Source organism: Sorex araneus, chromosome 6, assembly GCF_027595985.1.
Source record: "Sorex araneus isolate mSorAra2 chromosome 6, mSorAra2.pri, whole genome shotgun sequence".
NCBI lineage: Eukaryota > Metazoa > Chordata > Mammalia > Eulipotyphla > Soricidae > Sorex > Sorex araneus.
In genome coordinates this window covers 94,608,012-94,736,347 of record NC_073307.1, presented here as the reverse complement: position 1 = coordinate 94,736,347, position 128,336 = coordinate 94,608,012, and the positions used below count along the sequence as shown (strand labels likewise).

Genomic DNA, 128,336 nt, shown 5'->3' with positions numbered 1-128,336 from the left:
CATGTATGTGTGCATATATCTGTGGATGTGTGGTATGTCTGTGGACGTGTTTCTGTCAATGTGTGTGTGGATGTGTGTGTGCCTGCCTCAATGGATGTTTGTGGATGTATGTATGTGCGTATGTATATCTGTATGTGTGCATGTGTGTGTATTTCTATGGATGTGTGTGTCTGTGTGGATGTCTGTGGATGTGTGGATATGTGTGTATGTTTATCTGTGTCCTCTATGTACGCATGTGTTTGTGCACATTTCTGTGGATGTGTGATGTTTGTGGATGTGTATGTATATCTGTGTACTGTGTGTGCACATGTAAGTTTGTGCATGCATCTGTGGATGTGCATTACCTGTAGACGTGTGTGTGTGTGTGTGCACACATGCGTGTGTGCGTCATGCCTCCCTGCCTCCCAGCCTCATCCCCCCTGTGCTCCGCGTGGAAAAATGGCTCAGGCCCCTCCTGACCCCACAGTGAATCAGACCTCAGCCGGGACAGGCTGAAGCTGCAGCCCATTCCCCAAGAGAAGGAGCGAGGGGGGTCACTCTGGCCCCCCGCAGCGCCCAGAGAGAATGGCAGTGGTTCGGGCTGGGAGACCCCGAGCCCCAGTCTCCTTGTCTCTAGAATGGGGATCATTCCCGCTCCGCACAGCGTCTGAGACGGTCTCCGAGGATAACCCGCCGGGCACCTGACCCTTTCCCCTCACTTAGAAATCCCGGACCAGGGAAACGTGCCAGATGCACTGAAGCCAGGGGTGTCGAGCTCACCGCAGGGCTTTGGGGAGGAAAGAGCGGGAGAGGGAGGGGCCGTCCTCAGAGGCCCAGGCCAAGCACAGTCACTGGGCCAGGCTGGCGTCCCCTCTTGCCCAACTGGGCCTCCTCCCCCACTCACCCCACCCTGGCTCTGAGACCAGAGGCCTCCACGGGGCCCAGAAGGTGGATTTCCCGGGTCTCATTCAGGCACCACTAAAATAATCGATCAATCAAAATCAAGAATCAAATGGACAGCCGGGCTCTGCACACAGGCTCCGGGCCAGCAGGAAGGGGCCAGCTGTTGGAGAGCAGCCCCGGAAGGAACCATGTGGTGTCTGGGCTGCTGCCCGGCCTCCAGCACGCGCCCAGCCCCTGAGCTATCTCCTGGCCCCGGGCCCTTCTCTCCGCTGTGCCGCGGATGGAGCCCAGGCCTCACGCGTCCTGCAGGCACGCACTCTGCGGCTCGAGAGCCCGTCTCTGACCTTGTAGGGGCTGTCTGGACTCCAGACCCAGCCTCGGCACCCTGACGGACATCAGAACCCTCCTCAGCTTTGCAGACGGCAGGAGAAGGGACACTGAGATGACCCAAAGAGCCCGTGTTTCGCATGAGGTCGCCTGGGTTCAGTCCCTGGCACTGCCCTGCCACCCCCAAGCACAGACCCAAACACTGCAAGAGTCTTTTCTTTTCTTTTTCTTTATTTTTATTTTTTGCTTTTTGGGTCACACCCGGTGATGCACGGGGGTCACTCCTGGCTCTGCACTCAGGAATTACCCGTGGCAGTGCTCAGGGGACCATATGGGATGCTGGGAATCGAACCCGGGTCGGCTGCGTGCAAGGCAAACGCCCTTCCCGCTGTGCTATCGCTCCAGCCCCAACACTGCCAGGGTCTTGAACCAATCATTTTTTAAAAATTTTTGGGTCACACCTGGTGATGCTCAGGGGTTCCTCCTGGCTCTACACTCAGGAATTACCCCTGGTGGTGCTCAGGGGACCGTATGAAATGCTGGGGATCGAACCCGGGTCAGCCACATGCAAGGCAAACACCCTACCCACTGTGCTATCGTTCCAGCCGCCCCCCACCCCGAACCAATAATTTATTAATCAGTGAATTAGTTCAAGATCATCAGGGCCCAGGGTCATGGTTCAGGAGACTAGAGCTCTGCAGGTGAGAGACCCCTGCGTGAGTCTGGGATTCTCTGTGGATTGCGTGTGAGCCCCCAAACCAAAATAACCACCATGGGGGCCAGAGCGATAGTACAGCAGGGAGGGTGTTGGCCTTGCATTCGGCTGACCTGAGTTCGATCCCTGGCATCCCACAGGGTCTCCTGAGCACCGCCAGGTGTAACCCCTGAACACCACCGGGTGTGACCCCAAAAGCCAAAATAAAACACCAAGAAAAAAGCAATAATAAAAATACAGACCACCAGAAGTGTCACGTAACCCAGGAAGGATTTCCCCCCTCCTCATCCGGTCTGCCGGGACTCGCCTCAGTTCCCTGAAAATGCTGCAGCTCTGACCTGACCCCGAGGGAGGGGCCCAGTCTGGGGGGGGGGTAGCGGGGCGCCCCCTCGGGCCCCTTTAGACCCATAAAGACTGGGTCTGAGTCACGCCCGCGTGGTGAGCCATGAGGTGCCTCCCTCCGCTGCAGGCAGCGTGACCACAGGGCAGACAGCTCACCCCGTGAGCCCCAATTTCCTATCTTGTAAGCGAGAGGGCCATCATCGCGGCCTTGCCTCCATCCCAGGGCGCTGCACAAACAGATGAGGTCACGGGGCCGCGCCGGGCAGGCCGTGGGGCCGGGGTTGGCCGGCAGGTGGGACAGTATTTACAGGTGAGGTCAGAAACCGCAGGCAGGTGAGTCGGCCCCAAACCACCATTTTACACGGGACCGAGGGGTTGGGATTCTTAGTCACTGCTGGACTTTGCTTATTATTGTTATTGTTGTTGTTGTTGTTGTTGTTGTTATTATTTTCGCAGTGCAGTGCCGGGGATCGAACCCTGGCCTCACTCCCTACTAGGCCTGCACTTGGCCCCTGGACATATCCCAATCCCTTGCTTTACTTTTTTTTTCTTTTTTTTTCATTTTGGGTCACACCAGGCGGTGCTCAGGGGTTCTTCCTGGCTCTGCACGCAGGAATCACTCCTGGCGGTGCTCAGGGGACCCTATGGGATGCTGGGTTTCAAACCTGGTCGGCCGTGTACAAGGCAAATGCTCTACCTGCTGTTTCCTTGTGTGTGTGTGTGTGTGTGTGTGTGTGTGTGTGTGTGTGTGTGTCAGGAAAAGTTGGGGCCACACCAGTGTTGCTCAGAGGTGACTACTCCTGACCCAGTGCTAGAAGAGGCAGCGTTGGGATTCAACCCGGGCCTTGCTGGATATGACAAACCCCTTTATTTCTTTTGTTTTGTGTGTGGGGGGGCTCACCAAGCAGTGCTCAGGGCTTATTCCTGTCTCTGTGCTCGGGGATCATTCCTGGCGAGCTCGGGGGACCCTGTGGGATGCTGGGACTTGAAACTGGCTCGCCCTGTGCAAGGCAGATGCCCTACTTGCTGTCCTGTCCTGTTGCTCGGGCCAGGGCTCGTAAATTCTAAAACAATGGGGGCGGAGAGATAGCACAGTGGGTGGGGCATTTGTCTTGCACCTTGCACGCGGCTGACCTGAGTTCGATCCCTGAGCATCGCTGTGTGACCCAAGAAGCAAAAGCAAGAAAAAAAATTCGAAAACAATGGTGCGTGGGTCTGACCACTGAGCTTCCCATCCAGCGGTGCCCTGGGAACCAGGCCCCGCCCCCTCCCTTGGCACTGAGCTGCCCCCACCCCCGGGGGCAGCCTGGCAGAGGGGAGGACAATGGGAGCTCTGTGGTTTTGTGGGGCCTGGGGCAGAGGGGCCCCTCCCATGGGAGGCGCTGTCCTCTCTGGCCCAGGCTGCCCGAGTCGAGTCGGCCTGGAGCCTGGGCTGCTGGGGTGGGCCTGGGGGGCCCGAATCCGCTCTCGCTGCAGGGGGGCTGGTCCCCCCAAGCCTGTCCCCAGAGGCCAGACTTGCATCCTTCACCCCAAGGGTCAGCAGCGCTCTGGGCCCTCCTGAGTGGCGCCCGCCTGCCCGCGGGGTGGGGGATGGGCACTCTCAGGGGTGCCAGTGGCAAGGGCCCCTCAGGCTTGTGGAGCAAGGCCTCTGGCAGGTGTCCCAGGAGGGGAAACTGAGTCCTGGGCGGGTTCGTGCTTCCTCGTGGCGGTGGGGCGAGCAGCTGGGACTGAACCCCACTCCTGACACTCTCAAATTCCACACTGCCTCGGCATAAAAATCCCCTCCTCCCTGAAGCCCTCCTCCTTGATAGGCCGGGAGGAAACCGCCACACCAGGACCCCCGGAGCCGGGGGGGGGGGGGGGGGGGGGGGGGGAGGGGGGCGGGGAGGGGGGGGACAGCTACAGGCCTGCGTGGAGGGCTGTGGAGTGTTGGCAGGCCGGGAAGATCAAAATGTAGTTGGGACAAACAGTCACCGGAAGATAAGATAAGTGGTAGTGGTGAGAGGGTCAAAGTGCACCTGGGGAGGGCAGGGAAGCAAAGGGCTGGACACAGCAAGTGACAGCCCTGGGGTCCGTCCCCACAGCACTGCATGGTCCGCTGAGCACCACCAGGACAGACCCTGAACACTCCCGGGGAGTCCCCAAGCACTTTTGGGGGAGTCCTGAGCACTGCTGGCTCTGGGCTCCTGAATGCAAAGTGGCTCTCCAGGACAGATCTCTGGCCTTCCTGACCGGAAGGGTCACTTGCCCTAAGCCTGATCACCTGACTGTGAAGCCCAGACTGGACCTCGCTCCTGGCTCTCCTGCTCACCTGACCGCCTGGGAACTTCCTGCGGAAACCGGAAGTGAGGCTTTCTGCCACGCGGCAGGCGCAGAGGGGTGCGGGGACACAGTTCCCCATAGGTGACCCAGTTCTGCATGACTGGGCGGGCGCGGGGCGGTAGGGAACCAGGACACCTGGCCTGGGGGGAGGGGGAGCGGGAGGGAGCAGAGGCTCAGAGAGGCTGAGCTACCAGCCTGGAATGCCCAGCCTGCTGCAGGGCGGCCGGGCGGAGCCGGGCTCAGGGAGGGGGAGGCAGCCGCACCTTCATTCCTGATCCCTGGCGCGATAGGGCGGGGCGGGGCCGGCGACCAGGGAGAACTGGGCTGGCAGGAACCCGGTGATCTACAGCTTCCCACGGGCCTCCTTCCGCGGCGGTCAGGAAATCGCTAAGGTCCGGACCGTCCCGCTGCCCGCCGCCCCCCGCTGCCCTTCCTGATGCCCCGCCCGGTCCCCCCCCCCCCCGCCCCTGCCTGCTGGACAGGCCTGGCGCAGGCTTCTAGAACGGGCTCAGCCAGATGTTCAGGCGCACATCCGGCAGGACGCGCTCCCCCAACCCCTGCTGTCACCCCGCCTGTGTCCATCTGTCAGTCCGCAGCCTCTACCGGAAGCACCATTCCTGGCTCCCAAGTCGCTGTCCTTTCGCCCCCGCCCCCCCCCCCAGCCTCAGCCTCCATGACAGCTGCCCTGCCCTGCCCTGCCCTGCCCCTCGGGGAACTGAGGGAGGGGGCTGGGCACTTGCCTCGTACAGTTACACCAGTTATTTTGACTTTTTTCAGCTTTGGGGCCTCGCCTGGTTTTCAGGTTTTATTCCCGACTCTGTGCTTAGGGGTCACTCCTGGTGGGCTCAGAGGACCGTATGGGGCGGCGGGGACGGGAACCAGGCTCCCCCCCAGGCGGGTCGAATGCTCTCCCACCAGGCCCCACCCTTGCACTGCAGTGATGGGGGACCCCACATTGGCTGTGGTGCTCACACAGTGCTCGCTGGGAAAGCTCCAGGCCACAGTGCTCCAGCACTGCAGGGGCGGCCGCTGTGATCTCCAGGGCTTTGGGTGCAGGAGCCCCTGGCTCCATCCCTGGAACGGCATGGCCCCCCAACACTACTGTGTGTGACCCCAGAACCTAACCCAAATCCCTCAACAGAGTCTTTGACCCTAATTGCAGTTTGGCTGGCGGGGGGGGGGGGGGGCGCACACTTCGTCCAATCCCCCATTTAATAGACGGGGACGGGGCGGGCAAGGGGCCCAGTCTAATGAGCCGCCATGAAGTGGGTGTGCGGAGACCCGGGCCAGGCCCACGTGTGGGATGCTGCCTCCCCAGGAGGGCATGGGCCCCCGTGTGCATGTGGGAGGCAGACCTGCTTGCCCGGGCGATGCCAGCCCCTCGCGCTGGCCACAGCTGCCTGCCCTGAATCCCTAGGGTCGTGCCAGGCTGCGCCTGCCCCTTATAAGGGCTGCTGGAGCCGGACCAAGGCTGGGAGGCAGCCCCAGGCCGGACGCACACACAGTCTGTCGAGCACACCAACCCAGGAGCGCGCACATGCACAAGCACACACACACACCAGTCTGTGGAGCACATTAACCCCAGGCGTACACATGCAGATGCGCTCACACATGCAGTCTTTGAGCACATTAACCCTAAGTATACACACGCACACACGTGCATGCACATGCACACAAAAATAGTGTGGAGCACATAACCCTGAGTACACACACACACAGAGCCCACAGTCTACGAGCACATTAACCCCAGGCATACACATGCACACAGAGATGCACTCATGCACGCATGAGACTGTGAACACATTAATCCGAAGTATACACACATGCACGCTGTGGAGTGCACAGGCCCAGCTGCTCTGTGGGTCTCAGGCCAGGAGGGGCGCACAGCAGGGAGGGGCGGGAGGGAACCCCACCCGGGTGCATGGCTGCCACTGACTGTCCTTCAAGCCCCCAGCGGAGTCTGACAGACAGTACAGCAGGGGGGGCACTCGCCTTGAGTGGGCCGAGCCTGGGTCACTCCCCAGCACCAAATAAGGTCCCCAGGAGAGATCCCTGGGCGAGGAGCCACAAGTCAGACCCGAGCACTGTGGGGTGTGGCCCCAAGGCCCAGAGAAAGAAACACTGAAATAAGCCATCCAAGCAGAGCCCGGGCGGCGGGGCGGGCGCTTGGCCGGTCACCAGGAGGCTGGGAGGGGCGGGCTGCGCTGCCAGGAAGGCTGTCCTGCCTTCTTGTCTGCTTCTCCTCCAGAGTGGAGGCTGGGCCACACCGGTCGCTCCTCGGGGATGCCCCCCGGCTCTGACTCAGGGAGCACTCCCAGCGGGTGCTCGCGGGCCAGGTGGCGCCAGACGGTGGCGGGTGTGCTCTGGCCCCAGCTACTTGCTTTGCCCTCCTCGGGGAGAGGGAGAGTCTGTCCCAGACGCGGGGCTCCACCCTTTGGCCCTGGAACAAGGAGGCGTGCAGTGACCTCCCAGGGAAAGCGGCTCCGCTCACGTCCCTCTGGGCCTTAGTCATCTGCGAGGCCTGATGCAGCACGGGGAGGGCCCCCCAAGCTGGCCTCTCCTCCTTGCTCCTGCCCCTCCCGGCATCTCCCTGCATTCCCTCCTGCTGAGCACAACCTGTCCCAGGGCCTTTGCACATGCAGTTCTGCTCCCTGAACCTGCACAGCCCTGTTCCAGATCTGGAATCTTCCTTCAGGGTCTCAAACGTGACATTAGTCTGTTGGATTTCCTTCTGGAGGCCACACCCAGTGGTGCTTGCGGGTACCTCTGGCTTTGCACTCGGGGGTCACTCTGCACTGCACTCGGGGTGACCATACGGAATGCGAGGGTTGGACCCCAGCCTGGCTTTGTGCAAGGCAAGCGCCCTCCCCACTGTGCTCCCTCCAGCCAGCCCCTAGCTGTCCTGTCCAAACGGTCACTCCTGTCCTTGGCTTTCCTCCACTCTGTTCCCCCGTGTCTCATTCTATCCCACGCACTGGGCGGGGCTGGGCCGGGGGCCCTGAACTGGACTGGAAACCAGTGAGGCGCTTGAGGGCCTTTACCTAGTACTGCAGGGGCCAAACGCTTGCCGTGCACGTGGCCGGCACCACCTCTGGTCACCAGCACTGCCAGGGGAGCCGAGAGCCCGGGCACTGCCAGGTGCGGCTGCGTACCCCACACCCGGGCTGGCCCCTGCAGCAGGCGAAGCTCCCTCGGGTGCCGGGGTGGAGCCTTCCCACCGCTGGGGCTCCCTGCCCACGGCCTGTGGACGCAGGGGCTCGGGCGGACAGGGGGCGCAGCGGGAGCAGGGAGAGGGGCCCCCTCTCTGTAGTAACGAGAAACACGCCTGGCTCCAAGGAAGGCTTTACTGGGCCCCGGGAGCCGTCTCAGTCCTCCCTCAGGCCGGCGCCTCCCACCAACTGACCGGCCCACGGGCGGGGGACAGCGCAGGTGTGGCGGCGGCACACACGGCCCCAGCCTGACGCCTCCTGGTGGACGGTGCTCCAGGGCTCGGGAGGCAGTGGTCAGGGGCGCTGGCCCATCTTCTTCAAGGTCCGGTTGAGCTGCACAAGAAAGCCAAGCGTCGGTGATGAGGTTTCTGCATGTCCCGCGGTGGGGGAAGCCCCGGGCGGGGTGCGATGCTGCCTGAACCCCGAGGAGGCCGTTCCCCACTCAGCCACCAGTCAGCTGGTCGGTAGCCAGGAGGGGACCTGAGGGCCAGGCTCACAGCGACCCCTGCTGGCAGGCCGGAGCACTGCAGAGCTGGCCTGAGCGGGGTGACCTGTCCCAGCCCAGCCCGGCCGCATGGGGCTACCAGCACATCCTGCCAAGGGCAGTGCTGACCCCTGAGCGGCCAGAATCTCCGTGTCAGGGAGAGGTCGCCGGGAGAGGCCCCCAGGCTGACGCAGCTGCTCAGCCTGACCCCGGTCACCAGGCCCCACGGCAGGTCAGGCTAGAAATGGCCACACGCAGGGCCCAGCCAGACCCCGGCCCACCGCCCTCTGCCCTCTCACCTCCTCGAACTTGTGGATCTGCCGGATGAAAAAGTCCCCGTAGCGCCGGGCAACCTTGGTGTCGGCGATGTGGATCATGTCCTGAAAGCAGTGGGAGGAGTGTCCACACCCGCCGCCTCTCGGACAGGCTTCCCGGCTCTCGGGCCTAAAACTTCGGGACCCTGAGCCGACTGTGGGGGCTGAGGGACCCCTCAGAGGGTTCGTCTCCCCGCCAGAATTGCATCTGCCAGCCCAGAGCACGGGGTGCACGTCCTGCCTCTGACGGACCCGCAGGAGTGACGGACACCTCAACAAAGGGACAGGAGGAGCCCCTAAGCAGCGCCCCCATGTGTGCCCAAGCCCACCCACTGCCCGCACACTCCCAATCATCTTGTTTGTTTGGGGTCCACACCCAGCGTGCTCACAGCTTGCTCCTGCCCAGCCCCATGAAGTAGTGATTTTGTTTTGTTTTGTTTTACTTTTTGGGTCACACCTGGCGATGCACAGGGGTGACTCCTGGCTCTGCACTCAGGAATTATGCCCTAGGGTGCTCAGGGGACCCTATGGGATGCTGGGAATCGAACCTGGGTCGGCTGCGTGCAAGGCAAACGCCCTACTGCTGTGCTATTGCTCCAGCATGAAGTGTTTTTTCAAAGAGAGAAATGAAGGCCAGAGAGTGGGCACGGGGCCTGCTCTGCACGCAGCTGATCCGGGTCCAAATCCCACAACCCCAGTCTCCCAAGCTCCACTAGGAGTAAAGGAGTATTCTGGGTGAGACCCCAAAGCAAAACAGAAAAGGCAATATTTTTGAGAGTTGGAGAGATTAATCTGGGATCAGTTAAAGACAGGACATCATGGCAGGCTGGCAGGCGGCCGGCTCAGGGCTGAGCACGCGTTCCCCCCGCGGGCCCCCGGTGTGAGGCCCTGTCCCCCCAACAGTGCCAACGCAAGAGCGAGCACGTCGCAGACAAAGCTTGGGGCGCTGCGCAGTCTGTCATGGGAGGTCAGGGTCACTCCCGCGCTGTTAGATAAGCCCCCAAATCAGAGGGGTGGCGGAGGGATAGAGGCACAGAGGACAGTGAGGTCTAATGTACATTACACGGGAGCAGGAGTGAAGGGATACTGGAATTTTCCAGCAGGGACAAAGGGTCGCAGTCGACTGATCTAACAGACTGTGTATGTCCATGTGGGGGTCCCCGGGCACACGGGTGGGGGGGGAACAGAAAGGGGCCTCGGGAAGGAGCCGAGGGGCCAAGAGCTTTAAGCCTTAAGACACCGAGAAACAGAAGAACTTAGCTCTCTCCTCAGAAGCCTCAAGGCCATGACCATGCTCAACGGGACCATGGAGCCCTCCTGACCCTGCTCCTCGGCCCCTCGCCCGTCACGAAGCTGCTGCCCGCCGCGGGCAGCCTTCTAGAAAGATCCCTCTGCCTGCCCCCACTCTGCCCCCAGCAGGAGCCCGGGTGCCGCCAGGGCCCCCTACGTGGCGTCTGCTGGAGACGGACCCGGGCCGGCACAGGCAAGGCCAGCGCCATCCCCGCTGACCCCTCTCCCAGCCCCCATGTGTGTCAGGGCCGGCAGGCGCTGTGTGTGGGGACTGGACGTGAGGCCAATTCCCAGCACCACCAGGACACAGCAGGGCTGGACAATGACTGTCGGGCTGGACACAGCAACCCTGGCCACTGGGCTGCGGTGCACGAGGCATCCCCAGCGGCCCCGCAGCTGCCCGTGGGCACGGCTCCCCGCCCCCGGCCGTACCTTGTCGATGTAGAAGTCCACCTCGGAGGCGGACTGGAACTCGCCGTCCAGGGCTGAGATGCCGCTGGTCCACACCAGGTTCTTCATCTTGTGCTTGAAGACGAGCAGCTGGATGCGGAACTCCTGCTCGCTGAGGTCCAGAAAGCCAGCCAGCTTGGCCACGGGCATGGTGGTGTAGAGCTTGAGGAAGCTGCGGATGGTGGACAGCTGCGCCTGCTGCTGCACCTCGTCCGAGAAGACCTTCAGCTGCTGCAGGAAGGGCTCCTTGTGGTAGTTGGGGTGCACGTTGTCGTAGTTGGGCACCACGGGCGACAGGAACTTGGGGCAGGCGTAGCTGAAGAGCTCCTCGTACACCTGCGGGTCGCCCTTCTGCATGCGCAGCATCTTGTCGCCGTACTTCTCGCGCAGCTGCAGGTGGATGCTCTCGTCGATGCGCATCGGGTACATGGTCAGGGCAATGGCCAGCAGCGCGTGCATCTGCTCGTTCTGCTTGTTGATCTGCGGGGGCGGGGGCCGGGCGCGGGAGGTCAGAGGGAGAGAGGACCCCCGAGGGGCCCACCACAGCCTCCCGGCCCCCGCTGGCCTGGCCCAGGCGGCACGGCAGGTCAGGCCTCACGTGCTGGGCCGGCCCAGCCCCCCGGAGCCTCTGGGCACCCGCACACCCGCAGAAGACAGATGCTGAGTGGAAAAGCGAACACGCCAGAGCAGCTGTGTGCCCTGTGCCATGCATCTCACTCAGCCAGGGAGTGCCCAGGGCTGCGCCGGCCCGAGAAGAGCCTCACTGCCTAGGCGTGCACACCCCTTACCATCTCGTACTTGTAGGTGGCCCTCTGGAACATGCTCTTGGTCCTCTGGATGTACAGGAGGATGTTGGCGAAGACTCGGATGGCGTCCTGGTAGCGCCGCATCATCAGGTAAGCGAAGCCCACGTAGTAGTAGGTGGTGACCTGGCACTCAGGCACCCGCGAGTACATGCTCTGGGAGGGGAGAGGGGCAGCCTGAGAGCCCGGCCCCGGCCCCGACGGAGGCAGGGCCCGAGCAATGACGGAGAGTGACTCTCAGCCAGCGCCCACGGTGTTCCTTTCTCCGCCCTGGGCAGGCGCACAGGGCAGAATATCCTCACCAACAACGGTCCCAGGGACCAGAGCGACGGGACAGCGGGGAGGGCATCTGCCTGCACGCGGCCCACCGGGGCTCAATCCCAGGCACCCCATGGAGCCTCCCAAGCTCCGCAGAGTGTGGGCCAAAACCAAAACAGACAACGGTCCCGGGAACGCACCCCTACCCACCCCCCACTCAGTTACGAACCGAGTAGCTGTGACCAGCGCTCAGGCCTCAGCTGGGCAGGCGCAGGCCAGCTGGTAGGGCGTTTGCCTTGCACGAAACCAACCCGGGTTTAATTCCCATATCCCATAGGGTCCCCCAAGCACCGCCAGGAGTAACTCCTGAGTGCAGAGCCAGGAGGAACCCCTGAGCATCACCGGGTGTGACCCAAAAAGCAAAACAACAACAACAACAAAGGAAGCCAGCACAGCGAAGGGGCAGCACCCCCTCCCCATCCGCCCGCCAGGGTCCCAAGGGGCCGGCCCCCAGGAGCAGCCCCCCTCCCGGGCGCACCTTCTTGTTGAGCTCAATGTTCTCCAGCACCTTGATGGCCTGGTAGTAGTCGCCGAGCAGCGAGTGCAGGCGCAGGAGGCCCACCAGGCTGAAGTAGCCGAGCATCTTGTACAGCGAGTGGCGGCCGTACTCGCCGGCCACGCTCTCGGGGTCCCCTGCGTGGCAGACACGAGAGCTGCGGCTGGCGGGCCAGTCCCCGAGAACCACCCCCAATGCTCAGGAGAGAGCGAGCCACCCAGGCCACCAAGGGCCCTGAGGACACGAGAGGGCGACCAACTTGCGCTGAGAATGAACGAGGACCAGGGCTGGGAGGGGCCACTGGTCTCGGGTCCAGCCCAGCAGAGTGAGGGGGCGCCCCTGAGCACAGAGCAGGAGTAGCCTGGACGCCAGGCTTGGCTCTGGCTCGCACCCCCCAAAATTTAAGCCAATGGGCCGGAGCGACAACACAGCAGGGAGGGTGTTTGCCTTGCACAAGGCCAGTCCGAGGTTCAAGCCCCGGCATCCCATAGGGTTCTCCGAGCACCGCCAGGAGTGATTCCTGAGTGCAGAGCCAGGAGGAACCCCTGAGCATCGCTGGGTGTGACCCAAAGAGAAAAAAAAAGCTTTAGCCAGTAACGCTGTGACTCCAGCAGCAGTCTCCAGGCTAAGAGGCGGGACGGCGGGAGGGCGCCGGCCTCGCACACAGCCACCGGCTCAGCCCCGGCGCCCACGGTTCCCCGCGCCCTCCCGGGAGAGATCTTTGCCCACGCAGCCAGGAGTGAGCCCTGAACACTGCTGGGTGTGGCCAAAAAAAACAAGCCAAAACAAAGAAATACATATCAAACAGCAAGTTTTCCTTTCCTTTTTTTTTTTCTAATTCTTGGGCCACACCCGGCAACGCTCAGGGGTTACTCCTGGTGTGGCTTGGGGGACCACATGGGATGCCGGGGACCGAACCTGGACGAGCCCCAGGCAGGGCAAGGATGCTACTGGCTATGCTATCATTCTGGCCCCTCAAACTGCAGTCTTTCCCTCTTCCCAGGGAAAAAACTGGGTCTTTTCAACAAACCCAGGGATTTGACACAAACTTGGACCTGAGCTCCAAAGCTCTCAGAGAGGCATCTGGTGCGGCTGACAGGGAAAATAACAACTGTGGTCGAGAGCACGTCCCAGACTGCCGACCCTGGCAAGAGCTTCTCCCTGGCAGTGCCGGGTCAAAGCAGGCCAGGGCCCCCCCCCAACCCCCCACAGAGCCGGCCACAGCCAGACCTTGCGAGGCTGAGATCTCCCTCGCCCGTGGGCCGGCTCTGTCGGCCTTCGTGCCTGGGCAGGTCCCTCTGGCCGCCCACGCCCCGGGGGCCACGGGCTCTCACTCTACTCCCAGGTGGACAGCCACGCGCTGGTCGGGCCCTCAATGCCCACTCCCCAGGGGCTGAGCCGACGGGACAGCGGGGCGCGTGCTTGCCTTGGGGTTCGATCCCTGGCACCCCACAGGGTCCTCTGAGCCCTGCCAGGAGTCAGCCCTGAGCATCACTGGGTGTGGCCTGAAGACTGGAGAGCGGAAAGCGCGCTCCCCAGCCGAGGGCAGCCCCGCACCTCCGCTGGTGTAGACCTCCAGCTGCCGGTTGATGTTGGACTTGTCCACCAGCGAGTGCAGCACGTTGAGGACGCTGTGCACGTTCCAGATCTTAGGGTTGGAGCGGAGGAAGTCGATCTCCTCCTCCGACTTCTTGGCCGTCTTACAACGGTACTGGCTGAAGGACTGGAACTGCGGGGAGAGGGCGACGCTGGTGGCAGAGCCCGGAGACTAGGCTCACCGTGGGCCCCTCTGGCCGGCTGGCCGGGCCTGGGCCTGGGCCTGGGCGCTGCTCAGGAAGTCAGCTGCAGGCCTCGCACGCGGCAGACCCAAGTTCGATCCCCGGCATCCCATCCAGTCCTGAGCCCCGCCAGGAGTGATTCCCGAGCGTCGCCAGGTGTGACCCCCAAGCCCAGTGGAAGCAGAGCCAGCCCTGTGGAGACTGACAATAACCGTCAAACACGCAGCCGACTCACAGCCACGTCTGGGCAGTTTGCAGAGAAGCCGATTCAGAGTCACATGCGGTAGAGAGTCACTTCGAGGGGCTGGAGCGATAGCACAGCGGGTAGGGCGTTTGCTTTGCACGCGGCCGACCTGGGTTTGATTCCCAGCATCCCATATGGTCCCCTGAGCACCGCCAGGGGTGGTTCCTGAGTGCAGAGCCAGGAGTAACCCCTGTGCATTCCCAGGTGTGACCCCCCAAAAAAAAAACAAAGAAAGAGAGTCACTTCGCCCCTGGGTGTCACATGGTGTCAAAGAAGGCCTGTCCCCCATCAGGGACAGTGGCTGCACCTCGCCAGGAGAAGGCAGTGCAGTGGCGGGGGCAGTCAGGGGGACCCCTCAGTACCAGGCCCAGCTGGCGCTGACCCCACATGAGACACACCGTGGGGATCTGCCCAGGTCAGCGGTGCCTTGGAGGCCAGTCTGAGCAACAGCAGCAGAACCGCCCCACTGAAGCCAAGTTCTAAACAACCTCTCTCTGGGGCGGGAGTGAGAGTACAGCGAGGAGGGCTGACCCAGGCTTGATGCCCGAGCACCGCCAAGAGCAATTCCTGAGTGCAGAGCCAGGAGTAGTAACCCCAGAGCATTGCTGGGTGTGACCCAAAAAGAAAAAAGGAAAAGAAAATCCCTCTGGTCCAGAGGCCAGAGCTGGCTCCGCGGGCGGCCACTGCAGCCCACGTGCTAAACCCCCGGCACGACGTGGGGCCTTGGGGAGCACCAAAGGGAGCACTGCCCGAGCACCGCTGGTCACGGCCCCAAATCCAAAATCCAGCAGTTTGCGTTGGTTAAGCCACAGCCGCACGGGAGCCGCCACTGGTCACAGCACAGGCGGGGCCAACTGCTGCCCTGGCCGTGCTGCAGTGCCGAGGGCGAGGAGAGGACACGGGTGTTGCAGGGCCCACGATACCCCACAGGTCCCAAGCACCGCCAATGAAGGCCCCCGAGGGCTTGAGGGCACGCCCGAAAGCTCACCCTCCTCCCAACAAAAACTGTTTCTATAGGAACAGGAGAAAATGTTCCCAAATTTCCATCAGGGGCCGGAGGAATGGCAGCAGGCCTAAAGCACGTGCCCTGCGCAGCCAGTGCCAGCTGAACCCCGGCACCACGGTGCCCCCAGCCCCAGGAGAGCCGTGAGCACCGCCAGGGGGGGCTCAAAAACTAAACAGGGCAAGCAGGGGGCACAGAACAGAGAAGCAGCAGGAGGCTGGAGACACACAATGCCCGGTGCCCACCCGCGCACCTGGGGCGTGACGAACCAACAGGAGAGGCGCAGGGAGGGAGGCGCCAGCCTGCCAGGGCCAGGCCTATCTGCAGAGGTTGCCAGGCTCAGTCCCACCAGCTCCTCAGGCCTCTGAGCTGGCGCTGGCAGACGCCTGTGCCAGCCAGCGCTGGGCAGCACGCCCGCACACAGTCCCAGCCTCATCCTGGGACACGACGCCCGGCACCGTGCTCACGGAGTCAAATAACGGCCACGGAGAAACGGCTGCTGCGGGGCCAGGCGCCTGTCTCGCAGGGGGCCGAGCTGGGCTGGAGCCGCCGCACCCCAGAGGCTACCCCGGGCGCCGCCTGGAGCGAGTCTGACACGACCCCGTGTGCCCCACCTGCCCCCTGGAACAAAGACCCACTCCCAACTCAGGGAGCGGGCTAAAGCGCCTCAGCTTCACAGACTGTTCATTATCTATTTGTTTTGCTTTTTGGGTCACACCCAGTGATGCTCAGGGCTGACTCCTGGCTCTGCACTCAGGAATTACTCCTGGTGGTGCTTGGGGGACCCTGTGGGATGCCGGGGATCGAATCTGGGTCGGCCGTGTGCAAGACAAACCCCCTCCCTCCTGTGCTGTGGCTCCAGCCCCTCAGTCCTTCACCCCGGCATGTCAAACGGACCACGAGGGACATTACCCCCAGCATCAGTTTTGGGGCCTCGCACAGGCCTGGTGTGCGCTGCTCCTGAGCTGTGTCGCCTGCCTGCTTGCTTCTATTTCTGTTTTCTGGGAGCCACCCCGAACTCACCCACTGGAGCACCCCAGACTCCCCGGAACCGTCTCGGCCCCTGCCCGCATCTCTGCCACAACAGACAGCAGCCACGACCACGCCTCGTTCAGACCACGTGTACCGAACAGGTCTCGGGTGAGGAGGTACCTGGTAGATGAACTCATCGATGATGTCCCAGAGCCACTGGTTGGGCAGTTCCAGGGGTGCGGGCCCGTCGGCATCTGTGCAGGGACCAGAGACCAGATGCCCTCGGTTAAGGCAGCACCAGGCGGCTCACGGGCCAACCCGAGAAAGGAATCCCAGAAAAGACTCGACACAATCCCTATCAAACCTCTGGCTTTGTTTGTCTGTTTTTTTGCTTTTTGGGTCACACCCAGCAATACACAGGAGTTATTCCTGGCTCTGCACTCAGGAATTACTCCTGGCGGTGCTCAGGGGACCATATGGGATGCTGGGAATCGAACCCGGGTCAACTGCGTGCAAGGCAAACGCCCTAACTGCTGTGCTATCGCTCCAGCCCCCCCCCGCTTTTTTTCTTTTGACTTTTGTTGGGTTTCTCCTGGCTCTGCACTCAGGAATCACTCCTCGCAGTGCTCAGAAACCTTATGCGATGCCGGGGTTGGCCGCGTGCAAGGTAAATGACCTATCCATGGTGCTACTGCTCCGGCCCCAGCCTCCAACTTTCTCGAAGGACACGGAAGAAACACCCCTAGGATTACTATAGGGGGAAGAGGTGAGATTTCTTTGTAACAGGTGACGCTGCATTTCCTGACACTAAATTATACCACAGAGATGGCGCAGAGAACTGGGTAGCGGGGAAGGCTCTTGCCTTGCACGCAGGCGACCCAGGTCGGATCCCAGCACCCTCTATGGCCCCGAGCCCACGAGGCGTGAGCCCTGAGTGCAGAGCCAGGAGGAGGCCCTGAGCACCGCAGGGTGTGGCCCTCAGACCCAAACCAAAAAACAAACCTAAGACCCCAAAATCCAAACCAGGGCCAAGGTCGCCTCCAGGCCTCCCCTTCCCCCACCCGAGACTCACTAAGGATATAGTTGAAGAGGTTACAGTAGTTGTAGTAGGACTCGAACCTCTGCTCCAAGGAGGGGCCCCCCTGCAAGAGGAGGACACAGGGTCAGGGAACAGCGAGCAAGCCTGCCATCGGGGCCACTGCACGCACCCCCGTGTGTTAGTGCGCCCCTGGTCCCAAGGGCCCCAGCTCACAGCCCCTGCTAGAGACCAGGTCCCCGGAGGGCCCCAGACGGGCAGAGGCAGCGGGCGACACAGCATGGGCTCCCTTGGGCAGCAACAAGGGCCCTTCCCGCAAAGCCGCCCGAAGGCCAGGGGGCCACAGCACCGATTCCTGTGAATTTTCCACAGTGTAGACAGGCCCCTCGAGAGCTGCACCTGCTCCCAACCCGCCGGCCCCTAAGAGGAGGGCAGCGACCCCTGCCTGAGGCTACAGGTGACAGCGACTGAGAACTCTGGGCTCTGAGACCGGAGACACGCGGCACTGGTCACCGGCCGGGTGGCTGCAGGGAGAGTCGCGTGCCCTGAGCACATTCCGAGGTCAGTAAGCCTGTGCTGGGGGAAGGCCCGGGACGCAGCCGAGCCCAGCTCAATCCCGGGCACCACTTGCCCCGAGCCCCACCGGGACTGAGCCCTGAGCACCACCAGCTGCGGCCCCAAAGCAGAGACAGAAACTCAGGAAACCGGCCGAGCGCGCGGTGAGCCCCCAGTTCCGAGCTGCAACCCAGGCTCAGAAACTCGGCGGCCGGCGCCTCCCCGACTCACGCTGACTTTGGCGTAGATGTGCCGGTAGTACAGCTCTTTGTAGAGAATCAGGAACACGGCGTCTGGAAGAGGACACAGGACAGCTTTAACCACGGAATGGGGTCCTGCCCCGCCGGCACCCTTCCCCCGTCCCTCTCTGCAGGGGTGAAGCTGGGGCCAGAGCCCAGAAACCTACAACTACACCGTGGGCAGCGCCCGAAAGACACAAGGAATGTGACTCTGCACAGCCGACAACTCACACAGGACCGGCTCCATCCCTCACACGAGCCCCCTGTCCCCCAGGCCTTCCCACCCGCACAGAGAGCGCGAGAGAGACAAGGTGAGGGAGGGCCGGCCCCGTCTGCGGGGGTCATCGATAAAGCGGGGGCCTTGCACAGAAACCCCGTGAGGTCGATCTCAAAAGAACGAACTGTGAGGGCCCCACAAAAGAACAAATCAGGGGCTGGAGCGATAGCACAGCGGGTAGGGCGTTTGCCTTGCACGCGGCCGACCCGGGTTCGAATCCCAGCATCCCATATGGTCCCCTGATCACCGCCAGGGGTGATTCCTGAGTTCAGAGCCAGGAGTAACCCCTGAGCATCGCCAGGTGTGACCCAAAAAGCAAAAAAAAAAAAAAAAAAAAAAGAACAAATCAACATGCAGAGGGCAGGGGCTGACCCACGTGGGGTGGCCCCGCCACTGCAGGCTGCAGCCCTGCCAGGCTCGATCCAGCACCCCGGGTACTGAGCAGAGTGCAGGCTCTGAGCACCTGGCAGGGGGGACACACAGGAAAGGCCACACAGCCCGTTCCAGAGTGACGGATGACGCCACCCCGAGTCACTCAGGAAAATGGAGACAAACCAGGAGAAAAATGTCCATGATTTTTATCCCCAGAGAGAAACCACTCTCGCATTGCTCTGGGGTTACTCCTGGCCCTGTGCTCAGGCATCACAGCACCCCCAGCAGTGTCCAGAGGACCCTCTGTGTTGCTGGAGACTGGTAGCGGGGTCGGCGGGGGGCTGTACTGTCCCCCTGATGGGGTCCACATTCGCTCAGCAGGTCAGTAGCCGACAGTCTCCAACACACCCCAGCAGTACCGGGAGCGAGGGGCCGGGGGACGGGCAGCGCCTAGTCCCTCCTCACCAGCCCCCACCGCCCGCAGCCAACAACAAAGACGAGCAAAAAGGACGCCAGCCTACATGGCCGCACCTACCGTTGCCCACCTGCGGGGCGATGGCCTCGGCCTCTGGCCACGGGGTGTTCTTGAAGAACCTTTCCGTGAGCTTGGTCCAGCTGAAAGCCAAACCACAGACGTGAGACCCCCGGAGCAGAGCGGACGGGCGTGCCACACCTGCGGGTCCAGGCCCAGAAAGGAGGGAAGGGCGCAGAAACAGGCTGGGGAGGTCCCTTCTGGGGGGCAGACCTCCAAACAATGCTGGAAGATTCTGTGGGGGGCAGTGCAGGTCCACCGGGGCAGGAAACCACCCCAGGAGTGAAGGGGACTGAATCTGAAGCCACGCAGGCCAGCGACAGACCCCAGTCCTTCCAGCCACCTCCTGGAAGCCCCTTTTCGAGCTAAACCCCTTCTTGTGGGCCGCGCCCAGGAAAGCCTCCCTCCACTCGAGGCTGCGCACCTGTTCTCATAGATGTCCTGGATCTCGTACACCTTCTGGTCGATGACGTCGCTGGACACTCGGCTGGCCTGCAGCTCGTACACCTTCTGGTCAATCAAGTCCGAGACGGTCTTGTGGAAGTACTGGATGAAGTTCTTGATCACTTCTGGGATCACCTGGTAGGTCTGCTGCTCGTACTGCCGCTCGTAGGCCAGGTCCTGCTTGGGATCCCCTGCGGGGCGAGAGGTGACCAGCCCCAAACTAAGCTCCAACCCAGACCACCGGGTATGATGCCCCTTAAAACACCCAGAGATGGACGCTGGGGGCCGGAGAGACAGCAGACTGGGTAAGGTGCTTGGCTGGCACATGGCTGACCCCAGCACCCGTCAGGTCCCCGGAGCACCGCCAGGAGCCCTGAAAACTACTGAATGCGGCCCCCAAACAAATAAAAACCCAAAGCTACAACCCTCTGCAAATCGTTCCCAATCCGCCCCCAGTTTCTTCCTCAGTATCCATAACTCCAGGTGGGCAAGAACCTTGTCTGGCTGGCTTATAACGAGGTGTCCACTCCCCACCCACAACAGAGCTGGGGGCAGAAAGGACGCTGCGGGGAAGGGAAATATCTGGATGGGTGACCATTATTTTCTACCTCTGGGTTCTGGTTAGGAAGCTCACCGAGACTTTCTCCCTTGCAAAGTCGAGACAATGATAACTTGGGGGAATTTACACAATTACTCTTCCTTTTTTTTTTTTTTTTGCTTTTGGGTCACACCCAGCGATGCACAGGGGTTACTCCTGGCTCTGTACTCGGGAATTTCTCCTGGCGGTGCTTGGGGGACCCTATGGGATGCTGGGAATCGAACCAGGGTTCCAGCGTGTGCAAGGCAAACACCCTCCCCGCTGTGCTACCGCTCCAGCCCCAATACAACTGTTGTTCTTGAACAAAGTATCCAGCTCAGCCTGAAGTCGCTCAACTCCACCTGTCAAATCTCTGAATCTTAGAAAACCTCAGATATTTTGCTGCACAACTTCCCCTGGGTTGGGACTGAAGCCCTCTACGTCCTCACTGTCCAGCTTTCTTCTTCTTTGGCGCTGGAAAGGCCGTACAGGCGCTCAGGCACCGGCCTTGAATGCGGCCAACCCTGGTTCGACCCCTCCCCTGAGCACTGAGCACGGAGTCAAGAGTAAGTAAGCTCTGGTGTGTCCTCCGTCATCCCTCCCCCCCCCAAAATATTTTCTTCTTCTTCATCCAACAGCCTGAGACAGGAACCCACAGCCCAGCTCGCAACCCTTGGAAGGGGTCACTCTAAACTCTGCACCTGCCCCGGTCCCTGCGGCTGGACAATGGACCAGCGGGAAGCCGGGTTTTTGTTTGTTTGTTTGTTTTAACCCGCGCCTTTCCAGGCTGTTCTGGGCATCAGCACCGCCCCCGCCCCGCAGCCCCCCCGCTCACCTGTGTGCATATCATAGTCGCCTGGGTACGCGTAGGGGTCGTACGCCGCCTGGCAACGAGACAGACACGTAGTCAGAGACCCCCACGGCCAGGCGCGGGGGCCCATGCGCCACGCGGGGCCCCCGTGGGCAGGACCGGGCGCCGGCTGGGGACTCGGCAGCGGGAGGGAGGGAGAGGGCAGGAGGGACGCTCACACGCCCCCCCGGGGCCCCGTCCCCGGAACCCCCAGGCCCCCCGGCCCTGCGGAAGGCGCGGCCCGGCGGACCGCCGCGCGCAGGGGTGCGGCGGGCACAGGGACAAGGCGGAGCCCCGAGCTCCGGCCGCGGTCATCAGCGCGAGACCCGCCACCCGCAGAGCCCGCACACGCCTCGGGCCGCCTCACCTCAGACTCGTAGTCGTCAGCGGGGTAAGACATGGCTGCGGCGCTCGCGAAAACCTCGCCGGAGAGAGCGAAAAAGAGCGGTCGGCCGCGGCGTCACGAGGCCGGAAGCTCAGCCGCGCGGGGCCTGCCGGGACACCGGAACTGCTTCCGGCGCCGCCGGCGCGGCGAGACAGCCACGTTAGGAAGGGCGAAGACAAGAAACGCGCGTGATTTCCTTTCTTTGTCAAACACGGACTTAGGAAAGGAAGATTCTGCCGAGCTCGCGTGAAGTCGGCGTGGAGACTCGGAAATAGCTCGTCGTAAATAAAAGCTGGCCGAAAAGAAACTAGGAGTTCTGCCACACCAAAGATGGCTGACAGCGGTTTCCTCTCCCCCCACACCGACTTCAACGTGTGTGTTGGGGAGTGTCGGGGGCCTAAGTTGGAGTTTGTGCTTGAGCGGCTTGCCTGTGTTGAGAAACGTGTAGAAACGTCCTAGTTTTGGAATTCGAGGCTTATGGGGTACTAAAGTAAGTGTGTACCCACGTTAGAGTTGGCCTCTCGTGGGGAGAGGAAACAGGAAAGGCGCCCCGTGGCTCTGGACGTTCAGGTTGGAGCAGGCAGAGATGCGGCCACCTATGCCGTACGGCCGCAGAGGCTGCCGGGGACCGTGTCGCAGTGTGGGGCGCTCAGGCTGGGGGGGCGTGTTTGGGGCCCGCGCGCTAGTGCCGCTTCCAGCCCCAGCTGGGGCCACGAGGCAGGACGGGCTTCGATCACCCCCAGCCCACAGACGGGCGCTTGGGTCCGTGATCCGAACGCCGCCGGGTGCCCGTCCGCTTTCCCTCCTGGCCATCAGCTCTGCACGGGCGTCTCTGTCGCCGACGGACAGAATCACCCGGCACCGGACCCCTCTGGGCTTCAGCTTCCGCGTCCTCCTGTCCCGCTGCCCTTGCTTTTCCCACGGAGACGTTGCCTTGGCTGTTGCAATTGCCTGGTCTGGATTCCTGAAGCAGAAGTAGCGTTTTTGTTGCAATCGCTTAAGGCCACCGGCTGGAGTGTGTGTCCAGAGCGGGGATCTCTTGCGTGTGCAGGAAACCGCCAGCAGCGTCCCCGGGGCTTCTGCGTCTCCAGGAATGATCCCGGAGCGCCACTGGGTGTGGCCCCAAACACCTTCCGAGCCCGCCCCTCCCACCCCGAAAAGACCCCCTGGATCTTGCTCTCTCTTCTCCTCCTTGTCAAGGGGCGTTTGAGATCTAGCTATGAGGACGGAAGCCACAGGCAAGGTCCGAGTGGAGTGAAAATCTCACTTGTGACACTCATCCACGTATACCTATCCCTTCGCGTCCGAGGTGACATGGACCAGATTCACATGTTGTGCCCAGCTGCAACAGGGATTCTCGGAATGTTCATGACATTACCGACAAGGACTTGTAGGAATGAAATGAATTTTTGTTTTTTGTGTGTGTGTTTTTGTTTGGGGGCCACACTCAGTGATGCTCAGGACTTAACTTCTGTCTCTCTGCTCAGGGATCACTCCTTGCAAGGCTCGGAGGACCAAGTGCACTGCCAGGGATCAGACCCAGCTCTGCCTTGTCCAAAGCGAGCAGCTTACCGACGTATCTCTCCGGCCCCCAAAATGAAAATCTTTGTATAGGGGCTGGAGCGATAGCACAGCGGGTAGGGCGTTTGCCTTGCACGCGGTCGACCCGGGTTCGATTCCCAGCATCTCATAGGGTCCCCCTGAGCACTGCCAGGAGTGATTACTGAGTGCATGATCCAGGAGTAACCCCTGTGCATCACCGGGTGTGACCCAAAAAGCAAAAAAAAAAAAAAAAAAATCTTTGTATAACATGCTGGAGGAAGACTAAATTATCTTTCCAGTCTCATGGAAAATGATACAAAATTGTCCTCATATTAAGAGATCAGAGTGGGAGCTGGAGCAGGCTGGGCATTTGCCTTGCACACAGTTGACCCAGATTTTATCCTAGGTATCACATACGGTCCCCCTTCCCCTAGTCCCCCTCCCCGTGACTTTTTTTAAATTCATTTTTTTGCTTTTTGGGCCAACCCGGCGATGCACAGGGGTTACTCCTGGCTCTGCACTCAGGAATAACTCCTGGCGGTGCTCGGGGGACCATGTGGGATGCTGGGAATAAAACCCGGGTCAGCCGTGTGCAAGGGAAATACTCTACCTGCTGTGCTATCACTCCAGCCCCTCACTGATTTTTGAGCTCAGAGCCAGAAGTAAGCCCTGAGCACAGCCAAAGGCATGCCCTCCCCCCAAAAAAGATCAAAGTATATTTAATCTACGGGAGGCGATTGTGGGGTTGCTACACCTACTTCTGCTGGAACTTCCTCCTGACGGTGTTCTGGGGAGCCTTCGGAGCTCCTGATCCCAAGGTCAGCTGCATGCAAGGCAAGCACAGTAGCCCCAGTACTGTGCCGCCAGTCCCAAAAGCTTTAACATGCACAGTTTTATATATATGTAAAAATAAATAATAGGATAATTAACATTCATATCTGGATTTTACTTGTCACCTTTTAACTTGTCCCCATTGAACTAAACATTTTTTCTAAACATATCTATTCATCCTCATTACTAATCTTTGATATCTGAAAAGGTCATTGAAAAGATACCATTGGGCTACACTCGCACATGACAGGGACAAATGGAGACATTACTGGCACCCACTCAAGCAAATTGAAGATCAACAGGATGACAAATGATTATTGATCTTTTAAAAAAATCTTTCTTTTCCTTTTATTTGGGGGGGTCACACCTGGTGATGCACAGGGGTCACTCCTGGCTCTGCACTCAGGAATTACCCCTGGCGGTGCTCAGGGGACCCTATGGGATGCTGGGAATCGAACTCGGGTCAGTCAAATGCCAAATGCAAGTCAAATGCCCTCCCCGCTGTGCTATTGCCCCAGCCCCTGACCACAGGTTTTGCATGCAGGAGATCCAGGCTTGATCCCTGATATGGCATGACTCCTTCCCCCAGCACGGCTGGGTGTGGCCCCCAAATTCAAAAATAAACGAGGGGCTGGAGAGATAGCACAGAGGGTAGGTCATTTGCCTTGCACACGGCCGACCCGGGTTCGATCCCCAGCATCCCATACGGTCCCCCAAGCACTGCCAGGAGTAATTCCTGAGTGCAAAGCCAGGAGTAACCCCTGAGCATTGCTGGGTGTGACCCAAAAAGAAAAAAAAAAAAAACGAATAAAATTTCTCCCCATCTCCACCATCTCCATTCGGAGAATTGCGTAGAGCCTCCGGCCACGGATCTGCTTGGCCACACATTGTCTGTTTTCAGATGCCCCTTTGCCTGCCCCCCAAGTTCCCGAAAGCCCATTTAGACTCCCCAATGTCTGCACTCAGGGGGAGTGGCTCTGAAAAGCTCCCCAGCCTGAGGCCACGCTGACCTTGAAAGCAGGAGAAGCTCTGAGCTGACCAAGGCTCTGGGCATCATTGTACCTGGGAGCGATGCTGTGAGAATTCAGAGCAGAAAAGCTGCACTTGAACTTTTGATCCTACATTGCCTGGGATTTGAGGCAGGAAATCGTGGCGCCAAAAGGCCGTTAGGTGGAGCTTAAGGACTCCCCGCTGGATTCTTGGAAGCTGAGCTGCCTAAGACTGCACTTGCCCTTCATTTTCCAGCTCATGGCAGGCCTGCTGGCTGTCTCCTGAGCAGCTTCTCACAGGACATCGGAGCCTGGGCCCTGAGGTGGCAGGTGCTCAGGCGACAGGAGTTCGAACTAGAAGTAGCCTCAGGGGGGATCCCACCCACCAAAAAAGAAGGACACAACCAGATCTTCACTGCTAGCCCTTTCACTTTGTTCCATTTCTCTTGGGGACACACTCAGCCGTGCTCAGCACTTACTCCTGGCTCTGCGGTCAGGGATCACTCTTGGCGGGCTCAGGGGACCATATGCAGTGCCAACAATGGAACTCAGTTTGTATGCATGCAAAGCCAACACCCTGCCCACTATTATTTCCTCCACACCCTCAGGTAGTTTCTTTTTTCTTTTTTTTTTTTTTTTTGCTTTTTGGGTCACACCTGGAGATGCACAGGGGTTCCTCCTGGCTCTGCACTCAGGAATCACCCCTGGTGGTGCTCAGGGGACCATATGGAATACTGGGAATCGAACCCAGGTCGGCCGGGTGCAAGGCACACACCCTACCCACTGTGCTATTGCTCCAGCCCCCCCTCAGGTAGTTTCTGTTGCATCTCAAGGACCTCAGTTTTCTGATCTGCAAGCTGGGTAATACACACACACCTGTACACTTCCCAAGCACTTGGCAAAGGATATTGAGCCAATGTTTTGTTCCGTTTTGTTTGGGGTTTTGGGACACACTTAGAGGGGTGTGCAGGATTCGTGACTCTGCCGTCAGGTATCACTCCTGTTGGTGCTGGGAGGATCATATTGCTTGCTAGAAATCAAGGCAAGTGTCTTACTATACTATCTCGCTGGCCCCATATAACCAATGTTTCTTTCCAGCTACAGAGTGACATTTGTCATTTGTCCGTAGGAGGCAGAGGAGGAGAGTTCAGTGAACACTTTTCTCCGTGCACTCCAGCAAGGCCTGAGATGTAGCTCACCAGTTGCACACTGCCTGGCATGTGGGAGGCCCTGGGGTCAGCCCTGGACACAAGACACAAGAGAAATACAAGTACAATGAACAAAAGTTTATGCTTTTTTTTTTTTTTTAGCTCACTGTGTTCAGTGGCTACTCCAGGCCCTGAGTTCTGGTGGCCCAGGGCCCTTGTTCAGCCCCCTGAACTATTTCTCCAGCCTGTTACAATTGCAAAATCTAAAGTGCTTCTAGACAGAGAAAAGTCAAGCTTTGTTTTAGTTCTTGACTTCTTTCTCCTCCTCCTTGGGGGACCCATCCAGGCGATGCTGGGGGCTCCACTGGGCAGCCTCTGCCAGCTCAGTGTGGGATGGAACCCAGCCTCCACCTGCAAAGCATGGGGTGCAACCCTGCGCTTCTGCCAGCCAAGAGAATAGCCCTTTGGGAAAAACCTATGAGTAAGACAAAGCTTTCTGGATTCAGTTCTTCATCTATTAAGAATGATGACTTTGCTTGCCTTCTAGACCTGTCTGTGGGGTAAAGGGTGGGGGGGATGAAGGGTTAAATCACACACTGTCGAGCTCAGGGCTGACTTCTGTCGCTCAGAGATCACACTGGGTGGTGCTTGGGGAACATATGGGATGCAGAGGACAGAACCCCGGTGGGTCGTGTTTAAGGCGAGTGCCCACTCCTAGGGTTGTGAAAATATGTAGAAAACTTTGAACCGAGAGGGGTTACCAAACTGTCGTCTGATATTGAAGCACGGGGTCAGAGCGTAACCTGCTGCAGTGAGTGGCTCTGTAAGTCACTGAATACTCACTTCAGCTCGGGACTGGTGTAAAGAAGCTGAATTATTAATCCTTCTAGAGGTCAATAAAATAAGTCTAGAGATCTATCACTAGTGGAAATCGACTTCATTTCCCTACTTTACAATACTGGTGTTTGTGTGCGTGCGTGCGTGTGTGTGGTTTTTCCACTTACGTTCATTGATTAAAACATACAAATCTCTCCATTGCACCAGCGTGGCTTCTTCGCTTTTCCCTGTGATTGGCTGCAGAACATCTTGATTTGATTGGCTAAGGCATCTGTCCGTTATCTTTCCCATGATCCGACGGGGGAAAATAGTCAAAAAGAGGAAAAAAATAAAGTTGTTTCATTCGCTGCCGTAGAGCCGTACGAGGAGGGCGTGGACAGCTCTTACAGCGATTGGTCTCCGATTCAGTCAGTCAAGTGGCCGGCGACCAATGCTATTGCCCGTGTCCTGCCCGCCGGTGGGCGGGGCTCGGGCCGAAGGGTTTCCGTTGGCCCTGCGCGCTCCCGGTCCCGCCCCCGCCCGGTTGCCGTGGTTGCAGGCCGGGACCCGCCCGCTCGTCGGCTGACAGCGCGGCTGGGGCGGAGGGAAGCGGGCCCGTTGGCGGGTCGGGAACGAGGCTCGGCTGCCCGGCCCGCGCCGGCTCGTTGCCATGGCAGCCGCCGCCGGGGGCGCGGACGACGAGCCGCGCTCGGGCCGCTCGAGCTCCGAGGGCGAGTGCGCGGTGGCGCCCGAGCCCCTGACGGGCGCCGAGGGCCTCTTCTCCTTCGCCGACCTGGGCTCGGCGCTAGACGGCGGCGCGGGCCTGGCGGGCCGGGCGTCCGGCGGGGCCCAGTCCCCGCTGCGCTACCTGCACGTCCTGTGGCAGCAGGACGCCGAGCCCCGCGACGAGCTGCGCGGCAAGGTCCCCGCCGGCCGGCTGCGGCGCGCGCGCTTGCACCGCCGCGCCGGGCCCACGGGCCGGGAGGCGCACGGTGAGCACGGAACCCCCGGGGACCCCCGCCCCGGGCTTGGGCGCGCGGGGCGTCTCCTGCGTAGGAACTTTGCTTCGTGCCTGGGGGTGGCGAGTAGGTTTAAATTTAAAAAAAATAAAAAGTTGGGGGGGGCGATGCTGCAAGAATGCCTGCGCAGGACCGCTAGCCAGCGCCCTCGGACTCCTCTCCGTGCTCAGACCTGGATTGCTCAGCCTCAGGTCTGCCTTAAGGCGAGCGAGTAGCCTCCGTGTCCTCATCTGTAAAATGGGTGCAGGGCGCACTTTGCAGAGATGTCGTGAAAATTGAGGAAGGAATAGAATACACAGAATTGTTATTCTGCCTTTGTTGTGTGCCACAGGCATTGGTGCGGGACCTGGTGGGTTTTTGGGTGTGTTTCACATCTCTGGTACTTGGGGGCTACTCCCATCTCTGCTCGGATTTGCTCCCAGCAGTGTTGGGGGACCATGCAGTGTCGGGATCGAATCCCCTTGCAAGCAGCCTTTGACCAGTCTCTCCCGCCCTTTCTGGGGTCTTTTTATTTTCTTTTTGGGTCACACCCGCGGTGCTCAGGGCTTACTCCTTTGCTTTGCACTCAGCAGTTACTTCTGGTGGTGCTTGGGGGACCCTATGGGATGCTGGGAATAGAACCTGAGTCTGCAAGGCAAACGCCCTATCTGCTATGCTATTGCTCCAGCCCCCTGGGGTCGTGTTTTTTTTTTCTTTTTGGGTCACACCCGGCGATGCACAGGGGTTACTCCTGGCTCTGCACTCAGGAATGACTCCTGGCGGTGCTCAGGGGACCCTATGGGATGCTGGGAATCGAACCCGGGTCGGCTGCGTGCAAGGCAAACGCCCTATCTGCTGTGCTATTGCTTCAGCCGCACTGGGGTCGTTTTTAATCCTCCCATAATTCATTGAAATCTAGAACCATTGCCCTTTTGAGGCCACCCCCAGCGATACCCAGGGCTTACTCCTGGTTCGGCACTTGGGGATCACTCATGGGGGGGCTGGGGGGAGGGGACACGTGGGGTGCAGGGGATTATACCAGGCTGGCCACATGCAAAGCAAGCACGCTACCTGCTGTGCTGTCTCTCCAACCCCTTGTTTATTATTCAGGGGGGAACCACACCCGGAAGTGCTTGGAGCTCAGGCCACCCTGATGGAACCATGGTGACCACCTGCAAAGCAGGCGTCCCGCCCACAGTGCCACCCCGGGCCCAGCCCCCGGATGTGTGGTCTTTGGTTTTTATTTATTTATTTATTTATTTATTTACTTTTTGGGTCTTTTTGGATCACATCTGGCTATAACAGAGGGGTTCCTCCTGGCTCTGCACTCAGGAGTTTCTCCTGGTGGTGCTCCGGGGACCATATTTGGATTCTTGGGGATTGAACCCGGGTTAGCCGGGTGCAAGGCAAACGCCCTCCCCGCTGGACTGTCACTCCGGCCCCTGGATGTGTGGTCCTGACCGACCTCCTTACCCCCTTCACAGCTCTGAAGCGCTTGAGGGACTCGGCAAACGCCAACGACGTGGAAACAGGTGAGCTGCGAGTGGCTTTGCCACTGGGTGGGGGCGGGGAGGGTCTTCAGAAGGAGGGTGCCCTGCGGGGTGACCGCCAGGAGCTGGCCACGCCCCCCTGAGCTGCCCCAGCAGTGGACACTCTAGCTCTCCAGCCGCTCTTCTCCGTGAACTGGAATATTGGAATATAGTGACAGCACAGCGGGGAGGGCGTCTGACTCACACAAGGCCCACCCAGGTTGGATCCCCAGCATCCCATAGGGTCCCCCAAGCACTGCCAGGAGTAATATGGTCCCCCTGAGCATTGCTGGGTGTGACCCCCAAACCAAAAAATATATAAATACCTATACATATGGAATATTGGTTGTTTCGATTTGTTTTTTTGGGGGTGTGAGGGGGCCCCACCCAGCCTGAGAGGGACCGTGCGGTGTTGAGGTCAGAGCGTGCGCTCCAGCCCTTTGCGTCATCTCCCCAGTGCGGGGAGTATTTGGACAGCAACCTAGATCGCTTTTCCTGGGAAAGTTAAAAATAAGGGCTGCAGGGGCTGGAGAAATAGCACAGCAGGGAGGGCGTTTGCCTTGCACACGGCCGACCTGGGTTCGATTCCCAGCATCCCATAGGGTTCTCTGAGCTCCGCCAGGAGTAATTCTTGAGTGCAGAGCCAGGAGTAACCCCTGAGCATCACCGGGTGTGACCCAAAAAAAAAGGGGGGGCTGAGGAGATAGTGCGGCAGATAAGGCGCTTGACTTGCATAGGACTAACCTTGGTTTGTCTCTGCACCCCATATGGTCTCTGAGCCCCGCCAGGAGTGATCGATCCCTGAGCACATAGCCAGGAGTCAGCCCTGAATCTCACTTGAGGCTGCAGAAAAACAAACAAACTAAACAAACAAACAAACCCTACACAACTCATTCCCTAACAGAGCGCTTGTGCAGCTGGGAAGACACTTGCCCTGCGTGGAGCTGGCCTGGTTTGATCCCTGGCACTGCGGTGGGATGCCCCCCGACCCCCTCAAAATAAAGGGAAAAAATTATATTTACCAGCATATACACACACATATACATATTTATCTATGTTTTTGGGCCATACCCGGCGGTGCTCGGGGGGGTTCTCCTGGCTCCGCACTCAGGGGTCACTCCAAGTGGGGCTCAGGGGACCCTATGGGATGCTGGGGATCAAACCCGGGTTGGCCGAGTGCGAGGCCAGTGGCCAGCCCATTGTACCGTCCCTCGGGCCCCCTGACCAGAGACTTTACAGTTCGGGTGTTGGGGGTGTTGCCGCGGCTCTGACACTGGCACAGTGGCACGTGTCACCCCGAGGCACCCCCGGCCCTCAGCACGGTGGCATTGACCCCCTCCGTGCCTCCGTGTGGACAGGACAGAGTCGCTTTCAGCCCCGGAGTCGTGTCGTGTGTCCACACGACTGCTCAGTGTCCCCGGTCCAGGGTCCCCCATCCCGCCCGTGCCGGGGCTTCGTTGCTGAAGTTCCCCCCAGTGGGGCTCCCACCGCACCCAGCAGGGAGCGGAGCTGGCCTTGGTGCCCCTGGCTCTGTCCCCTCGGTCCTGCCGGCCCTTAGGTGAGTGGCTGTGCCCTAGGGTGCCCCCGGGGACCCTCTGCTCGCCCTGCCGGGATTCAGCTTCGGGAGGCAGCTGATGTTGGCAGGATGGTGCTGGCTCCCAGGGGCCCCAGAGAAAGGGTGCGAGAGAACCTGACCCGAGCCCCAGCGGGGAGCCAGAGGCCATCCCGGGCTGGGCAGGCTGAGCAGTGCCCAGCGGGAGCTGTGGGCCTGGACCCGGACCCCCTCTCTCGTGGCAGGTGGGGGTGGGTGCCCAGGACTCTGGGAGCATTCAGGGCCTTGAGAGCTTTGCGGGGGAGGAGACTGAAGCGTTTGCTTCGTGTGACTGCGTGTGACTGCGGCCCTGGTGTACACACCACCCCCCACCACCCCCCAATTTGGTAATGGTGTTCCCGGCTCGGCAGAGATGCCATTTCCTGTCCATTAGTGTCCACGGCGCCAGCGATGGGTGAGACGCAATTACTCCCTGTCACTGGCCACGGAGCCCAAATGTGCGCTTCCACCTCGCTGCACAGCTGAGCGGGCGCCTAGTCTGGGCTCTGGCCCCCCCCCCCCCGGGAGCCCCCGAGAGGCCCCCTCTAGAAGTCAGCCGGCAGCCAAGGCCGCGGTGTCAGCCGGAAGTTCCCAGATCCCATTGTGGGCGCCTCTGAGGCTCCTCAAATGGGGAGAAACAATTGTGTTTTGTTCTCATTTGCGGCCACACCTGGTTGTGCCAAGAGTTGCTGCTGGCTCTGTGCTCAGGGGACCGCATGAGACCAGGGATTGGCTCTGGCTCGACCCCTGCAAGGCCAGCATCCTCCCACTGGCCTGTCTCTCCCGTCCCTGGTGCGGAACATTCTGGGTTCTGCCCCCGCAGCCCAGAGCTCACGCCCCTGGGAGAGTGACCCCTTAGTCTCGGGGCCTGGGCCGGGCGCTGATGCCACCCCCCTTGTCCGGCTGTCAGTGCAGCGCCTGCTGGAGGAGGGCGCGGACCCCTGCTCCGCCGACGACAAGGGCCGCACCGCCCTGCACTTCGCCTCCTGCAACGGGAACGACCGCATCGGTGAGTGGGGAGCCCCCGCAGGAGGTGGACACGCCTGGACACGGGTGGGGGGTGAGGGGATGCCACCTCGGGCCCCAGCAGCAAGCGCTGCTCAGGCCTCTTCCTGCCCAGGTTCCCAGGGGTCCCCCAGTGGCAGCGTCGGGTCCTGACTGCTGTGGGCGCCCCTGTGGGCCCACCCGAGCAGGCCGCTGGCCCCGCCAGTGCCCCCCACCTGGCGGGCGAAAGGGGTGGGCCTCTGGCGGCCGGAAGCCTCTCACGGCACACGCACACGGGGGCTTCTGTTTGCAGTGCAGCTGCTCCTGGACCACGGGGCCGACCCCAACCAGCGGGACGGGCTGGGGAACACGCCCCTGCACCTGGGTAAGTGGCGCCCCGCGGAGGCGAGAGCGAGCGAGCCCGGCCTTCCCTGCACCCGCCGCGGCCAGGACGAGCTCAGGGAGCACCTCGGGGAGCACCCGCCTGGCTGACAGCAGCTGCCACGTCCCGCCCAGGGTGCTCGGGGGGCGGGGCCGGCCTCCAGCCCCACCGCCCCGCGCAGGGTGCGAGGGAGGGTCCAATGCTGGGGGTGGCGGCCACGGTCGCGCCTTCTCAGGGGGCAGCCCCGGCTCGGCCCCGCGGCCTGGCCCTTCACTTCCTGCCATTCTGCAGCGGCCTGCACCAACCATGTTCCGGTCATCACCACCCTGCTCCGCGGAGGTACGTGCAGGCCTGCTCCGCCCCCTGTTCCTAGCCCCGCCCTTATCACCGCCCCGCCCCTATTCCTAGTCCTGCCCCAACCCGCTCCGCCCCTAGCCATAGCCCCGCCCCTATACCTAGCCACGCCCCTAACCTCCCCACCCTATCCCTAGCCATGCTCCTGCCTGGTCCCTGCTCACCTGGGCCGCTCGCTCTCGCAGGGGCCCGCGTGGACGCCCTGGACCGAGCCGGCCGCACGCCCCTGCACCTGGCCAAGTCCAAGCTAAACATCCTGCAGGAGGGCCACGCCCAGTGCCTGGAGGCCGTGCGGCTGGAGGTGAAGCAGGTGAGCACCGGGCCTTGGGAGGAGCCCGCCTTGCCAGACTCGGGGCGCGGTGCTCCCCTCCGCTCTCTCCTCCCGCCCCAGATCATCCAGATGCTGCGGGAGTACCTGGCGCGCCTGGGGCGGCATGAGCAGCGGGACCGCCTGGACGACCTCTGCTCCCGCCTGCAGATGACCAGCACCCGGGAGCAGGTGAGCACCCGAGGCGGGAGCAGCACTCCCTTCCCCAAACCCCCCCCCCCAAATGCGGCCACTGCCGGCCAGAGCTGGTTTCGGGGCTCCGGGGGCCCCCCAGCATCCTCGCCTCGCCCCACAGGTGGACGAGGTCACCGACCTGCTGGCCAGCTTCACCTCCCTGAGCCTGCAGATGCAGGCCGTGGACAAGAGGTAGCGGCGAGGACCCAGGCGCAGCCCAGACGCCGCGGGGGCCCCGGGCTCGCCCCCGCTCGGACCCACTCCCAGCCCGGCCTCTGCCCTCTGCCAGGAGGCAAGGGCTGCGCCCGCTCCCCCAGCCGCACTCCCGCCTGGCTGGCCCCGCCTCTCTGGGAGCCTTTGTCACCCCACACAGCGCAGCACACCTCGGGGACAGAGAAGGCAGGCGGGGATGCCTCGAGCCCAGAAACCCAAAGTTCGGGAGCCCCGCCGACCCCTCTCCCCCCCAAAGCAGCAGGGCAGGGCAGCCACAGTCCTGGGTCAAGGCACTCGCCTGGCACATGGCCGAGCCGGGATCAATCTCCAGCACCCCCACCCCTGCCAGGAGTGATCCCTGAGCACAGAGCTAGGAGTGCTCCCTGAGCACCGCCAGGTGTGGCCCGAAAACCGAAACAAAGAAACAGAGGCGGCGGGCGGGCAGTATGCCTGGACGCCCCACGCGGCTCCCGGCACCTGCAGCTGTCCCCTGGCCTGGCGGAAGGGACTTCGAAGGAGTCGTTCAGATTCTGGACACAGTAACTCTGCCACGTGTCCGGGTGTCCCCTGTAGTCCCAGGGACCCTTGGTGGATGGAGCTGGAGAGATAGGGGAAGGCGGGGGGCTGCAGGCCACGGAGGGGGGCGGGCTTCTGCCCCAGAGCCTGCCGGCATCCTGGGCCGGGCTTGGAAGGACACCAGAGCTGCGGGAATAAACCCGTGTCGTTCTAAGCCACTGAGCGTGTGTCTGTCTGTCCCCCCAGCCCCAGGACACAAAGACCTCCCGAGGGTCTGTCCCACTGCCCAGGTGAGCCAGGAGCCCGCCCCTCCATCCTGGTCATCAGTCATGCGGCTCTTCACCTCCCGGGGAGGGGAGCTTGTCCCCAGGTCCCCACGTGGTCAGGTCCAAATTGAAACCCCGGGACCGGCTGTCCCAGGCCCTGAAAGTAACAGGACCTGTGGGGCCAGACACAGGCGGGACCCCCCCAGCGCCGAGCAGCAGCAGTGGGGCGGGTAGGGAGGGAAGGGGGGAGGCGAGGGCAGCCGAGGGCACTGTCCTGCTGTGTTCTTTCTGGGGCGGGGCCTGGTGGCATGGCAGAGACCTGGCTTTGCTCTCGGCTCCTGCTGATCTCTCTGGGCCACTCCAGCAGTGCAGGGATCGAACCCAGGGTCTCACACACGGCAGGCTGCCCACCTGCCCCGGGTCCCCCGCAAGGCGACTGCAGAGAATCTCGGCCCAGAGAGGCCAGGCCAGACCGGGGGGTCTGTGCCCAGATGCCCCTGCACCGCGTCCCTGGGGCTCCTGTGATGAGCCGTCCTGGACCCGTGACCCGGCAGTGATGTGACTGTGACACCAGGGACGGGGGTGGGACAGTGGCCTCCCCCGCCAGCACAGCCGTGCACTCGCACCTGGAGCGTTCCTGGCTGGTCCTCAGCGGCTTGTGTCCACTGCTCTGACCCCTGGGCAACAGGGCTGGCTGGGTGGAAAAACAGCCAGCATGGATGGGCGGACAGGAGCCTGGTGGGGACCGGGCGGGGAGAGGCTGGCCACAGGGCACTGGCCCCAGGCCCCAGGGGCAGAGGATCAGCCCCCAGATCAGAATCGGAGTGTGGACAGTCTGTGGTCCATCGCTCTGGCCCCAGCGACAGCTGGCGAGGAGCAGCAGGGGGACAGCGGTGGGGTGCCCTGCCTGCAGCCCGCACTGGGGGGCGGGGCCCAGGGCCCCTCCCTGTGCTCTGGAGGCTGGCCCCTGGGATGGACGTGGTCGGTGGTCAGCCTGCCCTGAAGGGTCATCACACCCAGACGGGCCTCCCCAGCATGAGGGCAGAGACCAGGGCCTGTCAGGAGAGTCCTAGAAACTTCCAGAAAGATGACCAGCAGGGCCGGAGCGGTAGCACAGCGGGGAGGGCGTTTGCCTTGCACACGGCTGACCCGAGTTCAATCCCCGGCATCCCATAGGGTGCCCTGAGCACTGGCAGGGGTCATTCCTGAGTGCAGAGCCAGGAGGAACCCCTGAGTATCGCCAGGTGTGACCAAACAACGAGAACAAAAAGATCAGCAGAGCAGGATGAACAGCCTCAGCCCGGTGCCCTCCGGTCCTTGGCAGACCTCCCGCACCCAGCCTGTCACCCCTCGGAGTGGGCCTGGCATGTGCTGGGGCCATTCGGAGACCACCCCAGGCTGGCCCTGCGGCCTGGGAGCCGGGACTCGGCTGCCGCCCGCCCCGGCAGAGCCTGCGCCTCGCAAGTCAGAGCCTGCCCCCCCCCAAATAAAAGCAGACAGTCCTGCCACCCCCCGGCCCCCACCAACCACCCGCTCCAAGCCCCCCCCCCCGCCGTCTCCACGCCAAACCTCGGCGTGCCAAGGAGCGCCCGCCTGGCCCAGGAGCTGCTGCTCATTAGCCGGGGCCCTCGCTGCTTAATTGCTATTTATTTCCCAGCTGCGCGCCGTGACGGTGATGGATGGTGGGCTCCCGCAGCCCGGGCCGAGGGAGGGCGGGCCTGTGGCTTCAGGGGACCCCGTGGCGCCCACCTGACCCAGGCCGAGGGTCAGCCCCGCCGAGGTGGGCACAGGGGGGCTGTGGGGGGTGCCCAGTGCCCCCCTATCCCGCCCCCTCCCTCTGGGGCCGCAGTCAGCCAGCCTGAGCACGGGCTCTGCTCCCGGCCCGTTACTCCGCCTCTCTGGGCCTCAGTTTCTCCAGTTGCAGACTCGGAAGCAGAGGAGACAGACTTGGCGAGGCCCAGCGCCAGGCCTGCCCCCCCACCGCCCGTCCCTCACCAGGACCCCTGGGGTCCTTCGACTCCTGATTCCCTGGCCTGGCCTCTCTCCCCCACGCCTGCCTTTCCCCGTGCGTCCTTACAGCCGCCCCAGGACCCCAAGTCTGAGGCGTCATCGTCGGAGGCCCCTTTGTCCTCTGCCTCAGGTCCCTGCTGACCCCTCGGTGCCTGTGTCCGGGCTCGGACGCAGCTCAGACCCCACCCTCCGTCCTCACGCCAGCCCCCTGCCCGGAAGCGCTGGCTCAGGCGGCGTCTGGGGCCCAAGACAGAAGCTGAGCAAAGTCCCGTCGTCCCAGCATCACCCTCCGAGCACAGAGCCAGGAGGACCCTGGAGTCAGCTGGGTGTGACCCCCAGCCAGCGCCCCCCCGACCGTCAATCTGGTGGAGTTTGGAGTTTATTTCTTGTCCCACCTGATGGTGCCAGGACATCACTCCTGGCGGGCCTGGGGGTCCACATGGGCTGCCGGGGACTGACCCTCCCTGGGCTCCTCATTGCCTGGGCAACGCTGAGCTTCCCCTCCGACCCCCTCGCTTCCCGCTGGGCTCCCTGTCCCCGTGCTGGCCTGGGCCGTGATGCTGTGTTGGCCTCATCCTCTCCTTCTAGAAGGGCCCAGTGACCGCCACTGTAGGACACGAGGGCCAGTGCTGGGGGCTGAGTCTTCCTCTGAATGCCCCAGCCCCTGAGCTGCAGGAAGACCCTGGGCCCAGACTCGAGACTGCCCCAGACCCGCAGGCTAGTGAGCCCAGGCCAGTGAGCACAGGGCAGTGAGCCCAAGGGTGCAGATGCAGGGGCATCTCTCTGGGACTTCCCCCTCCTGCTGTGCCCCACAGGCCTCTTACGAGGGGTGCCCAGATCAGGAGTTCTGCCGGCCAGGGGTGGGGGAGGCCAGGGCTCTCTGATTTGGGGACTATTGTTCATGGGTGGATTTTTTCTTTTTTTCGCTTTTTGGGTCACACCCAGTGATGCTCAGGGGTTCCTCCTGGCTCTGTGCTCAGGAGTTATTCCTGGCGGTGCTTGGGGGACCCTATGGGATGCCGGGGATTGAACCCAGGTTGGCCGCATGCAAGGCAAACTCCCTGCTGGCTGTACCATTGCTGTGGCCCCCGGGGAGTGTTGTTTGGGGGGGATGGTGGGAACGTCTCTGGCGGTGCTCAGGGCTGACTCCTGGTTTGTGCTCAGGGATGACTCCTCGCGCAGTTCAGGGGACCCTCTGGGATGTCGGGCATTGTCGCTCGGTCAGCTGCGTGCCAGGTTTTGGCTGCCGGCCTGCAGCGGCGGGTCAGGTCACCATGAATAAAGCTGCTGCCCCTCAGCCTTCGCGATCTCCGAGCCAAAGCGGGACGGGCAGCTTCTGCCCTGGCCAGCAGGCCCCGTGCCCGGGGGCCCAGCCCGCGCCTCGCAGCAGGGATTGGCTGAAATGCAATTTTGGGGACCAGACCCCGGGTGGCCTTTCTGGGCCCACGGAGCAGCCTCTGGGCTGGCCCTGACACTCCACCAGGGATCCGGGCCATGCAGAGGTGACGCCCCCTCCTAGCTGGAGGGGAGGCCCGGGCCACTTTGGGGGGGTCCTGAGCAATTGTGTCCCCCCACCCCGGGCTCTGGGGTCCCAAAGTCTGGCTGCGACGCGCCCTGCTGGGGAGCTGGTCGCCTGCCCGTCCCAGAGGGAAGCTGTTCCAGGGCTCCCTGGGGAGGTCCCCAGAGGTGCCTGGTAAGGCAGCAACCCTGCGGGGGGCAGAGGGCCCGCCAGCTCCTGGCATCAATGTGCTCCTACTTCAGTCTTGCCGAACACTGAACTTCTTTTTTGTTCTTTTTGTGTTTTTGTGTTTTTTGTTTTTCGCACAGCAGAGCCTGGCAAGCTCCCCGTGGTGTATTCGATATGCCAAAGACAGTAACAAGTCTCACAATGGAGACGTTACTGGTGCCCGCTCGAGCAAATCGATGAACAACAGGACGACAGTGCTACAGTTTGGGTTTTTTTTTTTGTTGGTTTTTTTGCTTTGGGGGCACACCCGGTGATGCTCAGGGGTTCCTCCTGGCTCTTCACTCAGGCATCATTCCTGGCGGTGCTCGGGGGACTCTATGAGATGCCAGGGATCAAACTTGGGTTGGCCACATGCAAGGCAAACACTGTCCCCGCTCCAGCCCTGAACTTCTTTTTTAAATTTTTTTTTTTTGCTTTTTTGGGTCACACCCAGCGATGCTCAGGGGTTACTCCTGGCTTTGCACTCAGGAATTACTCCTGGTGGTGCTTGGGGTACCATATGGGATGCCGGGGATCGAACCTGGGTCAGCCGTGTGCAAGGCAAACGCCCTACCCGCTGTGCTATCGCTCCGGCCCTGAACTTCTTTTTTGGAGGGTCACACCAGGCAGTGCTCAGGGGTCCTGTGTGGTCCCCGGGAAGGAATAGGGGCTGTCAGTGAGCTAAGTCAGCCCTCCCCCTCCTGCACCATCTCTCTGGCCCCAGGACACTGAGCTGGAACCAGCTGTTCCTAGGTGCCTTATGCCAGTGCCCTGGAGTCCAGCGTGAAATCCCAGCACCCAGCACATGACCACGGTCCTCCTGACCCAGTCACAGCATCTGCCCTCCTCCAGCTTCTGTTTTGTTCTGGGGTCACAGCCGGTGGTGCTCAGGGCTTACTTCCGGCTCTGTGCTCAGGAATCACTCTTGTAGGTGCTTGGGGGACCACACGGGGTGCCAGGGATCGAACCTGAGTCAGTTGTGTGAAACACAAGGGATCTTCCCGCTGTATTATCCCCCAGCATCTTTTTTTTTTTTTTTTGCTTTGGGGCCACACCCGGTGATGCTCAGGGGTTCCTCCTGGCTCTGCACTCAGGCATCACTCCTGGTGGTGCTCGAGGGACCCTATGGGATGCCGGGGATTGAACCCAGCTCAATTACTACGTGCCAGGGAACAGTTTCCCCGCTGTATTCTCACTTGGGCCCACAGCATCAGTTTCTGTTTCTAAAAATGGAGGCAACGTCCTTACCTGCTGAATTGGCGCTAGGCACAGAGGGGCCATCAAGAAGTGTGGATGGGGGGTCCGAGGAGAGCCTGAGAGGTATGGGTGGGCTGCACCCCTGCCCTCCAGGACCCCCCCGCCAGGCTCTGGCCTGGGTCAGTGGCGGAGGAAAGGACCAGACAGTCAAACTGGGCACCCTAGACGGGGGGGTCTCAGCGCCCCCCCCCGCCCCGAGCAGGGGGCTGCCACTGTGACCTGTAGTTGGTGGCAGGTGGCAGGCAGTGAGAGGGCCCCGGCGGCTGCCTCCTTCAGGGGCTGCCAGCAGCTGGGAAAGGTCTCCAGTGCTGGCCAGGAGCTAATAAATATTATTGGCGTGTGGGGAGGGCAGGAGCAGGCGAAGGGCCCTGCAGCCTCCGAGACTGATTTATTGGTTCATTAGTGGCTTTCCACAGCCGCAAGGCCCCAGCTGTGCGCCCGGCCTGGGGGGAGGGCCGAGGGGCCGCCAGCTGGGGCCCACAAGTGGCTCCTCCTGGCCTGGGCTGGGCCCGTGCGGGTAGGCTGAGAGAGCAGGGGCGGGCTGGCACTGGAACTCCAGGACCCAGAGTTGCTAGGGCATCTAGCCCCAGTTTGAGGGGGAACCAAGAAAAAACGAGACACCTAGAGAAACCTGAAGGAGGGAGTACTGAGTGAAGAGCAGTAGTTGGCAGAGGGCAGGGGGAGCTTCGGGCAGGGTGAGACGCACGTGTGGGCTCTGGGCTCCACCCCCTGCCCCACACGGTCCCAAAAACCAGAGCAGGCAGCAGTGCCCTGAGCCCAGACACAAGCCGGGAGACCCTGGGCAAATCACGAGCTTTGATTTTGACATCTGTAAAATGGGAGCAGTGAGCGCCATCCTTATCTAGTGATATCTACCTGATTCGTCTGTTTTGATAAGTGGAAGATAATTTTTTGTTTTTTGGGCCACACTCAGTGGTGCTCAGGGACTACTCCTGGTGGGAGCGCGTAGGGAACACTCCTGGTGGGTTCAGGGGACCGTATGGGGTGCTGGGGATTGAACCTGGGTCAGCCACATGCAAGGCAAGCTCCCTACCTGCTGTACTATCACTCTGGTAGGGTGTTTGCCTTGCACGTGGCCGACCTGGGTTCGATTCCTCCGCCCCTCTCGGAGAGCCCGGCAAGCTACCGAGAGTGTCTCGCCCGCAAGGCAGAGCCTGGCAAGCTACCCATGGCGCATTCGATGTGCCAAAAACGGTAATAACAAGTCTCACAATGGAGACGTTACTGGTGCCCGCTTGAACAAATTGATGAACTGGACGACAGTGACAGTGATTATTACTATTATTACTATTTGTAATAGCTCCTTTGGGCCACACCCAGCGCTACTCAGGACTTCCTCCTGGCTCTGTGCTGGCAGGGATCAGGGCACCCTAGTGGCCCCGGGGATTGGACCAGGGTTGGCTGTCCAGGAGACGGGTCCCTCGAGCCTCGTGCTATCTCTGGAGCCTGACACTGGACAGCGGCCAGAACCCAGGCAGCGTGAGGCCAGAGCATGTGTAAGCTAAGAGCCCACTGCACTAGGTCCGAGGACCTTCCCTGACCGAGGGGAGGTGGAGGGGAAGAGGGTGCCCCCAATCCCAGCTATACTGCAGGCAGAGTCTCCGCACTGCGGGGTGGGGGGCGCACCCCATGACACCCTCCCCCCCTCGTCCAGGCTCCCACCCGGCTCCCGGTCCCGTTTCTGCTCTCCCGTGCCAAACAACGGACACCGGAGCAGGTGGGGGCTGCGGGGTACGGGGACCACAAGGTTTATTCCAACGGATGGTCGGGGTGGGATGGGGGGGCGGCGTCCCGTGGCGGCCGGGCGCTCCCGGGGCGGGCGCGCGGGGCGGCGGGGCGCACGCGGCGGGGCGCGCGCGGGGGTCGGCGGGGCGCGCGTGGGGGACGGCGGCGGCGGCCGCGGGCCCAGAGGCGGCGGAGGCGCGCGCGGAAGTGGCGCGAGGCGAGCGCGTAGACGAGAGGGTTGAGGCAGGAGTTGGCGTAGGCCAGGCAGTGCGAGGCCAGGCGGCAGGCGTAGGTGGCGGGGCTGAAGGCGAAGCGGCCGAACCAGAAGCAGAGAATGAGCGCGTGGTGCGGGCCCCAGCAGAGCGCGTAGAGCGCGGCCACTGCCAGCATCGCGCGGCCCGCGCGGCCTGTGGCCCGACGGCGCGCCCCGGCCGCCGCGCCCGCGGGGCCCACGGCCGCCCAGAGGAAGCGCAGCGTGCGGCCGTAGGCCACGCTCACCACGGCCACGGGCAGCAGGTAGCCGGCGGCGAAGGTGGCCACGTCCAGGGCGCGGCGGCGCGCGTCCGTCCAGGCGGGCACGCAGAGCTCGAGCGCGCCGTAGCGCACCGTGCCGTAGTAGCTCAGGTAGGGCGCGGCCAGCAGCGCGGCCAGCAGCCACACCAGCCCCACGGCGGCGCGCGCGTGGCGGGGCGTGCGCAGGGCCCGCGAGCGCAGCGGGTGCCGCACGGCCAGGTACCTGCGGGGGGCCCGGGGGATGGTCAGCGCGCCCGTCCCCGCGGACCCCGCCGGGAGGTCCACGTGGCTGCCCCCCTCCCGGGGAGCCCAGAGTGATCGTGCCACCCGGGTGCCACCCGGGAGCGCTGGTGGGAGCATGCCCTCGGGGAGGCTCCCCCCGCGCCCACCCGAGGTGGTGCCTGGGGGGTCATCAGCCCTGAAGTGGTGTGAGAGCGCTGGCTACTGGGGGGGGGCGGGTTGGGGCGCTCCCTGGGGGGTCCTTCATTTGCCACCTTCCCCATCCTCAGGGCATACCCTGGGGACACTGACAGAACCTCCGGAAGGGGCCCAGAGGCCCAGAGACCGTTTCTCCTCCCCCCAGCCCACCCCCGCCTTTGGTGTCCCCTCCTCTTCCGCTACTGGCCTCCTTCCTAACCAGGCCACTGGACATCAGCTCCCCTGGCCACCGCCCCAGCCCGGCGCACCTGTCCACGGACACGGCGGCCAGGGTGAAGCTGCTGGCGTACATGGTGAGGTAGATGAGCAGGTGCACGGCCTTACACACCAGCGCCCCGAAGAACCAGGCGTCCAGCGTGTAGATGACCGCCTGGAAGGGCACGCAGCACAGGATGAAGCAGAGGTCCGCCACCGCCAGGCTCAGGATAAACAGGTCTGTGGTGCTGCTCGGCTCCTGCCAGGCGCCCGGGCCGGGCTGCAGCAGCACGGCCAGCACCAGCCCGTTGCCCACGGTGCCCAGCACGAAGATGAGGGCAAAGACTACGGGCACCACCACCACCACCACCGTCCCGACCCCACCAGGGCCGTCGAGTGAGACATTCTGGGCGTCGGCCATGGAGCTCGCAGCCAGCTGGGTACCTGGGGAGGGGTGGGGGGAGACTGGTTGGCCAGGCGACAGGGGCCTGCAGCAGTGGACACTGACCAGGACTGAGGCAGCGGGTGGGGGATGGGAACCAAACCCCCACGGAGCCCCCTGGCCGGCTCCTGGCACGGCTGGCCGCGTTGGTCCTGTGCTCCTCGGGCGGGTTTCTCCGTTTCTCGGGGAACTCTCCCGGTCCCCGGCTGCAGAGGGCGGCTCCGCACTGATGGACACACTGGGGGGGGGACCCCACCCTGGGAGCTGGGCCCTGTCCCTCCTCGAGGGGATCCAAGTCCAGGGCAGATTCTGGGGCCTGGGTGATGTCCCAAGTGGTCACTCACCTCTGAGCACACAGCCCGGGAGACCTCAGGGTGCCCTCAGGGGTGCATGGGAGGAGATCAAGGCCCCAGAAGGGGAAGGGGGAGGCAGATGCACATTCTGGCCCCTGGCACCCCTCGGAGCACTTACCTGAGAGCACTTACCTGGGGGGGGCGCCTGGGATATTTACAAACCACAGTTCAGCCCACAGAGGCCACCACCTGTGGATCCCGCCCTCAGCCTGACCCCTCTGGGTCACGGCAGCAAACGAAGACAAGGTGGTCAGAAAGCAGATGGCTACGTACACCCCCCCCCCCGCCCCCGGCATGCAGCACCCCCCAAAACCCAGAACGGGAAAACACCCACCTCCGCCCCGGCTCTGGGCTCCCGCTCGATCCTGCTTCCCTGCGTGCAGGTCCAGGGCGGTCTCCCTTCCCCCTCCGCTCCTTCAAAGCCCCTCCTCTGCCAGGCGGGACTCGGGAACTCCCTGGGGAGTAGCCCCCCCAACGCCACCCCCTCCTCGGAGCCCGCTGTTCCCCGCGTGGCATGCTCCTCTGCCCAGCGCCTCTCCGTGGCTTCGGCCCTTGGCGGTGAGTAACCCATTGATCTGGCTCCCGGAGACGGGCTGTGCGGCGGGTTAACCCCTCCGTGCCGGCAGCGCAGCCTGGCGCGCCCGCCCCAGCCTGAACCGGGAGCTCAGGGATGGCAGAGCGGAGCAGAGCGAAGCCCCTTGGAGAGGCAGCCCCTCCCTCACCCGCTCCTCCCGCGTCCTGCCTGCGCCGGGGCTAAAGGGGGCCCGGGAGTTTGGAGCAGGAACACGATCTGCCTGTGTTGGTGTTGAAAGTCCTCTGAAAGTTTGTTTTGGAATGGCCCTGGGTGAGAAAGGTGGACAGAAGGGAGGTCAGGTGCCTCCTGGCCAGCAAAAGCTCACGGCTGGGGGCTGGCCGTAGGGTTCAGTCCAGGTGAGCTTCTCAGAGGAAGAGGCCTGTGGCCAAATGCTTCCGGGGGTCAGGGCTGGCCCTGGGGGCATTGGGTTCTGCATCAAGGCTGGCCGGGGTTAGTGAAGGTGAAGGTGAAGGGTTAAAAAGTGAGGACCCGAGCCATGGTACAGTGGGGAAGGCGGGAGGGTGTTTGCCTTGCACACAGCTGACCTGGGTTTGATCCCAGCATCCCATATGGTCTCCTGGAGCCCCTGCCCCCCCCACCCCGGAGTAATTCCTGCGTGCAGAGCCAGGAGTCACCCCTGAGCATCGCTGGGTATGATAAAAAAAAAAATGTGTGGAGAAGAGGTGTGGTGTGGAGTCTTTCTAGAGGCTGGGGAGTGACACAGGGAAGGGGGAGAGTCTGGGAGGGCTGATGGGGCAGGCGTGGTGAGGGCTGGGAGAGACCTGAGGCACTGCCCCGCCTCCCAGCGGTCACTCCAGAGCCTGCCGTCCCCCGCCGGGTCTCCCTGCGTCCGGGGAGGACGTGGCTGTGGTATCAGGGCTCCTCCCTCCAGCCCGGACCTGACTGCCGCGCTCTCAGCTGGATTCACTCACGTGAGGACATTCAGGGGGCCCAACCGGGGGATTGTAGCTCAGCATGTGATATTTGGGGGTTCGGACAGCCCCCTGCACCCCGCAACGTGTTGGACTCCAAGAAGCCCACACACATAATTGTGGTTTATCTGACTCCCCCCTCAACAATTCCCTGAAATCCTTTTGTTCCGATTTTGGGGTCACATCCAGCGATGTTCAGAGCTTACTCCCCGCTCTACACTCAGGCACCGCCCCCCGTGGGACAAGGTGGGGTGCTGAGGGTCACACCTGGGTGGTCCACACCCTCCCCATTGTCCTATCACATCCTTGACTAACTGCCTCCCTCTCCCCTTGGGACCCCCAAACAATGAATACTGTCCTGGCCGGGGGGGGGGGGGGCGGCCTGAGGGTGCGGGCCCAGCGGAGCAGAGCTGGGTGACAAGCAAGATACAGCACATCTGCATCACCGCCTCCCCCTTGCCCTCTCTGCTCTCCAGCTGGCCATGGCTCTTTGACCCTCCGCAGGCAACAGAAAGTGGCAAACGCCCCAGCTCCTCCTCCAGGGAGCCTTCTGCGGGATCTAGTGCAGCTCCCCGTCCTGCACCACCAGCTGGTTGCACGCAAGCGGCCAGTGTCACTTCCCGCGCTGTCCAGTAGGGGGCGCAACTCTGGCGAGCTGCAGGATGCTATACGCACTCAGCCTCAATCACCAGGCTTCCCGTCTCCTTCCCGTCTCCCCTCCGCCAGGTGACCAAGGCCCTTGCTCTGAGCGTGCTGGGTGTGCCACGCTGCCTGCCACGCGACGGTGGCCCTGTGACTGCCCGTGGTGGCCTGGTCTGACCGCAGACCTGGACAGACCCACTGGTCAAGCTGCTGGCCAGGTCCCAGGCTGGCACCGTGTAGCAGCTGTGCGCCTGGTCCCCCAAGCCCTGAGTGCAAGGTGGCGTGCAAGGCAGTGCACAAGAGCTCACGTGGCTGCAGCGCCGGGCCCTGGGCTGCAGCGCCAACACGCGAATCCCGACCTCGGGCCCTCAAAAGACGGGCTGCGACTTCCAGGACCCCCGAAAAGCCACAGGGTCGGGCCAGTTCACTCCTGTCCAGGCTCACGCAGGGCTGCGGGTGTGGCGCGATGCAGCCCCCTCTCTCCTGCACGCCCCACAGCACCCAGCAAAGCCGACACCAGGATAAGGGGCTGCCCTCCTCAGCCCCCAGCCTCACTGGGTGTTCCGAAGGCCCAGCGGACCAGAGAAAGTGTGGGAAAGGGGGTCAGCACCCCCAGCAGTGCAGGGCGTGGGACGGTGTGGGAGGAAGCCCCGCATCAGCGCTCCGGGAGCCTGAGCTCGCTGCGCCCCCTGGCGGCCGATCGTGCGACCAGCAAGGGAGAAGGACACGCCCACCCCACCTGGTCCTGTTCTGTGACAGACCTCACAGAGATTCCGCTAGATTTTGCCACAGGATCAGGGTGTGTAGGTGTGTAGGGGCCAGCCCACCTTGTGTGAGTAGATGCGGCGACACACACCCCAGTGAAATCGCTTGATGACACGGTCCTGAGTGCTCTGGGGCCAAGTGGGGAATAACTAGCAACTGTCCACTTTTGGGGAGGGGGCAATAGGGCAGCGGGGAGGATGTTCGCCTTCCATGTGGCTGACCTGGTTCCACCCCTGCATCCTGTATCATCCCTCGAGTACCAGCAGGGATAATTCCAGAGTGCAAAGCCCGAATGACCCCTGAGCACAGCCAGATGTGCCCCCTCCTCATAAAAATCCACTCTTGACACAGGGTGGGGGCAAGTCACGCAGTGGGTGGGACCTGCCTACAGCCTTAGGGTCAACTGAACTTAGGACACAGGGTTCCAGGGGTCAGAGCAATAGCACAGCGGGGAGGGTGTTTGCCTTGCATGCAGCCGACCTGGGTTCGGTTCCCAGCATCTTACCTTGTTCCTGAGCACCGCCAGGAGTAATTCCTGAGTGCAGAGCCAGGAGTAACCCCTGAGCATTGCTGGATGTGACCCAGAAAGTGAAAAAAGAAAAAGAAAAGAAAAGAAAAAAAAACACAGGGTTCTAGATCCGAGGGTCTCTGTCCTGTTTTTTTGTTGGGGGGGGGGCATAGCTGGTAGGGCTCAGATCATATCAAGTTCTGGGGATCAAACCTGGGTCAGCTGTGTGTAAGGCAGCCTGGTAGCTGCCTAGAGAGAGCTGTGTCCCAAGAATCGCTGAACTATTTCTCCAGCCTGTGAAACATTCTTTCTCTCTCCCTCTGCTTTTTGGTGACACCGTCAGGGTTTACACTCCTCTTTTTTTTTTTTTTTCATTTTGGGTCACACCCGGTGATGCTCAGGGGTTACTCCTGGCTCTGCACTCAAGAATTACCCCTGGCGGTGTTCAGGGGACCCTATGGGATGCTGGGAGTTGAACCTGGGTCGGCTGCATGCAAGGCAAACGCCTTCCCCGCCTGTGTTATAGCTCCAGCCCCGAGAGTTGACACTCGTGACGTTGTGCTCAGGAATGACTCCTGCTGGTGCTCCAGGGTCCATATGGGATGCCAAGGACGGAACCTAGTAGCCACGCATTAGGCAAATGGGCCCTCCTGGCTATACTATCGCTCCAGCCCCAACCCACACCCTTTTCTTAGGAGTCTCAGGACCACACTTGGCAGTGCCGGTTCAGCACCTGGGGGGGCTTCACACTGCTGAGGATCAACCCAGGTCTCCTTCACAAAAGGACTTGGCCCACCCAGCTATGCCACAGTTTGCTGAGGGCCTGACTCCTCAGCCTCTGCTCCCCGATAGGGGTTTCTGTTTTTTGGGAAGGGTCACACCCGGCAATGCTCAGGGGTTACTCCTGGTTGTGCTCGGGGGACCATATGAGATGCTGGGAATCGAACCCGGGTCAGCCACGTGTAAGGCAAATACCTGTGCTATTGCTCCAGCCCCAGCGTGGGCTTCTTTTTTTTTTTTTTTTTGGCTATTTGGGTCACACCCGGCGATGCTAAGGGGGGTTACTCCTGGCTCTGCACTCAGGAATTACTCCTGGTGGTGCTCGGGGAACCATATGGGATGCTGGGAATCAAACCCGAGTCGGCAGCGTGCAAGGCAAACACCCTCCCCACTGTACTATTGCTCCAGCCCCAATGTGGGTTTCTTGTGTCCCCTTTCTTATCAGGGCAGCTGGGAAGAGTCCCTTTGGGTGGGGAGCAGGGGGCTGGGCGGTGTAGCCTGGATCTGAGGGTGGGTGCACCCCCACCCTCTGTAGCATGGACCCAACTCCACAGGGTGGGGGACCTACTTGCTATCTCCCCCGCTGCCTGAATCACATCAGAGTCTGGGGCGTGGGAGAGGCTCCAGCCCGAGTGCTCGGCTAGCACAGGGCTGGAGGGAAGAAAGTACACGGCAGGCTTCAGGCAGTTTCCACACTCTTGCTTCACGCGAGACCCCAACCCGCCACTCAGGACCTGGACACGGCCGGCCCTGGGGTCACACGGGCAGCGCCCCGTGCAGCCGCCCCACCTCCACGAAGGCGTCCACGCAGCGGTCAATGTCCTCCTCACTGTGCACGGCGGATATCTGCACCCGGATGCGCGCTTTGCCCTTGGGGACCACAGGGTAGCTGAACCCGATGACGAAAATGCCTGGGAGGGGACAGACGGCTGAGCTGGGGCTCACCGCGGCCACACGGGAACCGGGGACAATGAGCCTCGGTCCCTCCTCTCCTGAGGCCCTTTGCGGGGGTCTCAGACCCGGGACAGCCTCACTGAGGACTCTCCAAGCTCAGGCAGGGGGCTGGACAGGGGGTGTTTGAGCCAGGGCTCCCGCCCGCCCACCCACCTTTCTTCAGCATGTCGTCGGCCATGCGCGAGGCCAGCCGCGCGTCCCCCAGCATCACGGGGCAGATGGGGTGGTTGGCTCCCGAGATGGTGAAGCCGGCCGCTTCCATCTTGCTGCGGAACCTGCAAGCACGGGAGGCGTCGGCGGGGGGCACGCCCGCCCCGCTGAGCTGGGGAGCACAAGCCGGAGAGTGGGCAAAGCGGGGGACACGGGGGGCAGGCGGGGCGGCACGGGCAGCGGGGAGGAGGGCGCGGCGTCCCAGGTCCGGGCGCCCCCACCCGGTGCGCACCGCTGCGTCTTGGCCGCCATGGACTGGACGATGCTGTTGCTCTCCATGAGCAGGTCCAGCGCCTTGGAGGCGCAGCCCACGACGGCGGGGGGCAGGCTGTTGGAGAACAGGTAGGGCCGGGCGCGCTGCCGCAGCAGGGCCACCAGCGGCGCGGGCCCCGTCGTGTAGCCCCCTGCGGAGGGCAGAGGCGCGGGAGGACCGTGGTCAGAGGCCTCCCCGAACTCCTCCGGGAGCAGCCCCCGCACCCCCTGACTCCTGCCAGCAGGAAGGGGAGAATAGGGCGGGGCCTGTGGATAAGGGGGCGTGTCTCGCGTACGGGGCGGGGGCTTCGTGCAAGGGGCGTGTCCAGCAGGCAAGGGAAGGCCTGCAAGGGGCGTGTCCTGCACGAGGGGCGGGGCCTGGCGGGAAGGTGGGAGGGGCGCTGGATCCTGCGCACCTGAAGCTCCGCCCAGGGCCTTGCCCAGCGTGGAGTTGATGATGGTGACCTGGTCCCTCACACCCAGCAGCTCATCCGTGCCCCTGCAAAATTAGAGGTTGCTGCCACCACCGCCTGCGCACGTCCGGGGTGGGCACGGCCCCCCCTGTTCCACCCAGCCCAAGGCCTTGGAGCCGTGCGCGCCCACCGTCCTGTGGCCCCCAGGAAGCCAGTGGCGTGGCACTCGTCCACAAAGACCAGGGCGCCGTAGCGGGAGGCCAGGCGGCAGATCTCCTGCAGGGGCGCGACATCGCCATCCATGGAAAAGGCGCCGTCCGTGGCCACCAGGCGCAGCCTGTGCTTCTGCAGAAAAGCGCCAATGGGGGGGAGCAGGGGGGGAAAGTGGCTGGGGAGCCCAACCCTACTCCTTTTGGACTTCCCGGAGCTCTAGGCGCGCGCATGCCTAGCGTGCAGGTGGGACACGGGGGGTGGAACCTCACTCCCCTTCCTGGGGAGGCCCCGCCACATGGTCCCCAGCCCTCAGCCAAGGGGTTGTGGGCGGGGCCAGGTCCGTTCTGGCTCCTCCCACCCAAGCTCTCACCCACCCCGCAGGGAATCAACACCAGGTCAGCTCAAGGGCTTTTTGTCCCTTTCTGGCCCGGGGCAGGCAGCTGGCCTCTGGAGCCTCCCCCTCCCCCAACAAGAGGGGTCTGGAGGAAACCCGGCCCTTGTCCCACCTGGGTCTCCTGCAGCTTGGCCTCCAGGTCGGCCATGTCCAGGTGGCGGTAGCGGACCTTGTGCGCCTTGCACAGCCGGATGCCGTCGATGATGGAGGCGTGGTTCAGCTCATCTGATAGCACCGCGTCCTCGGGGGTCAGCAGGGCCTGGGCGAGGCGGGTAGAATACAGCCCAGCAGCCATCCCGGGCTCCCCCTTGCTCGAAGGGGTCACAATGAAAATGCAAGCACGTGGCAGCCAGGAGGCGTCTCCGGGAGGGAGGGGGGAGCCTGCTGCTGCGTGAAATGGGGTCTTCAGAGCCCCAGGGCTGGGGGACGCCAGCTTGGTGAGTGCCTGGCCCCTTCTGTCGGATAGCATTGGTTTGTCCTTCTCCCCCTTCGCAGGGAGCTTAGGTTTGAGTTACACCCATCCCCATGCTCCCCAGAAACTCCCATTCCTGTGTTTATCTTTAGCTTCTTTGTGCTCTGCTTCCCCTACCTGTTAATCAAGGTATCCGCAAATCAGGCCCTGTGAGTAGTATGGTGAGATCCTTCTGAGGACTCTGGATCCTGCCCGTGCCAGTGAGATGCTGCTTTTCCCTTTCCTTGGTGTCCTTTGCATTGTTTAGAGGAGTGTGCTTGTGTACAGACAGGGAGACAGCTAATGCTTTGCTTTTGTAACTTAGGAGTTAATTGACTCCAAATGTATTTACACCTGGACTGGAGCGATAGCACAGCGGGTAGGGCGTTTGCCCGGCTGACCCAGGTTTGATTCCTCCTTCCCTCTCAGAGAGCTCGGTAAGCTACCGAGAGTATCCCGCCCGTGAGGCAGAGCCTGGCAAGCTACCCGTGGCGTATTCCATATGCCAAAAACAGTAACAAGTCTCACGATGGAGACGTTAGTGGTGCCCACTCGAGCAAATCAACGAACAAGGGGACGACAGTGCTACAGTGCAGTGCTAAACCTCAGTTGCCCTTAGTTCCTAACACGTGAAAAGCAGGGGCCCGATGAGGGACTTGGATGGACCCAGGGCGAGCCGTGAGCTACGCTGTCATCAAAAAGGGACGGGCCGAGCATCATAAAACATAATAAGCTAAGGGGCTGGAGCGATAGCACAGCGGGGAGGACGTTTGCCTCGCACGCGGCCAACCCGGGTTCGATTCCCAGCATCCCATATGGTCCCCTAAGCACTGCCAGGAGTAATTCCTGAGTGCATGAGCCAGGAGTAACCTCTGAGCATCGCCGGGTGTAACCCAAAAAGCAAAAAAAAAAAAAAAAGAAAACCTCTGAGCATTGCTGGGTGTGACCCAAAAAGCAAAAAAAAAGCAAACATAATAAGCTAAAAGCACAGTCATAAAAAATAAAATAAATATAAATATAAATAAATAAGTAAAAGCACAGTCATGAACAGACTCTGCCATGACCCCAAAAGAAGTAACTGGCTAAGGACCCTGCTGGGGTCAGGAAAGACTAAGGTGGCCTGAGGCTGGAGTCTGGGCTATAAAGCGAGATGTCCCCAGGAGAGCCGCCCTTTCAGCTCAATACTTCTACTGTGGCCATACAAAATGACTGGAAAGGTTATTTAGAAGTAAGTTAAGGTGACTGTCTAAATAGCTTTGGCCTAAGGAAAGGAGAAACACGCCTTTAGGTGCAATTCCTCCTTGGGTAGATCTTCCAGCAGGGTGAGATTCTGTCCTAAAAGGGCTTTCGGTGAAGGAAGGGCTCGACTCTCCATCATGCAACCACACCCATGTGTAACTGCTGTCCCCAGCCCTTGATGAGTCCCTGTAACTCGAGAGAATAGAAGAGGTGGGGGGACAATAGGGGCGCAAGGAGTCTGGAACAAACGGCGACAGATCACCAACCAGCCCGGCGCCCCTTCTTTTATTATTTTTCTTTTTGGGTCACACCCGGCGATGCTCAGGGGTTCCTCCTGGCTCTGTGCTCAGGAATCACCCCTGGCGGTGCTCAGGGGACCCTATGGGATGCTGGAAATCGAACCCGGGTCGGCCGCGTGCAAGGCAAACGCCCTCCCCGCTGTGACATCGCTCCAGCCCCCTGGCGCCCTTCTCTCTTCCACGCGCCCATCGCCACCCGCCGGCGGGGCGCCAGGCTGGTTGGTGACACAGGACGGCGCCTCGAGTCTGCCGTGTTATTTCTGGACGGGGTCCGGGGAGATGGGGAAACTGAGGCCCAGCTCACTTTGAACTCACACCTTCCAGGTGCTGGAGGCCCCCTCATCAGCCAGCCCGAAATGTTCCTCCTGGAGAACCTGTGGGGCCCGACCTGGACTTCCAGAAGAACCGAGCCCCGGCACACCCTGACGGATGGCACTGCCAGGTGCTCGGTTGCTCCTCCCAAGCCTCCCGTAGCCACGACCCTCCCGCCCGCGCCCGCCTGTACCTCAAAGAGACCGGCATTGGCGTCGAAGCAGCTGGGGTAGAGGATGGCGTCCTCCCGCTGGTGGAAGCGCGCGATCTTCCTCTCCAGGTCCTTGTGGATGCTCTGCGGGCAGAGGGGACTCAGGCCTGCGTGGCTCGGGGACCAGCAGGGCCCATTCTGGTTCTTTTATTTTTTTGGCTTTTTGGGTCACACCTGGCCATGCACAGGCTTACTCCTGGCTCATGCACTCAGGAATTACTCCTGATGGTGCTCGGAAGGCCCTATGGGATGCTGGGAATTGAACCCGGGTCGGCTGCGTGCAAGGCCAACGCCCTCCCCTCTGTGCTATTGCTCCAGCCCCGTAGCGGGTCCCATTCTGGAGACAGAAGCCCAGACGGCCCAAACCACAGCCAGTGCAGAAGGCCCGCAGTCTCGATGCCCCAGCCTGGGGCATTTACTCCCCAGTGGCTCAGGGGCTGCTCCTGGCTCTGTGCTCAGAGAACACGGTGCCAGGGCTCGAACAGGACTAGCCACACTCAGGGTGAATGCTTGAACCCCAACGCTACCTCTTGGTCTGCTCCCCCCACCCCCACCACCATGCTTGCCAGGCTTGTGGCTTCTGTGGATTCGAACTCCAGCACCACATACGGCCCCTGGAGCATGGCCTGGAGAAGTCCCTGAGCACAAAGTGAGGAGTAATCCCCGAACACAGCTGGGTACGGCCCAACACCAAAACACACCAAAGATGTAAAAGGTGCGGGAGCGACAGAACAGCGGGGAGGGTGCCTGCCTTGCACACGGCCATCCTGGTTTGATCGCAGGCCCCCCGAGCACCACCTGGAGTGATCCCTGAGCACAGAGCCAGGACTAAGCTCTGAGCACCGCTGGGTGTGGCCCCCCCAAAAGCTAATATAAGTGGCTGGAGCGATAGGACAGTGGATAAGGGTGTCCACCTTGCATACGTCAACCCAAGTTCCACCTCTCGTACCCATGTTTCCTGCTCCCTGCCAGGAGTGATCCCTGAGCACAGAGCTAGGAGTAAGTCCTGAGCACTGTTGAGCAGGTCCCCCCACCCCCGGCCAAAAAAAGTCCCCAAACCCAAACAAAATAAAAGAAGCAGTTCACCCTTCACACTGCCTGTGTCACCCAAGCAGTGCCAAGGGTCACTCTAAAGGCATGGCAGGGTACAGTCTAACCGCGCCCCCCCCCCAATAAATAATTGAAAAATGAACAACTGCAAAGTTGACTCAGTTCAATAACTCAACTGGCCGGAGAGCATTCCTTGCATGCACGAGGCCCAGCCTGGATCACGGCATCCTACGGTCCGCTGAGTACTGCCAGGTGTGACATCTGAGCACTGAGCCAGTTACCCCCAAGTACTGCAGGGTGCGGCACAACAAGAAAATGTAACTGCAAAGAGGAGCACAAACTCTTGGGTCAAGCCCCCTGACTTTATTTACGGTGGGGGCCAGAGAAATAGTACATTGGGTGAGGGGGCTGGAGCAATAGCACAGCGGGTAGGGTGTTTGCCTTGCACGCGGCCGGCCTGGGTTCGATTCCCAGCATCCCATATGGTCCCCCGAGCACCGCCAGGAGAAATTCCTGAGTGCAGAGCCAGGAGGAATCCCTGAGGACCGCTGGGTGTGACTCCAAAAAAAAAAAAAAAAGCCTTGCGTCTCTGGCAGATGATTCAGTTCAGTGTCACCGTCACACTAGACCATGGGTGATGAGCCAGTGAAAGGCGGCACAGCTCAGCTCCAGATCCCTCGCGTCCAATCCTTGCCAATCCTACCTGTCCCCGGGGCAGGCGTGAGCCACTTGTGTACACACGTGTGTAAGGAATGAGAGGTCGTGTCTGGTCGCAGACCGCACAGCCTGGGGCCAGCCTTTCTGGGGACAGGGCCTTCACTGAGCTGGCTGCTCCAGCCGGGGAGATAGCGGGAGGCTGGGAGGTGGGGCCCGAGCCCCTCCCCCACAGCCCCGGGTACCTGGGTCCCACAGATGAAGCGGACAGAGCTCAGGCCGGCTCCGAACTCCTGCAGGGCACGCAGCCCAGCTTGGATCACCTCGGGGTGGCTGCTCAGGCCCAGGTAGTTGTTGGCACAGAAGTTCAGGATCCCTGTGGGGAAGGAGAAGGCGGGCCCCGCGGCTCAGGCAGGGCGAGCCCGGAAGCTGCCCCGTGGGAGGAAACGGACCTAGATTCTTCCTGGAGGAGAAAACCCCTCTCTCTCCAGAGTCAATTCTGCTGTGGGGCTGAGGCCAGGACGGGGTGCTGGGGGCCCCTGGGAGGGGCTGAACCCCAGAGCCACAGACGCTCACCCCAAGAGAAGCGCAACTTGGTTGAGAACAGCACCTTCCAGGGGCTGGCGCGATAGCACAGCGGGGAGGGTGTTTGTCTTGCACAAGGCCGACCCGGGTTCGATTCTTAGCATCCATTAGGGTCCCCCGAGCATGACCAGGAGTGATCCCTGAGTGCAGGAGCCAGGAGTAACCCCGGTGCGTCACTGGGTGTGACTCAAAAACCAAAAAGAAAAAGAATAACCTTCCAGCGCCACGGGCAGCTGTACCCCCAGCCAACCGCTGACTGTCACCCCACAGCCCACTGAGGGCCTGTGAGGCCTAAAGGAGCTCAGCAACCAGGCAAGGCAGAGGCAGGAGGGATCCCCCATTCTCTGATTCTTCATCTGACCTGCTCCAAGAAGCTTCTCCAGCAAGATCTGGGTTCCCCAGCACCTCCACTGCTTACCCAGGCAGATGTGATGGTTTGTGTGTCTCTGTGTAACCATCATGCACTTGGCTGGCACAGCCCAGGGGGGCAGCAGCCCCCGCCAGGGCTCCTGAAGGTGACCTGGCTGTAGATTGCCCTCTGACCTTTTCCCTGGCGTTTACCCATGGCTCTGACCACAGCCCCGCACATCTCTGAGCTTCTGTTTTGGCCCCTGTAAGTGACACTAGTCATTCCTACGGTTATAACTTTGCAAAGGGGCCAGATTGATAGTACAAGCAGGGAGGGTTCAATCCCCGGGTTCGATTCCCGGCATCCCATATGGTTCCCCAAGCACCGCCAGGAGTAATTCCTGAGTGCAGAGCCAGGAGGAACCCCTGAGCATCGCTGGGTGTGGCCCAAAAAGCAAAAAAAGAACTTTGCAAGAGTCCACGTGTACATAGAGGCCTGAGCAAACGCGAGGTTCCCAGCGGCCGCCTTCCCGTGCCCACTCCGGGAGGGGTACGGTTGGGGGGGGCGCCAGCTGGGTTCGCTCCTGTTTTCTCACGCTCTCAGGGGTGAGGTCTGGATTCAGCCCCGCCCGCGAAGTCAAAAGTGCTGAAGGGCCAATCCTCTCCCTCCGCAAAAACGGGTTTAACCAGGTTGGAGTTAGTTTTAGGCGGCCCGATGGAAGGGGCGGTTAGGTCTGCGGGGTAGATAGGAAGGGGGCCGGGGCCACGTGTGCAGCTGCGGTCCTCTGCGCCCAGCGTCCGCTCTCTCCCGGGCCTCCAGGAAAGCGCAAACCTCGGCCCGGCCGGCGAAGGCTCCACCGACCCCCCGGGAGGGCAGTTACCTCCAGAGACGCCTTCCACGTGGATACTCGGGCCCTGCGGCGACGTGATGACCCGCTCGCTCTTCCAGGTGCCGGCCCCGCGGATACTTTCCAACTCTGCCTCCAGGAGGCATCGCAGCTGGGCCAGCGCGGACTGCGTGCGCCGGCCGTGGGGCGCCCCGGCGCGGGACGCACGGAAGATGCGCGCAGCCCACATCGCTCCCACTCGCTCGGCGCGCCGGCCCGGCTGGCGCCTGCAACGCGGCGGCCACGCCTCGTCACGTGGGCGGGGGCCGGGCCCCGGCGACCAATCGAAAGGGCAGGTCTCAGCGAGGGGACGGGCCCCGCGTGGGTGGGCGGGGCCCGGCGCGTTCGGCGGAGACTTCTTGAGGATTGATTTGTAAATTGAGACCCCGGCGCTCCCCGCAGCGGGAGGCGTGGCGACCGGGCTGCGCAGTGGGCACCGCCCACCGGACCCCTCCCCATCTCCCTCTAGCCTACACACCCACTTATTGGACGGAAGTGCTCTCCTGCACCCCTAGGGCAGGAACCTAGAGTCTGATCTGCTGGCCGTGTACCCCTAGGTTTGCTTGCAGGCTGCCTGGGCTGTGTGCGCCCTCCCCATCCCCAGGTGCACCCCCAGCCCCTAGATTGCCCCCACTTCTCCTCCTGGTCTTTCAAGTGAGGAAAAACAAACCACCGCTCAGGATTCTTCCTTTCTCGACTTTATTTTAAAGTTTTAAGATGACAAAGACAGCAAATTCTTTCCGACACAAGTAACACTGGTTTTAAAAAAAAAGGGGGGGAGGGTAGGTGGGACGCGCATATAAGCGCGTTTTCCTATTTTATTAAAAATAAGAGAGAGGCGACTGTACAGGTTTTTTTCTCCCAGCTCCCGGGTGTAAAACGTAAAAACTAGCCCTAGCTATGTATATGTACATATACACACACAAATACACACACATTTAGCTCTGCAAAACTACTTAGCAATTCAAAATCCACTGCGGGCCCATCTCACCGTCCACTCCCCGCCCACTCCCCTCCCCCATCTACAATTACTTAGGCAAAAAAAAAAAAAGCAAAACGCAATCCCCGGAAGGTCAGTGGTCCTTGGTGGGACTGGAGTCCCACCAGGTCACCAAACAAAGCCACTTCGAGTACAGGGAGAACCAAAAGCCAGGGGAAAGGAGAGAAAGAAGGAAATTTCAAAAAGCCCCCCCCCCTCCCGGGATCCAGTCCAATTGTGTGGAAAAACCCACGTTTCAACAGGGCACACTGAGGCACTTGACTGACTCCCCACCCTCCTCCCCAAGTTCCCCTCCCCTCAAAGGGGAGACCATCCACTTCCCCGAGTCACAAAGGACCCCCAAGGGTTCATTTTCAAGTCTCGGCTTCTCTCCCCAGAGCCCCCACCCTTTCCCCGGACAATGGCCGAGAAGAGGGCTGGAGGAAAGGGATTGGGACCCCCGACTGCTCGGTCCCCGGAGAGGGTTTTTTTCCACCGTCCTCCTGCCAAGGTCCAGAAACTTCCCCCCCGGGGGTGCTCAGCGGCGAGCTGGTGAGCTGGCCTTCACGGTCCTGATCGCCCCAGTCCCTCTCCCCGCCCCTCCCCTGCCCTTCCCATCCTCCCCAGCGCACCCCCCACCCCACCCCCCAAAAAAGAGCACCAGCAGCCCACCCCGGGGGCCCCCACCCCCCCACCTCCCCCTGCAGGGTAATAACGAGTGACCCCCACGTCGTTCCCGTCGGGACGGGGCTGGGAACTCTCGCAGCTGTCCCTGCGCGCTGGCTGAACGCGGGATCTTCGGCGTCCTGGGCTCCTCCGAAGTCAGCCCAGAGGCGGGGGCGCGGGCCGGGGCGGTGGGCACGGGGTGGGGGGGGCAGAGAGAGAGAGAGAGAGAGAGAGAGAGAGAGAGAGAGAGAGAGAGAGGGAGAGAGAGAGAGAGAGGGAGAGGGGACGGGCGGAGAAGTATTTACAGAGAACTAAGAGTCGGGAAGCGGGGTCCGCGCGCGCGGGGGGCGCCGCTGTCACTTCTTCTTGCCGGTCCTCTTGGCACTGGACTTGGCTTTGGGCTTCCCCGACTTTGCCTTCTTGGGCTTCGAGGCCCGCACGGGCTTGGCCTTGACAGTCTTGGGCTTCTTGGCCTTCCTGGGCGCGGCGGCCGGCTTCTTCCTGGCCTTCTTCACGGGGGTCGCCTTGGGCTTCTTGCCCGGCGCCTTGGCCGCCGCCTTCTTGGGCTTGGTGGCCGCCTTCTTGGGGGCGGCCGCCTTCTTGGGCTCCTTCTTGGCCTTCTTGAAGGCCACCGCCCGCTTGGGCTCGTCACCCTTGGCCAGCCGGAAGGACCCCGAGGCGCCCACCCCTTTGGTCTGCTTGAGGACGCCGGTGGTGACCAGGCGCTTGATGGACAACTTGATCTGCGAGTCGGCGTTCTCGCCCACCTTGTAGTGGCTCTTGACGTACTTCTGGATGGACTGGCGCGAGGAGCCGGCGCGGTTCTTCTCGGCCTGGATGGCGGCCACGATCATGTCCGAGTACTTGGGGTGGTCGCTGGACTTCCGGGCGGCCTTGGCCCGCTTGGGCTTGGCCGCCGGCGCGGACGCCGAGTTCTCGGTCATGCTCGCCCGCCTACTGCGGCCGCGCGGGGGGCACCGGGCGGGCTGGCGCGCGCGGCCGGGCGGGCTCGCCGGGCCCCGGCGCGGGTGCGGGTGCGAGAGGGCGGGCGGCGCAGGGCTCGCGGGGTCTGGGCGCCGGCGCTGCCTCCGCCTCCCGCTCGCGGCTCCGCGTCTGGCGCTCGGGCGGCGCATCCGGGTATTTAGCGGCGGCGGGCGGACCGCGGTGAGGACAGGGCTGCTGGCTGCCTGCTCCCGGCCCGGAATGGCGCCGCGCCGCCGCCATCTGTGTTTCTTCCGCCGCGCAAACGCGCCCTTTCCCCGGGGCCCGGCGCCCCCCGCGCCCCGCCGCCGCCCGGGCCCGCTGCCCGGATCCCGGGGCGTCCCCGCCGCGCGCCCCGCCGGCCCCGGGGCCGCTCCCGGCGCCCGCCACGCGCCCCAAACGGCGCCGAGCAGCGCCGGCGCGCCGGCACATTTCCCCTTTGCGGGGGGCTGGCGCGGCCGGGCCGGGGCGCCCCGGCCGGGGGGACCCCGCGTTGCGAAGCTCCCCCCTGGGGCTACCGGGCACCCCGCCCCCGGCCCGCTGCGGGGCCCCCCCGGCCGGCGGGGCGACCCGAAAGCGGCCCCAACTAACACACGCGGCCCCGCGCCGGGCGACTCCCAGCCGGGCCGAGCCGGGACAGGGGGGAGGGGTCGCTCCCCCGGGGTCCGGTCACCTCGCGGGGGTCTTCCCGCCACCGGGACCCTTGCACCGCCACCCCCTCTCCGTCCGCGGGGCCCCGGGCAAACTTTCCCTGCAAGAGTTGGACAAACTTTGTCCCTGCCCCCCTCCTCGGCCGCCTCGCCCCCAGCGCGCCCTGACCTCTGCCCCCGGCCCCTCGCTCGACGCCGCGTCCCCCGGGGCCTGGCGGGGTCCCTGGCGGAGGTCGGGGGGGCCCTGCCGAGTCGCCCCCGCCCGCCAGAGACCCCTCCATCGCCCGTGCACCCGAGCTGGGAGTCCCTCTCATCGCCTGCCTCAGCCTGGAAGTTTGGGGGTGTCAGGGAGGGAGCTCGCCGCCCGCACCCCCGAGGGCCGGCCTGGGGGGGTCCCCTCAAGGCCCCCGGGAAGCCATGGGGGGGAAAGGGTCGGCCACAAAGGGGTCGCACAGCCCCCAAAGGCTCTGCCAGAGCCTGACCTGGGGGCCCCTGGGAGGAGAAGTCCCGAGCGCCGCGTGTGCTTGGGGAAACGGGGTCCGGGGGGGCGGCGAGGGGGGATCGCCGCTCCCGGGGTCCCGCCCGACTCCCGGGGAGCTGCGGGGGGCGCCGTGCCGGGACCACCGCCATTTTGCTGGAGGAGGCGGTGTCTTTGTTGAAACGGGCAACGTTGCGGGGCCGGGCGGCAGGTAGGCGAGCACGAGGCCGGCAGCCCCCGGCGAGGGCAGAGGGACCCCGAAGTTCCTGGCGCGCCCCCCACCCCACCCCCCGCTCTGCCACCGACCTGCCCACGTGCAGGGGGCCCCGGGTGGGAACTCTGGGACGCGCTGCCCCGCGCACCCGCCCCCCCGCAAACACGCTGTGCTCCTCGGGCGCGCAACTCCCTCAAACAATGCCCCGGCGGCGGGGGGCTTCCGAGCTGGGCCCAGGGGGGACCCGGGACCCGGGGCCCCGAGCTCCTGGCCGACGCCAGTGTGCGGGGACGGGGAGAGGGGTGGCAGGTCAGGAGGGGGGCGGGGGTCAGCTCGCAGGCAGGTTCCCAAGGGGCTCGGACGCCCCGGGCCGAGGCTAATAAAGGGGGGCCCTGCAGCACGGGGGGTGGAGGAGGAGGGGGCCCCAGGCCGGCGAGGGACGCCCCCGCTCCCGCCCCCGCCCGGCCCCTTATCTCCGCGGCCCGGCCGGGAGGGAACCGTGATAAGGTGCCAGGTTGGTCCAAAAGGTCAAGGTACTCGTCTGAGTGATGTCAATTGCCCCGAAGTTTCCTGATTTGGAAACAACCGGGGGGGGGGGGGGTAGGGGGGCGGGGGGCCGGTGCGGCCCCCTCTCCGCGCCGACCGGCCCAGTTCGCATCAGGCATCCGCATAGCCACCCTCGGCTGGTGGGGCCGGGGTCACCCCCGCGCCCCCCACCCCGTCGAGGCGCGGGCCGGGTGCGCAGGCGGGGACGTGGACTCGGTTTATGACCGCGGCGCGTGACCCTTGGCCAAGTGTCTTCTGGCCCATTTCTGGACCCCTTGGCGCGTGCAGCCTGGGGAGGCGGCCAACGCCGCGCGCCCCGCCCCCCATCTGCACGCCCCCCCACCCGCCAGGCCCCGGTGTATCGTGGCGGCCCCGAGACCCTGCAGAACTGATGGGGGCGAGGGAGGGGGAGCGCACGGTGAGGCTTAGCTCCGGGGGGACCCCCAAGACCCCCACTGCCTGTTGTCGCGCTCACATCCCGTTTCCCCGCCCACCCCAGCGACCTGTAAATTCCCTCCCGGAACTGAAGCCAGAAAAGGAGGGGTCGCCACGGGGTCCCGGAGCTCCCCGCAGGCGGACAGCCCGGCTCCCGCCCGCGGGGACGCCCACCGCCCGCCCCTCGGTTTGGGGGGGTTCGGAGGGGAAGAGGAGGGGCCGGGAAGGGGGTCCCCAGGAGTTGGGCGCAGAGTCCGGGGCCGAGGGGGCAGAGGGAGGGAAGGGCGCCCTCAGACTGGCTCCGCCTCGCCTCGGGCGCACGGCAGGAGTTGGGGGCTTTGCCCGGTCCGCCCAGCACCCCCGCGGGGCGCAGAGAGGGTTTGGGGGCTCCCCGCGTCCTTTCAGGCGAGCCCTTTAAAATCCCGGGACCTGCCGCCGCGGGCAACTCCTCCTGGGAAATGTAGTCCGGGCTGCCAGCCCCGCGCCGCGCCCCCCACCCCAGCGCCGCCACCGGAGGGACCGGACCCGGCCTGCCCCCGCGTCCCGGGTGGGGGTAGGGGGTGGGGGGCGCCCTAGGCTCCCTGCTCATTATTCACCCTCAGGGTCTGCTGACACCTGAAATCCTATAGGGAAAAGTGTAAATCCCTTGAAAAAAGCTCATGGTCACTTTTCCTCTTTTCTCAATCTTTATTATTATTATTATTATTATTTTTTCCCTAATAAGTGACTCAGTGCTCGTCCAACTTGGGTCATTCTGAAGCGAGTTTTTGTGAGCCCTGGTGCAGCCTGGGCGGTGGACCAGGCAGACCTCCCTGCCTGCTGGCACCTGGCATTGGGGAAGGCAGGAAGGCGGATGCAGGAGGGAGGAGAGAAGGGGAGGTAAGGCGGGAAAGCGCCACTCCAAGGCACAGTGAGGGAAGGGATGTGACACAGAGCTGACGGTTTGGTCTCTGACACATCCCTGACACTTGTCCTCTGTCCCAGTGGAGCACAGATGACGGAGCTGGGGACCAGAGTGACAGGGTAGTGGGGAGGGCTCATGGGACCTAGTTCATGGCTTGGAAGAGACAGTTCAGCACTGGCCTTGCTCGTGGCTGACCCGGGTTCGATCCCCCGCATCCCATGTGGTCCCCGAGCACTGCCGGGAGCACAGACAGGCGCTCTGCCCCCAGAGAAGCCTTCTTACGATGCTGACGTTTGGGCTGGAGAGATAGTTCTGCAGGTACGACGTGTGCTTTGCACATGGCCGACAGGGGTTCGGTCCCCGGCATCCCCTAGGGTCCCCTGAGCACTGCCAGGAGTGACTCCTGAGTGAGTGGAGAGCCAGGGGTGAACCCTGAGCTTCATCAGATGTAGCCCCAAAACCAAAGGGAGGGGGGGGGGGGAAGATGCTGATGTTTGAGCAGAAACTGAAGCCCAGTTTCTGGGTCACGGCACAGGCGTTAGGGCGCCTGCCTTGCGTGCAGCCGGCCCAGGCTCAGTGCCTTGCACTGCAGGGGGTCCCCAGATGCCCCTGACAGCAGAGCCAGTAGTAAGCCCCGAGCACCACTGGCGTGTGTCTACCCCTAAAATAAAGATGAAAGAAATGGGGGTGTCAAAGGAGAGGCAGGTCACACGGGGGCTTGTGGGAACTGTGGCTGCTCCCCGGAGTGAGAGAGAAACCTGGAAGGGACACGGAGGGTCCCTTGGTCACGGTCAACAGGCTGAGAGAGGCTAGAAGGGGGCCGTGACCATCCAGCTGAGAGCCCCGGGGGCGGGGGGCGTGAACTCGGGAGTCTGTCCTGGATCCTTGACGTCCTCTGACCCTGGGGGGGGGGGGACAGGCCTGTGGGGAGGGCTCATGCCATCTGGTTTGGGGGTGGGAGAGATACTACAGCATTGGGCCCCTGGCGTGCCACGTGGCCCCAAGCACTGCCAGAAATGATCCTTGAGTGCAGGGCCAGGAGTGACCCCTGACCTCACCGGGTGTGGCCCCCAAACTAACAAGCAAACAAACAAAAGGAAGGGCCCTGGGCTGGAGCTATAGCACAGCGGGGAGGGCGTTTGCCTTGCACGCGGCCGACCCGGGTTCAATTCCCAGCATCCCATAGGGTCCCCTGAGCACTGCCAGGAGTAATTCCTGAGTGCAGAGCCAGGAGTCACCCCTGAGCATCGCCGGGTGTGACCCAAAAAGAAAGAAAAAAAAAAGGGCGTGTGAAAGCAGAGCTGGTCTTTGGGGTTCTCTGACAATTCCGGAAAAGGCCTCAAGAGGGAGACACTGAGCTGAGGAGGATGCGGGAGAGCCGGGCAGGTCTGGAAACGCAGAAGGGAGCGGGATGGCCAGTGGCTGTGCCCGCCCACTTTATTCCTGACAGGTCCTCTCTGGGAAGCGGGAATGGGGAATCGTAGAAATTGACTTTGGGGGCTGGAGCGATAGCACAGCGGGGAGGGCGTTTGCCTTGCACACGGCCGACCCGGGTTTGATTCCCAGCATCCCATAGGGTCCCCCCAGCACCACCAGGGGTAATTCCTGAGTGCAGAGCCAGGAGTAACCCCTGAGCATCGCCGGGTGTGACCCAAAAAGCAAAAAAAAAAAAAAAAACCCAGAAATTGACTTTGAACTTTAGACATTTCTGATTTTTGGGCCACACTGGGCTGTGCTCAGGAATCACTCCTGACAGTGCTCACAGGGCCCCTGTGTGGTACCGGGGATCCAGCTCGGGTCAGCCACATGCAAAGCAAGTGCCTTTCCCCCGGAGCCCCTCTCTGACCTTCCCTCCCTGGAGCCCAGGGCTCCAGATGAACAGAACAAGTGCTGTGCCCCTGGGCGTCGTCCCGAGTCTCCACATGTCTACACGGTTTGGGTTCTAGAAAGAGGACGGCAGGGAGGGCGCTCGCCTTGCACGCCGCCGACCCGTGTTCTACCCCCGAGTCCCCGAGGGTTCCCCGAGTCTGCCAGGAGTGGTTCCTGATGCAGAGCCAGGAGTAACCCCTGAGCACTGTCGGGTGTGACCCCTCCCAAGAACAACAACAACAAAAAAAACAGGCTCAGCCTCAAGCTTTGCAGGCAGGAACCCGGGAGCACTGCCAGGCACGTGCCCCAAAGTCAAAAATCAAAGCCACAGCCGGCAAATAGTACCACTCCTCTTATCGCGAGATTTGAAAACCAGCAGGGGAAGTTGGGAGAAAAGCCAAGTCCATTGGAAAATGGCCAGGCACGACGAAGGGGACCCTGCCCGCCCCAGCCCTCCCTGACCCCTGCGCCCCCAGGCTGCAGATCTGCTGAAGGTCTCTCTGGGGAGAGGGTGCATGTCCACATAACACCCCCCCCCAAATTTGAACCCACTCTGGATCCCTGAGTCACTTTTTTTTTCTTTTTGGGTCACACCCGGCGATACACAGGGGTTACTCCTGGCTCTGCACTCAGGAATCACTCCTGACGGTGCTCAGGGGACCCTATAGGATGCTGGGGATCGAATCCCGGTCGGCCGTGTGCAAGGCAAACGCCCTCCCCGCTGTGCTATCGCTCCAGCCCCCTCTCCATCTACAGAGGAGGCTTAACCGTGAACCCAGGGTCTCAGCCATGCCCTGGGTCTTTGCTGGGTGGCCCCCAGCTTTGGGGCCATCTCCTCCTGGGACCTGCCGCCCTCCACATCGGGGTTGGATCTTTATTTATTTATTTATTTATTTACTTGGGATACCGGGGCTGGAACCTAGGTCAGACGCGTGCAAGGCATGTGCCCTCCCCACTGTACTATGGCCCCAGCCCCAAGGGGTCGCTTTTAACCTCTTACAAAGTCCATGTTTGGGGGCTGGGGAGAGCTCCGGCAGCCCTGGCACCTGCCTTCCATGAAGGAGCCCCCAGTCGTGCCCTGGCCTTGCACGGTCAACCCTGCCAGCCCCAGCTCGGAGCCACAGCGATCCCCTGAATACCACTGGATGTGTCAGAAAAACAAAACCGGGGCTGGAGCGATAGCACAGCGGGTAGGGTGTTTGCCTTGCACGCGGCGGACCGGGGTTCGATTCCCAGCATCCCATACGGTCCCCCAAGCACCGCCAGGAGTCATTCCTGAGAGCAGAGCCAGGAGGAACCCCTGTGCATCGCTGGGTGTGACCCAAAAAACAAAACAAAAAAAACAAAAACACCAAAATGTATCCCTCAGCCCCTGCTGCCCCGCCCACCCGGCTGGGCCGGATGGGGTGGGCGTGTGCCCCTGTCATCATGGCGTCCCCAGCTCAGTTTATGTGTTATGTGGCTCCAGCGTGTCCAGCCTGTGCCCTGACACCCTCCCGGTGTCCTGATGTCAGACACTCGGGCGTGGCCTGCGCCTGCCGCCTGCCCGGCCCACCGGCGCCTTTGGGGCCCCAGGCGCTCCCTGGCCCCGTGGCCCTCACGAGGGGGTGTGTCACCCGGAAGAACCTGCCTGGCCGGGATGTTCAGTGATGCAGCGACTGACTGCGCGCGCGTGCACAGGTGGGCGCGGCCCTGGGCCAGGGGTGTGGGCGCCCTCCCACCCCACGATCCGTCTGCCTGAGAGGCCCCTTCTCCGAGGGGAGGTTTTGGAGGTTCCGCGCATCGCCCGCAGCCGGGGGGGGGGGGGGGGGGGGGCAGAGAGGAACCAAGCCCTGCCCCAAGCGTCACGTCACCCTCGCCTGCCCGGTGTCCCCTGTGGCGTGATTCACTGGCGTCTAAAGGTTTTGTTTTGTTTTTGGGCCACACCCTGTGATGTTCAGGGATGACTCCTGGCGGATCGGGACCCTATGGGATGCCGGGGATTGAACCCGGGTCAGCCGTGTGCAAGGCAAGTGCACCTCCCGCCCCTCAAAATTTTTCTAGGAGGGTACGGAAATGTAGGCTTGTGGGAGGCACCAGTTTGCTCCCCCAAACACAGCCAGGAGCGACCCCCAAAACCCGCCAAACAAAAGGAAACCCTAAACTTTTTTTTCCTTTCTTTTTGGGTCACACCCAGGGATGCTCAGGGGTTCCTCCTGGCTCTGCACTCAGGAATGACTCCTGGCTGTGCTCGGGGGACCTTATGGGATACTGGGAATCGAACCCAGGTCGGCCGTGTGCAAGGCCAACGCCCTCCCGCTGTACTATCACTCTGGCCCCATACACTATTTTTGTTATTGACCCAGAATGGAGTTTAGGGGAGGGCAGTGACTTGCCTCGCATATATAAGGCCCTGAGTTCCATCCCGGCACTGAAAAACAAACAAACTCACAACTTTTCTCCGTTTGGGAACAGATATTTCTCCCATTGATGCTCTGGCAGCCCAATGGGGAGGAGGTCTGGGGTCCCTTGGAACCGTTTCTCGCTCCCTCGCTGTTTTGTGTATGTGTGTGTGTGTGTGTGGATGAGGGGGTCGGGACCACAGCTGGCTCTGCTCAGGGGTGACTCCTGGCACACTCCTGGCCATACTCAGGGAACCACGTGGGGTGCCAGGACTCGAGCTGGGTTGGCCGCGAGCCAGACAAGTGCCCTGGCCCTGGGCTGTCCCTGCCACCCCTTTCAGCTCTGTTCACTGCACGAAGTGCTTCCCATGCCCTTGGCGTGTGCCGTGTTCTTCCACGGAGGACATGGGTGCGTGGCCCGGTGAGTGCGTGAGCCCGGGGCCCCGGGGTCTGTCATCTCGGAGACAGGGGTCTCTGAGTCCTGAGGGCTGGGGCCCTGCCCCCACGCCCACCTCCAGCCCTCACCCAGAGACTCCTCCCTCCGATGGCCCTGGGGAAGCCTGTGACCATGAATCACCTTCAGTCAGACCCGCCTGGCCAGTGCGGCCAGACGGCCACTCTGGGGCCTCCCTCGGGGGAGGCTGGACGTGGGGTCCCAGGTGGGTGGCTAGAACCAGGACACAGCCTGGGGCGGGGGCCCCGCCGCACACCTCCCCCGGCACTAAGGGCTTGCAGGGATGGCTGATGGCTGCCCCGGGCCTGGCGCCCAGGGGCACATGACAGGGGCAGCCAGTGGGGTCGGGCGGGGCGGCCGGGGTGCAGGTGGGCAGCAGCCTTTGAAAGTCGGGTCTTGGGGCTGGAGCGATAGCACAGCGGGTAGGGCGTGTGCCTTGCATGCAGCCCGACCTGGGTTCGATTTCCAGCATCCCATAGGGTCCCCTGAGCACCGCCAGGGGTGATTCCTGAGTGCAGAGCCAGGAGGAACCCCTGTGCATTGCCGGGTGTGACCCAAAAAGAAAAAAAAAAAGTCGGTCTTTGGGAACAGCTGGCCTGCAGCACCGGAGTGGAGCGGGAGCCAGGAGACCAGGACCCCCTGGGGCAGCCCCCTTCTAGGGGCCTCCAGCCTTTCTGGCCCCCATGAAGGAACCTTTTCCTATTTAAGGAGGGAAACTGGGGCCGGAGCGACAGTACAGCGGGGAGGGCGCTTGCCTTGCCCGTGGCCGACCCAGGTTCGATCCCTGGCATCCCATAGGGTCCCCCGAGCACCGCCAGGAGTAACCCCTGAGCATCGCTGAGTGTGATCCAAAAAGAAAATAAAAAAGGAGGGAAACTGAGGCAGGGGTGTGGAAATGACTCACAGTGATAGCAGGGCTCCCTTTACCCACCCCTCCCAGGTGACCTCCCATGAGAGCCCCCCCGGGCCAGCTCTGGAGGCCACGGCATGGAGCTGCCCAGAGACCCAGCTCTCAGGCGGGTAGGAGATGCCCTGTGCCCCTGTGCCCTTCTGGGGCTCACAGAGGTGGGTGGAATGAGAGAGAAACGCTTGGCAGCGCTGGTCTGGGGGTGGTGCTGGAGGGGACAAGGCCGGGAGTACAGGGGTTGGGCTCTGGGGACACACAGGTCCCCGCAGGTAGCCCCTCTCTAGGCCTCAGTTTCCAGCACTGTGAAATGGGCACAGCTGTGGGCACTTCAAAGAGCGGCGGGAGCGTCCCCAGGGACACCAGCTGTTCAAGTTTGTTTCCTCGGCGGCCTCGGGCCTTGCCAACTCCAGGTGGCACGCGGCTGACCGCTGACTCACGCTCGGCACACCCTCCCAGCTGCCGGAAGCAGGTACGGGTGCCCAGGCTCCGCCGCTGGTTTATGGGGCGCCCTGGCGCTCGGCCAAAGTGTGGGTGGGGCTGCGGCCGCGGGGCGCCTGGTGGGCACTCGCCTCAGTCGGTTGGAGAGTTGATCGACACACACACAGGGCCGAAGAGATGAGACTGTGGGGAGGGCGCCGGCCTTGCCTGCAGCTGACTGGGGCTGAGCCACAGCACCCCGGGGACCCCTCCCCCCAGTCTGGTAGGATCATCCCTGAGCACCGCTGGGTGTTTCAAGAAATGAATCAACAAATCAAAATCTAGCTCAGGGCTGGGAGCTCAAAGAACTGGAGTGCAAACTTTTTTAAAAAAAAACAATTTATTTACTTATTTTTGCTTTTTGGGTCACACCCGGTGATGTACAGGGGTTCCTCCTGGCTCTGCACTCAGGAATTGCTCCTGGCAGTGCTCAGGGGACCACATGGGATGCTGGGAATCGAACCGGGTTGGCCGCGTGTGAGGCAAACACCCTCCCTGCTGTGCTATCACTCCAGCCCCTGGAGTGCAAACTTTTGGGGCCACCCTCAGTGGTGGGCCGTGGACCGAGGACGGGAGGGCCCGTGCAAGGCGGGGATGCTGCCCACTTCCCTCTCCAGCCCCGCAGAGCCTGGATTCCATCCCAGCACGGCATGGGGGACACAGCAGGGGGTCAGAGCCTGGCGTGGGGACCAGGGGCAGCTGGTCTGGACACTGGTGCGAGGGTGGGTCTCTGGGGCTGTCCAGGGCGGGGTCTCCGGCCTCCCAGACTGCCTGAAGGTGGGTGTTCGCCCCCACACTGGGCCTCCATGGAGCCCAACACGGGGGCTGGCTCGGGCCAGCAGGCCTGGGGGTGTGGGAGTGCAGCCAGGACAGGGTCTGGACAGTGGCCTGCAGACGGGGGCTGCCCACACCCGGACCCCCAGGAGAGGGGCTGTGGACAGAGAGCTGAGGCCAGCCGGGAGGGTCCCCCACACCAGCAGACTGGAGAGAACTGGGCTGAGGGCACTAGCTGTGCATGCGACTGGCCGCCACCAGGGGTCACTCCTGAGCACAGAGCTGGGGTGTGGGGCCCCCCACAACCCCCCACTGTGGGGTTAATGACTCATGCAGGAGCCCCCAACCCCTGGCACCTCCTGGTCCCCTGAGCACTGCTGGGGGCAGCCCCTAGCGTGGGAGCCTGACTTGCATGGCCCTGAGGGTCTCCAGAGCTGGGCGTGGCGCCCCCTAACCAGAGGCGGGGGGCTCGGTGCAGGCCCATGCCCGCTTCGCAGCCCTGCCTGGCTGCTCACGGTTTACTCACCCCTGCGTGTTGCTCCCAGAGGGCTCTGGGGGCTGTCGTTCAGGGGCGGGAACTGGGGGGTCTCCTGCAGGCAAAGCCCGTGCTGCCCTCCTGGCCCTGTCCAGCCCTGGGGACCCGCCTGCCAGGGCAGATTCGGCGAGTCCTGCACGGCCCGTCACACACACGGCCCTGGCTGGGCACATGCCACCGTCCTCGCCCCCTCCTGGCACTGCCGGGGCCTTGCGGACGGTCACACTCAGTCCGTGCAGGGGTCTTCCTGCCATGCTGCCCTTTTCAGCAGGGCTGGCAAAGGGCACAGAAAGGCAGAAGCGTCGCTGGCATGGGGCCAAGGACAGAGGGGCCAGAGACAGGCCTCCCTCTGGGGGCGGACTCCTGGGTTGACACTCCGGGATCGCTCCTGCCGGGCTCTGGGGGCAAGAACCACACCCGCTGTACCGTCTCCCCAGCCCTGTGTACCCCTTTTAAGAATAAGAATGTTCCTGAAGCCCCTCCTAGCCCCCAAAACCTCCCGGAGGCCCCTCGTGCCTCACCCCTGCAGCACAGCCTGTGCCACACCCCGCCAGGGTGGCGTCGCTGTCTCTGCACAGACCCTCCCCAAACTGCCCCCGGGGGTCCTTCCCTGATGGCACCGTGAAGGTCACGGGCCGCAGGTCCACGTGCCTCCCTCGAGGGACCGCCAGTCCCATTCCCTTTGTGCAGCCATCTCTACCAAGAGGAGGTGCCAAGGGTTGCTGGCACAAGGAGGACCGGGGCAGAGGTGCCCCTCGGGCCTGCACCCGGACCCCTCGGCCAGTCTTGTCCGGAGCAGTCAGGCCCGGCCCTCTGAGGCCCAGAAACGAGGCTCCTCCCGGAGTGACCATGGCTGTGGGGCCCAGGGTGCCCGGGGTGGACACCCCGGGGGGAGGGGCCAAGGCCGGAGGGGACCCTGACCAGCCTGTGTGCTGCGCGTCTCAGCCGGGGCGTGGGGCCGGGGGGCGACCTGTTCTCTCCGGCAAACCGCAGGCAAGCCCCCGCCTCTGCCTGTGCAGCCAGGGTGCTGGCCCTGCAGGACGGTGGGTGCCCAGGAGCGGGCGGCGAAGCCATGTCCAGACACCCACCAGGATGCCAGACATTTTATTAAGTTAAGAAGGGTCCTGGGGCGGAGAGACGCGTCTTCACGGGGGTCCTCGGGCGGGCGGGCCCGCGGCCCTGGTGCGCGAGGGGGCTGCGGCCCGAGGCTGGCTCGCCCTCTCCGTCTGTCCCTCTGTCCGGAGTCCAGGGCCCGGGGCCCCCGGGACAGGAAGTAGTTAGTGGGAGTTAGGGTGGGAGGAGGGAGGCGTGAGCGGGCTCCGGGCACCGGGACGCGGCCCCGAGAACTGCTCCAAAGTATAAAGTGTTTTGGAACAAAGGAGAGAATCTATATAAAAATCTTTTCACATATAAAATCCTGAAGAAGGTGCAAAGTAAGACCCAGTGTGAGGGACGCGCTCAGATACGCAGAGAGTGTGTGTGTGCGGGCATGTGTGTCTGTGCCCGCGCACACGTGTGTCTGTGTGCCCGTGCCTGTGTGTGCCCGCACACGTTGTGTCTACGCATGTGTGAATATGTCTGTGCCCGAGCACGTAGGAATGTGTGTCCGCACACGTGTGAATGTCGTGTGCCCGAGCATGTATGAACGTGTGTGCCTGGGCATGTGTGAATGTGTGTGTGCCCATGCACATGTGGGCGTGCCTGTGTGTCGGGTGTGTTGGGCTTGTGTGTCCTGTGGGGTGTGTGTGTGGGTGCGGCCCTCAGAGGTGGGGAGAAAGCTTGGCTTCTGACTTCCGTCCGGCGGGACAGGAGAGTGACGGGCCCGTGGCCAGGACCTGAAAGACAGGAGCACCGAGCTGAGGGCTGGGGAGGCCCCAGCATGGCCCCGAGCCCCCGCCCGGGGGTCAGGAGGTCCTGGCAGAGCCTCTCAACCCACTGCCAGGGCCAGACGTGCTCCCTGGCTTCCACCCAGCAGGCCGAGGGTTGGTCACGTGTGCGTGTCTGGGCCACGGTGCGGGCTGTGCACGCAGGGCCCGGGTTTGCTCCCCGGCACCCAGTGGGCTCCTGAGCACTACCAGGAGTGACCCCTGAGCACTGAGCTGGGAGTAGTACCTAAGCCCTGCCGGGGACGGGTCCCAAACAATGGAAAGGAGGAAAGGGAGGGAGGGAGGGAGGAGGCGGCCTAGGGGTCCCGATGGTGCATGCGGCCCAGCACCCGCCTTGCAGGTACAGTCACGGGGTCGCAGCACTGGCCGCTGTGTGCGCCGGGGTCCCGGCGTGGGTGGTCTCCAGCCGCCCTGAGCCGCCGCATGCAGACACCAAGGGTGCAAGTGAGCACCACCGGAAAAGACGCTGGAGCACTGTGGCTGTGTGCGCCACACAGAGCCCCATGGCAGAGACTGCGAGCACCCAGCCGGGAGCACGGCCCCGTCAGCAGAGAGAGAGGGCGGACAAGGGGCGTGGCGGGGGGCCAGAGGCACTGCCCCCTCCTCTCGAGGGGCGCGAAGGCACGGCATGCAGGGTCTGCCTTGCATGGGGCTGGGCCAGGTCCATCCCGCATCCCACAGGGTCCCCCGAGCACCACCGGGAGTGACCCCTGAGCATTCCTGGTATCCAAGACCACCCAAACCGACCAATCAAAACAGACTCTTTCGAGGGCCTGAAGCTCAGGCAGCAGATACGGGCTGAATGGGCCCCCGGCACGGGGGGGGGGGCGGCGTCACTCCTGGGCACAGAGCAAGGACAGGCCCTGAGCACTGCCAGGAGTGCTCCCAAGCCCCCTTAGACGGTTCCAAACGGCAACAAGCAGGCTTCTGGGCAGGGAGCTGGCCAGCGGGATGGGGCTGGGGCATGCAGGCAGGAGGGTGGCAGCAGGCGGGAGGACAGGTGGGGACAGACAGGGCCTCAGCCGTCCACGCCCAGACAGATGGGTACTGCGAGGCTCGGGCGTGGACGACACTGCGGGTGGGGCTCTGGGCCATGGGACACGGCAGCCCCCCACACCGGGCGCCCCCGAGTGCCCAGCGGAGCCCTCAGACAGTGGGGAGCACGGACCGGCCTGACAGCCTGTCTACGAGCACCTGAGGCGGAGTCCAGGGTGAAGGGAATGACGGAAAAGAGCAGCTCCACAGTGGCGGCCACCAAGGAGCCACGGGAGCCCTGGGCGGCAGGAAACGCCACTCGGGGCTGGGCCCGGTGGGCACGGCCGGGCCCTGGGTGGGTCCCCAAGCCCCCAAACCCGGGCACCCTTTTGGCGAGAGCGGGGGTGGGTGACACAATCCCTGGCCGGCTCCGGAGCTGGGCACTGCCCACCCTAGTCGGCCGGGCTGTGGGGGGCCCTGGGCACTGCCCACCCTAGTCGGCCGGGCTGTGGGCGCCCTGGGCACTGCCCACCCTAGTCGGCCGAGCTGTGGGCGCCCTGGGCACTGCCCACCCCTAGTCGGCCGGGCTGTGGGTGCCCTGGGCACTGCCCACCCTAGTCGGCCGAGCTGTGGGCGCCCTGGGCACTGCCCACCCCTAGTCGGCCGGGCTGTGGGCGCCCTGGGCACTGCCCACCTCTAGTCGGCCAGGCTGTGGCGCGGCCCGGCCCGCTCCTGCAGTGCCGCCATGGCCAGGCGCAGGTGCTCCTTCAGCTGCTCGATCTCCCGCTCCGACCGCGTCTTGATGTGGTTCAGCTCCACGTACACGTCCTGGTACTGGCCAGAGCTGAAGCGCTTGTCCTGGGGGTGAGGCAGGGCGGGCTCTGAGCACAGGGCCAGGGTCCCGCCCCCCGGCCAGCTGCCCAGGGGTAGGCTGTGCAGCCTTGGCCATCGCTGTCCCCCCACCCCACCCGGTGTGCAGCTCCTGGAACATCGGCACCCCAGCGGGCTCAGGAGGACGTTTCCCTCCCGCCTTGGGCTGCCGGCGTGCGGAAGGGGGTCCCGGGTGGTGGGGACGGGAGGGAAGGCGCCTGCCGTGGGCCTGAGACCTGCACGGCCAAGACAAAGGAGCACCCGAACCTCGACCCCCCTTCCCCACCGGCCATGCCTGGGCTGGGCCCCTCCCGGCGGGACCCACCTTCTGCAGGGTCTGGAGCTCGTCCCGGAGGGCCTGCACCTCCCTCTTCAAGTACTGCAGCTCATTCTCCTTCACTCGGAGCAGCACCTGGGGCGCAGCACTGGGCTGACGCGGGCAGAGGCCGCCCCAGCGCGCTCTCCCTCCCCTCTGCGCCCCAGTGCGCGCCCACCTGCACCCCGCACCCCGGCCCGCCGCTCACCTCCAGCTCGCACGAGCTCCGCTGCTCCCCGCCGCGCCCGCAGCCGTTGCCCGCGCCCTGCGAGGCGATGAAGCTGCGCAGCCGCTCGATCTCCTCGGACAGGCGGCCGTGCAGGTCCTGGCGGGCGGCGGGGGTCAGCGCGCGCCGCGCCCTGCCCCTCCCCGCCCCTCCCCGCCGCGGGCCGGGCCCACCTGGTTGTGGCGCAGCAGCTCCTGGCCCTCCTGCTGGCAGCAGCGCAGCTGGTGCTCGCGCTCCTCGGCCTGCCGCGTCAGCGCGCCGATCTCCAGGCACTTCTGCGAATAGCCCTCCGACAGCACCTGCAGCTCGCGCCGCAGCGCCTCCACGTCCGACCTGCGCGGGAGGGCGGGTCGTCACTGCCCACTGGCCCGAGCTCGCCTCCGAGCCCGCCTCCGAGCCCCGGGGTGCTCATCGCCAGTGCTCGCCTCCAAGCCCCGAGCGCGGCGGCGGCAAGAGCGACGCCTGCTGGCCGAGCGCGGCAGCGCAGCCCAGCTCTAGGGGGCTCTGGCGCGTGGGGAGAAGCTGCCCGCGCAGGGCAGGGATCTAGGACTCCGCCAGGGTCCCGGGCCGGCTCGGAGGTGGGCTGCAGGCAATGCCTGCGTGAGTCCCGGGCTCGGTCCCCGGCACGGTGATTTTAAAAAATACCCCGAAACGACATGGGGACCCGATTCCTAGTGCAGCAGGGAGCGCGTGTGCCGTGCATACAGCCCACCCGGGTTCGATCCCAGCAGCCCACAGAGCCCCCCAAGCCCGGCAGGAGTACTTCCTGGCTGCACAGTCAGGCGTAAGCCCTGGGCATTGCCAGGTGTGACCCTAAATCAAATCAAACAAAAGAACCCGAAAAAGCTACATGGGTGGGTACAGAAACTGGGCTGCACAGACCGGGAGCCCCGCCCACTGACCCGACACAGGCGGGAGCCCCGCCCACCGATCCTAACAAGGCCGGGAAGCCCCGCCCACTGACCCACTCAGACCAGGAGTCCTGCCCACAGACCAGACACAGGTGAGAAGCCCCACCCACTGACCCCAGCAAGCCCGGTAAGCCCCGCCCACTGACCGGCACATACCTGAAGCCCCGCCCACTGACCCGACACAGGCCGGGAGCCCCGCCCACTGACCCGACCCTAGGCCCCTCTTACTGGTGCTGCTTCCGCAGGCCATCGGGGCCCTGCTGGCCGCCCCGAGTCTTGCTCAGCTCCCGGCTCAGCTCCTCCTTGTAGGCCTTCTTCACTGCCTCGATGGCTGTTAGCGGCAGAGGCGAGAGGAGGCTCAGCGGGCGTCCCGCGGGGGCTCCCCACGCCGGCCTGGGTTCAACCCCCGCCCGGCCCCGGCGCCGCGCTCACCCGAGGCGGTGGCCGCCGTCTCCTCGGCCAGCAGCCGCTCCTTCTCCTGCTGCAGCCGCTGCAGCTCGCGCGCGTGGTGCCGCTGCAGCTCCTCCATGAGCTGCTGGTGCGAGGACTCCATCTCGGCCAGGCTGCGCTCGCAAGCCTCCTGCAGACAGTCGGGCTGAGGCAGGCACCCCGGGGGGGCCCGCCCCACCCGGGGGGCCCTTCCGCTTTCTCTTCTGTCTGGGGCCACACCCAGCGGTGCTCAGGGCTGACTCCTGGCCCGGAGCTCAGAGATCACTCGGTGGGGCTCAGGGGACCATATGGGGGGCCGGAATGGAACCTAAGGGGTCCGTGAGCAGGCAAGCGGTGTCCCTGCTGTTCTATCTTACTGTGGGCGTGGGGGCCATACCCAGTGGTACTCGGGGTCACTCCAGTGCTCTCGGGAGCACGTGAGCACCCACAGCCTGAGCTCCAGCCCTACACGGTTCCCCGATCCCTCACTCCCCAGGGCCCCCAGTTCCCGAGCCTGGCGGGGCGCCCCCTCACCCTCCCCAGAGTTCGAGAGGGACAGCCGTCAGTCCCCACCCCTGCCGCTGCCTGCACGTGTCCCTGGAAACTCCTTTCCCGGGGGACTCACTCGGCCTGAGCCGGCAGCCTTGTGCCCGCCCTGAAAACTTTGCTGTGGCCACACAGGAGGGACCCTAAAGCCCCCCTGGGGGAGACCCAGGCCTCCCGTGCACTGTCGCAGACACAAACACCAGCCGGCACTCACTAAGGACACCTGTGGCTCCCGGCACTCGTGAAACCGAGGCTGGGCCGAGCACTGCAGTGTCCGCGACTCAGGGGCCCTTTCACGCAAGTGCTGCCACTCAGAGTCCCTGATGTCCTTCCGGTTACACCCGCAGTGTCCAGTGTCCAGAGGTTTGCGGGAGCTGCTGAGTCCCCCACCACCACGCACGGGGTTTCCCAACCCAGGGGGGCTGCAGGGCCCGTCTCAGGGGGCCTCTCGTGCAGGGCTGGCTCCCCACCACCCCAGGAGGGGCAGGAGAGGGGTCTGAGCAGGTACCTGGACGCCCCCCTAAGGCCGGGCTCTGCGGTCACTGGGACCCCCAGGGCTATCGGCTCTCCCTGCAGAGGGTTGGGGGCAGCAATGCGGGTCCCCAGTCCCCAGGATGCCATGTGCCAGAGAAGACCCCCCTACCCGAAACCAAGTGGCAGAGGTCTCACCTGGGAGATGTAGCCTGGGGGGATGCGACCGTCGTCCTGGGCCCCGGGGGTCTCCCCACGGAGCCGCCACGCCTCCAGCTGTGCTCGCAGCGACTGCACCTGGGGGGCACCGAGTGAGGGGAGTCGAGTCAAGGGGGCGGGGGTGGAGGGGCCGCAGCGGGGTCGAGAGGCGGGTGTGGGGGCCAGGGACAGAGGGAGACAGGGGAGCCGCTCGGTGCCTCAGTTTCCCATCGGTGACACCGTGATGAGGGGGGTGGTACCGCGCGGCGGAGGGGGTCGGGGCGGGCACCCGTGGGACACGCCCCCTCTGCGCGGAGGGGCGGGCCCACCTCTCTCTCCAGCGCCTCGTGGCCGTCGCCGTGGCCCTGGCCCTGGCCCTGGCCCTGGCCGAGCAGGGCGGAGAGGGGCACCCGGCGGCCCTCGCGCAGCGGCAGCTTCTCCAGCTCCTGCCACTTCTTCTCGATCTCCTCGCTGAGCCGGCTCTGCTGGTCGGCGGTCAGCGGCGCGCCCAGGCCCCGGCGAGGCGCCTCCCCCGCGCCCACGGCCGGCTCGGGGCCCCGGTTGCTGCTGCTGCTGCTGCCGCCGCTGCCGCCGCCGCCGCCGTCCGTGGCCTCGAACCACCGGCGCCGCTCCTCGGAGCGCTGGGCCAGGTCCCGCTCCAGCTCCTCCTGCTTGGCCGGGCGGTCCAGGGGCCTGGCCGGGGCGCGCGCCCGCGGCGGGGCGCCGGGACTCAGCGGGGACAGCTCCACGTAGTCCAGCGCGGGCCGCGGGCCGTCCGCCTTCCTGGCCGAGCCCCCGCGCGGCTCCCCCGGCCTCAGGGTGCCTTTGGCGGGGCTGTAGCCGTGCAGCGTGTTCTCCTTGTTGCTGTCCGAGAGCCTGGGGGGGCCGCAGGGACATGTCAGGTGGGACCCCGACCCCGATCCCCAACCCTGTGAACCGGCCCAGACCCAGAGTGTTGCCATGAGCAGCCCCCCAGGAGCCGCCCGCCCTGTCTCTGCCGCCAGCTGCTGGGCCTCAGTTTCCCCATCTGTCACGGGGGGGGGCCCCCAGGACTCCCCTACATGCTGGCCACAAGGGCTGGGAGTCAAGCCGCTCTTGGTCCTGTTCCGGGTACATGGGGAGCTGCGGACTGCTCCGCCTGTATTTGGCGCATGCAGCTGTCTCCCTACTGTGTGTGCGCAGCCGTCTCCCTACTGTGTGCATGCAGCTGTCTCCCTACTGTGTGCACGCAGCCGTCTCCCTACTGTGTGCGCCCCTGCGCTGGCTCTTAATAAATACTGGGAAACGCTACATAAATACTCCACTGGGCTCATTAAGAGAATGGCCAGAGGGCTGGAGCAATAGCACAGCGGGGAGGGCGTTTGCCTTGCATGCGGCCGACCAGGGTTCGATTCCCAGCATCCCATAGGGCTCCCTGAGCACCGCCGGAGTAATTCCTGAGTGCAGAGCCAGGAGGAACCCCTGAGCATCGCTGGGTGTGACAAGCAAAAATAAAAGAGAGAGAAAGGTCAGAGGGGCTGGAGCAACAGCACAGCAGGAAGGGCACTTCCCTGTGCAAGTCTAGCCCAGGGTTCGAACCCCGGCAGCATACCTGGCCCCCTGACCCCTGCCAGGAGTGATCCCTGAGCACTGCAGGGTATAACTCAAAAACCACAACAAAAGGAAACAAAGGGAGGGAGAGAGGATGGCTGCAGACGAGGGCCCCTGCTCACTGCGGAAGTGGGGCGACGCCAAGGCCGCAGCTGCAGTGACTGACCTCCAGGGGCTCAGGGCACACGGCTGGGACCTTTGACCCCGGGCCTGCTCAGGACACTGCCGCCCGGGCCTCCCCTACTGTCCCATGTCCCGTGCAGGGTGTGTGGTCACGTGGGCACGCTCGCCGGCTGGCCCGTGCTTTGGCGGGGCTCCTGGGGGGCCTCAGGGATCCCAAGCCGGGCTCCAGCCCAGCGGCTGAGCTGCCCACCAGGTCCGGGCTCAAAGCTCTGGACTCTTCTGGAAAACTGACACCCCCTTGTGCAAGCCACCCTCTGGGGGTGTCTCTGGCTGCAGCACTGGCCCGAGTTTCCAAAGGGGCATCAGGGACACTGGCCTAGTGGAGGCGCAGGGGTGGGTCGGTGTGCAAGGCCACGGGCTGACCCCCCAGCACTGCTGGGAGTGACCCCCAAATACCAGCACAGAACTAAAGACACAGAAACCCCACGGGGTTTGCAGAGACCTGCACGGCCTCACACAGCTGCTGCGGGGGTAGGGCTGGGTAGGGCTGGGCTAGGGGTAGGGCTGGATTAGGGTTAGCGCGGGGCTAAGGCTGGCCAGGGTTGGGTCAGGGCTGGGGTTAGGGTGCGTCAGTGTTAGGGCTGGGTCGGGTCAGGCTGGTCAGTGCTCCGTGAGGCTTTGGATTATCCTGGTCAGTTTGGGGTTAGGGCTGGGTAGGGTTAGGGTTAGTGCTGGCTTAGGGTGTGGGTTGTGATTAGGCTGCCTTTTTTTTGGGGGGGTCACACCCAGCGATGCACAGGGGTTCCTCCTGGCTCTGCACTCAGGAATGACTCCTGGCGGTGCTTGGGGGACCCTATGGGATGCTGGGAATTGAACCTGGGTCGGATGCGTGCAAGGCCAACGCCCTCCCCACTGTGCTATTGCTCCAGCCCCTGGTTAGGCTGCCTTACGGCGTGGCCAGGGCTAGGATCTGGATCCAGAGACGCAACAATGGTCCACTGGAGAGGTCCAACCCCAGGAGAGGCCTTGGAGGGCTGAGCTTGAGGCCCCGAGGCCCTTCCTGCTGTCCACTGCCCGGAGCTGCAGCCCCTCAGGGGCCTGGGGCCTATCTCTGGCTCCCGATCCAGGCCACAGCCCCTTGTGCTCTGCTCTCGCGACGTCCAGGGCTGGGCCCCACCCCCTGCCCCTGCTAGGGACTCAGACGGGGCCCCCCCTCCATCTCGGCTCAGAGTCAGACCCCCAAACTCCCCCTTCCAGGGACACAGGACGGAGCCCCCAGGCCGCCGTGTTATTCCCGGATGGAGTCCAGAAAGATGGGGAAACTGAGGCCCAGAAGGCGCCGAAGGTGGGGGAGTGCCGCGGGCCCCCTGAGGACCCCCCCGACTCCAAGCCCATACTTGGTGACGTCGGGTGCGTTGGCGGGCCGCACGGTCTTCCTCAGGGCCTCAATCCAGTTCCTCCGGATGCCCGAGGTCATGGCCGACAAGGTGTAGACGGCGTCCTTGGTCTGCAAGCCCGACGGGTGGGGTTGGCGCGCGTCAGCCCCCCGGCCCCCCCGGCCCCGGCCCCCTTCCCGGGAGGGGCCGCCCCTCGGGGCCTCACGTGGATCTGGAAGCCATAGTTGCGCTGCACGGGGTACTCGGTCACGTCGGTGCAGGCCCGGAGATCCACCTCCCCGTCCAGCTCATCCGCCTGCCGGGCAGGAGGGCCGAGGTGACGCGCGGCCTCGGGGGGCCGCCCCGCTGACCCCCCCCCTCCCCAGGGCACCCCCAGGGCTCACCTCCTCGGCCGTGGAGTCCCGGTAGTACTTCAGGCTGGAGTCGGTTAGCACGAACCAGTGCTTCTTCCACTGCGTGGAGGCGGCGGTCAGCGGTCAGCGGTCAGGCCCCGCCCCCCGCCACCCGGCCACCCGGCTGGGACCCAGGGCCCAGTCAACGCGGGCGCGCCAGCGGGGGCGGGAGAGCAAGACTCAAGGGAGGGGCGGCCAGGCTGCCCAGCATGGGTCGACTCACTCCAGTGCTCAAGCCTGGACCCCACACGGCCCGGAGAAACCCAGGGGCCGCCTCTGTATTTGTTTTTATCTTATTTATTTATTTTTTGCTTTTTGGGTCACGGGTGGGGATGCTCAGGGGTTCCTCCTGGCTCTGCACTCAGGAATGACTCCTGGCGGTGCTCAGGAGATGCTGGGAATCGAACCCGGGTCACCTGCGTGCAAGGCAAACAAACGCCCTCCACACTGTGCTATCGATCCAGCCCAGTATTTTATTTTTCTCTGCCACACCCAGCGGTGCTCAGGGCTTACTCCCGGTGGCACTCGGGCTCCGTATGGGGTGCCGGGGATTGAACCCGGGTCGGCCGCATGCAGGGCAAGTGCCTGACCTGCTGGGCTATGGCTCTGGACTGCTCTGGCCACTCCTGGGCAGCGCCAGCAGTGACCCCTGAGCACCGCTCGAACCCTCTGCACCCCACCCCGTAATAAACGAGTGGGGTGGGTGGGAGAGGGCCAGGGCCGAGCACAGCCTGTGCCCACCTGCCAACGGGGACCGCGGCGGGCCCACCCACAGCCAGCCTGGCCCTCAGGGCGTGCCCTCAGCACAGCCCGCCTGACCCTCACTCCTCCCAGCCTTGGTTTCCTCCCCGGAAGCAGCTGCTGCGTTTCACCCGTGATGCCAGGACGCCACTTTACTCCTTCACCCAACACTGCCGGGGCTCCAGGCCCAGAGAGACAGGACTTCGGGGAGGCCGTCTGCCTCGCACGTGGCTGACCCGAGTTCGATCCCCAGCACCCCACAGGGTCCCCCTGAGCACCGCCCAGAATAACTCCTGGGTGCAGAGAAAGGAGTAAGCCCTGAGCACTGTCAAGTGTGTGTCCCCCCAGCCCAACAAACAAACAGGAAAAAAGAAAACTGGGTTTCAGGAACCGAGATGCTGGTTACGACTCTCCCTCCCTTGCTAGTTGTGTGGCCCCGGGCAGGTGTCTTGACCTCTCTGAGCTCGTCAAGGAGGATCAGCGATTGTCCTGCGGGTTCTTGTGAGGTGAAAGGCATCCGACCCGCCCTGGCACATCTCTCACGGCCCTTGGCAACGGGCTAGCCCTTCTCTAAGGGGGGTCCTGACGGGGGGGCGGTCCTCTGGGAGGCACCGCGTGGAGTGGCCCTCGGGAAGGCCCGGGTCCTGGGCCAAGTCACGCCTCTGCCAGGGCCGGGCTGGACGGGGCCCCCAACCCCGGGGCACCACGCTCCCATCTTCCGGAGCCCGGGCACTGTGGGGGCCGGGCGAGTGGAACCCCGGGGCCCTTCCAGCCCGGACATTCCAGAACCCCGCGGGAGGGATGAGTAAGGCGGGTGTGGGGCGGGCCCGCGAGGCCGCCCTCCCGGGACCCGGGCTGGGGAGGCCGGGGAGGGTCACTGGCGGGCGGCCAGGCCTTGTGTGTGCCTGGAACTCGGCCACGGGGAAGCGGCCGGCGAGAGCGGGCATGGAGGGGTGGCCGCGGGGAGGAGACAATGGCCGCCCTCTGGCCGCGGCGCCTGGCATGCGGGCTGCAGAGGCGCCGGCCGGGCCTTGGGCCAGCTGGGCTCCCGGCTCCAGCCTGGACGCTGAGGGGCGGGTCAGGGGAAGGCTACCGTGCCTGGCGCGGCCAAGGCTGACCTAACGGGGCAGGGGAGACCGAGCGGCAGCCCCTGAACCCCCTCGGCCCGGGAAGGAACAACCGCCCTGTGGGCCCATTTCACAGATGGGCGCTGGGACCCACAGAGGGTCATATACGAGTGGGGTGGGCGGGAGAGGGCCCAGGGTGCAGGGACAGGGCGCGGGGGGCCAGGGGAGGGCCTGGCACGCCCCTCGGCCCCCACAGCCCAAGACCCAGGTTTCCCCCTTGGTTCTGGGCCACCCCTGAGGGTGCTCCGGGGAGGAGCCTGACTCCTTCCTGCACACAAAACCGCCTTCGCCCTTGGGGCTCCCTGGCCCCAGGGTCCCCCTTTCCTGTTTTGGGGCCACACCCGGTGACGCTCAGGGCCTCCTCCGGGCTCTGTGCTCACTCCCGGAGATGCCTGGGGACCGAACCCGAGTCGGCCGTGTGTCGAGCAGAGTGAGCTCCCTGCCGCTGTCCTCCTGTCTGCGCCCCCCCAGGCCTCTTCTAACACAACCCGAGCCCCCGCCCTCCTACCTCGCCCGGCTCGTCGAGGATCGACATCCATCCCTTCTTGAAGTTGAGCAGGTCGGGCTGCGGGCAGGAGAGGAGAGGCGGGAGGGGCCGTGAGCCCGGGGGGGCCTGGTCCCCTGGGGGGGATGCTGTGACCCCGCCTGGCACGAGACACCCCACGGACCCCACGAGCCGCAGGCCAGCCCGCCCAGCAGCTGGTCACCCCATCCGCGGCCGGGTGAAGCGGTCAGTTATTCGTGCCCAGGAAGGCCCCGGGGCCGGCAGGAAGGAACCCCCCACCCCCACATCCGTCTGCCGCCCACCGCCCATCCCCGCCCCTCCCTCATCTCCCGGCACCCCGGAAGCAGGCCCGGAGTGGGGTCCCCCGAGACCTCCAGCAGGGCCCCGGAAGCCCTACCTGCCGGGTGCAGCCCAGCGGGGCGCGGCCGGGGGCGAGGGGGGCTCCCCGGGGCAGCATGGCTGACACGGGCCGTGGGCCGGGCCCCTTCCCCTGCGCAGGCCTGAGGGGTGGCCGCCAGCAGCGCCTGTCCCTCCCCGCCTGCCTGTGCCTGTCGCCGCTGTCGCCGTGGCTCGGGGCCCACCTGTCGGCACCTGCGTGGCGGCCCTGGCGGGCCAAGGTGTCTGGTTGCCGGGAGCAGCGCGGGCGGAGGCTGGGCAGCTGGAAACCGGAGCTGCCTGACCCCTCGCCCCCCTCTTGCTCCGCAATTCCTTGGGCGGAGGAAGCGGCCAAAGAGGGGCTTGGGTGGGGCCGCCCGGAGCAGGCCCAGGGCTCACCGGGCAGCGGCCTGGGCCGGGAGATCACCGGGCGGCTTCTTTTTGTTTTCCTTTTTGGGTCACACCCGGCGACGCTCAGGGGTTCCTCCTGGCTCTGCACTCAGGAGTGACTCCTGGCGGTGCTGGGGGTGGGGGGGGACCCTATGTGATGCCGGGGATCGAACCGGGGTCGGCCGCGTGCAAGGCAAACACCCTCCCTGCCGTGCTATTGCTCCAGCCACACCAGTGGCTTCTCAGCCCGCTGGCCGGCACAGACGCAACGTGTGCCCTGGGCCTTGCAGAGCGGGGCAGGACACTTGGGCTGCCACCGCCACCAGAACACAGGCCAGCACGTCTCCAGGCCCTGGGTCAGCGGGGCGTGGGGCATGAGCACTGACCACTCTGCTCGGGGCCCAGCACCACCCCACGGGCCCCCGACTTCTTTTTTGTTGTTTTGCATTTCCTGGGCCACATCTGGAGACGCTCAGGGGTTCCTCCTGGCTCTGCACTCAGGAATCACGCCTGGCGGTGCTCGGGGCACCCTCTGGGTCCTGGGATGTGAACCCGGGTCGGCCGCGTGCAAAGAAAGGGCCCTCCCTGACTGTCCCTGAAAACTGCTCCCCCAAATCGCTCCAGCCCCGACTTTCTTTTGTGCTTTTTTTAGGCCACTCCTGGCCGTGCTCAGGGCTGACTCCTGGCTCTGTGCTCAGGGATCACTCCCAGTAGTGCCTGGGGGACCCAAGGGGTGTCCGGAACGGTGCCCACGCCCAACGCCAAGGCAAACGCCCTGCGCTGTACTATCGCTCCGGCTCTGCCCCGGGCCTCCGGGGGACACCCAGGGGACGGTCAGGGCTAACCCCTGGGAAGGACCAGCCCGGCAGTGGCCCCGAGGGCGAGGTGAGCCCCGCCTGCCCGATGTGGCAGGAGCCTGGGGGGTCCTGTCCCCCAGAGCTCGGTGAGGCGAGCGTGTCACCACGGAAAAGCGAGGCCGTTCATTTCTGATGAACGGGCCATAGATTGGGGGTCACGCCTGCTCACTGCCCTGTGCTGGGGGTCGCTCCTGGCAGTGTGGGGGGAAAAGTGATCCCCAGGACTCCTGTGCTCCCGCCTTCCCATGTGGGGGCCACACCGGGCAGTGCTTGGCAGCTACTCCCAGCTCAGTGCTCAAGAGACCAGGTGATATGGGGGAGCCCATGGGGCTGAGGGGGAGGACCCCCAACACGGAGCTCAAAGTACCCACCCCAGGTCCTGTAAGACACGGCCCAAACACAAACACCTAAAACAAGCCTGGGGTCGGGCCGGAGCGACGGTACAGCGGGGAGGGGCTCGCCCCGCACGCGGCTGCCCCAGGCTCAACCCCCAGCGTCCCACAGGGTCCTTGAGTGCTGCCAGGGGTGACCACTGAGTGCGCAGCCGGGGGCAAGTGTGATGCCCCGTAACAAGGCAAGTGCCTTCATCTCTCCAGCACACGCCAGGGGGACGGAGTGAGGGCCTGGGGTCTGCCTGGTTGTGCTCGGGGTTACCTGACTCCTGGGAATGCAAGGCAAGCCCCTCACCCCGTACTACCTCTCTGGCCCCAACTGTGCATGGTTTTTTTGTTTTTTTGTTTTTTTTTTGCTTTTTGGGTCACACCCAGTGATGCTCAGGGGTCACTCCTGGCTCTGCACTCAGGAATCACTCCTGGCGGTGCTCAGGGGACCCTATGGGGTGCTGGGAATCGAACCCGGGTCAGCCGCGTGCAAGGCAAACGCCCTCCCCGCTGTGCTATCTCTCCAGCCCCTGTGCATGTTTTTGGTGTGTGTGTGGGGGGGGTCACAGCCGGTGGTGCTCAGGGGTTATTCCTGGCTCTGCACACAGGAGTCACTCCTGGCGGTGCTCTGGGAAGCGGACGGGATGCTGCGGATTGAACCCGGGTCAAGGCAGGCGCCATCCCTGCTGTGCTGTCGCTCTGGCCCCAACAACTGTTCGTTTTTAACCCCACTGGCCAGGGGGGCCCAGGACCCAGAGATCCACTTTCCTCCCACCCTCCAGCCACCTGCCCGGGATTCCCGTGGGCCTCCGAGTCCCCCGAGGGTGACGGCCCAGCAGCGTCCTCAGCAGGGGACCCTTCCCACTGGCCAGGGCCCCAGCCTGCCCCCACCCGACAGGACGCTCCGTGCGGGGCCAGGCCGTGGGGTCTCACATGCCCCTCGGCCTCCTCTGCCAGCCTGGCCGCCCCCAGCCCACGGTTCTGACTCTGCCCTGGGCGGCGTCACAGATGGGTCCCCTCGGACCTGGGGCCCTGCCCGCCGGCCGGCGGCTGCCCCTGGAGATGCCAGCCGTGCTCCGCTGCTGACCGTGCAGGCCCTCAGGGCTCAAGTGGAAGCTGAACAAACAGCACCTCCAAGAGCCCTTGTCCTCCACACGCCACGCACGTGCCCACCTGCCGCCCCACCCACACGTGCACACACATGCACACGTGTATACAAACACGTAACACACACGTACACACATGCACGACACAGGCACTCACATGCACGCAGGGGTCTTGGCGGATGAGCTGGGCCATTTGTTATGCAATGCATCCCCCACACTGAAATTTGTGTTTAACTTAAGACGTCCCGGCTGGGCAGGGGTGCTGACCCCCCGCCCCATGTCATCACACCCTGCTGGCGCCCTCCCCACCCTAGGGAGACAAATTAAGAAATCAGCAAATGGGGCCAGAAGGGTAGTGCCTTGCACGCAGCTGACCCGGGTTCCAACCCCGGCATCCCATATGGTCCCCCGAGCACCGCCAGGAGTGATTCCTGAGTGCAGAGCAGGAGGAACCCCTGAGCATCACTGGGTGTGACACAAAAAGAGAAAAAGAAAAAAAAAAGAAAAAGAAACCAGCGAACAAGTGTATCCTTTGCTGGTACGCAGGGACCCAAGGACAGAATCACTGAGCCCAGATGTGAGGCTCAAAGCGGAGCCCCCCTCCAACAAGCCCCCCAAGGGCTCGCCCCCAGGACGCACACCAGACCCCCAAGAGCTCCAGCACTGACCCGTTCTCCACACCTTGGTCACCTGTTCCAAAGGCACCGGTACTGGGGCTGGAAGATGGGCCGCAGAGGCTAGGGTGGAAGGGGGGGTACCACAAGGAGGCAACACAGTGGGGGGCCGCCAGCCCCCCTCTGCACCCAATCTTCCCGCCTGGCCTCTGCGGGCCCTTCCCAGGCCCCTTCCCAACTAGCCAGTGTCCTGCAAACTGGAGCCCACCAGCCTGGGGCCACTCTCTGCCCTCCCGCGGCTGGAGCAACAGGGTGGGGGGGGAGGGGCGCTGGCCTTGCACGGCCGCCCGGGTTTAATCCCGAGCCCTGACAGGAGTGTGCTGGCAGCGCAGAGCCATGTGTGGCCCCAAAACCAAACCAAACACCCACTGCCCTCTTGAGCCGGGCTCTGCCCCCCTCAGCTGGCACGTGCTGGCCCCCAGCACCCCACCTGCAGCGTCCCCACCCCGTCCCCCCACACCTCCCCAGCAGAGACGGCTGCGTCGTGTCGTCCCGGGCAGACCTGGAGCACCTTCTGACCCGGCCAGGGCCAGCCTGTCACCTGGCACGGGGACCTCAGTGTCCTCCTCTGTTAGACGGGCGCTACCAAGAGCCTTGGGGGCCAGGCAGCACCCGCAAAGCTAGCCACATCACAGCCTGGGGTGTGGCAAGTGGCTGGCGCCTTAAGGGCCGGCGCCCCCTCCCTGCCTCCTGCCTGGGTACGGGTGAACCTGAAGAGGGGACAGGTCACCGATTCAGCCGTCGTCCCCACCCCCCCACCCCCCAGGCCCCTTCTGCTCCCTGACAGGAAGGGCCAGCAGGGAGGTGGCAGGATGTGCGGAGGCCGAGGAAGTCCAGAAGTGGCCAGGTCAGCACACACACACACACACACACACACACACGCACACGCACACGCACACGCACACGCACACGCACACACACATACACAAACACGAGCAGGCGCCCCTAGCACCGAACCGCCTCCAACCCCCGCGCCCACGCCGGCCTGGCCGGGTCCGGGCACACCGGACGCGCATGCGCGTGCACACCCAGGGCACCGGCCGCGCCCCCCACCCCCACCCCCACCCGCACCCGCAGCCCCCAGGCTGTCAGAACCACAGACCCGGCGCTGCCCGGCTCCTTCCCTGGCGTCGCGGTCACGGCCCGGGCTGACCTGGGAAGAGCCCAACCTCCTGACCCTCGGGGTAACTCGGGGCGACTCCCCCGGCCGACGCGCCCTCTCCAAAGCCTCCGTTTCCCCACCAGGGAAGTCGGGGTAACGAACGCGGCTCGGCGCGGCCACCGGGCGCGACCCCCGGCGCGCGGACACAGACAAATCCCGGCCACCGCGTCCCCACCCCGACTGGCCGGCTCGCCCCACCCAAACGCGCCCGGGCGGCGCGACGAGTCCGGGGGAACCGGGTCCCCGGGCGCTGCCCGGGCCCCAGGCTGGGTTCGGGCAGGGGATGGGCCGGGGGTGGGGTGAGGTGGGGGAAGCCCCCCGTGCGGCCAGCGCAGGCAGCGCCGCCCGCCCCAGCCGGGCCGGGAGAGCCCTCGGACCCGCGCCAGGCCCGCCCCGGCTCTGCCCAGCGCCCGGAGCCCCCGAATTGGGAGCTGCGAGCTGGGGGGCGACTCAGGTCGGACGCCGCCCACCTCGGGTCCCGCGCCGGGGGTGCCCGCGGCGGGGACCCCGCACCCCCCGAAAAGGAAAGAGCAGGAGAGCCCGGGGCAGGCGCGGCGGGACTGCGCGGCCCGACGGGGCGGGGGGCTGCGGGCTCCCGGGGGGCGCGGCGCGGGGGGCACTCACCGTCATGGCGGTGGCCAGGAGCGTGGGGCCGGGCTCAGCGGCGCGGGAACCCCGCCGCCGCTCCGGCCCTGCCCTTCCCCGGCGCGGCCCGGGCCCCTTCCATCCGCCCAGAAAACTTTTTTTTTTTTTCAAACTTCCTGGGAGGACCCGGGCCGGCCAATGGGCGGCGGCGCAGCCGGGACAAACAGCCGCGGGGGCCGCGGGCCGGCCAATGGGAGCGCGGGCCCGGCCGCGGGGCGGGGCCTGCCCAAACGGGACGGGCGCGCGGGGGCGGCGCGCGCGGGCGGGCGGGGGCGGGCCGGGCTCGGCCGCGGGCGCGCGCGGGGGCGGGCAGGGCCGTGCGCGCAGGTGACCCGCTCGGGCCGCCGGGCCGTGGGGCGGCCCCAGCCGGGTGTGGTCCCGTCCGCGTCCGGGCTGCCGCGTTGAGCCGGGGGACGCAGCGAGGGGCCCACTCGGGTTCAGCCCCTGCATTTGCCCGGGACACGGGCGGACCATCCCCCGAGTACTGGAAACCCCCCCCCACGACGGACGCACCCACCGAGCCCCCCCCTCCTCCCTCCCGAACCCCGTCATTGCCTTTTGCCCTCCGCACAGACAGGTCCTTGTGAGACTAATCGAGGGAGGAGCCGACCGGCCGCGGGCACCGTCAAAAGAGGCGGGATTTCTAGCACCAAATAAACCCTGCAATGCCAGGGGGCTCTCCACATGCCCTCGCCTGGCACGCGGGCACACCCCGCTTGCTTACTGCGGCGCTGGGAATCGAACCTGCGCCCTGGGCCACTCCTGGGCACATAATCTATATTCTCATTCTCTCTCCCCTCCCCCCTCTTTTTTTGGACCACACCCAGCGATGCTCAGGGGTTACCCCTGGCTCTGCACTCAGGGATCACACCTGGCAGTGCTGGGGCTGGAAGCAGGGTTGGCTGTGTGCAAGGCAAGCGTCCTCCCAACTGTACTGTGGCTCGGCCCCCACGCATACCCTATTTCCTAACGTGCCCAGAGCACCTGGCAGCTCCAAGAGGCCTTTTGCCTGCGGGAGCTTCTCCCGGGACAGCCCTTGCTTAAATGTGGCATAGTGATTCAGATCCTGTGTTACATCAAGGAAGGTAATTAGCTGCTCTGTGCTTCAGTTTCACCCTCAGGGGAGAGGTGAATAATGCCTCCTGGGTGAACTGCAAGAATCAGGTGTTAAATAGTTAAATGAAAAGAAGGGTTAAGTACCTTGAACAGCCTTTCACCCCAACCCACTCTCCTTAGGTAGAGAAGCAGGGGAGGGTGGGAATAATTTCCATTTCAGTTATTCCACCGGCTCAATTTAGGATTCAAACATACTATTGGTGGGGATTGTGCCTTTTATGTGCCGACCCGGGTTCGATCTCCGGCATCCCAGACGGTCCCCCTGGAACACTGCCAGGAGTAATTCCTGAGTGCAGAGCCAGGAGGAACTTCTGAACACTGCCAGGTGTGGGCCCAAAGAAAAGCAATTACTGGCACTGGAGCTATAGTACAGCAGGAGGGCGTTTGCCTTGCACGCGGCCGACCCGGGTTCGATTCCCAGCATCCCATAGGGTCCCCTGAGCACCGCCAGAAGTAATTCCTGAGTGCAGAGCCAGGAGGAACCCCTGTGCATTGCCGGGTGTGACCCAAAGAGCAAAAACAGGAAAAAGAAAAGAAAAACAATTACTAATGGGTTAAGAAAGATAGTACAGCCTTCGAGGCTGACCCGGGTTCAACCCCCTGCACCCACATTGTCCCCTGAGCCCCGCCACGAGTGATCCCTGAGCACAGAAGAGCCAGGAGTGATCCCTGAGCACTGTTGGGTGTGCCACCCCCCCCAAATACACTAATAGGGCAGGGAGAGGGCTCAAAAGATGGGGCACGTGCCTGGCGTGCAGCGCCCCACTGGGTTCCCTGGCACCTGGTGGCCGGGCCCAAGCATTTGGCCCAGATGCCGTTGCGAGTGAGTGTCCCAGGGAACGGCCTCCCCACACGTCTGGCTGGAACTTCCTGTCCCCATTGTTACCGTCATAGAAACTGCCCCGTTTCACAGATAAGGAGCTGGAGCTCTCTCCTGGGACTCTTGCCTCCCTGAGGAATGAGGCCAAGGATGAGTGAGTGCAGGACTCTGCGCTTCCCGCTGCCCTTCCTCCTCGCCCCGCCCCCACTCGGACAGCGCCCGCGCCCCGCCCCCGCAGGCTCCCTGGCCGAGCTGCTGTCCAGCTGCGGGCAGCCAGTGCCCGCGGAGGCCCGGGCCCTCCCAGTACTGCCCAGGGTAGCCATGTGTACACGCTGCCCACGTGAGGCAACACCTCCCCACCTTGAGAATCCCCAGAGAACCCAGGTCCTTTGCACCTCCCCATGGCACGTGTTGTTCTCCGTCAGGGACTGGACCCTGCCCCCACTCCCACCTCCCTTCAAATACCTAGAAAGTTCACTCCTCCTCGCCCTTCAAATCTCTCTCCAAAAGCGACCCGAGTACTTTCCAGGATAATCTCCGGCTTCACCTTTCACCCAGCGCTGGTGCTTATTACACTGTGTGTCCTAGTCAGTTACATGTTCACGTCCGCCAAGTCGATTTCTTATAAACCGGGACGGATTGGTTTCAGGGTATGTTGGGGGCCGGGGGTCTCTGGACTCAGGAACCACTTGTGTTTTTGGTGGGGGCACACCTGCAGCTGTTCGGGGGTCAGTCCTGGCTCTGCACTCAGGAGTTACTCTTGGCGGAGCTCTGGGGATGCCGGAGATGGAACGTGGGTAGGAAGCATCTCTCCAGCCCCTGGGGAATCGCTCCTGGTGGCGCTCAGGGGGGCCATGGGTGGTGCCGGGGATCAAACTGGCCTTGGCAGCGTGCCAGGCAAGTGCCTTCCCCCCTACACGTCTCGGGCTGGGATGCACAGTCCCCGTAACTCCCAAGTAGAGCAGCTTCTCACTCAATACGGTTCAAAGGTGGTGCGTCCTCTCCCTACACCTCACCAGATGAAACTGGGACGGCGCAGCCTCGAGGACTGGGAGCAAGTTGTCCGGCAGAGCCTGCGTGGTTGGGGATTAAGTGGAGCCTGTCTCACCACGCCTGCCGGTGGCTGTGGACGGCGGTGTGACGCTCTGTGGCCCACAAGTGCCCGGGTGAAGAGCAGAAACCAGGCCGTGGCTCCCTGGCTCCCCATCTTATCGTCTAGCCCCAGACACCTTTTTGTTTTTCACACCTGGGGGGGCTCCGGGGGACCCTATGGGATGCTGGGGATCAAACCCAGGTCGGCCAGGTGCAAGGCAAGCACCCTCCCCGAGGTGCTGTCGCTCCACCCCCCCCAGCCTGAGACACTTTTTTTTTCTTTTTGGGTCACACCCGGCGATGCACAGGGGTTACTCCTGGCTCTGCACTCAGGAATTACCCCTGGCGGTGCTCAGGGGACCATATGGGATGCTGGGATTTGAACCCGGGTCGGCTGCGTGCAAGGCAAATGCCCTACCCACTGTGCTATCACTCCAGCTCCTCCACTGTGCTTTCTGTCCGTCCACTCCTGCTATCCTCCTTCCCTGGGGACGGCGGGCTCCAGGTTCACCAGTGACCACACCCGTCCCACACTGGAGGGTGGGGGGTGGGAACCCATGGAGACTTGGGGAGCCCAGGATGCACCCGGTTGCCGGGGGCAGCCACAGCAGGGATGCCCCCTCGGCCGTGCTCCTGGTGGGACCCAGGAATAGAGATTCACTTCCTCTGGTGCGAGATGGACAGTGTCCCCTTGGCCGGCCTGGGGGTCAGCACGACATGCAGCTGACCTGAGCAGAGCCGGGGCCACACTGCGGGGTGGGTCTCAGCCCCGGATTTCTAACCCCCCCCCAACTCCTGCCTCCTGGGACTTCCCGCACGCTCCGTAGACCTTTTTGCGTGTTTGTGACCTTTAGTCTGATAAGGCTGATTCCTGCCTGCTCCTGGGTAGGTACCACCCTCTCCAGATAACCGAGGGTGCTTGCCAAACCACCCTTGCGCCTTAACCCCAGAGACAGGAAATTCTGAAATGGATGGGGAGGGGCGGTGGGGGGGGACCTCAAGGATCTGGGTGCCACCGTGTCCCCCTGGCATAGGGAGCCACAGGCCACCTTTGCACAGCGACCCAGAGTCGGCCACAACTCCCCACGGGACGCGGACACACACACACACACACACACACACACACACACACACACACACACACAGGCGCGCGCGCGAGCCGGTTCTCCATCTCAGAAGGAGAATCAGTCGGATGCCGGCGCCACTGACGCCCGGCTGTGCAAGCCCCACTGTGCAAGCCAGCGCCCTCTCTGAGCCTGGGTCTCTGCATCCTCCGCCGAATGGACACGTGGTCTCTCATGCACCCAGCCCGAGACTGGACACGGCACCGAGGAGAAGAGGCGGACAGGAAGAGACCCCAGGCAGCAGCGGGGTGGCCCCTGGACACGCCCGACCAGCCTGTGCGCGCGCGCGTGTGTGTGTGTGTGTGTGTGTGTGTGTGTGTGTTCGCAGCCCTGCCCGGGGAAGGGGCGGTTACATAACGCCAGATGTTTATGAAACTGGCGCGGGCCCAGTGCTAAGCCACACTTGGCAAGCGAGGAGCTGTGCCAGCCCTCCCTTCCTGGACCCCTGCCAGCCCCCCCACCCCCCACCTGGCACCCCCCAGCCCCAGGGCAGCCTGGGATCCACTAAACCCCCCACTCCCTGAGAGTGGAAAAGCCCCAGGTGCCGCCCCGAGGAGGGACCCCCCCCCAACCCAACCGCCACAGGATGACCTCTGCCCCCCACCCCGTCTTTCTCCTGGGGGGATGACCCGTGCCCCCCTCTCGGCCCCCTCTCTCTCTTCCTGAGCTAGCATGGGCCTCCGCCCTCCCCGCCTCCCCCCTTTCAGCCTACCCTTTGCCACCTGAGGACCCCCAGGGACAGCAGGAGCGGATTGAACAGCGTGGGGCGGTCCCCGGGCATTCGCCATGAGGTCACCAGTCGGCCCTTGAGTGGGCTGCCCGCCTTGCTCTCGGCTGGCCTCTTGTCTGCCTGTCAAACAGGGTCCAGGTTGGTCCCGGGTGCCCCGGGTGGCCCTAACGGCTGCCTCCCCCCGGCCCGGGGCCCGGGGCTGCCGCGGAGATGGCGAACTGCTTCCTGCGCCTGCGTCCTGCGGGGCTCGGGGACACGGCGTCACCCCCCCACACCCCCTCCCCGCCAAACCACAGGGGCGTCTCCCCCAGGGTCTCAGGTTACTGTGCAGAGGGCAGGGGCTTGCCTTGACCTGGATTCAGTCCCCCCACAACACCTGAGTCCCCAGGAGCGGCCCCTGACACACGCCAGGACCCCCCCCCCCACCTCGAGCTCCGCCGGATGTGGCCCCGAACCCAAGATACAGTGACATGGAATTAAGATGCGCAAGTCCTAGGCCTCGCCCCCGCAGGGCGACAACCCTCTGAACCGAGGGGTCACACAGGCGCCCCCCGAGCCCTGTGTTCCTCCAGGGGCCACTCTGGAACGAACGAGCCCACAACGGCCAGGGTCACCAAGTAAGTCCCCAAATGCATCCCATTTGGACACATGGAAACTGAGGCCAGATCTCTGGCAGAAGGGGACAGAGGGACACCCCAGCTCGGTGGAGTCTAGAGATTCTCCGGAGGGGGACACGAAGACACAAAGCAGAGGGAGGCCTTAGAGGAGGGACGCCCTCAGACCCCCCCCCCCAAGACTGGCCACTAGGCTGTGAGCTTTCAACCAATTCGTGAGTCTTTTTTTTTTTTTTTTTGGCTTTTTGGGTCACACCCGGCAATGCTCAGGGGTTACCCTGGCTCTGCACTCAGGAATCACTCCTGGTGGTGCTCAGGAGACCCTATGGGATGCCGGGGATCAAACCCGGGTCGGTTGTGTGCAGGGCAAACACCCTACCCGCTGTGCTATCGCTCCAGCCCCAATTCATGGGTCTCAACTGACTTTTAGACTCGCTAAATGCTTGTGAATGCAAGAAGGAGAGAGAGAGGTGCTGGGATGAATAAATGGGTGAATGAATGAACCGAGTGAATGTGTGAGTGGATGAGCGAGCAAATGAATGAATGAATGACCAAGTGAATGCATGTGTGAGAGAGTGAACGAGTGCGTGAGTAAACGGCCATGAATGCTGCCCACGCCCGTGGCCGGGGTGTAGAATCTTCTCTCTTTTGGTTTTTGGGCCATGCCTGGCGGTGCCTTCCTCCTGGCTCTGTGCTCTGGGGCCCTTCTCGGCTGTGCTCCCCGGACGGGGGACCCACACGAGGTGCTGGGAGTCGAACTCGGGCCATGAACAGAGGAGCTCCTGGACCTCTGTGATCTCCCCAGCCTGGACCCGTGTGGCCGGGATGTGCCGATTTTGTGACAGCTGAAGGGAACCCCTGGACTGCTGGTTCCTCTTTGCTCACGAAACTAGCCCCCCCCCCCCGGAAGTATGGAGAAATCACCCAGAAAGAGGAAGGCAGCATTATCGGGGCGCCCGTGAGAGCTGGAAGTGCTCTGTTCCTGCCGAGCCACGGCAGGGGTGAGGGGAGCCGGGCTCAGCAGCACCGGGCCAGGGGGTGGGGGTGTGTCCACACAGAGCCGGGCAGCAACCTGGGAAGGGCTGGTCCCAGCTTGAGTCCCGGCCACTGATTGGCTGCTGACCCGGGATGACCCCCAGCCCTCTGTGAGGGGCTGGGGTGAATCCCCCCAGTGTGGTCCCGTGCAGGGAGGGAGGGGGGCCTCGGGGGCGACACAGTGTGTGTGTGTGTGTGTGTGTGTGTGTGTGTGTGTGTGTGTGCATGCACGCGCACGCACAGCGGGACAACAGCAGAGGGAAAGCAAACTGCATCCCCGCCCTGGCCCCAGCCCTCCGCTCTGACCTCACCTCCCCAGAGGCTGTGAGCGATGAGCACTGTGGGTTTGGCAGGTCGAGGGGGGGCGGGGTGCCGTACGAGGGCAGCGGCAGAGGCCAAGGCCTGCTGGCCGGGTCCCACCCTGCGCTCCGTCTCTAGTCCCAGCTCCTGGGGACCCTCCAGGCCAGCTGACGGCACCTCCAGGCCGTCCTCCCCCCTCCGCACTAGCGCCCGGGAACCCTCAGTTCCTCCCGGACGATCCCTAGACCGGTCGGGCCCTGCCTCAGAAGCCACACGAGCAAGGCCCTGGGGGTGCGGGGACTTTTACGGGGTCACGGGGCCAGTGGGAAGCAGAGGCCTGATGGGTCAGCACCCCCTTAGCCTGCTCCCCCAGGCCCGGAAGCCCTCGGACGTGAGGCCTCCCCGGGCAGCCTGATGCACCTCGGCTTGACCTGGGAACACCCAGCACCCTCCCAGGCTCCCCGCCCACTGCCCTCTGCCCACGCCCCGCCCCGTTACCGAGTCCGCCTGCTTCTGCTTCTGCGTCTGCCCCGGGGAGTCTGGGCCTCGGCTCAGTTCTGACCCCTCCGGCTCCTCTGGGTGTAACTGCAGGAGACAAACACGGAGGCTGTGCCGGGGTCCCGTCCCTCGGCCGGGCACTCAGCGCCCAGCCGCACCCAGCTCAGCCTCACGTCCCCGTGAGACCGCCCGGCACCCTTCTACCCCGCCCACTCATCTGCCCGACCTCCGGGATCCCACACTACCCCCGGTCCCGCCACCCGGCCTCCACTGACCAGCTCAGCGCCCTCTCACTGTCTGTCTGTCCGTCCGCCTGCCCGTCATCCATCACTCAGTCGTGTCAATCTCTCCCTGGGTGGGTCCAGCACCCCCCTACCACCCTGTGAGCCAACGCCTGCTCTTGGGGGCCAGCCGTCCGGGGTCCCACATCACCCACCCATCATCTGCTCGCACATTCTCTCTCTCTCTTTTTTTCTTTTTGGGTCACACCCGGCGATGCTCAGGGGTCACTCCTGGCTCTGCAGTCAGGAATTACTCCTGGCGGTGCTTGGGGGACCTTATGGGGTGCCGGGGTCAAACCCGGGTCGGCCACGTGCAAGGCAAACGCCCTCCCCGAGGTGCTATCGCTCTGCCCCCCGCTTGCACATTCTTTGTCCCTATTCCTACTCCCTGTCACCCCCACACGCTGCTGTCATTCTCCAACCACCATCCGCCGGGGAATCTCAGGAGCAAATGGTGTCATGCCGCCTGGAGCCTGTGGGTGCTCAAACCTGACTCCTGATCTAAGACAGGGTGGGGTCTGGCTTCGGGCCACACCCGACGGTGCCCAGGAGTGACCCTGGCAATGTGGGGGATCCACGTGTTGTCAGAGATTCCGCCCGGCTCGGCCTGGTGTCAGGAGGTACTTTACCCTCCGACTAGGATCTCTGGCCCCGAAGATGGATTTTTTTTTCTGCCACACCCAGTGATGCTCGAGGCTTACTCCTGGCTCTGCACTCAGGAATCACTGCTGGCGGTGCTCAGGGGACCCTACAGGGGTGCTGGGGAGCAGACGCAGGTCAGCTGTGGGCAGGCAAGTGCCCGCCCCGCTGTATTAGGCTCTGGCCCCGAATACGAAATCTCTGACCCGTCCCGTTTGGCCCGGTCAGTCTGTAGTGCCCAGCACTCATGGGCCTTACGCGGCACCTGGGGGCCTGCTTGGTGCCACTCAGGCCAGGACCAGCGTCCATGGTCTCTGGTTCTTTCTCTTGTTTGGTTTTCGGTTTGGGTCCCACCCGGTGATGCTCAGGGGTTCCTCCTGGCTCTGCACTCAGGAATCACTCCTGGCGGTGCTCAAGGGACTATATGGGACGCTGGGAATCGAACCCGGCTACGTGCAAGGCAAAAGCCCTCCCCGCTGTGCTATCGCTCTGGCCCCTTCCAACGGTCTCCGAGGCCTGTGCCAGCAGCTGATCAGAGGGCAAGCCCAGGGGACTGTCCGGCCCAGCCCTGCAATGCTTACTCTGCCCCCGCTCTCATGACTCAGACCTGTGTGCGCCCCGCAAGCGGCTGACAGCAAGCTGCACCTTGAGGAAATGGCGGGGGGGGGGTTCTAGATGCATCATCAGGGACACACACACACACACACACACACACACACACACACACACAAACACACACAAACTGCACCCAGCAGGGCCTGGGAAGCAGCCCCGGTCCCATTGGGTAGGGAGGGTGGGCACCCAGAGAGCAGAACGGGTGATCGGGTGATGGGCTCAGCCTGCTGGGGGCCACGGCCACCCCCGTGCCAGCCCCCCCACCCGGAGCCTTCCCGCAAGGAAGCCGCCCCTCCCCCACTCAGAAGGGCTCGGCGAGGCCATCCTGGGCGCTGAAGAACTTACTGGCACGGACCAGGGCACACGGGCCACAGTTCCTGTTCACCGAGGTCATGGGTCAGCGGGCGGCTCTGGGAGAAGCCCGGGCCGGAGCAGCTACCCGAGGTCCCAGGGGGATCTGCCCAGGGCAGGCCCGGCTCCCACCCCGCCCTCGTCCTCACTGGCTCTGTGATCTTGGGCAAGCAACTTGACCTCGGTGTGTGTTTGTTTTCTTGTTTTTGTTTTCTTGTTTTTGTTTTTGCATTTTGGGTCATACCCCGCAATGCTCAGGGCTTACTCCTGACTCTGCACTCAGAAATTACTCCCGGTGGGGGCTGGAGCAATAGCACAGCAGGGAGGGCGTTTGCCTTGCACTCGGCTGAACTGAGTTCGATTCCCAGCATCCCATAGGGTCCCCTGAGTCACCAGGGGTGACTCCTGAATGCAGAGCCAAGAGTAACCCTTGTGCACTGCCAGGTGTGACCCAAAAAGCAAAAAAAAAAAAAAAAAAGAAAGAAAGAAAGAAAGAAAGAAAGAAAGAAAAAGAAATTACTCCCGGAGGTGCTCGGGCCCATATGGGATGCCGGGAACGGAACCCTGGTCGGCCCGGTGCCAGGCAAACGCCCTCCCCACTGTATGATCGTTCCAGCCCGTTTTTTTTTTTTTTTTTTATTTTTGCTGTGGGGAGGACACACCCAGAGATGCTCAGGGGGACTGACTCCCGGCTCTGAGCTCAGGGGTCACTCCTGGCGGCTCAGGATCCATACGGGGTGCCGGGGACGGAGCCCTAGTTGGCCGGGTGCCAAGTAAGCACCTTCCCGCTGCTGCTGCTGCGCTTCCTCTTGTGCCTGTCTCGGGAGCTGCCAATCAGCTTTTCTCAGGAGCTTGTCATCGAGAATGGGGGGTGGAACCGCCCACCTGAGCCGTGGCCCCCAAGGAGCGTCCACCCAGTCCCACGTGCTGGCAGTGTGAGGAGGGGCTTTCGCTGAGCCGGGCTGGGGGCGTGCGGGAGGCGGGGGCAGCCTCGCCAAGGGCGCGGCCCCTGCGGTCACCCGGACTTACCTTCTCTGGCGAGCTGGGCCCCCCGGCCGGGCTCCTGGGCTCCTCCTTCAGGCCAGCAGGGACCGGCGTCTCCTGGCCACTGGTGTCCACTCTGGTGTGTGGCCCCGGGGCCGGGGTGCAGGCAGGGCTGGGATCCTGGCCCGCGCCCTGGGGCCCCTGGGCTGGGTCGTGTCCGTTGAGCAGGGGCTCCAGGGTCCCGCCCTCGGGCCAGCTGGGCGGCGCGGGCCCCGTGGGGTCTCGCGTGGGGCCGGGGTCCCGGCGGGGCAGTGGCGCCTGCAGCAGCTCCAGCAGCCGGTCCCAGCACAGCCTCGGGAGACTGGGGGAGCCCGCGGGCTCCCGCACCCCCAGGAGGCCCACCAGGTCCCGCCAGTCAAACTCGGGGCGCTTCTCGGGGGTGGCGGGCTGGTGCGGGCACGCTCCCCCAGGCCCTCTGTCTGGGGGCGTCTCGGGCAACCGGGACGCTGGAACCCCCGCGTGGCCCCCGCGGGTACTGTCTGGGGGCCCCCTGGGCTGGTGGGGCCCGAACAGCTCCTGCAGGCTGCCCCAACCCCTCGGGGCCGTCCGGTGGGGGGGCTCCCGTGGTCCATTACGGGGTGCCGCCTCCCAGGCCCCTGAATGTCCTCCGTGGCAGGGGGGGCCACCCGGTTCCCCCCAACTCCCCGAGGACCCCCTGGGGGGAGCGCCCAGGCCCGGGTCGCCCTCCTCCTGGCTGGCCCAGCTTCTCTGCAGGCGACCGTGGGCAGCCGGGCAGCCCGAGGGCGGCTCCGGCCCCGACCACCCCCCCGCAGGCTGTCTGGGGGCTTCGCGGTCTTGTCCCGGCCCCCGCGCGGCCCAGGCCCGCCGCTCTCTCTCAGGGGTCCTGGCCGAGGTCCTTGGGGGCGGCGAGGTGTCGGGGCGCCGCCGCTGGGGGCTCCTGGGGTCTGCGTGGCTCGGGCGGGCAGGCTCTGCTGGCGGGGTCACCTGGGAGCGAGGCCAGGGGCTGGTGAGGCCCCAGGACCCAGACCTGGGACCCGCGGAATCTGGGGTGTGGCCCCCGGCGAGGTAGCCGCGTCTTTGCAGCTGGACCAAAGCAGGTTCAGGAGCACCAAGGGTCGGGCCCAGGGGGCCCTGCGGGTGCAGGGACTGCGCATGTGTGAGGCCCCAGCTCGCTCCCTGGCACCGGGCGAGAGAAGAACCTGGGCCTGCCTCACCTTCTCTCCCTGGGCTCCCTCTCGCGACTGCCCCCACCCACGCCACACACACACACACACACACACACACACGCACACGCGTGCGCACCAACAGACCCACACACATGCACCTATGTGGACCCACACACATGCACTTACGGATCCATATACACACACACCTATGGCACACACACCTACAGACCCACAAGCACATGCACTTGCGGACCCACACACACACACACACACACACACACACACACACACACACACCTACGGACCCACACACAAACCCTCCTACAGACACACACACACACACACACACACACACACACCCCTACAGACCCCCCCACAGACTCTCACACACACACCCCTACGGACCCACACACACACCTATCTACAGACCCCCCCCACACACACGTCATGCACCAACGGACACCTCACACACACACACACACACACACTTACAAACCCATATACACACGCACCTACAGACACGCACCTACGGATCTACATACATACACACATATGGACTCACATACACATGCACCCACAGACCCACATACACACGCACCTACGAATTCCAGCTTCCGGGTTCTGGGCTGGCGTTTCTGCCACCCCCGTGCCACTGAAGCGGCATGTCCTCTGAGCGTCTCTTTGAAACAGGCCCAGCCACCCCACCGCCCCCCAGGGACCCCCCCACTGACTGCTCGGAGAGGGGACCCCCGCAGGGAAGGGCAGCCTTGTTTGTTTGCTTGGGGCCAGACCCGCAGCCTCAGGGCTCACCCTGGCGGCGGGCGCAGGGGACCCCTCGGGGGCCGGGACTGAACCCGGGCCGCATGCGCCCTCCCCTGTAGTGGCCTCGCCCCTGCCCTGAGAAGGCGGACTTGGGGTCTTCTCAGCTGGGCTGCGGGTGGGGGACGGGGCGCTCCCGCAGGGACCTCAGCCTGGCCCCGAGGAAGGGGCGAGCCCGGGGGGAGCAGGGGACCCCGCCCGCAGCAGCGCTCACCTCCCTGCCCAGAGCGGGGCTGGACTGTCTCCGGGGAAGCTGCATCTGGCCGGGGCCGGGCTGCCTCGAGCGCCCCTCCTCCCGGGCCTGGAAGGCCCCCGGCGCCTCAGACTTCCTAAGAGCAAAGGCAAGCACCCCTCTGAGGGCCCCCAACACCCCACACCCAGCTCCTCTCCTCTCACCCCCAGGAGGAGATTCCGGGAGCCACCCCAAGCGCCTAGTGCAAGCCTCAGTTTCCCCTTCTGAAAAATGGGGTTGCCCCCCCCTTTGCTGAGCTCATGAAGCTTCTGTGAATGAGAATGGGAAAAAGGGGGAACCCAGGTAGGGGCACCCGGCCGGGTGCTTCCAGCCATAGCGGGATAACTTGCTGCTCACAGCCCAGCCCACCGCTCCTGCCCAGACAAAGGCTAGACTGGTTCTTGTGGGAACGAAGATTTATTGAGCATCTACTATGTACTCGGTGCTGGAGGCAGTATCACCCAGGCAAGCCTTTATTGAACACAGTACCTGCCAACCTATTGTCCATCTCATTGGAGAGGCAGGGATGGGAGGGGGCGGGCCATGGGAGCCCCCCCTATTCAATTCTTCCTGCTCCTGGGGTAAGGCTGGGGTCTCCCAGACCCACCTCCCCCCACTCAGGGCTCGCTTCCCTGATCCCGGCCTTTACCTTTGAAAACATCAGGCCATCCCGGTGCGGTGTCAAACTGCTCTAAGCAAGGCCAAGAGAAGAGACAGCGGCCCTCAGAGCCATAGCACAGCGGGGAGGGCGTTTGCCTGGCATGTGGCCAACCCGGGTTCGATCCCCGGCATCCCCTATGGACCCCCAAGCACCGCCAGGAGTAAGCCCTGAGCACTGCCTGGTGTGGCCTGAAAACCGAAAACAGGAAAGGGGAGAAGCGCTGTCTGAACTCCAGCACGCACCCCTTGCTTCTGTTTGTTCAACTTCCCCCAGGTGGAATTAGAGACAGACAGAAAAGCGTTCTGGAAGATTCTGAGACGCCTCCCAAGAGACAGGCCTCTGTGATGGTGCAGGAGGGTCTCAGGGGGCGGGCAGGGGGCACCAGGTCCTGCGTCTGCACCCACCACGTGACAGGGACCAAGGACTCGCATTCCCGTTGGGTCAGAGCCTGAAAAGACAGAATCCAGCAGGTCCGGCACATTCCATGAAGGCTCTGTTTGGATTCCAGAGACCAGGACAGGCTTATTCGATTCGAAGATAAGAAATTCCGAAGGGCGGGGGCAGGGGAGAGAGTATAGCAGAGAGGGGGCTTGCCTGGCATGCACCCAACCTGGTTCTGATCCCCAGCACCCCCCCAGAACCAGGAATGCGGAGTAAGCCCTGAACACCTCCGGATGTGGGCCCTCCCCCCCAAAAAAATAATTGTTTTCCAAGGCATCTGGGGAAGCAGGGCAGGAGGGAGGATGAGAGGCCCCAAACTTACTGCCGAAGGTGACAGCCCTTTAGAAAAACACCCCTGGCTGCGGCAAGCACAGCGCAGACAGTAGATGCTCAGTAAATGCCCGTGGAATGGAGAGGGGAGAAAAGAAAGGCGAGTTCACAGCTGCCGTTCCCCTCCCCCCCGCCCCTGCCCGCCGAACGTCTGCTCCGTCCTCAAAGGAGCGTTCACAGTTTCAGAACTCACTGGGCCTGGTAGAACAGGGCTTACGGAACTTGTCTTGTACGTGGCTGACCTCAGTTTGCTTCCTGGCACCGGCTATGGTCTCCTGAGCACCTTCAGGAGTGGCCTCTAGGCCAGGAGTCAGCCCTAAGCACTCCCGGGTGAGACCCCCCCAAACCAACCAACCAGCCAAGAAAAATAAATGCATGGGTTGGGGGGGGGGCTGGAGTGTGATAGCACAGCGGGAAGGGCGTTTGCCTCGCACACGGTCGACCCAGGTTCGATTCCCAGCATCCCATAGGGTCCCCTGAGCACTGCCAGGAGTGATTCCTGAGTGCAGAGCCAGGAGGAACCCCTGAGCATCGCCGGGTGTGACCCAAAAAAGCAAAAATTAAATAAATAAATGCATGGGGGGAGGGTGAGTGATAGCACAGTGCGTAAGGCGATTGCCTTGCACGCGGCCCACCCAGGTTTGAGCCCTGGAATCTTATACGGTCCCCCCAAAACCTCCAGGAGTAATTCCTGAGTGCAGAGCCAGGAGGAGCCCCTGAGCACAGCTGGGTGTGACCCAAAAAGTCCAGAACAAAATGAATGCACTGGGGCCGAAGAGGCAGGGGGCAAGGTGGTCAATGCTGGCTGTTTCTCAGATACCACAAGCCCCCCCTCACACACCGCCCATACTGCCAGGTCTGGCCCTGGAGACCCCCGACCACCACTGAGACGGCCAGCCGGTCCCAGCACCCAGGGCTGACCTCCGAGCCAGCATGGCTCTACTGTCACCCCCAGACCCTCTCAGAACTGCTCAGGACGGCCCTCACTACCAAATTTATTTTAAAATTCTTTTTTGACTGGAGCAATAGCACAGTGCGCAGGGCATTTGCCTTGCATGCGGCTCACTCGGGTTCGATTCCTTCGTCTCTCTCGAGAGCCCGACAAGCTACTCAGAGTATCCCGCCTGCACAGCAGAGCCTGGCAAGCTCCCCGTGGTGTATTCAACATACCAAAAACAGGGGCTGGAGCAATAGCACAGCAGGTAGGGTGTTTGCCTTGCACGTGGCCGACCCGAGTTCGAATCCCAGCATCCCATAGGATCCCCTGAGCACCGCCAGGGATAATTCCTGAGTGCAAAGCCAGGAGTAACCCCTGTGCATCGCCAGGCGTGATCCAAAAAGCAAAAAGCAAAAAAAAAAAAAAAAAATGCCAAAAACAGGAAGAAGAAGTCTCACATGGAGACGTTACTGGTGCCCGCTCGACAGTGCTTTTTGCTTCGGGGGCCACACCTGGCAGTGCAGAGCCCCCTGGTGAGAAGCACGTGTCCTGCTGCTCATCTCTTGCCCTGCACATCTCCTACCTTTAAGTCAAGCGGAAAGCAATCCTGTTTTCTTTTTGTTTGTTTGCTTTTTCTTTTTGGGTCACATCCAGCAATGCTCAGGGGTTCCTCCTGGCTCATGCACTCAGGATTTACTCCTGGCGTGCTCAGGGGACCCTATGGGATGCTGGGAATCGAACCCGGATCGGCTGTATGCAAGACAAATGCCCTCCCCGCTGTGCTATCGCTCCAGTCCAGTAATCCTTTTTTTGAGGGGGGAACAGATGTGGCTGGGTGTAGCCCCCCAAAAAACAAACAAAAAAGCAGGTCATCTATTTCACTACAATGGCATACACCGATTATACTTTAGTGAAGCTTTGAAAAAAAGAAGGGGAACCTGGTCAAATTCAGAGTAAAATAAATACAAACAGTGGAGAAAAAATACCCAATATCTAAATGGTGAGGAAAAGTCTATTCACATTCCCGACTCCTGTTATAAATCCTTTATCCCTCTAAGAAAATAGGGGCCTGGGGGAGCTCAAAGGGCTGAAACACCCATGCAGCATCCATGAGGGCGGGGTTTGATCCCACATACTGTAAGACCCCGGAGATACTGTTGGGAGTGACCTCCAAGCACAGAGCCGAGAGTAGCCCCTGAGCAGTGCCGAGAGTGGCCCCCAAACACACAAAAAAAAGTAAAACAAAAGAAAAAAAGAAAATGAAACAAGTTCTGTTGGGTCTAATTCTGCCGGGCTAGCAGATGCCGATAATGGTATGAACGTTGGACCCTAGGACAACGAGAGTCGGGAATGATGGCTCTGGACAGGAACTGGGTGCTGGAAGGAGGCGAAGGGACAAACATGATAAACTCAGTGCAAAGGCAGGGTGTTTGCCTCGCATGCGGCCTACCAGGGTTCAGTTCCTCCGTCCTTCTCCGAGAGTCCAGCAAGCTACCGGGAGTATCCCGCCCACATGGCAGAGCCTGGCAAGCTCCCCGTGGCATATTCGATATGCAAAAACAGTAACAACAAGCCTCACAATGGAGACGTTACTGGTGCCCGCTCGAGCAAATCGATGAGCAACGGGATGATAGAGACAGTGACAGTGACCTGTATGGCAAACCACAATATCTAGAAGGAGAGAGGCAGGGGGAGAGAGAGAGAGAGGAGAGAGGGATATGAGAGAGGTAAGAGAGGAGAGAGAGGGCGCAAGAGAGGGGAGAGAGAGGGAGGAAATGTGCCTGCTATAGAGGCAGGCTGGGGGGGGGGGAGGTGGCAGGAGGGAAAGAGGACAACCGTGGTGGGAAACTAGACTGGTGAAGAGATCAGTGTTGGAACATTGTATCATTGAAACCCAACCCTGAGTAACTTTGCAACTGTGTATCTCACCGTGACTCAGTTTTTTTAAAAAAAAAAAGTATGCCTATTTCATCAGAACAAAAATACTCATCATCAAAGGCCAAAGACAAAAGGGGTGTTTGGGACCCTACTGGGTCTGTCCTGTCACAGTGAACATCTACCCCACATTTCCCCAGAGGGGACCCAGCGACCAACCACAGACTCTGAGATAACCAGGAGGCGGGAGGTTCAGAGCTCAGGAGGAAAGGGCCAGCCGGAGGCTGAGGTGTATTTCTTCGTGTGTGGCCACACCAGGGGATGCCCAGAGGTCCACGTGGTGCCAGGGATTGAACCCAGGCCTCCTGCATGCACAGCCGGTAGAGTCCCTGCCCTGTACATATTGGTGTGGTTTTTCTTTTTTGGGGGGGTAAGGGGGGTTGGCCACAACCCACAGTCCTCAAGGTTTATTCCTGACTCTGTGCCCAGGAATCACTTCTGGACCCATCTGCAGTGCCTGGGCTCAAACCCGGTTAGCGGCAACTCAAGGTGAGCTCCCTACCCTACCCACTGTGCTATCTTTATGGCCCCGCCTCCGTACTTATTTATTGTAAAGCCCAAAGGAGGAATCAGACGGAGTGCTAGGGAGGAGAAAGGTTGTCACCTAGACAGGAAATAGATCGCATTTAGTGCTGCAGGAAATTGGACTAGTAAGAGATAAGTTTTCTCAGGCAGATGCAAATCTAAGAGAGAGCGTGGCCTCAGGCAAGCGGGGCCCTGGTGAGGAAGCCAGGCACTGCCAAGAACAGCCCTAACCACCCCCAGACCGAACGGGAAGTAGTCCCTCTGTACCCCTCCTTCCCTGCCAAAGAAAGAAAGAAAGTGGGGTCTGAGGGGCTGGAGCGATAGCACAGCGGGGAGGGTGTTTGCCTTGCACTCGGCTGAACTGAGTTCGATTCCCAGCAACCCATAGGGTCCCCTGAACACCGCCAGGGGTGATTCCTGAGTGCAGAGCCAAGAGTAACCCTTGTGCACTGACAGGTGTGACCCAAAAAAGCAAAAAAAGAAAAAGAAAGTGGGGTCTGAGCAGGAATTCTAAGAGAGGAAGAATTCCAGATACCAAAACTTAGGTGCGGGCTGGGTGCCCAGGTGGTCTGTGGGCAGATACCACAGTTTACCCAATGACACACCAGAAGCTTTGAGTCCTCCCAACATACTTATTTGTTTACTTTTGCCTTTTTGGGTCACACCCAGCGATGCTGAGGGATTCCTCCTGGCTCTGCACTCAGGAATCACTCCTGGCGGTGCTCGGGGGACCCTATGGGATGCTGGGAATCGAACCTGGGTTGGCCGCGTGCAAGGCAAACGCCCTACCCGCTGTGCTATTGCTCCAGCCCCTACTTATCCCTTTTTACTTGCGGTGTTTGGGGGCCACACCTGGAGGAGTTCAGGTGCTATTCCTGGCTCTGTGCTTACGAGTGTCCCCTGCAGTGTTTGGGGCACCCTCTGCGGTGATGGGGACCGGACAAGCTGGGGTCGCAACCCCGAGCAAGGGGAGCCTCATCTCCTTACTCCTTGTCTCTGGCTGCAGGCTGACAATTATTTTTTTCTTTTTGGGTCACACCCGGCGATGCACAGGGGTTCCTCCTGGCTCTGCACTCAGGAATTACTTCTGGCGGTGCTCGGGAGGCCCTATGGGATGCTGGGAATCGAACCCGGGTCGGCCTCATGCAAGGCTAACGCCCTCCCCACTGTGCTATCGCTCCAGCCCCTCAGACTGACATTTTTGTCACTCTCGGCCCTGACAGATTTCCAGCCGCCTGGATCCTTGTGGACTCAGAGCGGGCAGTGCGGGAGTGAGGAATCTCAGACGGACCAGCAGGAAACATTCCCCGGCCAGGGGTGTGGGAACTCGGCTGAGTCACAGAGGCCTGAGCCTTGGTCCCACCCACCAGGGGGCTCACAGGACACCCAGGCTTCAGCCACGTGGCCACGTCCCTGCAGAGTGCCCGTGATTCCGGCAGCTTCCGTCTGAAGCATGCAGCTGAGGCCAGGGAGAGAGCACCGAGGGCCAAGTGTCAGCTTGCATGTAAGAGCCACCGGATGGATCCCTCACACCCCACGATCCCCTGAACACTGCTAGGAAAGACCCCTGAGCACTGCTAGGAAAGACCCCTGAGCACTGCCAGGAATGGCCCAGCACACACACACACACACACACACACACACACACACTTAAAATTGCAGCTGCAGGGGCTGGAGCGACAGCACAGCGGGGAGGGCATTTGCCTTGTACGCAGCAGACCCGGGTTCGATTCCCAGCATCCCATAGGGTCCCCCAAGCACTGCAAGGAGTAATTCCTGAGTGCATGAGCCAGGAGGAACCGCTGAGCATTGCTGGGTGTGACCCAAAAAGCAAAAAATAAATAAATTTGTAAAAATTAAAAAATAAAATAAAATTTCAGCCGCAGAAATAGTACAGGAGTTAAGGTACTTGACTTGCAGGCAACAGACCCTGGCTTGATCCCTGGCACCCCATAGGATCCCCTGAACTCCACCAAGGGGTCACTCCTGAGTGCAGAGCCAGGAGTAGCCCCTGAGCACTGCAGGGTGTAAGCAAAAAAAAAAAAAAAAAAGGGAAAAACAAGCAAACATGTGGAAACATGTGGCTTTGGTTCTGAGTTTAAAAATGCTATTTCTAAGGGCTGGAGAGATAGCACAGCAAATAGGGCATTTGCCTTGCATGCAGCCGACCTGGGTTCAATCCCGGCATCCCATATGGTCCCCCAACCAACACCAGGAGTAATTCCTGAGTGCAAAGCCAGAAGTAAGCCCCTGAGTATCGCTGACTGTGACCCCAAAGCAAACAAACAAAAAATAAATAAAAGTAAGTTGCTATTTCTGGTGCCAGAAAGCTAGTACCGCAGCTAAGACATCTGCATTGCAAGTAGCCGACCAACATTCAATCCTGGCACCTGACATGGTCCCCCAAACCCCACGAGGAGTGAGCTCTGAGCACAAGCGGGTATGGTCTCCGAACCAAAAATAATAATAGAACTGCCATTTCTGTTTTCGGAAATGCCTGGGGGGTATTCTTTGATAAGGCGGAAGAGAACCAAAGAGACTTTCTTCTCCCTCGTCCTAGGAGGAACTAGGAAACTTGTAGCTGTGGGTGGGAATAAGCCCTTGGGAGTCTAGTCTCTGAAACAAGTGTCCTAACGATCTACCCATTTCACAGATGAGGAAACTGAGGCTCAGGGAGGCGCGATCACGTGGTCAGATCTCACCCGCCTGGAGGTGACCCAGCACTGGAACCCAGCCCGCCAGACCGACCTCGGGTCCTCCCGCCTCCCCAGCCGGCCATGCATAAAAGCCAAATTCTGAAGACGTGGGGGACAGAGAGGGGCCCTGAGATTCCCCCACGTCACATGGCCTGTCGGAGGCTCTGCCCGGCTCACCTGCGCTCCTGCCCGAAGAGGCGCTCCACCTCGGCGCGGCCGGGGCTGGGGGTGCGGGGCTGGGGGGGCTCCCGCTGGACCCGCCTCCTGGGGGGCGGCAGGTCGGCCAGCACCGAGTACTCCTCCCTCTCCAGGTTGTGCCTGGTCTCCCCGGGGGCCGCGGAGGCCCGGGAGCCCCCCGAACTGCCGGGGGGCGGCGAGGTGGCCAGGAGCGCCAGGTCGCTGGGGGGGTGGCGGGGCGGGGACGAGGCGCGGGGCGCGTCGCGGTGCCCGATGCACACGGGCGGGGGCGGCCCGGGCGAGGCGCGCAGAGAGTCGGTGGACAGGGCCAGGCTCTCCAGGCTGGCGCCGGGCGCGTCCTGGAAGCAGAGCGCGGGCTCGGGGGCCTGGCGCGGCGGGGCCGAGAAGCCGGGCGCGTCGCGGTGGCCGATGCACACGGGGCCGGGCGCGGGCGGCGGCTCGGGCGCGGGGTCGGCGGAGGGCGCGAGGCTCTCGGCGCTGGCCCGCGGCGCGCCCCGCAGCAGCATGCCGGGCTCGGGGGGCTGGCGCGGCGGGGACGAGGCGCGGGGCGCGTCGCGGTGCCCGATGCACGCGAACGGGGGGTGCTGCGGCAGCTCGTGGTGCGCGCCCGCGCCCTGCGCGCCCGCCGCGTCGGGCAGGAACGGGAAGGGGTCGAACGGCGCGTGCCGCGGCGGGGACGAGGCGCGCGGCGCGTCCCGGTGGCCGATGCACACGGCGGGGGGCACGTAAGGGGGCTCGTGGTGGGGCCCTTCGCCCTCGGAGGCGTGGGGGTCCGGAAAGAAGGGGAAGGGGTCGTGCTGCAGGTGGCGCGGCGGCGAGGAGGCGCGCGGGGCGTCGCGGTGCCCGATGCACACGGCACAGGCGGGCGGCGGCTCCATGGGGGCCGGGGGCGGGGGCGGGGGCGGGGACGGGGCGGCGGCCCGGGCCGGCCTGGCGGGGGGCGCGGCGGGGGCCCGCTCACCCTGCGTGGGCCGGAGCGCGATGGACGCCCAGGGCACCTCGCTCTGCCTGGCGCGCGCGGGGGACGCGGGGCGCGGGCCGTCGCCCTGGGTGGGCCGCAGCGGGAAGGAGGCCCAGGGGATGTCCCTGTTGGTCCGGTGCGGGGAGTGGCTCCGGGGCGGGCCCTGCTGCGCGCCCCGCGGGGGGCGGCCGGGCGGGGAGGCCCCCGGGTGGTCCCTCCCCAGGGCAGAGGCTGATGGGGGCTCCCGGTGGGTGGGCGAGGGCCGGCCGTCACCCCGCGGGCCACCGGGGGGCTTGGGGTGGTCCCGCGGGGTAGAAGAGCCTCTGGGGTTGCTCTGCGGGGTGCAAGTTCTTGGGCTGCCCCGTTGGGGGGATCTGTTGGGAGACGAGGCTCTGGGGCTGTCCCGCTGGGCACAGAATGTTCTGGAGTTTTCCTTCTTGGGGTATCTGTTGGGCGAGGAAGTGCTGGGGTTGTCCCGTTGGGCACAGAATGTTCTGGAGTTTTCCTTCTGGGGGGATCTGTTGAGCGAGGAAGTGCTGGGGTTGTCCCGCTGGACACAGAATGTTCTGGAGTTTTCCTTCTGGGGGGTTCTGTTGGGTGAGGAGTCTCTAGGATTGTCCCGCTGGGCACAGAATGTTCTGGAATTTTCCTTTTGCGGGCTTCTGTTGGGCGAGGAAGTGCTGGGGTTATCCCGTTGGGCACAGAATGTTCTGGAATTTTCCTTTTGGGGGGATCTGTTGGGAGACGAGGCTCTGGGGTTGTCCCGTTGGGCACCAAATGCTCTGGAATTTTCCTCTTGGGGGGATCTGTTGGGAGACGAGGCTCTCCGGGTGTCCTGTTGGGCACAGAATATTCTGGAATTTTCCTTTTGGGGGGTTCTGTGAGGCGAGGAAGCTCTGAGGCTGTCTTGTTGGGCACAGAATGTTCTGGAAGTTCCCCTTTGAGGGGTTCTCTGGGGCGAGGAGGCTCTGGGGTGGTCCTGTTGGCTGCAAGTTGTTCTGAGCCTGTCCCGCTGGTGAGGAAAAGGGTCGGAAGGGTTTTCCTGCTGGAGGGACGAAGTTCTGGAATGTTCTTGTTGGGGGGCTCTGGTGGGTGAGGAAACTTGAGGGTCGCTGCGTTGGGTGGAGGAGGCTCTGGCGTTGTCCCTCTGGGCGGCCCTGGAGGGGGACGGGGCTCCGAGGCTGCTGTGCTGGGTGGCAGAGGCCCGGGGACGCTCCTGGGGGGTGACTAAGGTCCTGGCCTTGTCCCACGGGGAGGGTCGGGCCTCAGGCGGTGTGGAGGCAGCCGGGACAGTGTCCCTGTGGGCAGAGCCACGGTGACATGGGGTCTGGGTGGAGCCGCTGCGCGGCCCCCCTGGGGCATCCGTGCAGGGGGCTGGGCTGGGCGCGGGCCGGTGGTGGTCCAGGAAGTGGCCACTCTCTCCCCGGAGCTTTGCCCAGCGCTGGCCAGCACTCCGGCACCCGCCACCCGGATCTGGAGAGGGGGGAAGCCCAAGGTGAGGGAGGACGTCCAGGGGCCCTGGCCCCCGCTGCCCCCTCCTCGCTCCCTGGAGAATCCCACGCGGCCCTCGGAACTAGCCCTCCCTCGGTGAAGCTACCTCTCGTTACAAATAAACTCATGAGGGGCTGGAGCAATAGCACAGCGGGGAGGGCGTTTGCCTTGCACACGGCCGACCCGGGTTCAATCCCTGGCATCCCATGGCCCCCTGAGCACCGCCAGGAGTGATTCCTGAGAGCAGAGTCAGAAGGAACCCCTGAGCATCGCCAGGTGTGACCCAAAAAGAAAAAGAAAAATTAACCCTAGTATAGGAGGAAGGGGGCTTGCCTTGCCCTCAGCTGACCCAGGTTCAATCCCCGGTACCCTGTATAGTTCCCCGAGCCCCTTAGGAGTAAGCCTTGAGCACAAAGCCAGGGCTAAGCCTTGATCATTGCTGGGTGTGGCACCAAAACAACTGTCACTGTCACTATCATCCCGTTGCTCATTGATTTGCTAGAACGGGCACCAGTAACGTCTCCGTTGTGAGACTTGTTACTGTTTTTGGCATATCGAATACGCCACAGGGAGCTTGCCAGGCTCTGTCGTGCGGGCGGGATACTCTCGGTAGCTTGCCGGGCTCACAAAATCATTGGTCAGGGAGATAAGTACAAGGGTTGCACGTGGCCAACTTGTATTCATTCCCCGGCACCCCACAAACCGCCCCACCCCCAGCACTGCCAGGAGTGATCCCTGGGTGCAGAGCCAGGAATAAGCCTGAGAAGCACTGCCCGACACAAAACCAAACTCGGGCTGCGGCAATCGCATGGAGGGAGAATGCCTGCCTTGCATACAGCAGCTGACTCGGGTCCGATCTCCGGCATCCCATTTGGTCCCCGCGACTCGGAGCACTGTCAGGAGCAACCCCTGAGCATCGTTGAGTGTGCGCCCCCCCCCCCACGAACATAAAGAGCATTTTAAAAATCTGGGGGCCAGAGAGATTGTACAGGGGTTCAGGTGCTTGCCTTGCACATGGCCAACTCTGGTTCAACCCCCAGCACCCCACCTGGGCCCCCAAGCACTGCCATGGGTGATCCCCGAGCACAGAGCCAGGAGTCAGCCCTGAGCACCGCCGGGTGTGACCCAAAAGCAAAGGAAGAAGCGGTTGAAGACGCACCGCACTCGGCCTTTCTGCCCGCACAGCGCCTTCCCGCCGGACCGTCCGTGTCCACGGTGCGGACGTCTGTGGCCACCCGACTCTCCCGCCCTCCTGCGCCCACACGTGCATCTCACCTCCCTGCTGTGGCAAGTTTGAACTCACCTCCCGTCTCGCGTCTTTGCTTTGTTTTTGTTTGTTTGTTTGTTTTGGGGGGGTCACACCCGGTGATGCACTGGGGTTCCTCCTGGCTCTGCACTCAGGACTTACCCCTGCCGGTGCTCGGGGGACCCTATGGGATGCTGGGCATCGAACCCGGGTCGGCCGCGTGCAAGGCAAATGCCCTCCCCGCTGTGCTGTCGCTCCAGCCGGCCCCCCTGGAGTTTTACTCCTTTATTTGCATTGGTTGCCCGGGGGGGCCCACCTGATGGTACTCAGACCTACAGTGCTGGGGGGGTGGGATGGGGTGCCAGGGGTCACCCCCGGGAGAGACCTGCCCCCAGTCGCTTTCCCTGGAGAGCCGCTCTCCACCCCTCTGCCCTCCCGCCTGGAATCAGCAGGCCAGCTCCCCCTTCCCCACCTCGCCACTGCTTTGGGGTTTGTCTGGCATTCCGGGACCAGCCCAGGAAGCCAGGGGATAGGAGCCTCCCAGGAGGGTCCCGGGTGCCCCCTGCGCCGGGCTGGGTGCCAACTGCCAGTCTGCCCCTGCTCCGTGCGTGTAATCGAGGTGTGATCTGAGGGCCGAGGCTGAGACAGTATCTTGTTCCCCTGCAGGGGGAACTGAACGTCATCCCTGGGGACTCTGCCCTGCGCAGTGAGCACGAGGGGGAGCCCCCCAGCCCCACGCCTGGGGTCTCCCTGTTGCCCCAGCTGGGCACTGTGAGCGCCGCAGAGCCCCCCAGGCCCCCAGGGGCCGGAGACAGAAGAGCCCAAACTCTCTTCCGTTTCGTAGCTGAGCCAAACTTTCGGTGCTCAGGGCTGACGCTGGCGCTGCCATCAGAGGTCACTCCTGGTGGTGGTCAGGGGACCTCTGGGGTGCTGGGGATCGAACCCGGGTCGGCCTCGTGCAAGGCAAGTACTTTCCTTACTTCCCTATCTCCCTAGACCTGGCTGGGTTTATTTTTTTTCTGTTTTTGGGCCACACCCACTGTCCACCAGGCCAGTACCACACCCCATCACACAGGTGTGGACAAGGCAGGAGGGCGACACTGTCCTGGGGATGGAGGTCACCACTTCGGGGCGACACCCTACAGGACCCACGTCACGGTACCCAGCAGCGTGATGTGACCCGACCAGCAGCCTCTGACTGGGACCAACGCCACCCGACATCCTACGTTCAGTCCTGGGGTGTGGAGAGGCCGGGCAGGCCCCCCCACTGACCGCCAGGCTGGGCACATGAACCATGCTGGGTCCCTGGGCTACAGGTCTTGGGTAGCTGCGGCCACTTCCTGTGAGAGGGGACAGCCACAGGCCTGTGGTCATCAGAGCTCCTGGATCCAGCCCTGCCTGATGCCACATTTCTTAGCTGCTTTGTGTGTGTGTGGAATGAGGCACACCTGGTGGTGCTCAGGGCGTACCCCTGGCTCTGGGCATAGGGACCACTCCTGGTGATGCTCAGGGGACTGTATGGGGTGCCAGGGACCAAATTCAGACAGGCCTTGAATAAGACAAGTGTCTTAACCGCTGTATGATCTCTCCAGCCCCTCCCCTTAGACTTTTTACTTCCAGGTCATCCCATCTATGTCAGCAGTTCCTTCCTTCCTCCCTCACTTTCTTTCTTCTTTCCTTCCTTCTTTCTTTCCTTCTCTATCTATCTTTCTTTCTTTCTTTCTTTCTTTCTTTCTTTCTTTCTTTCTTTCTCTCTCTCTCTTCCTTTCTTTCCTTTTTTTTGTTTTTGCTTTTTTTGGGGTCACACCCAGTGATGCTCAGGGGTTACTCCTGGCTCTGCATGGTGGTCCTCAGGGGACCATATGAAAATGCCAGATTGAACCTGGGTTGGTCACATGCAAGACAAACGCTCTACTATCACTCTAGCCCCAGGCTCTTTTTTTTTTTTTTTTGCTTTTTGTGTCGCACCCAGTGATGCTCAGGGTTACTCTCGGCTCTGCACTCAGGAGTCACTTCTGGCGGTGCTTGGGGACCATATGGGATGCTGGGGGTAGAACCCGGGTCATCCCTGTTCGAGGCAGACGCCCTCTCTGCTGTCCTGTCACCCCGGCCCTCTCTTTTTTTCCTTATTTTGGGCCATGCCCAGCGGAGCTCAGGGCTTACTCCTGGCGCTCTGCTCGGGGCCAGGCTCTGGGGGTTGTCCCGGGAGCCTGTGTGCCACCCAACCAGTGTCAGCCACATGCAAGGCAGTGCCTCCCGTTGCACCATCTCCCTGGGTCCACCAGCCAGTCTGTCACCTGCAACCTGAATTCCTTGGCTGTGTTTTGCTTTGTTTGGGCAGCGCTCGGGCTTACCCAGGACTCACCCACGCGAGGCAAGTGCTCTAGTTCTTTCTCTCGGGCGTGGCGGGGGTGGGTGCGTCACACCTGGCAGTGCTCAGGACTTACTCCTGATTCTGTGCTTCCTGTGGGGTGCTGAGGATTGAGCCCAGGTCAGCCGCGAGCGAGCAGGCGTCCTTCCGGCTGTCCTACCACTCCGGCTCCAAGCGCCCTATTTCTTTTTTTTCTTTTTGGATTTCTTGGGTCACACCCAGCGAGGCTCAGGGGTTCCTCTTGGCTCTGCACTCAGGAATCACTCCTGGCGGTGCTCAGGAGGGGGGGCGCTCTATGGGATGTCGGGGATCGAACCTGGGTCGGCCACGTGCAAAGCAAACGCCCTCCCCGCTGTGCTATCGCTCTGGCGCCTCAAGTGCCCTATTTCTGAGCGACGTTCCCCTGGCTTAGCTGAGGCACCACACCACCGCAAAGGCACTAGACGCTGTGACAAAGGTCAGGACTCAAGCCGCCAGGAGGAGGAGCACTGGCCATCACCGCCCCCGGGGCCCGTGGACTCACCCTCCTTCCTCTGGCCGGCGGCGGCGTCCTCTCCCCCGGGGGACCGGGCTAGCACAGCAGCTGCGCGAGCACTGTCTGCTCGGAGTCCCTCCTGTGGCTTCCGCGGGATCATGGTGGGGAGATGCCCGCAGCCGCGCCTCTCCTGCTGCCGCTCGGCTGGGTCCCCGTCCTGGGGAGAGGGAGGACCCACGTTTCGAAAGAGGGGACAGGGCCCGGCACCTGAGCTGCCCACACCGGAGGGATGGGAGGAAGGGGAAGGGCTCGACGGGGAAATGCAGCTGCTGGCAGGCAAGAGAGACCCAGGGTCAGTGCCCAGCACCGCCGGACATCGCTGAGCACCCTGATGTGTCCAGAATAACGAAACAACAAGGAAAAAGTGCAACAGAGAGGGCATGTGTCGTGCATGCCTCTGGCCCGGGTTCGACCCCTGGCATCCCTTAGGGGCCCCCAAGGCCGTCAGGAGTAGTTCCTGAGCACAGCCAGGAGAAACCCCTGAGCATCACAAGGTGAGACCCAAAAAGCCAAAATAATAATAATAAATTTTAAAAATATTTTTTTTCTTTTTGGGTCACACCCAGCGATGTACAGGGGGGTTCCTCCTGGCTCTGCACTCAGGAATTCCTCCTGGCGGTGCTTGGGGACCCTATGGGAAGCCGGGGATTGAACCTGGGTCAGCCACGTGCAAGGTAAACGCCCTCCCCGCTGTATTATCGCTTGGCTCCCGTATAAGTAAAAATTTTTAAGAAGAAATAGCACCACTGTGTACCCAGTACTTGGCTTGAGGCCAGTGCTAGGTGGGATTATTTTCAGCCCACCCGGAGAAGGAACTGGCTTCTTTCAATCCAAGGGGTCCTAACATAGGACCACCCGCCCCCCAACACACACACACACACACACACACACACACACACGCACACACACTGGATCCAGAGACAGTCGTTACTTTTCCTTCTCTTTGAGCACTGTGCCAGGGGCCACACCCAGCATGCTCAGGGCGCCCTCTGCCGTGCTCAAATGCTGGGATTGGAACCAGGGTCCTGGCCTCAGCTGCGTGCGGGCACATTCCTCAGGCGTTGCACTATCTCCCACCTTGCTTTTTTTTTTTTTTTGCATTTTTTGGGGTCACACCCGGCAATGCACAGGGTTACCTCCTGGCTTTGCACTCAGGAGTTACTCCTGGCGGTGCTCAGGGGACCCTATGGGATGCTGGGAATCGAACCCAGGTTGGCCGCTTGCAAACCCGCTCCAGCCCCTTCTGACTTATTTCTTAAGTTTGGGGATACACCCTGCAATGCTCCAGGCTTACTCCTGGCTCTGTACTCAGAAATTACTCCTGGTGGTGCTCAGGGGACCCTATGGGATGCCGGGATCGAACCTGGGGCTGGCCGTGTGCAAGGCAAACGCCCTCCCCGCTGGACTATCTTCAGATTTGAAAGCGGCAAGAGGACAAGTACAGCAGGGAGGGGGCTTGCTTGGCACGCAGCTGACCCACGTTCAATGCCTGGCACTCCGTATTGTCCTCCGGGCCTCACCAGGAGGGACCCTGGGGTGCAGAGCCTAGAATAAGTCCAAGCTCCGCTGGGTGTGGCCCCAAATCCAAAACCAGAAGAAGAAAGGTCTGGCTCCAGAGGCGGGTGGCTGGAGAGACAGCCTGGGGGTTAGGCTCTGGCCCCGCATGCAGCCGTCCTGCCCCAACCCTCCTCCTCGCCCTGCTCAAGCCCCGTGAGGCTCGCGGAGCTCCCACCAATGTTAACTTCTCCATGTTTCCAGTCGAGCCGCAGCACCCGGGTCAGCCCTGCCCAGACCCTGAGCCTCGGCGTCCAGGTGACTCCAAGCACCGGCGTGACCTCCACAGTCTCTCTCTGCTTTTTCCTGGCATCTGGGCCACACCCGGTGGTGCTCAGGGCTGACTCCCAGCTCTGCACTCAGGACTCACTCCTGGCAGGCTCAGGGGACCAGATGGGGGGCCGGGTGGGCTGCATGCCAGGTAAGTGCCGTCCCCAGCTTCAGCGCCTGTACTATTGCTCCAACCCCTCCTCGGACCCTTAAGCCCCCGGCCCTGATCCTGGTGGAGAGAGACTCACCCTGGGCCGGAAGTGTGAGGGAGACCCCAGGGCTGGCACCGGGGGGTCAGCAGCCCCCATGCCCACCTCCTGCCCCGACTCACCGCAGAGAAGGGGCTGCGGGTACCATCGGGGGCGTCGCCGCCGTCAGAGCCGGAGCTGGTCGTGGAGTCACTGTCCTCGTCCTGGTCCCAGCTGTCCCCCGGGGCTGGGGCCGGGCCCTCCAGATAGGGCACAGACTCGGGGTCCCAGCTTCTGCTCCCGGAGGCGCTGGGGCACTCGGCCAACGGGTCCCTAAGACAGGAGACAGACCCGTGACATTTCTCCTCTAAAGTTATGAGAATCGGGGCCGGAGCGGTAGCACGGCGGGGAGGGTGTTTGCCTGGCACACAGCTGACCCGAGATTGATCCCCGGCATCCCATAGGGTCCCCCGAGCACCGCCAGGAGTAATCCCTGTGCATTACTGGGTATGACCCCCAAGCTCACGAGAATTAAGGAGTCATACCACCCCCCCGCCACACACACACACACACACACACACACACACACACATCCGTCTCTCTGGGTAGTGACACAACGGGAATGTGCTTGCGAGGGGCGTGGAGGGTCTATCTCTCCAAACCTCGCTTTGATAGGCAAGATAAGGTTCCCATTTTACAGAGGAGAAAACTGAGGCCCAGAGCCCTCCAGGAACTGGGCCAAGGTCGCAGAGTGAGGAAAGCGCAGGGCTGTGTGACAGACCCCAAAAGAAGACAGGATTGCGCTGAGCTTTGGGGGGCGGGGGGCGCTATACAGGAAAGGCAGGCTCCAGGTGCGGAGATGGCACTGCCAGCCTGGATGCCAAGGGAGGCCGCTGTAGAGGACCCGCTGCTGCGTGACCGGGGGAGGGGGTGACTGCAGGCTGGGTGGGCAGAGAGCTGCCAACACGGAGCGACCCACAGCGGGGCCCACCGAGGAGGCGAGGGGATGGCCTGGGGGGGGCTGGAGAAATGGCCCCAGGGGGAAGGTGCCACATACGGTCCCCTGAGCACAGTCAGCAGCAATCCGGGAGCACCACCGGGTACGGGTCAAACCCCACGCCCCAAAAGGCGATGCCCTTGCAAAAAAAAAAAAAAAAAGAGGTCTACGGTTAGGGCTGGAGAGTACAACGGGCAGTGCGTTTTATCCCTGAGCACTGAGCCCGGAGTAAGCCCTGAGCACCGCTGGGTGTAACTCCAAGACAAAACCATGGCTGTGGTCAAGCCAGTTTGGAATATTCCCCCGCCCACCCCGAGCACAGTGCTCGAGACTCCCAACCGTGGGACCGTGGCTGGCCTCAGAGCAGGCCCGGGTTTGAGGGCCAACAGCGTGTCTGATCGCGAGACTGACCCAGCCGCGTTCCCAGAGCGGGGCCGACCGGATTCTGCCCCTTTTCACTCCCCCACCCCCCTTCTCGGGCCACCCCCAGCCGGCGCAGACCCTGCTCCTGGCTCAGTGCTCAGGGGCTCCCGCGTGCTGCGTGCGCCCGGCCGTGCCTCTCCCCTGCCCTCGGTCCCGCTGAGCCCAGAGGAGATGAGGTTTCACCCCGGAGCCTGGCTTCCCCGACTCTCGGCCACTCCCCCGGGACGGTCAGCCCAGCGGGCAGGCAGGAACCCCGAGTCTGAGGCGAGCGAGCCCCGAGCACTGGCACGAGGTGGGGGCAGGCCCCGAGGTCCGTGGAGCCCTTTCCTGGTGCCCGGGGTCACTCCCTGTGGAGCTTGGGGACCCTGTGGCACCAGGCACCCCTGCAAGGTCTGCACTCCCGGGAGCCCCTGGACCCCCAGGCCCCTTTGGCAGGGAAGCAGGCTGGGGGCATGCCCCCCCCCCGTGCAGGTGGGCACCAGGCCTGGGAACGTGCCCACGCCAGCCTGTGCCCAGGATGTGCGTCCTGAGCCCGCCACAGGTGCCAGCACAGACAGATGCCGCCCACCTGGTGGGACCGGGGCAGGCGGGAGGGGGCGGGGGGGGGGCGCGGCTCCTGAACCCAGCCCGGTGCTACCCACCTCTCGGGGCCTGAGCAGGGGCCCGGGCCTGCTGGAGCCGGGCGGCCGGAGGTGGTGGCCCCCGCCGGGGGCGCAGACGCAGGCGGCCAGCTGGGCAGGTCGCAGTACGGCACCTCGGGCCTCGGCGGGCTCCTGGGCTCCTGGTGCAGAGAGGAGACAGGAGGCAGCTCGGGCCCACGTGGGGGCTCCCGCCCTCCCCAGCCCCTCCCCCACCGCCCTGAGGCTCCAGGCATCTCTCCTCCGGGACACCCCTGGGGACCCGTGCTGGGGGCTGGCCAAGGTATAGGCATGCACCGTGTGTGTGTGTGTGTGTGTGTGTACGTGTGTGCATATATGCATGTGCACATATGCATGTATGTGCACGCGCGCATGTGTGTCCTTGGGGTGAGCACTTGAGGAAAAGACCCCCCAGGGGTCTGCTGTGGCCCCGGAGCGGAGGAGAAGGAGGGAGGAAGAAGCCGCGGCCTGGGAGGGTGGCCGGGGCGAAAATTATAATCTTGGGGGGAAAGGAGACAGTTGCGGGGCATGGGGGGGGGGCTTCTGGGCGCCGAGGTCGGGGTGAGGTGGGGGGGCGGGCCTTGGCACACTCCCTGCTCCCGCTCCCGGCTCCCGGCTCTGGGCCCTGGCACGGCCCCGGGCGGGGGTTGGTTCCTGCGGCTCACCCAGGGGGAACGGCCCCCCTACTCTCCCCACCCCGGGGCTCCTCTCGGGTTACCTGGGCTGCGGCTCCGGCGGCGGCGGCGGCGGCGGCGGCGGGTGGCTGTCAGCGCCCTCTTCCCGGGGGGCTGCGGCTCCAGCCCCCACAGGGCCACCCTCCCAGGTCCCAACTCGGCCGCAGCGGCGGCGCCCGAGGCAGCGGAAACCTTAGAGGGAGCGCGGGGAGCGCGGGGCCCCTCATTACTGTTTCATAAGCCGGGCTGGCCAAGAACAATGCGGGACATGAAACCGCGGAACCCGATCCGGACCGCCGGGCTCACCTGAGCGCGGGCCGGGGGGCGGGGCCGGGACCCCGGGACCCAGAGCCCAGGCGCGGCCGGCCCCTGCCCCCGGCCCCTGGCACCGACTCTGGGCTCCCGGGCCACCCCGAATGGGTCGCGGCCGCGCCCAGCAGGGGCCCTGGGGCGCCCGCCCGCCCCCACCCCCGGCCGGCCTAGGCCTGCGGGGTTCAGTTTCGCCCCCTGCCCTGAACCAGATTCCGATCAGCGCCCGCGGCAGGAGGTGTCAGATCCTCCGCGCGCCTGGAACCTTGGCCGGGCCTGGGGACCTCGCGGCGCGAACGAGGGCGCTGCGCGCTGGCCGGCCCAGGGGTCCCGGCTGCCCCCGGCCCCCCCTTGCCTCCCAGCCTTCCTGCCTCTGGTTTCCTGTCGGGGGAGAGCAGGGGCCGCACCTCCCCGCTGGCTGACCTCAGCGCCCCCTCCCCCGACAGGGCCTGCTGGTTTTCTCATCTACCAGGCGGGGCTGGCGGAGCGGCCGCCTACGGCCCGCGGGGACCCCAGGACGCCCGTGAAGGGCTTCACCGCCATCTCCCACCTCCGAAGTCTCGTGAATAATGAACCTGCCAGGGCTGGAGCAATAGCACAGCGGAGAGGCCGTTTGCCTTGCCCGCGGCCGACCCGGGTTCGATCCCCAGCATCCCATAGGGTCCCCTAAGCACCGCCAGGGGTAATTCCTGAGTGCAGAACCAGGAGTAACCCCTGTGCATCGCTGGGTGTGACCCAAAAAAAAAAAAAAAAAAAGAATAATGAACCTGCCAGTCGCCTGCGATGGGCTCAGAACCCTGGCTCTACACTCAGGAATTACTCCTGGCGGTGCTCAGGGGACCATATGGGATGCTGGGAATCGAACCCGGGTGGGCCGCGTGCAAGGCCAACGCCCTACCCATGTATGTCGGAGGACACAACGTGATTGAGGGTTCTGAGCCAGGAGTAAGCCCTGTGCATCGCCGGGTGTGACCCAAAAAGCAAAAAAAAAAAAAAGAAAAACCCAATCGTGGGGGGAGCCTGGCTGGTCACAGCAGGACCCTTCCACCTGTCCGCCCACCTCCACCCAACCTGGCCCTGACCGGTCAAGGTGGCCTTATTTCCAGGGACAACCCCTCCCCCACCCCAGCCAGTGGGCAACTAACAGACCCAGAGTCCATCCAGGGACCCAGCGAACTCCCAAAGGCATTTCTGCATAATTACTAGGTCAGCCTCGCTGGAGTGGGGGTGTGGCACAGCGGGCACATGTACGCGCACGCACACAGGCACGCACACGCACGCAGCGGGCACACACACGCAGCGGGCACACAGGCACGCACATGTCTGCAGACAGGTAGGTAGGCACGTGCACGCACACACGTAAGCAGCAGGCAGGCATGCGAGTACTCACACGGGTCCATGCACGCACACGCACGCAGCGGGCACACAGGCACGCGCACGCACACGCAGCGGGCACACAGGCACGCACACGTCTGCAGCCAGGTATGTAGGCACGCTTACGCACACAGGCACGCGCACACACACGCAGCGGGCACACAGGCACGCGCGCACAGGCACACAGGCACGCACACGTCTGCAGCCAGGCAGGTAGGCACGCGCACACACACACGTAAGCAGCAGGCAGGCATGCGCGTACTCACACGGGTCCGTGCACGCGCACACACGCAGCCAGACAGGCGCGTGCACGTGCACACGCGCGCGCGCGCACCTGGGGCATTGCTGAATGACCCGCGCAAGTGAAGATGACAGAACTGGGCCTTGTCCAGAGCGACGGCACAGCAGACTGGGCCCTTGCCTTGCACACGGCTGACCCCATATGGTGCCCAGTCCCTGCCAGGAGTGACCCCTGAACGCAGAGCCAGGAGTAAACCCTGAGCACCTCTGGCTGTGGCTCCCAAGCAAGCAATAATAAGAACCAGCCCGTGGGCCAGGAGGTGCCTCAGCAACCTAGCACAGTCCCTCCACGCGGGAGGCCCGCGCCTCCGGGAGGTCCTTCCTCAGGCCCAGAGCCGGGCTCCATCCCAACGACAGGCTGGGCCCTCCCTCGGGGTCACGTTCTTCCCTGCACACATCTGAATCTATTGCCCCGTGAGCAAGGCCCCCCAGCAGCGCCAGAACCTGAAGACCACCCCGGGACCACCCCGGGACCCTTAAGATCTGAGGAGGGGCTGGAGAGATAGTACAGTGGGGAGGGCATTTGCCTTGCATGCGGCTGACCGGGTTCGATCTCCGGCATCCCATAGGGCCCCCTGAGCACCGCCAGGAGTAATTCCTGAGCGCAGAGCCAGGAGTAGTCCCTGAGCATTCCCGGGTGTGGCCCCCAAAAGCCAAAAAATTAAAAAAAATAAAAAACCTAAGATCTGTGAAGTCAGTGCAGTGTGAGCCCCACAGAGCCCACCCACTCGCCCCCAGTCCCTGTCCCCACCTCTCATCTTCAGGAAACAGCGGGTCTCAGCAGGCGTGTTCCCCCACCCCCACACTCCGTCACCCAATGGCACAGTCCTCTTCCTTAGCTCTCCCATGTGCCCACTTGCCCCCTCTCCAAGCCGCTGTCAACCCCCCGTCGGAGAAATCGCACCAGTTTCATCACTGGGTCCCCCAATCTAAGCATCCTCTGCACCCCACTCTTGGTCCCAGTCGGGGCAAATTAAAATATGAATCTGCCTCCCAGCTTCAAAACTTGGGAGGTGGGAGCTAAGCAGTGATAGAACAGCACTCGCCTGGCACGTGAACAACCGGGCTCCAATCATCAGCACCCCATGTGTCCCCAGATTGTCGATTTGCTCGAGCGGGCCCAGTAATGTCTCCATTCATCCTAGCCCTGAGATTTTAGCAGCCTCTCTTTACTCGTCCTTCCTAAAGGTGCCTCATTGGAGGCTCTTTCAGGGTCAGGAGAATGAGACCCATCATTTTTTTTTTTTTTTTTTGCTTTTTGGGTCACACCTGGCGATGCACAGGGGTTACTCCTGGCTCTGCACTCAGGAATTACCCCTGGCTGTGCTCAGGGGACCATATGGGATGCTGGGACTCGAACCCGGGTCGGCCGCATGCAAGGCAAACGCCCTACCCACTGTGCTATCTCTTCAGCCCCAAGAGACCCATCATTTTTTGTTGTTGTTGCTTTTGTTTTTTTTTTTTTTGCTTTTTGGGTCACCCCTGGCAATGCACAGGGGTTACTCCTGGTTCTGCACTCAGGAATCACCCCTGGCGGTGCTCAGAGGACCATATGGGATGCTGGGAATTGAACCCAGGTCGGCCGTGTGCAAGGCAAATGCCCAATGCCCTACCCGCTGTACTATTGCTCCAGCCCCGAGACCCATCACTGTTACTGGTTTTGGCATATGAGTACACCACGGGGAGCTTGCCAGGCTCTCCCGTGCGGGCAGGAAGCTCTCGGTAGCTTGCCAGGTTCTCCGAGAGGGAGAACTAGGCTGTAATATGAATAATAAATTCAAAATTTCCTGTACAAAGGCACTGGAGATATAGTAAAGTGGATGAGGTGCTCGTCTTGCAAGTGTTGGACTCAGGTTTCATTACCGGCATCCCAAAAGATTCCTGAGCACTGTGAGGAGTGCTGCCTGAGTGCAGAGGCAGGAGGAGTGAACCCACCCTGATGCACCCCCCACCTCCACTCTGTGTTCTCTAAAATCTCTGCATCTCCCCGGACCCCCCAGAATCTACTGAGTGTGTTAAAACCATGTGAAAATCAAAACGCGCCTCTAAACACTTTTAAGCCCAAGAACGTGAAAAATAGGCCCCATCCCCAGCATCCGAGGGCAGGAGGCTCGTACACTGGGATGCTGTTTGCCTTGCACGCACGTGACCTGGATTGCACCCCAGTATCGATAGTAAAATTGTTGGTGGGGCAGGAGGTGATTGCCTTGATGTGTAATGTCCTGGTTCCATCCCCAGCACCCATCTTCAGGTGCTCCTGGTGCCTCTGGGCGGGCGGGGGTATGCCTGAAGTTCTTAGAATTCCCATAGACCCCCAAAAGGCCAGGAGAGCCCCCTCCCCACACTCCATGTTTTTCCACCTCTCTTGCCTTTCTCCAGTCAAGCTGCTGCCTCCTTTCTGCTGCAGGGCCTTTGCACACACACCTGTTCCCTTGCCACAGGGCCTCTGCCCAGCTGTTCCCTTCCTCACCTCCTCCCAAAGCCCCAGCCAATCAGATTTCAAGCTACATCCCTGATGCCTTACCACCTGCTGCTCCCTTCCGACACTCCCACATATATGACTAAATCATCATTTGCACTATTGGTTTCTTTCATTTTTGGGGGGAGGTGTCGGTTGGGTCATCCCCAACAAGGCTCAGGGGTTACTCCTGGCTCAGTGCCCAAGATCCACTCCTGGAATCATATGTGGAGCCAGGGATCACACCAGGGTCAGCTGCATGCCAGGCGAGGGCCGTGACCCTTACACTGTCCTTGTGGCCCTGCATCATTCACCTTTTCATCTCCGTCCCCGGCTAGACTCTGGGTCCCATGAACCAGGGACTGTGTGTAATGTGAGACTGTATGTGTGCAGGGCTGGGGACGGAACCATGCTCTGCCATTGGCCCATAATCCTGGGCCCGTGTCTCTATTCATCACTGTTTCCCCAGCCCCTAGCAGAATGCCCCTCCCCTGTCACCCCCAGGCCACCCGCTGTCCAGGGGGTATGAACAGGTAAGGTGGCTCAAGGTCTCAGCCAGACAGCAACAGGGCTCAGTGTGGTACACAGTTCGCCACCATTACAAGAACGTCATTTGCCCGGACTCCGGGGTCTGTCAGCACCTGCGCCCTGGCCTCCGGGATGAGCCCAGGAAAGCTGTAACTGACGGGGGCGAGTAGGAAAGCAGCGCGGAGGGAACCGTCCCGAGGAAGAGAGGAAACAGGTGCACTCGCTTTGCCCAATGCAGGGCAGAGCAGGGCAGGGCAGACGGCCCAGGTGAGAGGTCTTCCCCGGGGGACAGAGGGCCAGTGAGCCAGCTTGCAGAGCAGACAGACAGCAAACAAGGGCGGAACTCGGGCCTGCCTGGGTCCAGAGGTTATGGGTCAGCGGGTAGGGCGTTTGCCTTACACGTGGCCGACCCAGGTTTGATTCCCAGCATCCCATATGGTCCCCTGAGCACCGCCAGGAGTAATTCCTGAGTGCAGAGCCAGGTGCGAGACAAGCGCCCTACCCACTGTACCATTGCTCCAGTCCTCTTTTCTCTGGAAACTTCTGTATGGGAGGGGAGGGAGTAGGGGAGAGGGCATTTAAATGCAGCCAACCCGGGTTCGATTCCGAGCATCCCATAGGGTCCCCTGAGCACTGCCAGGAGTGATTCCTGAGTGCAGAGCCCCAGGGTAACCCCTGATCATCGGCGGGTGTGACCCCCCCAAAATTAAATTACTTCTGTATCGGGGATCTGAGCTGATTCCCATTTGTGGCCGTTACGTAAAGCTTTGCTTGACTGTAAGTGAAAAGATGGTGCTGGCCGGGGCGGGCGCTCAGTGAACTGAGTTCCTGTTGTGGACTTGGGTTTGAATCAGAGTCCCCTGAGCTAGATGTGTCCTCGTGTGCAACCCTAAATTAGAAAGCATGTTAATTTTGGGGGGAGGTGGGGCCATATCCAGAGGTTCTCAGGCTACTCCAGGTTCTGTGCTCAGGACTTGCTTCCTCACAGTGCTCAGGGGACCGTTTGTGAGCCGCGACTGGGCTCCAGGTGCTGGGACCCAGGCTTCTCGCATGCAAAGCCTGCACTCAGCCCATTGCACTCTCTCCAAAGAGAAGGGGTTTTTAAAAAAGTAGTAAACAGGGCTAGAGCCATTGGACAATAGAGTGGAGCATTTCTTTTGCATGCAGCTGACCCGGGTTCGATCCCCCATATCCGATATAGTATAACCCCAGAGCACTGCCAAGTGAGGGCCCCCCAAGGAAAGCAACGAGCAGGGTAGGAGCAATAGTACAGTGGGTGGGGCCGTTGCCTTGCACGCAGCCGACCTGAATTCGCTCCCCAGCATCCCATCTGGTCCCCCAAGCCTGCCAGGAGTGATCCCTGAGCACACGAGCCAGAAGGAAACCCTGAGCACTGTTGGGTGTGGCCCCATGACCAAAATAAAGAAATGAATAAAATTAAAAGCAATGAGACAGGGCCGCGGAGACAGTTTCAGTGGGCAGGGAGCCTTCCTTGCACGCTGCCAACTAAGATTCGATCCCTGGCATCCCATCGGGTCCCCTGAGCATCCTCAGGAGTGATCCCTGAGCACAGAGCCAGGAGTCAGCACCCCCAGTGTGGCCCCCCAAACAGCGCAGAAACAAAAAAGCTAAGTCATGGATTACATGTGAGTGTGTGTGTGTGTGTGAGTGAGTGTGTGTGTGTGTGAGTGTGTGTGTGAGTGTGTGTGTGTGTGTGTGAGTGTGTGTGTGTGAGTGTGTGTGTGTGTGTGTGTGTGTGTCGGGGGAGGCTGCGGTGGGGGACTATAAAACCAAGAGAGAGGAAAATGCCGGATGGTTCGACCACCTCACTGTCCAGATGGGGATACTGAGGGTCAGCCCAGGTTCCAGTGCGAGGTATCTGGGCTCCAGTCCAAACCTCCAGTCCAAACCCCCCATCCCGAGACCCCCAACCGCTCTCGGAAGCCCACCTACCTGGTTCCTGGCTCCGCGCGCCTCCTCCGGGAGCTTCCGATCCCCGCAGCAGCCCTGGGCGAGTGCTCCGACCCCGGCGTGTTCACAGGGCGCGCGCACAGCCCCCCGCTCCATGCCGGCTGGGTCAGGCTCCGGCAGCTTCTGTGACCTGATGGCGGGGCCTGGGAGGAAGGGGAGCAGGGCGAGGGCTGGCTGGCGCCCACCCGCACCCCAGCCCCCGCTCGCCCCCAGACAGACGGGGGGCCAGGGAGCCTGGCTGTCAGCTTGGTCACCTGTCTATCCAGTCACTCGCAAACGCTCCCGCACGGCGCCCAACGCCACGCACAGCATTGAACATTTCCCTGGTGCTTTCTAGGAGTTCTTGCTACAGGAGCTGAGTGGGGAGGGCTTCTGCCCGGCACGCGGCCGGCCCAGGTTTGATTCCTCCGCCCCTCTCGGAGAGCCCGGCAAGCTACCGAGAGTATCCTGCCCGCACGGCAGAGCCTGGCAAGCTCCCCGAGGTGTATTCGATATGCCAAACACAGTAACAACAAGTCTCACCATGGAGACGTTACTGGTGCCCGCTCGAGCAAATCGATGAACAATGGGATGACAGTGCTACCGTTGCTGCAGGGCTGGAGGGAGGGGATAGCAGGCCGGGCACCTGCCTTGCATGGGGCTGGCCTGGGTTCAATCCTCATCGCTGCAGAGGGTCCCCTGAGCCCGTCAGGAGAGCCAGGAGGAAGCCCTGAACACCACCAGGGGTGACCCAAAATGAACCCCCCCCCCCGCAAAGAGAAGCTGCTAAGGGGATTCTGAATCAACTTGACTGCTTGCAAAATGCATAAGGCCAGTTCCCTGCCTGGGGGTAACCACAGGGATGCCCACTCAGAATTCCGCGGTGGAGGTTTGGGTGGGCGTTTAAAATCAGTTCCCTGGGGCTGGAGCGATAGCACAGCGGGTAGGGCGTTTGCCTTGCACGCGGCTGACCCGGATTCGATTCCCAGCATCCCATATGGTCCCCCAGCACTGTCAGGAGTAATTCCTGAGTGCAGAGCCAGGAGTAACCCCTGTGCGCTGCTGGGTGTGACCCAAAAAGCAAAAAAAATAAAATAAAAAATAAAATAAAATAAAATCAGTTTCCTGGGGCTGGAGCAATAGTCCAGTGCGTAGGGCATTTGCCTTGCATGCAGCCGACCCAGGTTCGATCCCCGGCATCCCATAGAGTCCCCCAAGCACTGCCAGGAGTAATTCCTGCGCGCAGAGCCTGGAGTAACCCCTGAGCAGTGCCGGGCGTGGTCTAAAAGCAGAAACCCACAGAGAACTTCTGCTCCTGGACTGTCCATAAAATTCTCGCCCATTTCACATAAGCCATCTCAGGTCACCGAGTGCCCATCACTTGCTCAAGCTACCTGAGGCTGAGCTGGGTTCAAATTCAGGTCTGTGTCCCTCAGGAGGGGGCAAGGAAGGGCACTGGGGCCACTGGGACAAAAACACTGGGAGTGAGGTCAGAGGTAGTGGACAAGGGGGGCAGACCAGGATCCCTGGGGCTGAGCCCGGCTGAAGAGAAAGCCCGTGCTCTCTCCCACTGAGGCCCCTCTCCATCCTTCCCTCACACCTCAGGGACTTGGAGGGCCGGGGGCAGCAAAACGACCTGAGGGGGCTGGAGTCACAGCACAGCGTGTAGGGCATTTGCCTTGCATGCAGCCTACCCGGGTTCGATTCCCAGCATCCCACATAGTACCCTGAACACCGCCAGGGGTAATCCTGGGTGCAGAGCCAGGAGTAACCCCTGAGCATCGCCGGGTATGACCCAAAAAGGGAAAAAAGAAAAAGAAAAAAAAAAGAACCTTCTTGCTGACACAGCACCCCACAAGAGGCTGCAGTGTGGTACGCAGCCCTGGACTCACACACCTTAAACTGACCCGCGCCTCGCCCCCCTCCACCAGTCCTCACCTGGAGTTTCCTTCAGAGCGTCTCAGAGGATGCTGAGGGGATGGATCTTGGTCGCCAGCCTCAGCTGAGCACTGGAGTATCTCACATTCTCCCCGGGGGAAGCCAGGGCAGTTTCTTCCGGCCTCCGCCCACACGGTGGTCGCGGTGGGGTCACACTTGGTGGCTCGGGGGTCTCTGATGTCATCTCCCTGCGCCGTTACCTGCTCCTTGGGGAAGGGGGCGCGCATTCATCCCATCCCACCTGGGCGGTTCTTTCCGGATCCAGATACAAAAAAAACATCATCCCCAAGACGCCCTCATCCGCAAGAAGGCGATGGTTTCCCTGGGAGCTGCTGAGAGGGTCTACTCCACGTGCCCCCCCTCCCCAGTGCTCCCACTTCCCCCCAACCAAAAGGCAGATTTCTTCTCGAAAAGGCACTTGAGCCGTGGGTCTGAGCGTGGCGATCGTGGGAAGCCGGCAGCGGACCGGCATGCCCCACCCGGGGACGGACCCCTGGACCTGTCCAGCAGGCGGCCAATCCCTCCCAGATCCGTCGCCGTCTCCTCTTCTCCCCCCAGCCTCCTCTCCACCGCCTGCCCCAGCCAGTCCTCACCTGGGCTCAGGTTTCCACGCACCGGGGGGTGGCGGGGTGCGGAGCGCGGGGGTCATAGCCTTTTTATTTTAACAATGAATCAGAACACGGACCCAGAGTGAGACGAAGGCCACGCCCCCGCCGCGCCCGCATAGGCCCGTTCCGGGCGCCTCATTTGCATGAGCGCCGAGCGATTGGACAATTGAGGACAAGGGGCGGGGCAGAGGCGGGCGGTGACCGGATGCCTCCGAGCGCGGGATCCACTGCCCGTTCTGCTCCGGGAGCTGGGTACCACCAGCATCCCTCCGCGGGGTCCGCGTCCCCGGGGTTTCTGCAGGGAGGTGGCACGGACGGGTCTGGCTCCTAGGGATCTAGTTTTCCTTGAGGAATCCCCGAGGGTGGCTTAACCCCAAACCTTGAGCTAGTGACTTAACTGAGAGCGCTAGAGACATATCCTCGCCAGGCCGCGGTTTTCTTACGCGTAAAACAAGGAGAATGATGGTAGCCGTGAGCACGGAGGGAAACGCAGGTTTTCAGCCTCCATTTGCAAGCTGCCACTGACCCAGACCTCATTCATAAAATGCACAGCTCTCCTATGTATATGCATTTATTTATCTATTTGGCAGG

The 128,336-nt window shown here is 63.0% G+C and overlaps 6 protein-coding genes across 8 annotated transcripts; 1 reads left to right on the top strand and 5 right to left on the bottom strand.

Annotated features, from left to right (window-relative positions):
• Positions 1 to 7,918: 7,918 nt before the first annotated feature.
• EIF3L (eukaryotic translation initiation factor 3 subunit L) lies at positions 7,919 to 21,307 on the bottom strand. The gene is made up of 13 exons (XM_004610503.2): positions 21,199 to 21,307; positions 20,817 to 20,865; positions 19,385 to 19,595; positions 18,964 to 19,043; positions 17,772 to 17,833; positions 17,022 to 17,091; positions 16,130 to 16,203; positions 13,510 to 13,681; positions 11,935 to 12,089; positions 11,124 to 11,294; positions 10,318 to 10,815; positions 8,581 to 8,661; positions 7,919 to 8,130 (listed from the first exon to the last, which is right to left on the bottom strand). Exons 1-13 carry the CDS (start codon positions 21,229 to 21,231, stop codon positions 8,092 to 8,094), a joined length of 1,695 nt encoding a protein of 564 aa, XP_004610560.1. The 5' UTR covers positions 21,232 to 21,307; the 3' UTR covers positions 7,919 to 8,091.
• Positions 21,308 to 27,103: 5,796 nt separating this feature from the next.
• On the top strand, positions 27,104 to 33,819 carry ANKRD54 (ankyrin repeat domain 54). 3 transcript variants are annotated; one of them, XR_008630625.1, is made up of 8 exons: positions 27,104 to 27,534; positions 29,025 to 29,072; positions 31,576 to 31,669; positions 31,958 to 32,029; positions 32,318 to 32,365; positions 32,566 to 32,690; positions 32,772 to 32,879; positions 33,004 to 33,819. XR_008630625.1 is itself a non-coding variant. In XM_004610701.2 (8 exons), exons 1-8 carry the CDS (start codon positions 27,213 to 27,215, stop codon positions 33,076 to 33,078), a joined length of 897 nt encoding a protein of 298 aa, XP_004610758.2. In that variant the 5' UTR covers positions 27,104 to 27,212; the 3' UTR covers positions 33,079 to 33,819. The 3 variants fall into 3 exon arrangements, 1 of the variants encoding a protein (XP_004610758.2); XR_008630626.1 differs by having other exon boundaries at positions 31,571 to 31,669; positions 31,963 to 32,029; XM_004610701.2 differs by having other exon boundaries at positions 31,571 to 31,669.
• Positions 33,820 to 40,640: 6,821 nt separating this feature from the next.
• Positions 40,641 to 42,404, bottom strand: GALR3 (galanin receptor 3). Its single transcript, XM_012933210.2, has 2 exons — positions 41,816 to 42,404; positions 40,641 to 41,352 (listed from the first exon to the last, which is right to left on the bottom strand). The coding sequence occupies exons 1-2, from the start codon at positions 42,181 to 42,183 to the stop codon at positions 40,641 to 40,643; spliced, it is 1,080 nt and encodes a 359-aa protein (XP_012788664.2). The 5' UTR covers positions 42,184 to 42,404.
• Positions 42,405 to 47,440: 5,036 nt separating this feature from the next.
• Positions 47,441 to 55,449, bottom strand: GCAT (glycine C-acetyltransferase). Its single transcript, XM_004610699.2, has 9 exons — positions 55,225 to 55,449; positions 53,656 to 53,786; positions 51,689 to 51,790; positions 49,307 to 49,453; positions 48,778 to 48,932; positions 48,591 to 48,673; positions 48,155 to 48,326; positions 47,866 to 47,987; positions 47,441 to 47,669 (listed from the first exon to the last, which is right to left on the bottom strand). The coding sequence occupies exons 1-9, from the start codon at positions 55,418 to 55,420 to the stop codon at positions 47,515 to 47,517; spliced, it is 1,263 nt and encodes a 420-aa protein (XP_004610756.1). The 5' UTR covers positions 55,421 to 55,449; the 3' UTR covers positions 47,441 to 47,514.
• Positions 55,450 to 55,906: 457 nt separating this feature from the next.
• Positions 55,907 to 58,165, bottom strand: LOC129405525 (histone H1.0). Its single transcript, XM_055141163.1, has one exon. The coding sequence runs from the start codon at positions 58,006 to 58,008 to the stop codon at positions 57,232 to 57,234; it is 777 nt and encodes a 258-aa protein (XP_054997138.1). The 5' UTR covers positions 58,009 to 58,165; the 3' UTR covers positions 55,907 to 57,231.
• Positions 58,166 to 69,453: 11,288 nt separating this feature from the next.
• On the bottom strand, positions 69,454 to 127,813 carry TRIOBP (TRIO and F-actin binding protein). Its single transcript, XM_055143620.1, has 26 exons — positions 127,731 to 127,813; positions 127,138 to 127,343; positions 125,203 to 125,363; positions 117,610 to 117,749; positions 115,692 to 115,881; positions 113,525 to 113,693; positions 106,912 to 109,366; positions 99,192 to 99,306; positions 97,017 to 97,976; positions 94,102 to 94,188; positions 91,637 to 91,774; positions 89,817 to 89,853; positions 86,752 to 86,888; positions 81,187 to 81,243; positions 78,802 to 78,870; positions 78,624 to 78,713; positions 78,419 to 78,528; positions 75,638 to 76,184; positions 75,309 to 75,407; positions 74,097 to 74,244; positions 73,893 to 73,995; positions 72,927 to 73,086; positions 72,736 to 72,852; positions 72,537 to 72,623; positions 72,036 to 72,199; positions 69,454 to 70,315 (listed from the first exon to the last, which is right to left on the bottom strand). The coding sequence occupies exons 3-25, from the start codon at positions 125,314 to 125,316 to the stop codon at positions 72,038 to 72,040; spliced, it is 6,291 nt and encodes a 2,096-aa protein (XP_054999595.1). The 5' UTR covers positions 125,317 to 125,363; positions 127,138 to 127,343; positions 127,731 to 127,813; the 3' UTR covers positions 69,454 to 70,315; positions 72,036 to 72,037.
• Between the last annotated feature and the right edge of the window lie 523 nt (positions 127,814 to 128,336).

Bases quoted from the DNA above. Each gene is read 5' to 3' on its own strand.
- EIF3L (XM_004610503.2), bottom strand. From the start codon at position 21,231: ATGTCTTACCCCGCTGACGACTACGAGTCTGAG. The intron at 8,662-10,317 runs GTACGGCCGGGG...CACTGCTTTCAG, and splicing joins TGGACTTCTACATCGACAAG to GACATGATCCACATCGCCGA. The intron at 8,131-8,580 runs GTGAGAGGGCAG...TTTCTTGTGCAG, and splicing joins AGATCCACAAGTTCGAGGAG to CTCAACCGGACCTTGAAGAA.
- ANKRD54 (XM_004610701.2), top strand. From the start codon at position 27,213: ATGGCAGCCGCCGCCGGGGGCGCGGACGACGAGCCGCGCTCGGGCCGC. The intron at 29,073-31,570 runs GTGAGCTGCGAG...TCCGGCTGTCAG, and splicing joins CGCCAACGACGTGGAAACAG to TGCAGCGCCTGCTGGAGGAG. The intron at 32,691-32,771 runs GTGAGCACCGGG...CTCCCGCCCCAG, and splicing joins TGCGGCTGGAGGTGAAGCAG to ATCATCCAGATGCTGCGGGA.
- GALR3 (XM_012933210.2), bottom strand. From the start codon at position 42,183: ATGGCCGACGCCCAGAATGTCTCACTCGACGGCCCTGGTGGGGTCGGG. The intron at 41,353-41,815 runs GTGCGCCGGGCT...GGCCCCCCGCAG, and splicing joins GCCGCCGTGTCCGTGGACAG to GTACCTGGCCGTGCGGCACC.
- GCAT (XM_004610699.2), bottom strand. From the start codon at position 55,420: ATGTGGGCTGCGCGCATCTTCCGTGCGTCCCGCGCCGGGGCGCCCCAC. The intron at 48,674-48,777 runs GTGGGCGCGCAC...CTAATTTTGCAG, and splicing joins TTCCTGGGGGCCACAGGACG to GGGCACGGATGAGCTGCTGG. The intron at 47,988-48,154 runs GTGCGCACCGGG...CCGTGCTTGCAG, and splicing joins ATGGCGGCCAAGACGCAGCG to GTTCCGCAGCAAGATGGAAG.
- LOC129405525 (XM_055141163.1), bottom strand. From the start codon at position 58,008: ATGCGCCGCCCGAGCGCCAGACGCGGAGCCGCGAGCGGGAGGCGGAGG.
- TRIOBP (XM_055143620.1), bottom strand. From the start codon at position 125,316: ATGGAGCGGGGGGCTGTGCGCGCGCCCTGTGAACACGCCGGGGTCGGA. The intron at 78,529-78,623 runs GTGAGGCCCCGA...TCGGGCTTGCAG, and splicing joins ACTATGGCTTCCAGATCCAC to ACCAAGGACGCCGTCTACAC. The intron at 72,853-72,926 runs GTGGGCCCGGCC...GCCGCCCGCCAG, and splicing joins AGCTGCTGCGCCACAACCAG to GACCTGCACGGCCGCCTGTC.